Raw genomic sequence first — 115,006 nt, 5'->3', positions numbered from 1 at the left:
CGCGCTCCCGCCCTCCGGTGCCTGGGTGAGGTTCAGAGGTATGAGGTTGTAGGGCCTTCACTGATGCTCTGCCTTTGTCACACTCCAACACTTTTTTTTTTACTTCATGTTCCTAAACTTTCCATGTATTCCAGCTAATATCCATGAAATAACCCACTTTCAAGTCAAACACGTACTACTCTCTGTAGTTTTGTGCTTTAGATGTGTCACAGCTCTCTGCCTAGCTGGATGCAGCGCCCTTTCACGGCCGCCGGAGCAGGCGCCGGTCCTCGTTGCGCTCCCGGTACAAAGCACTGGGGTCCTTGGGGGCTGCGCTAATGCGCGATACCCCAGCCCTGCTGGCCACACCTGTGGGCCAAGAAGCCCCCCGAGGAGCCGGGCTTTTCCTCACAGGTTTGGTTTCTTACCTGCACACTCAACGTGGTTAAAACTCCTTTCCAAAAGGGAGCGTTCCCCGAGGTAGGGCTCGGAGCGCAGGTGGCTGCGGCCGGTGTTCCCCAAGCTCTGTTTTGGAGGGAGGCAGCGGGAGCAGGCGCTTACAGGGACGAGAGGTCGCCCCGGGGAGGGCAGCTGGTGGGGTCCCTCGGTGGGGGGAGGTGGGGGTGCTCCCCCAGAGCCCACCCTGGGCCCCTCGGCGGGTGGCAGCCAGCGCGCTGTGCCCTCGCACCCCGCAGGCTCGGCGGTGGGAGCTGCCCCCTCGCTGCAGAGCTCCCAAGGAGCGGTGAGGGGCGCAGCACCCCGCTGCCGGGCCTCCCCCCAGCGCTGCTCTGGGGCTGAGCTGGGAACGCCGGTGGCTGTGGGAGGGCAGCCCCTGTTTTCAGGGAGAGAAAGAATGGATGGGCTGAGCTGTTGCTTCTGCGGCGCTGCTGTTTTCTGTCCTCCGGCCGCGGTCCCTTTGTGCTGAGCGTATTAGCATTAACCACAAGCTTGTTCCGTTGGCATCTGGGTGCCGACGGGCCTCCGAGGGGTCCTGCGGGAGCCTCGGGCTGCTCAAAGAGATCACTGTTGTTCCTTGAAAGTGTAATGGGATTTGTAACAGCTGCCTCTTCCCTCGCCTGTCTCGATGCTTGTGTGAAAGTAGGGCTGAGCTGGCGGCCCCGCGGGAGCGGCAAGTTAATTGCTCCTGGTTTGGTTCAGCGAGTTCTCACTCCCGCATGCCCAAGGCTCGGCCGCTCCGGGTGGCACCCGCTGCTCCTCTTTGATTTTCTCGATAACGCTGGTGGCCCTTAATGCCAGGAAGGTTGTTGCAACCTCATCTTCCCGAAAGGAGCAGCGAAGCGCCGCCGGCGTCTGTGGCACCTCCCGCCCTAGCCCAGCCTCGCTCGGGAGCCCGCTGCCGGCCCGGCCAGGCCGCTCCTGGTGCTCCGGCAGGTTCAGGGAAATGTAAAGCTACAGGCAGTGACGCCTGCATTCGCTTCTGGTGGGGGGAAAACCAGGCAGCGTAGCATGGAGCCCAGGCACCGGCGCCCTGCGGAAGGCATGAGGCCTGCAGCGCTGCCCTCGCCCAGCGCGGCGGGATCCCTGTGCCCGTCCCTGTCCCTCTGGGACAAGTAATGAATTGCTAATTAGCTGCCTGGTGCCATAATTATGGCCTCCCGGCTCTTGCTGCAGGCAAAGCTAATATCGATTGTGGGGTGGGTGCATGTGATGGGCTGGGTCACCATGGGAACGGCAGCAGATGCCTGGCGCGGGACGGATCCTGCCCATGGCTCCGCGCTCCCATCCCTCCCCGTGGTGGAGACCCCCGAGCTCCCGTCCCTCCCCGTGGTGGAGACCCCCGAGGGCCGTTCCTGCAGCCACCGTGCCACCCGTGCTGACCCCTGAGTGTGCTCCTGCACCGCAGAGCCAGCTCGTACCTGTGCGGGTAATTAGGCCACCCCGTCTGGCAGCGGGGGGAGCTTCTCTAAAGGTGTCTTTAATGGGAAAATGCCGACGCAGGGAAACCTGGATTGTTTTCAGCAGGAGTACGCTGGGCTCGCCAGCTCTCTGGGTCAAACGGCTCTTCCCTATGAAAAAGGCCGGGCTCTCTGAGCATCCTCAGCATCTCCAGGTATGGAAAGTGGATTTAGTGAACTTGGCTGAACCCCCCCAGCCCTGCCAGCGCTGCTGCCGCTGCTCCGAGGGTGCCCCTGCTGAGGAGCCTGAGTGCCCCGGCTGCGAGGGCTGCTCCTGCCCCCGCTTGTGCGGCCGGGCCTCAAACAATATTTGCCGAAGCCAGGCTTCCCCTGTTGCCAAGCGTCCTTCGCGTGGGCAGCGTCTTGCGAAGGGCTTCAGCGAGGGCAGCGGCGCTCTGCAAAGCGTGCGGGAGGAGACGGGGCCCCGCACGCTGACGCTCCCCAAGTGAAGATGCGGCTTTTCACGCAGAAGTGCTGTCAAGCATCTCTCTCGCTCTAAAGCGCAGAGTTTAGGGAAGCGAATCCCTCCGCTTGCTGTGACCGGCGCTGGTGCCTTCCCTTTAATCCGGCATCGCTATTTCACAAGGCTGTGAGGGAATCTGCGTTTCTGCCCAGCGCTCCAGGAGCAATTAGCAACTGGGGTCTGGTTAATGGGGCGACCCCTCCTCTCGCCTCCTCCCTGCAGCTGGAAGGGGCTCACAAACCGGGTACCCCTGGCTGGGGGGGAGCAAATAAATCACGGGGGGGGCCGGAGAGGGGTAACCGGTGCCCGTCAGGTGTATCAGGGCTGGATGCAGGATTGGGCCCCTGCTTGTCACAAAGCTGGGTGCTTCTGCTGCTTTACACCTCAGAGGTCACGGGGATGTGCGGGAGGGCTCCTGGCAGAGGATGTCCCGGGTGGAAAAGGTTGGGTCACCGTTCAAGGCACGCTCACTCTCCCAAGGCAGGGTCCCGGACGGAGCCGGTGCCAGCAGAGCTGGGCTCAGGCAGCGCGTCTCTCACCAGCCCGGCCCTGCCTGCTCTCTGAGGGCTTGGTAGGAGACGTGGCCCCTCTCAAAGCCACGGGGCCAGGGTGCTCGTGCAGAGCCCCTGCTGCAGCTTCCAGCCGTGCCCAGTCCCCTGCCCGCCCCAGCCCCCTGCCCATGGGGTGATGGGCTTGAGGGGATGGGGTCTGGCAGCCCCCTTGGGATCCTGTTTCCTTCTGCCTGCGGCCCTGGGCAGGGGCCAGGAGGAGGAGAATGAGGATGAGGATGCTCCCGCTCCCTCCCGGGCCCCCGTGGGTCCCCAGGCAAGGCGGCGGGGGCTGCCAGGGGGGGCCGGGGGCTGCGGGAGCGGCGCGGGGCTGGCAGTCGCTATGGAAACCGCTGGGTCAGAGGCAGCGTGAAGCAGCGTCACGCGCCATCGACGCCATCGCTCACCGCAATGAGCCGTGAGAGCGGCCGTGTGGGGCTGCGGGGGATGTAGAGCCCCCGCATCGCCCCTTCCCCCCCACCAAGCGCTGCCAGAGCAAGGCGTCTGTCCCGGCCAGCCTCGGCCATCACTGGCGGCTGTTTCACCTTCTGGGTCATCGTACCAAGGCTGGAAGCAGCAGCCTGGAGCACCGTGGCCCTTGCGCTGCTGCCGGATGGTGTTGGATGGGGGGGTCGAACCCATTAGCCGGGGAGGCACAGCCCACTGGTGCCCCTGCCGCAGCCCCCCACGCCTCGAGCTGCTGCCATCAATCCTCCTGGTAATCCCCGGGTGGCTTTTCCAGCACCGAGTCAGGGTTATGCTGGATAATCCATATGTTTGCAAGGCGGAGGCTTTGGGATATCCACTGCTAATCCAATTGGCAGCAGCAGTTCGGTGCCATCGTCACATCGCCCTGCTCCTGAGGCTGCCCCTGCCGCTGCACCCCAGGCTGGGACGGCTCCGGCGCGGCACCGTGGGGCTCAGCCCCTCTCCGTGGCAGCTCCCGCGGGCTGTGGAGCAAAGCCTCGACTCCACGTTGCTCCGGAGCTCCTGCCGACCCCTCTGAGCAGCCATGCCTCGGTCCATCGGCTCTGCCCGCTGGACAAGAGCGGTGTGGTGGCTCTCCTGTTGTGCTCCCGTGTGCTTCAGCTGCTTTTCCACCTCCTCTGCCCAGCCCTTCCTGCTCTCCTGGCTGTCCCCGTCCCCGCCCGCGGCGCTCCCCTGGGAAGGCTGTGCGCGGTGGGCCCCTGGGTGATTTACAAGCCGTGACAAATGGGAGCAGATGCTCGTCCGCGCTGGGGCCGGGTCACGCGGGGTTTCGCCGCCACCATACGGAGATGGGTCTGGGGGAGGCGGTGGCACGGGAGGACACCAAATGAGGTCGCCGAGTGTCTGCTTCGCTGCTGCCTCCGCTGCCGATCCCTGCCCTTGGGTTGGCATCGTCCCTGCCGGGGCGCCGCTGGCCGCTCTTGCGGGAGGACAGGGCACCGGGCAGGGGTCGCCGGGCCTCGTGGCTGTGCCACCGCTGGCGGTGACACGCGGGAGCCCAGCGCGATGCTGGAGCCCACGTTGCCACAGCAACGCGGTGGGAAACTGCAGCAGCGGCACTTTCTTGCTGCGGCAGGAGGATTGGGGTGGGGGGCGGGTCGTCTCGGTGCACTGGGCCCCTCCATCCCAGGGCTTTGCAGGACGCTTGACAAGGCAGCGATGCCCTGGGGTCATGCAGCCCCCCTCTCTTCGCTCCCTGGGGTGTGATGGTGTGCCCAGCGCAGCGTGCAGCCCCCTCCTTGTCGCAGGGCAGCCGATGGGGGGGGTCTCGCGTTGAGCTGTAGTAACAGAATTGCTTGTGCTTGCCTGAAGGTTAATGGTCTGGGGAGCCTGGAAGGGCTTTAACCTGGCCCGTGGAAGGGAGAGGAGGACCTTGAGCGCCTTTCAGAGGGGTGGGGGCCCCGTCCGGCTGCCTCTCCCCTGGGAAGGGGGGGTCACACGGTGCATTAGCAGCATCACACCCTCCCGCGGCGTTGGGCTGCTTGGCCATGGTGACACGGTGACATGGTGAGCAGGGGCCCCCTGCTCACACCGCTGCCCGAGTCCACCACAGCTCTTGGCAGCGCTGGGGCTCTCCTGGCTGTCAGACCATGTCACTCACCTGCCTGGGGCAGCCCCACGGACACCAGTGAGCCCCCGTCCCGCCCCCCAGCAGCTGTGGCACCAGTGGCCCCTCCTCCCCCATCCTGGCGAAGGAGCCCAGCCACAGAACATCCACACGTTTATTTGCTTTTCAAACCACAGCAGTTCCAGCCATTGCCCAATTGATGCGTTCACAGCTTGGAGACCCCCCCAATCCCCCCAAAACCTCCGTCCCCTGGCCAGGGCTGCTACTCCTGGGGACAGAGCTCGGCCCTGGCTCCCCGCTGTGCCAGCCCCGGACCCTGCGCCCCCACCTCAACGCCCACCCTCTACTTCAGCCCATGCAGTATTTACAGCCCCGGCGTGCCCAGAGCCCCTGGGCAAACCACCCCCTCCCAGCACCGTCCCCCCTCGCCCTCCCCCAGCATGGACCAGTGGTGCAGGATGGGGGTCTGGGACAACTCCTGCCGCGTGGCTCTTGCAGGACCCCCAGCATCCACAAACCCCGACACGAGCCGGGACCCATTGCCCCATGGGAGCCCCCCTGCCCCAGGACCCCTCAATCCAGGTCCCCCCAAAGCCCTTCAGCACCACTTGCTCCCCACCCACCCTCCTTGTACGCTTCTAGAGCCAGAATAAATTAACCCCTCAGAAATGTCAGCACCTGTGTTAGAGAGAAAAAGAAAGTCAAAAGTGCTTGGAGCCACCCGGCCTTGCAAGCTGGGGGGGGGCAGAGACCCCCAAGCCCCCCCAGCTGCCCGGGCAGGAGTGGGGTCCCATGTTAGGGTCCCCCCACACACATCTTGGCTGGCTCAGGGGCCGGCGTGACCGTGCTCTGCCACATCCTTGTGCTGCTCGGTCGCCCCGATGCCAAAGACAGCCCTGTCTTGATGCCCCCCCCCAGCAGAGAGGGACCCCAGCATTATGGAGTCCCCCCTGAGCTGGGGCAGGGGAGCAGGGGGGCTGGGCATGGGGAAGGCAATGGGGGCTTAGTCCTTAAACCTCCGGCTGGCTTGCATTTTCTTGTAGTAGTGGTCCACCTCGCTGTCCGCCTGCCCGTCCCTCTCGGCCGGCTTCCTCCGCAGCGTGGACTCCCGGCTGGCCGTGCCCAGCAGCCCCTCGGGGGGTGCCTCCCCCCGCTCCCCACTGCCCCCCATCGCCCCTGGGATGGTGGCCAGGCTGCCGTAGCGTGGCTCGTCCTGCTCCATGTCGCTGACGGAGGAGCCAGGGGACACGCCGGCGCTCTTGGCCGGGCGGAAGCCGCGGAAATCCTTCCCCATCTCGCCCAGCTCGTAGGCGTCCGGCCCCTCCTGCCCCTTCGGCCCCGACTTCCACTCCCAGGGCCCGTTGCCGGCAGAGAGGTGGACGATGGGGTGGTGGGGAGCGTGGGCGTCGATGGTGATGATGCTGGAGCTGTCCCGCTCCGAGGGCGAGCGGTACTGGGAGGAGTCAGAGCTGGTGGAGGAGGAGGAGGTCTCCGAATGCTTCGGGGTGACGGAGACCATGCTCTGCTGCTTGGACATGGCGATGACCTGCATCAGGCGCGGGGGGTTGGCCACCCGCTGCGCCCCTCCCTTCTCCGCCACCATCACCCACTTGGCCCGCACGGCCGCCCCGCTGCCAGCCGGGACGCCGGCGCCTGCCTGGCTCTCCTCGGGGATGTGCACCAGCTGCGAGGCGCCCGGCCGGGGCTGGATGAGGACGCGGGGCCCCATGGCCGCCCGCTCGGCCGAGCGCGCTTGCACCGTGGGGTAGAGGGAGGGGGGGACGTCCTCGCCGGCATCCCCCGCGCCCCGGCCATGTGCCGCCTCCTCCGCCAGCGTCATGCTCCGGCCCTCCAGCGACTTCTGCTTCCACTCGGTGATGAGCTGCTTGGAGCGGGAGGCGTCCACGGGGACGTGGATGGTCATGTGGCGCCGCGCGGGGTCGTCCATGGAGGGGGTGTTGACGCGGGGCAGGGTATTGCTGAAGGTCACCATGTTCTCCTTGCCCATGGGGCTGCGGGGGGCCAGCAGGTCCACGTCCACGCTGGCCCGCTTCAGGCTGCCCAGAGAGTTCTTCTCCCGCGGCACCGGCCGCGTCGCCTCCTCCAGCTGCGTCTGCGGGTTCAGCTCGTCCGTGCTCACCGACTTGTTCTGGTGGTAGACGGAGTCGTGGCCCCGCTGCGTCAGCGCCCGCAGCGCGTCCTTGGCCGGTGCCGGTGCCGGGACCCTCTCTGTCGGGGCACGGAAGTTGCCAACGGCGTGGTACGCCTGTGGGAGGGGGAGCATGGGGTCAGCCCCGCACCGGGACTGTGGCCCACACCCAGCGTCCCTCCCTCCCGAGCCACCGCAGCTGCCTCGAGGGCAGGGACCGGCACCCACCAGGTAGGCGGCGATGCCGGAGCCGATCAGGAAGCCCACGTAGACGTCGGCGGGGTGGCTGCGGTACTGGGTGATCTGGGTCAGGCCGCAGATGCCGGCAGCGATGGCAAAGGCAAAGACCAGGATGGGCTTGAGGAGTTTGGTGCTATCCGAGATAATGGAATTGAAATACATCTGGTGGCGATGACAATGGGGCGGGAACAGGCTGTTAGTTGCAGCTCATGGCACTGGCACCCGCTGCCATCACGGCACCGCAGCCTCCCCCCTCCCCAGCCCCCGGCCACGCAGAGAGCTCTTGGGTGCAGGTGGAGCTGCAAGTGCCTGAGCGAGCATGGGTGAGAAGCTGCGCGCGCACCCGCGCCCCAGCACGAGCACCGAGCACACGTGTGGTGGGCAGAGCTTGTCTGTGCCGACAGGAGAGGGACGCTGCTGCCCGGCGCACGGAGCTCGTGCTGCCCCGAGCCATGCAGGGCCGAGAGCCAGGCAGCACCGGGAACTCACCGACACGTAGACGGCAGCGAAAGCCGAGAGCGTTGCGTGCTGGGACGGGAAAGTCTTCCTGCAGGGGAGATGGGGGGGTGCGGTTGGGATGGGGCGGCGCAGCTGGGGCAGGGCATGAGGGTTGGAATTGAGGCGGCGTGGGTCTCCCCCCGGCACGTACCTGGCGGAGAGGATGGCGTGCTTGTCCGTGCCGGAGCAGATGTCCTGGGTGATGTAGGGGTTGGCGTCGCAGGGGGTGCCCAGCAGCGTGTAGTTGGGCTTGCAGACGGTCAGGAAGAAGGGTGCGTGGTAGCCAGTGGCCAGCTGGATAACGTCCGTCACCAGGGCCGTGGCACAGAGACCGAACACGTGGACACCTGGCAATGGCAGGAGCAGGACAGTGGGTCGCCCCCTGTCCCACATGGCACCCAGGGCCCACCCCAGCCCTGGGGCACCCACAGCTGCTGGGAAGGGTGCAGTGCGGTGTCTGGGTGGGGCTGTGCATTCCTGCTATCGCATCCGGGGTGTCCCCTGCAGCCCCAGGCCCCTCGGACTGACCCCCGCGGCGGGCAGGGCTCCTGCCCCGGCTGCGGCACAACGTACCCACAAACCTTACAGTCCGGCGCAGGAAGGAGTTGAAGTTGCAGCCGCCGGCGTTAATGCTGCCCTCGGCACCGGCGCGTCCCTTCAGCCGGGACTGCAGGCAGTACACGATGCCCTCCCCGACCATGATCTGGGGAGGAACCGGCAGCTCAGGGGGTGCTGCCCCGTGGGGATCGGGGGGTCCCGGCTGTCAGCGGTGCCTGCTTGCAGACGCACGGCACCGCCAGGCTCCCCACACCGGTCCCCCCCCGTGCTGCTGGCACTGGGACCCCAAGCCCCAGCTCTGCTGCTGGGTGGGGTCCGTCATCCTTCCCCCGCAGCGGGATGAGCCCTGGGACGCACCGAGGCGGCGGGCGCGGCGAAGGCCAGGCTGAGCAGCATGAGAAGGGGGATGAGCTCCTCGTTGGTCTCCACATAGGGCATGGAGAGCGCGCGGTCGTAGCACTGGAAGCCCACCTTGGCCGGCTTGAAGAGGTCCGTCAGCTCCAGGAAGTAGAGCGTCACGATGGAGGAGGCCACGATGGGCAGCTGGGGGGGCGACAGCGTCAGGACCACCGCGCCGCCCGCTTCGATGGGCACCGGCGTCGCCGGGAAGGGGCAAAGCCCCAGTCGCCTCCACGCCAGGGCAGGACCAGGGCCTGGGGAAGAAGGCCCCCACACCACCCCTGCCCCACACCCACCTCCACGAAGTAGAAGCAAGGCAGGAGCGTCATGCTGTCCTTGGGAGCCCGGGCCTTCTCCTTGGGGGGGATCATGGTCTTGGGGCAGGCGCCGGGGTCCCGTCGGGCTGCGCCTCCGCCCTGCCGTGGGGCAGCAGCGTCACCCCCGGCTCTCGGCCCTATGGGGGGGCCGGGCAGCCCCCCGGCTCCCCTCCTCCAGCCGCTCACCGGGGGGAAGCCGCCGGTACCCGGGGGCTGCCCCCGCCAGGACCCCCCTCCCCGGGCATCACGGCGGGGCGAGCCGGGCCGGAGCTGTCCCCGCTCCCCGCAGGGGACCCCCAGCACCCCGGGGGGGTCCGGCCGAGCCGGGGGCTGCGACAACAGGTGGGGCGGAGGCTCGGCTGTCGCGACAGGCGGCTACTACCGCGACAGGCGGCGAGGCTGCTGCGGAGGGCGTGGAGAGGAGGTGTGCCCCCCGCAGAGCCGGGCCGAGGATGGGAGTCCCCGGGTACCCCCCGGCCCCAGCCCCTAAAACTGCCACCTATCCCCGGCTGCAAAAAGGGGGGAGGGGGGCCGATAGCGGGGATGGAGCAGCGAGGGGCAACGGGCAAGGGGGGGGGGCGGGGGCAATATCGGGGAGGTATTAACGGGGGGCGTTGAGGGGGGCAGGCAGGGGGCTCAGCCCGCGGCAGGGGCCGGGGGGGGGGAGCGGGGCGCCGCCGGCGGTGCCGCAGCCGCGGGCGGGGGTCGGGGCTGGGGGGGGGGGCGGGGAGCGGCCCTTTGTGCAGCCCGCGGCCGCCCCCCACCCCACTCACCTCTGCTGCGGCCGCCCCGGGGCCGCGGGGGGCCGGGGGGGCGGCGGGGGCGGCGGCGGCGGGGGTCCCCTGCAGCCGGGATGCTCCTGCCTTGGCGGAGCGCGGGGAGCGGCGGCTTCCTCCGCCCCCGCCGCCTCCTCCTCCTCCTCCGCCACCGCCTCCTCCCCACCGCCCCCCGCCCCGCCCCGCCGCTCCCGGCCCCTCCCGGGGCGCTGAACACCCCCACGGGGCCGGGGATGGGGGTCTGGGGGAGTTGGGGGCAAGACAAAGGGCCGGGCGGGGCCGGGGGCAGCGAGCAGGACCGACCCTCCCCCGCACCGCTCTGCACCCCCGAAAGCTGCTCTGCACCCCGGGCTCTGCAGCAGGCAGCGGGGGGGTCCCCCCTCGCCCGGCCCCCCCCAAATCAGCCCTCTCCCCCCATGTGCTGCGGGGCTGTGGGGGTCGCACCCCCACCCCGGGGACCCTCCCTCCCTGCACAGCCCCCACCCTCGCCGAGCTCCCCCGCCCTGCAGCTGGGGTGACCCCAAGCCGGGGCTCCCGCAGCATGGGGGTGCGTGACTCCCAAACCCACCCCTGCAGAGCTCCGCCAGCCCCTGGCACCCACCTGAGCTCCACCAGATGGGGTCCGTGGGGCACCTGCTCTCCCCGGGGGCCTTGGAGGTGACTTGGGGGACGAACCCTTTTCCCATGCTTGGTGGGGCCGGTGGCGGCACAGGAGCATGGGGGACGAAGTCCTTAGCTGGAGCCTCGAGTCTCCCCAAATTCAGGGCTGGGGAAGCAGGTGTAACACCCTTTGTCCCCCCAGGGACTTCCAGCACCTCTCGGGGGAGGCTGAGGCACCCCTGCCCTGTCCGCCCTGCCTTTGCTGGCCCACGCTTGCAGCGGATCCTAGTCCTGACCAATCCCTATCCTGTACCCCACATCCTGTGCGCCATGTCCTGCACCCCACACTTAGCCTGCTGCCTCCCCTGCACCCATTCACGGTCCCGTCCGGGCTCTGTGCGGCCCCACACCACGGCACCGGCCACCACATGTTGCCCTTGTTCCATTTTTGGCCCTAAGTGTGCAGAAATCTCCCGGCGTATTTAACGCTAAATCCTGACCCCTGGAAGCCGCCGTTAAGCCGCTCTCCCTGTGGAAAATCCCCCGTTTGAGCCAGAGTCGGGCACCTCCAGAGCTGGCGACGCTCTCCTCCCGCCTGTATGGCGCGACCCCTTCCCGCCATGTGCTGCCCAACACATGGGGAGAGAGCGGGGAGACGAAGCCAGCCCCACAGAGGGACCCCCTCGCCGCCGAGGCACCCTGGCCCCCAGGTCCCAGCACCCTCCTTGCCGGTGTCCCCGTCCGGCCAGGGTCGGGGGGTGTTGGTTGGCGTTGGGGGTCGGGAGGGTTGGTTGGTGCCGGGAGCTGGGGGACCAGCCGGGGCATCGATGGCTCGGGGTGGTGGGGTGCCTGCGCAGCCAGACAAAGGGAACGCGGCAACCTTGAGCCGTAAGAGCTGCTGGTGCATGAGGAGGAGGCGGGTGGGCTCCAGCCCCTTGCCCGGTTTCCCTACTCGGTCCCGGCAGCACCGGCGGGAGCTGGGCAGAGCCTGCGGGCCGGGGCCGGCGCGGCTGCCGGTGGCACCGGCCGTGGTGGGGAGGTCAGGGAGACCCCGGCCCCCAGCGGGCACGGAGCGATCCCCGGGCCCGGCCCGGTGCCGCTGGGTCTCTCCGCGGGGGAGCCCCGAGGCGGGGTGAGGGGCGACGGGCCCGAGCCTGGGCGGGGGCGACGGGCGGCTCCGGAGCTCGGGGACGCGCCGGGACCGGCCGGAGCCGGGGCGGTGGCTCCGCTTAGTGGCACCGGGGAGAAAGGCAGAGGGGACTGGGGCTGCCACCGCCACCACCGCCCCTGCCACCGCCATCACCACCATCCCTGCCCCCGCCATCACCACCGCCCCGCCACCGCCACCGCACGCCGGCCCCCGCAGGAGCACCCCGCAGCCCCTTCGGGGCAAGGGGTCCCCCCCCGAGAACCCCCGCTAGGGGCCGGTGGTCCCGGCCCCGCTGCCCTTGTCCTCGCCAGCCCCAAGGGCAAACCCACGGGGGATGCACAGCTCTGCTCCGCGGCCCCAGGCACCCACCGAACCGGCACCCAGCACCCACCACCACGCTCCCACCGACCCTCCCTGGGCAGCCGGGCAGGGGTCCCTGGTCCAGGGGGGCTGCGGCCAGGCCTGGGCGCTGCCGCATGTGCCAGAGCCTTCACGTGCCAAGAGCCAGATTCATTTTTCTCTTTGAAAACAACAGCGCAGAAATCCCCCACGGCGGGTGCCAGGTCCGGCAGCTGGGACAGGCTGTTTCCGCCCTCCTGCACTGTTTGTGCCGGGAACTCTTGACCCCTTTTATAAGCTGAATATTTAAAAACACTTGGCCCACGCTGCGGAAGCCCCCCCGCTCCCCCGGTGCTGCCCCTTCCTGCCCGCCTGCCGCCCCAAAGCTGGACATAAAAGCAAGCTCCAGCCCCGGCTCCGGACAAGCAGGGTCCACCCCACGGAGCCCGCAGACCCCACGGCCAGGGCAGAGGCACCGCTGGGCTCCACCACAGCCATGGGGCCGACTCCCTTTCCCATCCTTGCCTTTGCTCTGCTGCTGGGGGCCACGGTGAACGGTGAGTGACACCCCCCCTCCCACGCCCCGGGACAGGGACAGGCTGTGGCAGCGATGTCCCCAGCATGTGGGGGGGGGGGTCCTGCCCGATTCCTGCCTCCACCTGCAGCCGCGGCCCACAGCGAGGGGTCCAGGGTCTCCGGGAGGAGTCTGCTGGGGTGACCCCGGCCCATGCTCCATCGGGCCGGCTGGGGCGATGCCCAGCTAACCCGGCCTCTCTCCCGCCCGCAACAGGGCAGCCGCGGGGACGGATCCTGGGTGGCTACGAGGCCAAGCCCCACCTCAAGCCGTACATGGCCTCGCTGCAGCTGGACGGACAGCACGTCTGCGGGGGCTTCCTCATCGCCGAGCAGTGGGTGCTGAGTGCTGCCCACTGCACCGAGGAGACGTGAGTGCTGGTGGGGGGGCAGGGTGGGGGCTGCTCTGTGCTGGGGTGTGGCTGCTGGCCTCAGGCCAAATCCCACCCCATGGCCCCAGCCCCGGCCTCGGAGCACCAGGGCTCTGCTCCCACCTGCGGCGATCCCCTGGGAGCTCCAGGCACCCTGGGGGGGGGTCCTTCTGGCACCCTAGAGCACCCTGTTTCCATGGCTGGGTGCAGCAACACCCCCAGCCCTACCTGCCCCGTCGGGTGGGCGGAGCCCCCATGCCCCACACGCTGTCTCTTTTCCAGGGATGGCAAAGTCTTCCAGGTCCTCCTGGGCGCCCACTCGCTCACAGAGCCGGAGCCCCACAAACGCCTGTACCGGGTGCGCGCCCAGATCCCCCACCCCGGCAGCAACATCCACAACAACAAGGATGACCTCCTCCTCCTCCAGGTGGGCTCGGGATTGCTGGGACCCTCTTTCACCACCTGCTGCGCACAGCCCCACTCCTGCACATCCCTCTGCCCCTCGGGACCCTGTGGGGTCACCGACTGCAACGGGGGAAAACGCTTGAGGCCAGGCTTGGACTGCTCGGTCCCCTCTTCCCTGTCCCCTGGGGCCGTCCCTATTTTCCCACCAACGACCTTTGGGCTGCATCCAAATGCCTCCAACTTCCCTGCGGTCCTTGCGGCTGCGTCCCAGGGGCTGCGGGCAGAAGGTGAAGCCCTGAGCACCGCCGAGGCTGGGGCAGTCCCGGTGCCGGGGCTGGGCTTGCTGTGCCCCGCTGGGTCCCGGGCCGCAGGCAGCCCCCGCTGACCTGGGTGCCCTCTTGCTTCGTGGCAGCTGGAGGAGAAAGCGGAGCTCAACGAGCATGTGCAGGTGCTGCCGTTCCAGCGGGAGGACAGGGACGTGGCGGCCGACACGGTGTGCGAGGTGGCGGGCTGGGGCACCATCAGCCACAGCGGCCGCCGGCCGGACAAGCTCTACCAGGTGGAGCGGCCGGTGATCAGCCGCGACGTCTGCAACCAACGCACCTACCATGACCGCACCATCACTGAGAAGATGATGTGCACCGACTCCCGCAGGAAGGACACCTGCAAGGTACTGCTCGCCTCGGCCTCCAGCCTCCTCCTTTCCTGGACATGAAGCCACAGCCAGACCCACGGGCTGGGGCTGCCGACCCCCTTGGGGGTCTGGGAGTGGGGGGAAGATACCTGCAGCCTGGAAGAGGCGAGGTTTTGGGGCTGCGTCCCCAAGGTGATGGGGGCTCCTTGCCTTGTGCTGGCCATTGCAAAGCAGCTCTTGTGAGCCTGGAGGCAGGGATGAGGCCACAGGCACGACCCAGTACCCACTGGGGGGTCTGCCGGGATGCCAGAGGCCGCCCCAAAAGCTGCCCCTGCCTGCCCCACCATGTCATGGCAGAGCAGGGACCTGATCTGTCAAAGGGGAGGAGCATGGGCTGGTGAGGGAGGACAGGACTGACCCCAACCCACAGTTCCTGTGGGTGAAACTGTGGCTGAGAACATCCAGGGGCTGAAGCTCTGCCCCTCCACAGAGCTGTGGGTCAGGCGGGGACCCTCAGATCCAGGGCTGGGGTGGGAGACGGGCTGGGATGGGCCAGCAAACCCTCGGCAGTGCTGATGAGCTGTGGCCCCGCAGGGAGACTCTGGTGGCCCCCTGGTCTGCAGCAGGGTGGCCGAGGGGGTGGTCACGGCCGGCTCCCGCGTCTGCGGCAACTACAAGAAACCCGCCATCTACACCCGCATCGCCCCGTACGCGGCCTGGATCGACAGCGTCATGGCCTCCATGGCTGGGGAGGGAGACGGTCGGTGAGCCGTCCCCGGGGGCCCCGCTCCACGCCCCGGCTTGCTGCTGCCAGCACGGCCAGAGCACCCACGCTGCCGCCCAGGGAAAGCCGCGCCGCCGAGCGCCGGGGGCTCCCGCTGCTGCCCCGACACGCTCCCGCAGCATCCCCCACGCCAGGAGGAGGTCTGACTGGCAAGAAATCAGGGGAAGGGGGTCCCCGACTCCCCGCTCGCAGAGCACGGGGTCCAGCTGGGGGAGGGCAGGGGGTCACAGCCCCCCATGCTGGTGCAAGCGACAGGCTTTGCTGAACGTGTCTGTAACGCTGACTGCAACCTGCTGCAATAAAGCAACGATGATTCCTGCAGAGCTGCCAGGGCTGGGGTGGGGTGGGGGGTCCGCATGGGAGCCGCCCACCCAGGGGGTGCGGGCAAGCACCGGGGGGAGCTGGACACAAGGTGGGGGATACACTGAGCCTTTGGGGGTGGTGTGGCCAGGCCCCCTGCACTCCCTGGCATCACACATTTGGAGGGAGCCCCATCCCCTCCTTTGTGTTGGCCACATGCTGAGACCCCCCCCCCACAGACTCACTGCTGTGAGCGCCTGAGCCCAGCTCTGTCCAGAGTGGGCTCCCCTCAAGGGGCATGTGGGCTCCGCCGGCACCCCAGCACCCCTCCGGACCCCACTCCCACCCCCGCACGCTGCAGCCGAGCACCCCCAGCCCCTCGGCCCCGGCCGGGTGCCTGCGCCCACGGGGGGAGCAGGGGGGACATCCTGCCGCACGGCGACGAGGTCCGGAGCTGGGACCTCCCGCAGGGTCGTCGTGCGACTCTCTGTTAAAGCAGAACCTGCGAATTGCCGGGAAGGCGGAGGTCGGCACCGGCTCCCGTGGCGGGGGGTGGGCAACGAGGCCGGGCAGGACCCGTGCAGGGACCCTCCACCCCTGTCCCAGGGAGCTGCGGAAAGGCAAAGGGGGCTGGACGGGGAGACGCTGACGCTCGGCTCTTGGCTTCGAGAGGGGCAGGGGTGAGGCAGAGCTGCCCTGGCCGGGCTCTGGCCCTCGCCCTGCATCCCCCATCGCGGCACAGCCAGTGCGGGACCTCGGTGCAGAGCAGCCCCTCGCCCTCCCGCAGACGGGGCTCCCCCACCCTTAGAGGGAGCAGGGCCAGGGCGAGGATCAGAGCAGGGCAGCAGCACGGCAGGGGATCGCAAGACCCTTCCAGCATCCCCAGCCTGGGAGCAGGGCAGAGTCGGGCAAGGCGCGATGGACACGTGGCAGGAGGACGGTCAGTGCAGCCGAAGGCCCTTGTATGGGGGATGGAGGAGGAGAAAGTGGTTCTGGACTTCAAAAGGCACCTTCCGCCCCTTGCTGCGCACGCAGCCGCCCCGGAGCTCACCCACGCCTCGGGGAGCTGCTCCCCACGCGGGGCTCCGGCTCGGGCGGGAGGCGAAGCAGGGCAGCGAGCATCCGTCCTCCCGCAGAGCGGCCGCTCGGTCCTGCCTCTGCACAGACCAAACATTAAATAACCCCAGACCTGTTCTCTGAGAAAAAGGATATTAACGAGGGCCCGAGCTGATTACAGTTTTACTTACAGGGGACGAGAGCCCTAACAAGGAGCTGTAGTTTCCTAATTAGCCATTTGATTTTCCTTAATTACCAGAACAGCGAGGCAGAGACCAGCTCCACACAGCACAACATGAAATCGAGCTGAGAGACAAGCTCTTTGCCATCAGCTCAATTTTTCACTAATAAATGAAAATGCGGTTCCAGAGGGAAAGGAATATACAAAAATGGGTTTGTTCTCTCCCTTAAATGGTCTCTGGGGACACCCAGGAGTTGTCTGGCTCAGCAGGAATTCGGCCAAGCCACAGATCAGCTCCAAGCATCTCCCTTGCGCCTTGTCAAAGGGCACGGATGCTCAGGCCCGGTTCTGGAAAGGTGCTGAGCACCCTCAGCCTGGTTTGATCTCAGCCGAAGCACAGGGCAGGTCTTCCTCGGCAGCTCGCCCACGAGCAGGCAGCTGCCCGCTCCAGCCCCGTCCCGAGGGGCCCCACGCACCCCCCGTCCCCACGGGCAGGTCCTTCCCCACTGGGGCTTCCGACAGCCACGCGCCCGGGGGAACCCGGAGCAACGGCTCCGAGGAGCTTCCGCCACCTGAACGTCCCGAAGCCGTGCGGGGCTGGAGGCCACCTGCACCCTGCCTCGCCGGGAGGCGCGAGGGCTCTCCTCGTGCAACTGAAAGCCCACCCTAAGAACCGAAGGGCCTTAGAGAGCACCGAGAGCCCAGGTCATCCACCTAGAGGTGAAACAGCCAGGGCTGCGGCACGCAGGCGCGACGTTAGCACCGCTCGCGGGCAATGCCTAGCGCGTAAGAGCGCCCAGGGAAGGGGCAGCCGAGCACTGTCACGCGAGGGTGAAAGGTGGGTGCGATGTGCGCCGACGGCGGGAGCGGCGCTGAGCCGCGTACCAGGAACACTCTTGCTCAAACGTGCCGAAGCGGCCGGCTTTGCCCGAAGCCGGAGGCTTACGACAATCCTAATGACTTGATGCTTTCTCCTCCTCTGTCCATAATAACCTCACAGAAGCTTGAAGACATTAAGTTTCCCCTTCCACTTTGGCAAACGATGTCAGCTCCTTCCCTAACAGACACGCAGTTAAACAGGGCTTTCCTGCTTCTCGTCCATTCGTGCATCAACCACCCTGGCCCCGCGCTGTAACCCCAAAGGCACGCGAAAGACTGCTGCAGTTTCGAAAACAGACCAAACATTCTATACAAAATTAAGGGAACTTTTATTTACAAAAGAGCTGCTGGTTCAGTGAGAGCCAGGCAGGGGTTTGCTCCAGGCTCTCGTGTTCCTGCTCCTCCTCCGGAGGAAGCAATGGCTCCGTGAGAACGCGGATAGGTACGATGATGATGAAGTCTCCCATCAGAGGGACAAGTTTACTCGAAGGATGGAGAAGTACAGGGAAACAGGGTGTAACAGCCCACGCTGCAGTTCCCCAGCGGCCCGTAGCAGAGGATGAGCTGGTAATTCGCTCCCCTCTCACTGGGGACTCTGTGACCACCCTCTGCCCAGGCAAGGGCTGACGCCGGGGCCCGGCCACTGAGCCCAGAGCCACAGACCCCGCCGGGCGCTCTCCTCCCAGCCAACACCGAGAGGGAAACCTCTGGCATTCCCTTCTAGCTCTTCCCGGTAAAAGGGGAAGAGCTCCCTCCTCTCTTTCTTACGGCAGAAAGATCAAGGCAAGAAAAGCGGCAGCACTGCTCGGAGGTCAGCCACTTGGCACCGTCTCACGGGCAGCATCGGGACGATGCTTTCTAAGAGCTCAGAAGAGCTGCTCTTCCTTTGTCCCAGACGCCTCCACGGAAGGAGGGGAGCTCCGAGCAGCTCTTCCGCTCGGCGCCCGCTGTGCCCCGCGGCGGCAGCGCTCAGGGGTAGCTCAGGGGCATCCTCCTCCACAGCCCCCCGCACAAGCAGTTCTTGATCCAGCGCTGCTCCCACTGTTTCACCGCCGTGACTTTGTTTGGCGATTTCAGCATCGTAACGCAGCCGCACCTGGAAAGAAACAGAGAGGTGCGGCCAGGCCCAGGAGACACAGAGGCCCGGGAGAAAAGCCAGCGCTGCTGGGGCGTCTGTACGGATCGCTCGGGGAGCCAGGAACGCGAGGGGGGAACCGCTGTCGTCAGTTGTGGGAACCAAAACCCAGCTGAAACCATGCGAGCAATTATCTTAAATGAGGAGAGGCTATCTCGGAACAGAAGGCTGTCTTCAAGACAACAGCCCCCAGCTGCTATTTATACATAAAACAGCAGACAGCCATCTTGTAAAAATGATCTGCTACAGAGACTTTCTATTAAAACCAATAATTAAAGCTAATTCAGTCACACGATTAGATGGATGTTTGCTCCCTGCACCATTATTCTGAATGGCTCTTTTGTGAGGGTGGATGAAGACAACAGCACAAAAGGACTTAAAACGCAAACCTATTTTGAAAGATGACCCAAAAACGGCACCATGGATACCGTGACTATTTCTCCGAGAAAAACAGGTGGTTTTATTTAAAGAGCAGCCCTGCAAAACAAGCTGGGGATCTCTCATCTCTAATAAACACTCCTACAGGCCAAATTCTGGTCTCCATCTACCCGTGTAGCCTGACTGCTCTCAGATTTTCCTGTTAAAGCAATATCGTGGCACACAGTCAGCCCTTAGATGAAATGCAGCTTCATCACTGGCAACGACGAACGTAGTTAATTCTCACAAGAGCTGGGGTTACCTTGCACCGGGCAAAGTAATAAGATTTTTGATCTAACAGCCGCGCTGCAACAGTCGGCAGCAGCTCTCTGGAGTCAACAACGCTGCTCTTGAACATGCATTTTAAAGATCTCAGCCCCCCAGGTTGGGAACGCCTTAAACACAACCACAACCGCTCCCTGCCGATGCAAGGGGTGGTGCCATACACCAAAAGCCTTACTATCGAAGCAGCATTTCCTCTTGCAGACACAATTAACATAAAATGTTACTGGGATACCAGCTAGGACGGTAAACAGAGACAAAAAGAGCTTTTGAATGACCAAAAGAGCAGTCCAAGTTTCTGCCAAGACCTGCTCTGCACCGGAGGGATTACGCTTGCACCGCTTACCTGGTACACGACTTGCACTCCTCCGTGGGGTACGCTCCTAAATGAAGCCGCCTCAGATGATCGATTTTGGGCTGTCCAGGCGCCCTGGGCAGGAAGAAGAATGGGAACTTTTCCAGAACACCACTTTCTAAAAGCTGCTTCCAGGCCAGCGAGCTGCATTTCAGTCGCCAACATGACACAGGCTTTGACTACCCAGTCCATCGAGTGCCACGGGATTCAGGGCCACGCTGACATGCCTAATCGCAAACCAGCATTTTTTCCCCCCTCTCCGTTTGCCACCTCTTTCCAAAACTTTAAATGCCCAGCCCGTTGCAAGGTAAGACACAAATTCAAGCAGAGAGGATGCTGCTCTTGGGTCACACCAGCAAGTGGACGGAGCCAGAACACACAGGCGTCCCAAACCCGCTGCACAGCGATCCCAGGCCCCCCGACACCCTCTTCTCACCACGCCACCTATTCGTCCCAGGCCTCTGTACCTGACAAAGGCGTCGAACTGGGAAGAGACAGTGTGGCCAACGAGCCCAGGAGCTTTCCCAAACTGCAGCCGGACAAGCTGTTTGTTCTGCAGCTTGCTGATAATGCCGTCATTGATGGGCAACCAGTCGATGTTGGGAATGAGCAACTGGCTGGGCAGGAGGCAACATTCGTCTATCAGGGTATCATCTGGCTCCGTTATGTGATTTTCCTCACGACCTGCATGGAACAATGAGGCAGAGAGAGAGAACCAGCGTGGTCTTTAAGTTTCTCATTTAGACATCGAGAGAACTGCCTGCGGTTTCCTCCTCCATCCGCCAACACAGCCCAGAAAACAATAAACTTGGCAGCCGTACGTGCCCTTTCTAAACACGACAGATCCACTCAGGAATTACTCCCTGCAATTATTGCTTTCACGCACGATCCACATTAAGGAAGGATTCTTTTGTTCAGGGAAACTGGCAAACACTTACAGCACAGCCAGAGTTTGGTCAGGAGCCTGAAGAGGAGGGACATGCTGTCCTGGGTGTCAGAGGTTGCTGTGTAGACGGGGAGGCAGCTTGGCTTCAACAGCCCCCAAATACGGATCACCACCATCAGCTCCCTGAACATGCCCAAGGACGCTCCGTCTCGCAGAAAGCTGTGTCCCGGCCGCACAGGGGAGCCCTGCAGAGGGGGGAAAAAACTCAAGATTGGGATGTAGACACAGCCTGCCAGAGCCACTGCTCTGTTTTCAGACGACTCCTTTTCCCAAGCAGTACACAGCCTGTGGAACTCGCTGCCGGAGGATGCTGTGGGGGTCAGAGGCATGCAGAGGTTTGTAAAAGGTTTAAGCAAGTCAGGCACTGCTGAGCCCGCTTCTCTGAACGCGGCTGCCAGTCACTACATCACTGACACCCACGTGGGCACAGAAAGGACCATTTTGTACCTCTGCTGTTTCTTAGACTCTTCTCCCAAGCACCTGTTTTGATAGGAACACCGGGGGGGTTGCGTGTGACTTGGCTAAAGCTACCCAAACACTGCACATGGGTTCTTTTGCTCCTCTCGGTCTGTTCTCGGGACCCCAGGCTCTCACCTGGTTAGGAAGGCTGGCCAGCAGGTAGAGCACAAAATCCCCCACCCACTGGATGAGCTGCTGCAGGGACTGCAACGTGTTCATCTCCAGGACAAATTCTTCTGTCTTCAAGTTAATCATCACCTTGTCAATGTCTGAAACACAAGCAAGACACCTCCTGGCTCAGGAAGAAGACGGAGCCAAACTTCACCCGTTGTCCCTGCGGGGCCAAGAGGCCACCCTCCTCTTCCCCAAACCCAGGGAGTTACTATGAGACCGTGACACTTTATATCGAACCTAAAAGGGGAATGACCTGACACAACGCACTCAGAAGGCAGCGCCTGACGTTACGAGCAGTCACTACCTATATCTGTGATCTTGGAGCAGATCTCGGTGAGTCGGTCCCCGGGACTCTTGTCCGGGGTGTTCAGGAAGTGTGGGCGCAGCAGTGACTTCAAGGTGCAGCTAATGGCGATGAGGAACAGCTTCGCATGGTAGTCACACACACGGGCTATCGTGCTGGAGGAGAGCTTGCAGAGAGACGCCTTCATGGCAACAATGCGGGTGGAGAGGACCTGATTGACAGAGACACACCAGGAACAACAAAGAAGTAAAGGCAGAATTAGAATAAACTCATTAATGCAAGCTGCTTTATTCTCTGCTCTCCATTTCTGCTGCAAGAATGACATGAATAGCGAACACTGCTCTGTGCGTGTACACACAGTGCTACTGTTCCCAGAACCTCCGCCAGAAATAGGCTTTAGCACCTCACCAGAAGTTTCCAACAGGTTGAGACCAATTAATGTTAGTGAAAAGGAACGCTGCTTCTTCATACCACAAATACTACTCGAGTAGAGTATTCAGAGACAGCCCAGCCGGGCAGTAGAGCCACCTGTCTTCTGCGCACTGGCAATTACTGCTCCCTCCTCCCAGTCACTGAGACCCCTCCACGTGCCCCCCTCTGCGGGGAGCGTCCGCCCCCACTGACCTGCTGCAGGGCCGCGTTCTGGCGCATATATTCTTCGTGCAGCTTCTCCACCAGGTTCTGGACCATGCTGGGCTGGACGTGGAGCAGGATGTCCCACCAGTCGTAGCCAGTCACCATGCAATACTCCAGCAGGAACAGCAAGTGGCGGAGGGACATGTTCATGTCCAGCACGTGGCCCATGGAGGGGGAGATACGAAGCATGCTCAGCTGAAGGGAAGAGGCAAAGGAAAATCTGTATCAAGAACTGGACTGAAAACATTCCGCAACGCTACCTACAACTCCTCCAGTAACGGGACACGTCCCTTCTTGTTTAACACGGGTCATAGAGCTGGAAATACCATTCCCAGAACTTTTCCATATGATCCACTGTCACTTAGAGAGAAAAAAAGAGCGCCTGGACAAGAACAACTAACACCCCCCCATAGCAGAGCACAATACCTTCCCATGACTATCAATGCCAGCCAAGGCCAGAGATGTCCAGGAGAGCTGCATGGCTTTGAAGTGAACCAGGGGACCAGCAGTTCGCTGCCGTTTGATAGTCTGCTCGTCCACTGGGCGCTGCGAGGAAGAGCCATAGAAGACAGCCATCGTTTGCAAGGAGAGGCGATGGACGATGTGGACGCTACCGTCGTGAAAAGCCAAAGCCAGACCTGGGGAGGGAAGGCAACCGAGGCTGAGCAAGCGACTCCTCTGGGTATAACCCAGAGCTCACCCAGAGAAGTGGCCGCCACTGAAAGCCACGTGGCAACACCACAGCACGCAAAGGCCGTGGGCTCACAGGCACACTTGTATCTTGAGGCCACGTCAGCGTTTCACAGAGACGCGCCTCCTTCCATGGAAATTAAATGGGATGGTCAGGAAGATAGCGTGTCTTTGAGCTTTTCCTATCAGCATTTCATACGGTGCGTTCCAGATTCCCACTTCAGTTACAGTTCACAAGGTAGTTTCAGACAGAAGCTGCGTATTTAGGAGAAAGACAATACCCACTCACCCAATCCGGGGAAGAATTTGGTGTCATTCGCCACCTTCAGATCGGTGTTGGTCAGGGAGATCGGCAGCTTCGGCAGAGCCACGGCTGAAACCCGATCCAGGTCATTGGTGGCAGAAAGAATCCGCCATTTCAGTATCATGGGTTGCTTGTCTCCAACTTTGAAAAATAAGTAAATAAGTGAGACATCTCTACCCAAAGAGACCAGAAAATGTCGCCTCCCCCCCACTGACTTCCGCCCACACTCCCCAACTAAATGGGATTACAAATGAAGCGCTATTTGCTCATTCTATCAGACCAGTGTATTTCCCTCATATTTCCTTATCTTTTTTTCTGATCTCAGTAACTACAAACAATTACTTGTTTTGCTAAATTTCTTTTGATGGAAGGCTCTGCTGGCGGTGATTAAAAACATCCTTACGTACAATAATCCTTTATATTTCACTGGAACAAACCGCATAGATTTGATTTTGCTACATCTGAAATCAGGTGGAAAAAACACGCAGACAGGACAGCTTGATTGAACTAGCTTTGCTGCATGACCTTTTTCCTTCAGAAGGCTTGGCTCCCTTGGTTCTCAGCGGGAAGAGCGGTTGCACAGCATTACACAGAAAATGTCTTTTATTGAGTGAAAGTAACAATTAAACCACTTCCTGGAAATCAGCAATTTGTTGCCTAAAATGCGAACGGACGGAAGAGAGCATGTGACTGAGAACACCTGCACAATAAATAGGGGATTCTGGATAATCCCATATATGCAATAATGGATTTGAGGACCTGTATTGCGTTTTCACTCAGACCTATGCTCCTGTTTTTCAGAGTATCTGATGCAGAAACTCACCCACAGGGGAGATTTGCTGAAAGATATTATTGACTGGCAAGCCCTCCTTCCGCAGGGACCAGCACTCCACAATGCTGCTGTTTTGGTTGGAAGCGCAAAGCAACACCTGGGGAACAGAAACCCACATTGCAGCCACGTGCACAGACTTTACAGTAGGGAAAGTCACTGTCCCGTTGCATTTCCTGCCCCTCCCTCCCCCCTCTATTTTGCAGCTTCTTCTCCCAATTAGTTTATACCCCACCAGAGAAAAGCAGAGGGTCGTATCAGCGATACGTAACGGTGAAGTCCCTAGTTCCAGCTGGAAGGAAAGAGAGGCAGAACTCTGCCATGTGTTATCACAGCCGGTGCCTCGCCACATCACAAACGATCTCGCCTCCCGCCAGCCTTGACCTGCTGGTGTCACGTACATCGTATAATAAATGTAACGGAAACGGCAGGAATTTAACTGACTTTGAAGCCAGAGCAGACACTGTGTTCTCCAACAAAGCACTCCGTCCTAACCAGAGGAGAGAGGTTAGGCTTCATTGAATCACTTAGCTTTCCAGAATCGTATTATCAATCCCCTGGCAAATAGAGTTAAGCTATTAAATTAAGTCACGCAGATCAAGAGCTTTAAGTGTTCTGGAGAGGAGCTGCTTTGAAGCTGAGACCTAAAGATGAAAGACTTCACATCCCAGAACCTCCCGGACAGCGTGGCAGAGCTCCCCTAACAACCAGTGCCAGATCTGGAAAGTAAACAACGCAAAGCATAATCAGCCTAACGAAGGATGGGGCTTTTCAGGCTGCTTTTCCACGAACTGAAGGGCTCAGCCATTACACCCCCCAGGCCTTTCACGTGCAGCCTGCTTGACAGCGAAGCCAAACTAGCAGCACTTCCAGAAACAACAACTATAAATGCAAAGGGCATTGCAGGACACAATCGTTCACCTCCGGAACCGTGTGGGGAAGCCAAAGGTGGAGGAAACAGCTATTTCCTTGCTCTTCATTTAACTCCTACTTGCTTTAACAGCAGATGCTCACCTGCTCTGACATGTCCCGAGCAAGGAATTTCAGGTGAGTGATCGCTGGGTATTTGTCTTTGCGGGCAGGGTCTGTCGTGCAGCGCATGAAGAGGGAAGGCAGGATTTCAGTGTCTATTTTGCATTTCTCGTTCACCACGCTGACGCAGACTTTGTAGAACTGAACAGGGGAGGTGCTGCTGCCATCCGATGTGGCCACCACGATGTTCCCCCCACCGGTGAAGGCAACGTCTGCCAAGGCAACGCGACAGCGGAGGCGGCACAGGCTCTCTGTGGACGTCAGCACCTGCCCGTTGGGCTTGAGGAGAGAGACGGTCACCAGCCCGCTGATGGTCACAGCGATCCAGCCCTCCATGGGCTTCCCACCGAACAGCGTCAGCGACGGGGAGAACTTGACCCTGGAAAACTTCTCACCGAAGTTCGATGCTCCAGACTGCGAACAAAGGTCAACAACACAAAGACGTTTGCACCCGACACCCGCAGCGTGCTTAGGACGTGGCGCTCTCCTCGCGAAGTCACGGCAGCGCGGTCTGCGGAGCTGAACAGAGTCAGACGAGGGCACCGAGCTCACGCGCCCAACTCTGCTATGTGACCCTGGAGAGGCCCCTTTGCCCCCGCGCCGGAGCAGTTCCAGCTGTGCCGGCGGCAGGAACACGCCGGCCCATCAGCAAAGCTCCCGGAGCACCCCAGGCACAGAGCTCCGGCCTCACTTATGTGGGCTGAGCCTGGAGGACCGACACCCCCTCTCCCCTTTTGTGGCCAAATCCAGCTCCGACGCCAACCCGCTCACAACCCTTGATGTCCCCGTGCCTTGGGTTCTCCAGCACCAGAGGGAAAGGCTTCTCTCTGTGGGACACCCTAAGAGTTAATGTTTTAAAAAAAATCTAAGTAGGTAACTTCCACTTGTCAGACTTGCTCTTTTTGAGTCTGACAGAATTAGACACGTTTCTAAATAAGCAGCTTATCTCCACACACATATGGCTCCCGTTCCCAAATCCCTGGATCAAACCTCAGGACCTCAAATGCATTTCTTCTGAATTACTACTGGTAGGCAAAGAAAGGCTTTTATCTCCATTTTACAGCCAAGGAAATTGAAGCACCAGACTGAGGAAGACACGTTTAAAGCACCAAGAGAAACAAGGCGTCCAACCCCCATTGAAATTCAGCAGGAACTAGGAGTTTTACTTTTCTTTTTGGCTGGAAAAATTCCCCAACTCAACTTGCCCAAGGCCGCAGGGGAAGCCCAGAGAGGAGAGAAACACAGACAGGGGTTTCCCAAGTCCTTTGCCAACAACCCAAGCCAGCCCTCCCGACGAGATCCCTGCAGAGCCGGGACAAACCTTTTCGACGTGCAGAGCCAGCTTCACGCCGTTGTGCAGCCAGGACAGGGCCACAACCGGGTCCCCTTCCACCATACTGCCCACGGTGTTCTCCCAGCTGTTGGCCAAGTGATCCGTCATGCTCCAGCACTTGATGTGGCCGTCCGCGTCTGCCGAGAGCAGCCTGGAGCCTATGACAACCGCGCCTCGTGAGAGCCAGGGAAAAATCAACCGAGAGATCAAACCACCCCAGAGCAGCTCGAATGGAGACAGCCAATTCACGGCTGCGAAGTGACAAACTCCCTCTCCACAGCAAACAGCGTACCACTGTTTTAGGAAATGCAGGCACGTGAATGGCGGGACACGGGGATAATGGGAAGGGATCCAAGCTCACCTGACTGATCCCACTCCAAGCAAGTGATGACTTCAGTATGGCCAGAGTTAACGGAATAGACATCCCACGGATGCTCAGTGTCGATGATATGGACCATATGGGTGAGATCTACACAAAAAGAGAAGTACGGAATCATGGAATGTCCTGCGTTGGGAGGGACCCTCAAGGATCATCGAGTCCAGCTCCTGTGTGAATCCCTGTCCCTCGTTACCACGTACCCAGCTGGCATTTCCAAACCCTCGGGGCCTCGGCTGACGCAGGGGAAGGCATAAAATATTTTCCATTAAGCAATTTTGGGAAGGACAATAACTGTGCTTGGCAGCACAGGTGAGGTACCAGATGCCAGCGCAGAGCACTGCCCTGGTTTAGCAGAGCGAGAACCACTCCGCAGCGACCAAAACACCCGTTAAACATAAGGAATGGAAGGAAAAGACTGAGCACAAATTCCCTGCGCTGATTAGCGTGGGCGAGAGATTTCAGGGTCACAGCAGAGCACAGGCCATCTGGCCCAGCAGCTCCTGAGGGCACAACTTGCCTAAACACCTCGTGAATTTCCAGGAGACGTCACCCAGCCTTCCACAAGCACGCCGTACCTTTTTCCTCCTCATTTTTGAGGTCCGTGGTGAAAGCGATGAGGTTGCGGCAGGACCAGGCGCACACCAAGGGGATGGAAGGGCAGTGGTTGCTTTTCGGCTTCTTCTCCCACTCGCAGACGTAGGCCAGATCCATCGCGCCGCTGGCGAAGCCCCGGTGCCCGCGGAGAGGGTCGAGGCGCTCGCTCCTCCCTGGAAGCGAGAGCCAGGCGGTTCTGTGGGTCACAGGCCCCGTTACACCGGCTCCCCCAGCCCCGCTGCCCCGGGCAGGGAAAGGGGACCGGCCCAGCTCCCGGGGGAACACCAGCCCCGGGGGGGGGTGTGTGTGTGTGTATGGGGGGGAGGGGTCGCGGCCCCTCGGGACGCGGGTGGGAAGAAGCCCCGCACCGGGACAGGCCCCGGTGCCCCCTGAGGCGGGGGCGGGTGGGCGGCCGAGCCCCTCAGGGCGGGGGGAAGGTGGGCCCTGCCGCAGGGGTGAGGCGGGGCAGCGCCTAGGGACCCAGCTCGCCGTACGGCACCGGCCCAGCCCGCCCCGCCCCGCCGTACCGGCCCTACTGACCCAGCCCAGCCCAGCCCAGCCCGCCGTACCGTGCCGTACCACCCCGCACCGCACCGGCCCAGCCCACCGTACCGTACCGTACCGTGCCGTGCCGTGCCGTGCCGTGCCGTGCCGTGCCGTGCCGTGCCACCCCGCACCGCACCGGCCCCGCGGCGGGCGGGCCTCACGCCCGGGCGGGAACGGCCCCACTCACCGGTCGGTCCCGCCTCCCGCCAGGACCCCGCCCCGCCCCCCGAGCTGCCCGCCGCGCGCCTGCTCCCCGAGCTCAGGCAGCGCTGCGGACAGCCCGCGGCGGTGGCCCTCAGCGGGGTTAATTTGCATGGAACTTACCCAGAACCCACCGGGGTAGGGACAGCAAATACAATTTTGGGCGATTTTAGTGAAGCCGAAGCGAAGCAACGTGCTTGGAGATAAGCGATTTTTGGGGGGAGGGCTCACAATGAACTTTTCCATGGGAGACCAAGTCACCCTGTCCTTGCCCTGCCTGCACTCTGGGACGTTAAATACCAGCGCGGGAGAAGGACGATTCGTGCTCGCTTCGGCAGCACATATACTAAAATTGGAACGATACAGAGAAGATTAGCATGGCCCCTGCGCAAGGATGACACGCAAATTCGTGAAGCGTTCCATATTTTTGGGAGCCGCCCGCTCCCCTTTTGCGGGCGCTGCCGAAGGGTCCCCCCGGCTCGGCCCCCACCCAGCCCCCTCCGCACGCAGAGACACAGCCGCAGCCTGGGAGCACCGTGCTTTATTGTTCCTGAACGCCGCCCGAGTCACGCAAACAAACGCGAGGGTGTGCCGGGGGGCACGGGCAGCGCCGGGGTCCCCTCCATTAACAGCGGTTGGTGATGTCACAGAGCCCTGAGCAACCCACCAAGACCCCCCACCAGGCGATCAGGGGCAGGGGGTGCTGCCGCAGCGGTCCTGGGCTGGGGGTCCAACACAGCCAGCGGCCACCCCACAGAGCCCCACAGCATCCAGGGCAGGGCATGGCCCCCTGCCCCACAGCGCTCCTCAGCTGCAACGAACCCCCTACGAGCAGCCCCTGACACACACCGGTGACATGGGGAGACCCCCAAACTGCATAATCCACCCCCACGGCGGCTGTGGGCAAGCAGCAAGAGCACAGGGGCCCCAGCAGCCAGGCCACGCTCCTCCAGCACACACACACGCACGTACACACACATTAAAAAACAGAGGCTATATTACATTTAAAAACAGCCCGGCGCCCCGTGCTGCAGGCAGGTCCACGTGCCGCTGGCTGGCGCGCGAGCAAGGGAACAGCCGAAAGGCCGGCGTGCCCGGGAGCTCCCCACGCTGCACCCTGCCCCAGGGGGCTGGAAGGCTGGAGCCCCCTGCAAAACGCCCCATCCCAGGCACAGAGCGGTGGGCGCCGGACAAAGTGCCGCCCTCCCGGGAACGCAACAGCCCCGAGGCTCTTCCGCTGGCTCAGCGTTGGCTCAGCAGCCGCGAGGAGCTGTTTCACCACAGAAAAATCTGGACCAAAATCACCCCATGAGCATCAGTGCCAGAGGTGGGTTTGGCCCAGCCTGATTATTTTTAAAAGCATCTGGGCTATAAATAGACACACAAACAGTTCCAGGGAGAGCAGCTCTGGCCGGGCAGCAGCACTGCAACCCGGGGAACAGGGCAAGCACGGCAGATAGGCACCTGCTTCACCCACACCTTGTGATCTGGAGTGTGGCGATATCTGGCAGGGCTGCGGTGCCTGCCGCGCTGCGGACGTCAGTCCCGGCACCGCGAGGGGAGCGCAGCGCTGCCCCCCGAGCCGGCCGGGCGCTGCCGTGAGCCCCCGGCTCTGCACCATCAAGCATCTGCTCTGGGAGGAGGGGGAGGGACAAGCCCCTCGAGGAGGGTGCGAGGACGGAGCTGGTCCCCACTGCGCCCCGCTCGGGCAAGGGGAGAGGTGGGCAGCGGGCCAGACCTGAGGGGACAGTGGGGTTGGGGGAGGCCACGAGCAGATGAAGGAAGCCTTCAGCGCACCAAGCGAGGGGCAGGGCGTCCCTCGGGCTATCAGCTCATCTGCCCCAGATAGTCTGAGAGCAGGAGCTCGGGGGGCAGGAAGACACGGTGTTTGTTGCTCACTTTCATTTGACGTTTCCCTTCGATGTCCGAACCTGGCGGGGGGGAAAGAGGGAGCAGTTAGCACACCATCGCCCCTCGCTGTGGGTCCCAAACACAGCCTTCCCAGCCCAGCTACCTCCCCTCCTCCCTGCAGCTCGTTGCGAGCACAGGTTCCCCCCATGCTCTGCAAAGGCAGCAACTGTCCCCCCCAATCCCCAACCCCCTCCACGCATCCCTGCCGGCACCGCAGCCTCCCCATCACATCATTAGTGCACTCATGCTGTTTTCCACAAGCAGCTGCTAATGAAACGCTCAGCAGCGAAGACTCCTCTGCAGGGAGAGAGCCCAGTGCCTCTCCTCCCCTGCCTTGGCAACGAGACCTCCTAGGGAAGCCCACAGGCAAGGTGCGGGCACGGCCGCTCGCTGCGGGAGGAGGCAGCAGCCGCAGGAGGGAGAGCCCCGCGAGCAGCCTCTCGCTTTGAGGCATCCAGACCCAGAAACAAGAGGAGAAATGGCAGCGCTGTTGTGAACAAGACAGCCCCAGGCAGAGCTGGGCCTGGCCATCACCCTGGCTGCTGGGCTTCAGCCCCCGGCAGCGGCCAACATCACCCACCCGCCGCCAGTGCTGGTGAAGCGGCGCGACCACAGCCGAGGCTCCTGAGAGCGCTTCGGGCAGCGGAGGCAAGAGAGCAGGGTTATCTGTGAGCCACAGCACAAGGTGGGGCCGGGAGGAGGAAGGGAGGAAGAAGCTGAGCTGGAGAGGAGAGATAGTGATGAAGAGAAGGGGAAAACAACAACAAAACCAAAACCGAACAAACAAACATGAGGCTCTTACTGGCAGAGACGAGGTCCATGTACTGGCAGAGCGCGTGGAGCAGGAGTCGCTCGAAGCTGGGGGAGATGGGGGACAGGGTTAGCGCCAGTGCGTCTCAGACCAGCATCTCCCGAGTGCTGCCCTGCTCTGGCTCTTCCCACAGACCCACTGATCAGAGGCAGGGAGCACAAAGAGCCGCAAGCCCCTGTGCAGGGATCCCCCTCCGTTGGCAGCTCCGCAGGAACCAGGCCAGGCAAGTGTCCCCAGCCCGGGACCCGAGCCTGGCCGAGGGGTCTCCTTTGCTCTCAGAGCCCCTCTGCAGCCTACGGCAGCTCTGGCGCACAGGGGACCCAGGCAGAGCAGCCTGCGTGCACGGCAGCTGGCTCAGGCCGTGGTGAGCTGGGAACCCCCACACTCGGGGTGTGCATGGCTCCGGGGGGAGCCGCAGCACCTGCAGAGCTCGAGGGGGGGAAATACCTGTTGTCCATCAGCGCTGTGTAGACGGAGTGAGGGGTGACAGAGAAGAAGGCCAGCAGCTCCTCCTCCAGGCCCTCCAGTGTCCCCTGCAAGAAGCAAGGGCTGTCAGCGAGGAGAGGGCAGCGGTGGCCGGACCCTGCCCGGACCCTACCGCAACAGGCGAGAGCAAGGAGCCGGGCAAGGGGCACTGGCTCTCGCCAGGTGTACCCCAACCCTGGCAAAGCCACCTGCCCACACACCGCTCTGCACCCCTCACAGCGCCCACATTTTGCCTTTGAGGAGGCGCTGCCCCGGCCAGGGCCAAGCAGAGCCACGGGCACTCTGTGACCACAACTGCCTTTCCCTGCCACGTCTGCACAGCCCCAGCACGGCGGCGCCTCCGACTCCCAGGGAGTTACTGCCAGCAGCTCCCAGGCAAGTCATCTGGATGCGAGACGGCAGGAAGGCACAAGGAGAGGACATGACTCCCTTCTCCAGCCCCCGCGGCAGGACAGAATCCGTCCCTTGCCAACGCCACGCTTTGCGTGCCAAGGACTGGAATCGCCCCTCATGTTCAGAGCGGCGGCAGCCAGGAAAGCCTCGTGCCTCGCATCTCCTTTTCTCCCAACAGGCAAAGATCAGCTCGATACAGCTCTCCAGAGCACCATGACCCCAGAGACAAGCAGCAGAAGCAAGTCTCATTTGAGAACCAATTGAGCAGAAGCCAGTGGGCAGGAGGAGCCAAGGCTGTTTTTAGAGACTCTAATTAGAGCAAGGAAAACAAATGGAGCAGGAAAACAGCACCATTGAGAAGAGGGAGCAGGAAGCCAGGCACCTCCAGGGCCCAGGAGAGCAAGTGTCTGGGCAGGCAGCAGGGCACAGGGGCTGCGCGTGGCAGCTTGGCTCCCCGAGCCAGCCGGCACGAGGCCATGCTTGCCTCTCCCTTCAGGATTAATTGTCTGCTCAGTGGTTTGACCCCTTTCAAAACACATGTGAGTTTTTCCAGATAGCCTTGTGTGGACCATTCCAAAGACCCCAAAGGCTCCACTGCTGCCCCTGTGGGCAAACATGCTGGATTTCCCATCACCTGCTGCTCATTGAGCAGAGACTGGGGAACAGCCACGTAAAAGTGTCCTGTAACTACCAGAAAAATCTGAACTGAGCCAGGAAAACCCATCTGTGCAGGGAGCTGAATGTCTGTTTGCAATCAGCCACCACTGCAGAGGTCATACGAGAATCGGAGCACATTCCCCAGGAGCTCATCTGAAATTCAGCACTTGTCTGGCTCGGTGACCACCTGCGAAGTCAGGGGACAGCCCTCGGGACACGGCTCTGGGCGAAGCTGCACGTGGGGCACTGGCAGCTGGAGCCCTGCCTGCTCCAGCCCTGCCGCCCCCCAGTAGCCCCTGGCTCACCATGGGGATCCTGCCCCGCTTCAGGGTGGAGCGCAGGCGGCGGCTGATGCGCTGGAAGCACTCCTTGGGTGTGTAGGCAGGGTGCTCTGGAGACGGCAGAGAGAAGACAGAAGGGACTTGGACACGGCTCACATCCCCAGCGCCCATGGGACAGCTCTGGCCGCAGCCACACAGCACCACCTCTCAGAAGGAGCCCAACGCCCCCCTGCCCACCCCAGAGGACCCCAGCTGGCCACCTCCTTTGTCTGTGGATCTGCACAGAGTCATCCCCAGACCAGCAACACCCTCCCCAGCAAAGGAGCGTTTGGAGGGTGCTGAGTGTTGGGGGTTTGCAATAGGGAGACAGCTGCTGCTGTGCCCATCGCCCCAGCTGCTCCCGACTCCCACGAACCCTCCCAGGCTCACAGGGGCCTGCCGGGCACAAACCCCCTCCGCTGCGGCACTCGAGGTGTTGGCTCAGCCATCCCCTGGCCCCGCCACGAGTGGATGGTGCAGGGAACAGGAAGCAGCCCTTGGGGAAGAGCACCCTTCCCAAAATGCATGCAAGGGAGGAAAGGGAGAGGCTCTCCCCACCCAGCGTCCCCTCCCAGCACCTTTCCACTTATCTTCATTCTTGACGGGCAGCTTCCTCTTGTGCTTCTTCCTGGCCTCCTCCTCCAGGTAGAGCAGCACTCGCTCTTGCTCTTCTCCTGACCGGTTCATGAAGTCGTTCCAGATCTGACAACACAAGCCACCGGGCCCCACTGCAGAGGTCTCCAGGGAGCACCCAGTGGTGCATGGCCACCCTCGGAGCCCCACCTGGCACCCCGTGAGCCTCCTCCCCACCCACCCACCCCCAGAGACGGCCCAGACAGAGCAGGAACAGCAGCTCGGAGAGGGGAGAGAAGGGGGCTGGGCAGAGCTCTGCAGCTGGTGCAGATTTAACACTCAGAGCCAACATACAAAGGTGTTTTTTTAAGTTACTGGGAGTCCAAGGGCTGACACAACAGCCCATCTGCATAATCCAGCCTCAAACCCAGGTCTACATCAGGCTTCCTAAGCCTGGCTTGAATGAGCGAGAGAAAAGCTCTGCAGAGCCAAGAGCACACACAGAGACCACGCAGGTCGCTCTGCAGCCAGAGCCCTGAGCAAACAGGAGACAAGCCCCGTTTCAAAACAGAGCCGGTATCGCAACACCGGTTGGGCAGCGTGAAGCAACAGAGGGGTTTGGCAAGGGGCCTCTTTCGGAGGAAGAGCTGCAGCTCACCCAGCGGTAGTCGCTCCGCAGGTACAACGCTGTACGTCGGGGCACTTGGCAGCGCGCTGGGCACCGCCGGGGGCAGCAGCAGCCTCCACTAAGCTGGCCTGGCCAGGCTTTGAGCGGGACCCAGCCCTTGCACCGCATGTTTGTGTGGATCCTCCACACGAGGATCTGCCCAGAGACCCCCCACCACACAGACGGCAGGACCAGGGGCCCCGGGACCTGATCTCCCCCGGCACATGCAGCAGTAGCCAGACACCCGGAGCACAGATGCCGGCCCCGACTCTGACGCCGGGCAGGAGCTAGGGTTCAGCAGCTCAGTCTGGGGAGGCACAAGGCTCCTCGGGTTGGAGGACTGAGGTATGGACATCACGTACTGCCAGAAATGCCACGCCAGGGCCTCCCCGGTGAGCCCCGAGCAGGCGGTGGCTGCACCTACCTCCACATAGGTCTCATTGTTACAGGCCTCGGTGAAGATGCTCGGGGTGGCGGAGTGGGTGAGCTCTCCCTCATCGCTCCCACATTCATCTCGCTCCAGAAGCGTCATAAGGTAGCGAGCTAGGAGGAAAGAGCAAAGCTCCTGAGATGGGAGGCTGTGACCTCAGAGAGGCACTGCGCCCCCAGCACGCACCCGCTTGCCACACAGCAGAGGGTTTAGGAGCCCCGGCCACCTGCTCTGGGGAAGAGACCCAGCCTGGGAAGCACTGGTGCTCAGACCCTGCCCCAGATCCTTACTGTTCTCCAGCCTCTGCAGGCTCTTGCGCCCCTTGGCCCTGGGGATGAGGTCTGAGTTGCGGATGGCCTTGTTGATATAATACTGCTTTCGCTTGGAGGGGGAGAACCTCTTGGATGGGGAGTCCTCCAGCGGGGGCAGGCAGTCCTCGATCCTCCTGCAGGGACACAGGGCAGAGGGGTCTGAGCCCACCTGAGACCCCCAGGGCAGCTCCAGCAGCGCGAGGACAGGGAGCTGCATTGGGGAGAGTGGGGATAACGGCAGAGGCAGAGCATCAGTCATCAGTGTTAATGCAATCGGCACCGCATCCTCCTCCACAGGGTCCTGCACCCCTCTGGTCACTGCTAACAGCCTCACAGCACGCGATGCCGCTGGACCATAGCTTGCTGCAAGGATCTGGTGTGTTTAACGCAGCTGCGCATTAGTGGCTAGACGTTCTGGGTAATTAACCTCACCAGCACACAGGGCAAGACGAAGATATTCCTTTCTGCAGAGGCTGGGGAGGGACCCCAAGGTACCCCACAGAGCCAGACACTTGCTGCACTTCACGTTTGCCATCGCCAGCCAGAGCGTGCCGCTGGAGCCGCCGGCACCATCCCGCCACGCGGCCTCCGCGGCAATCGGCAGCCGGCCCTATCATCCGATTGCCGAAGGCAGCGGTAACACCCGCCCTGGCCATACGGTTACCGGCTGGGCTGGCTCTTCCCTCCACACCGTTAGGCTGCTGCAGCTGCTCCCCACCACCCCCCTAGAGCTGGGCTCTCCCCAGCTCCAGCAAGGGCTGGTTTCACTGGTTCTCCATCCTCTGGGGATGCGGCCAGTGTGCGGCACCACCAGCTGCTGCACGGCACGAGCCGGCGGTGCCTGGAGCAGACACCGGCCACCCCGGCACCACCCAGAGCGGGCAACAGGCAGGGAGCCTGCCAGCCCCGGCAGCAGCAGCTCTATGGTCAGGGCATTAGACATGTATGATTTAAGAATGACCATAAAACTTAGACGATTTCTTGAGAAAATTAAACCAAGTGATGAGCAAGAAGCTCACTGGGCATTTAACGCAACCACTTTGGTTTCAAAATTCACTAAAACTCCACCAAAGACAGGAAGTTTCGCTATCTTTTTGCTTGTTCTTTGCCCACTTGCTAAGGTCTCTGCATCGCAGCTTCCCCTCAGGTTTGTGTGGATTTCCTTTAGTGCAGCAGGAGGTGGGGGAGAAAAACCAACACCACCAAAACAAACCACCCCCACATGACCGTAGGGGCAGGGCTGGACGGGGAGCCGCACCACTGCAAGGCTGACAGCTGTCCTCCCCGCCATGGCAGCACCACAGTCTCGCCCCTTCCACGGGGCTGTGCCCCCACCAGGCACTGCTGTCCCCTCCTTCCCAGCGCCCTGGGGCTCAGGGGAGACCCGGCACCGCAATCAGGCGCTGGCACAGCCAGGGCAGAGCGGGCTGTGCCGCCCGATGACAGCCCACCAGCCCGGGAAGGCAGCCAAATGCTATCCACCCCAAAGCCTTGATTTCATTTCCCCTCCTCCCCTTATCCTGGACGGGGGCAGCGATGGGGCCTCTGCTGCTGGGGGGAAAAAAACCCACCTCTCCCCCTTCCAGCTGGAGAGAAAACAGCAGCAGAGGTGGCCTTGGAGGAAATGGAAGGGATACAGGTATCCCCGGAGATGACTAATAGACGGGCGGGGAGCTGTAACCCAAGCTGCAAACAGGCAGCGACCAGCGCTCATGGATCAAGCTTGGATACAAAGGTGGTTAAAAAAAAAAATAATAGATGGAGTCACCTTACCACTGGCCCCAGTTCAGAGGTTTGAGCACACAGAGCCCGGCAGCTGCGAGCCTGGCACTACCAGGAGCCGTCACGGCTCACCGGCGTGGCCCCGGGATGGCTGCGCCACAGAAAAGGCCCTTCAAAGAGAAGGAGCCCAAGGCAACATGCAGTAAATATTTACCCTGTTTTCACAGATGGGGAGCCCTAACTCAGGGCAGTGGGACAATGAGGAGGGCTCATCCTCCAGCCTCCGCTGGAGGGGTCAAAAAAGAGATGTTAAAAATGGGTGTGTAAGTGTCACCAGGGTGGGAGCACCCTCAGTGCGGCTGGCACCCCCCAGCCCAGCCCTCCCCATCCCCCACTGAGGCTTCAGCCTCGGGACAGGCACAGCCCCGGCTCCTCAGCAGCCGAAGAGGCTGCTGAGCTGCAGGTGCCTCTTGCTCCAGCCTGGCACCCTGCCTCGGCACCCTGTGCTGCCACGTCCGCTGCCTGGCCCAGCCGCCTCCGCCCGGCGGAGCTGCGGGATTCACTTCCAACCCAGGAGACTCGCAGGTGACAGTGACCTTACGCCTGTGCCACCAGAGCCGGGCTTTGCAGTGTCAGGCATCCAGCCAGGAGCGAGCAGCTGGTCTCGGATGAGCTTCACCTTCAATCCCTTATCGGTAACTTCAGCGTCGGGATCCCTTCCCGTGCAAGCCATGGCTGGGCTGCTGCGGCTGCTGTCACCCTGGGGAGCGGGGCCCCGGCACCGCTCACTCCCGGGGACCAGAGCAAAGACCGACCCCCAGGAGACAGGCCCAGCAGCTCCAGGGACCCCGCACAGCATTTAGCAGCTTCTCCACTTCTCATTTCCAGGCAAGAAACAAGAAGCCCCTTGTTCCTTGCCAGAAAATTTTTAACCAGTTCCTATTATTTATCATTTAGGAAGTGGGACACGGTGCCGACGCTCAAAGCAAAGCCACCGGTGCCGAGAAAGCCCCGCGGGGCAGAGCCGCCCGCAGCCCCCCGGCTCCCGCGGCACGGTTCGGGGCTGCCCGCTACCCCCGGCCGGGAGCGGTGGGCTTGGGCATCCCCGCCGCGGGACGCCCACCGGGAGCGGGTCCTCCGAGGGACCGAGGTCCGGCTCGCCCCGGGCACATCGCCCCGCCGGTACCGGTGTCCCCAGGGAGCACCCGTGACCTTTGGCGGGGTAAACAGTTATTAGCCCATTATCCTCATCACAGCCTCCTGCCTCCGGCTCCAGGCGCTCCCCTGCGAGGGGGGCAAAACCCCTGGCAGCGGGGCCCTACCGCCACACCCCGGCCGCCCCTCTGGGGGTCCCCACCGGAGAAGCGGCGCCCTCCAAGCCCTTGGAGCCCCAGAACCGGTGGGCACCGGTGGCGGCAGGAACGAAGCCGAGGACGCGGCCAGGCCGCGGGCGGCCCCTCACGGCAGGCCCGGGCAGGCCCTCAGCCGCCCCACCCGGCCCCGGGGCCCCGCACTCACGGGTAGGGCTCCTCAGGGCCCGCGCCGCCCCGCAACACCACCATGACCCGCTCGGTACGGCCCGGTACAGGCGGCAGCACCGAGACCTCAGCGTCCCGGCAGGAAGTGGCGTCGTGGGAGGCGGGGCCGCGGGAGCCCCGCCCCGGGGGGGGTGCAGTGGGTGGGGGGAGCCCCCAGAACCGGGGCCCCGGTACAGTCCCGGGGCCGCGGCCCCTTTAAAACCCCCGGCACCGCCTCCGCTGCCGCGGGGCTCTTAAAGGGGCTACGCCCTGTACGGGGGCGCTTTCCCGCCCGGCCGCGGGGCGGCGCTGCGGCTGCGCTCCCGGCCGGCCCCGCGGCCCCGCCGAGCGCGATATTTGCATGCGGCGGCGGCGGACCAATGGGGAGGCGGGGCGGGGCGCGGCTAGCGAGGCGGCCCAATGAGGACGAGAGGCGGGGCGGCGCTGGGCGGGGCGGGCGCAGGCAGCCAATGGGGAGAAGGGGCGTGGCGGCGCCGGGCCCTGCCGCCCGCCCGCGGGGAGAGCAGCCGCCGTGCGGGCACCGAGCGCGCCCTGGCCCCGCCGCAGCCCGAGCCCCGGGCGGCCGCGGTTGCTATGTGGCTTCGCGGTGTACGGCCTCCACCGGGTAAGCGGGGACGCGCAGCCGCACCGACCCCGCGGCCGGTACCGGGACCCCCACAGCTCCCTCCTCCGTACGCCACCGGTACCGGGGTCGGGGTCTCCCCCCGCGCTCGAGGGTTGGGCGGGACCGGGGCCGGGACCGGGACCGGGGCCGGGACCGGGGCCGCGTATTAGCCGCGTTCCTAGTGCGCGCTGGGACCCCCGCGACCGCTTGCTGGGCGGACGGGAGCGCCCCCTCCCCCCGCGGCCGGTTACCGGTCGTTTTCCCCGCGCGGGGCCGGGCCCCCCGCCCCCGCCCCGGCGCCCGTCCCCTGCGGGCGTTACCGGCCCGGCCGGTTAGAGCCCCCCGCACTCAGTCCCGGTGGCGGCTCTCAGCGTGGGGACGGGACAGTGTTGCCGCTGCCCTGCACCCCTGACCGGGGCAGCCCCGGGTCCGCGGCCTCCCGGGGCTTCGGCCGGCGGAGGGGGCCGTGGCTGGGCCCCGCGCGGGGCTGGGTGGGGGCCGCTGGCCCAGCCCGGCCCCGTCCTTCCGTGCTGGGTGCAGCCGTTCCCCGCACCCCGCGGTTCGCCGGGCCGGGCTCCCCTCCCCCGGGCCCCGCTGCCCCCGGCCCTGGTTCAGCCCGGGGCCACCGGGAGAGGCGCAGCCGGTGCCACGTGCCGCCGGGAGTGGGGCTGGGGCCGGGTTCTGCCCCGGGGATGAGCCCCCTGCCCGCCCCGGGGGTCCCTCCCATCATCCCTCGGCCCTGTCCATCCCAGGGGATGGGCACCAGCCGGGCCCAGGCTCCCCATCTTCCTCATCCTCACTTTGCTCTCGGTACTGCCCTCGGAGCCCTCTCCCAGGCCGTGGCTTGAGCCCGTCTGGGGTCCGGGGGCAGCGGGCAGGGGCGTCCAGCCACGGCCAGGCCTGGTGTCGGTGGCACAAAGGCCCCGTCCGTCACACCCCCGCCACCACCATGTATTTTTAGCCCGCCGTAGCCGCTGTCGCTCTCGAGCACCTGCCCTGCGGGACGCGGGTGCCGCCACCGCCGCCCGAAATCCCCCACGGCACCACCCGCACGACGGGGAGGCACCGGGCCCCCACGGCCCCGCGCAGCCGGGACGGACAAAGGGGCACGGCTCAAGGTCACCGCGGCCGCCGGGCTGGGGCCCCTCTGCGAAGGGACAGTCCCCTCGCTCTGGCTTCGCCACGCCGGCAGGCTCCGGCTGCGCTCGGGCTTTGCTTCCGCACAGGGACGTGGCAGCGTGGCCCCGGCACGGCCACGGCCCAGGGCGCTTGAGGAGGCAGCTCCGCTCCCAGCTCTCGGCAGCACCGGTGCTGGCACTGAGTAATTTGGCGATTTGTAGTGAGGCAGAGCTGTGGTGGAGCGGGGCCGGAGGAGCACGTGCCTGGGATGAGTCTCGCTCTGGTTTTGCTCGTGGCTCTCACAGGCGCAGGGGACTGAGTTCAGATGCGGTGCAGGACGGCTGCACGGCGGGGAGCCTGGCCATGGCCGGCAAATGGCTGCAGCTCTGGGGCAGCCCTGCCCCACTGCCTCCCCTCCGTGCAGGCAAGATGGAGATGGCTGGGGTAGAGGAGAGGGAACTGAGGCACAGGCAGAGCCGGGGTAGTGCCCGGATGGCCGACCAGCTCCTGCTGCCCCAGTGCCGGCTCCCCTCGGAGGCAGCAGCAGCGGCTGAGGCACAGCCGGCAGCCCCGGGCTGGCCGCGGCGGCAGCGCATTCGCCAGCGAGAGCCGAGCGCGGCAGGGCTGCGAGCGGATGCGGCCGCCGCCGCAGCGAGGCGCGGGGGAAGCAGCTCCGACCTGGCCGCCCAATCGGCAGCAGCACCGGCCCGCGCTGGAAACGGGTTCCCCTTTCCAGAATTTGCGGGATCACGCTGTTGCTGCCAGCTCCCACGTACTGCTGGCTGTCCTGACCCTGCGGCAGGGGCTGCCCGCATCCCCATCCGGCCCCGGGCCGGTCCCTGCGAGGGTCTGGGGGTGTGTGCGCTCCACCGGCCCCCGGGCAGCAGAAACGGGGTGATTGCCTGGCTGAGTCAATGCCTGTACGTGGCAGTACCGGGGCAGCAGCGTGGCGAGCTCCCTCCCTGCCTTCGGCACAGGAGAGGTCATGCTGAAGTTGTTGAAGCTGTTGCTGGCGGAGCTTTGCCCGTCTGGGGGCTGGGGCCAGCTGCTGGTTGCACTGGGGCTTGGGGTGCTTGGTGCTGTAGGGGGGCTCCAGGCTGGGGTGCCGGGGGTGTTGTGGGGTCCAGCCGTAATGTGCTGGTCGGGTGAAGCAGAGTTGAGCTGCTCACAGCCTCACGTTGCCCCCGAGCACCCACAGCCCCTGGGGAAGGGGAGAAGCGCGGGGGCCACGCAGCAGCCTGTTTGCTGAGGTTCGGAGGAGGGAGGCTCTGCCTGCCCGTCCCACGGGAAGCTGCCCTGGAGCCCTGGGGACACCTGGGTCCCCCTGTCCTTCAGGACCCTACGGAGCGAGGGGCCCCTGTGCTGCCCAGCGCAGACCTCGGTGCCACGCGTGCCCTGGCGCTGGCCTGGCAGCTGCCTGTTCCTGCCGTCACAGCGGCCAAGCTCCCTCGCTCTGGTGCAGCGCGTCCCTCGTGTCCCCAGGTGGGGACGTGCCCTGTCCCCCGTGGGGGACCCATCGGGCGGCTCTCCCAGCGCCCTCCCTGCAGGTCTGTTATCTGCAGGCCCTGGATTCCCGGTATCCGCTGCCTGCAGGGCCAGGCAGGGCTATCGGGTCCGGCAGGCCCCTTCCCCCTCCAGCAGCAGGGCCCAGCCTCCCTATCTCATTAGCTCGAGATTAATGAGGCTCCTGCACTGTCTTTAACTCCTTCCTGCTCACCAGCTCCTGCCGGCAGCTCTGCTGACCCTCTTCTCCGCTTCTCCTGCAGGTTTGTGCCGACGCCTGCTGGAAGCCAAGCCGGCTGAGGACTAGAGACACCTGGCCCCAAGTGGGGGGACACTGCGTTGACCCCGAGGCTGCTGCCCCCCCAGGAAAGTGCCCGGTCGGCGAGGGAGGGGGCGATGCGCTGGGCTGCCGCTGCTGCCTGTTGAACCTGTGGAGGTTTTGGTGCCTGCCTGGGGTGCGCTGAGCCAACAGCGGCAGCACCCTGATCCTGACGAGTGGACCCGTGCCTGCGGATCCCGCCGGAGCCCTCAAGTGAAGGAAACATCGAGGCCAGGCTGAGGGGGGCCAGGGGCACGTCCTTCTGCCCTGACCTGGCGGCGATTCCTGCCCTGACAGCCTGACGGTGCTGCAGGCGCTCCGCTCCCCTCGCCCCCTCCCCGGGCCCCGGCAGCCCCCTTGCAGGGCTGCCCCCCTCCCCGACGCTGCCCAGCCTTGGCCTCCAGTCCCGCTGGAGCGCGGCAGCCTGCCGGGCGCTGCCCCCCGCGCCTCCCGGGCATTGCCCCCCGGGTGCATCGCCCCCCGCCCCCCCGGGGACCCGCCGCCCGCCGGCAGAGCCATGAAGCTGCAGGCGGTGATGGAGAACCTGCAGCGACAGCAGCGCGCGCGGCTGCAGCAGGCGCTGGAAGCGCGGCAGCAGGAGCAGCAGCAGCGCTCCACGCCACCCCCCGCGCAGCCCCCGCCGGCCCCAGGGCAGACCCCCACCAGCACACCGGCCCGGGGCCGCGGCCAGGATCCAGCCCCAGCGCCCTCGGAGGAAGGAGCGGAGCCCGAGAGTGCGCACATCCAGCGGGCACAGATGGCCGCCCTGGCTGCCATGCGGGCAGCGGCCGCCGGCCTCAGCCACTCATCCAGCCCGGGGCTGTCAGATGAGAGCCAGGCCTCCGAGGAGGAGGAGGAGCAGCATGGCGAGGAGGAGGAGGAGGATGGCGGGTACCAGCAGGAGATGGGCTCCGAGGAGGACGAGGAGGATCTGTGAGTATACGCTAGCACAGACTAGCAGCTCTTGTGGGCTCGGGGAAGGGGCAGGGACGCAGTCTGGCCCCAGCGGGTTTTGGCATGGCTGGCTGGGGATGCAGGCTTCCCTTTGGGGCAGGGGAGCGGCTGTGGAGGCTGCCGAGGGGCTGTCTGCGCTGTGTCGGGTGGCCGGGGTCGTGCAGCTTGGGGCAGGGAGGTGAGCTAGCGTCGCTGGGACGTCCGAGCCGGAGGCACCGAAAGCAGCAGCTTGGCTTAGCAGCTGTGATTCCTCATGCTGGGTTGGCGTGGGGCGACATTTCATCTCTGCTCAGGGAGCCACGCTGGGGCTGTGACAGAGGATCCTGGTCTGGCTTTAAATTATGCAGGGCCCTCGCGGCTGCCTCCTCCCAGCCCGTGTCCTCTCCGGGGCAGGGAACAGGCTGGGAGCCATCTGGCACAGCCCCGCTCGCTGCAGAAGCTGCTGGCTTGGGATGCCAGTGGCCAGCGGTGCCCCACGGGGCTGCCACTACCGATGGGGGTGCGCCGGGGCTTTGCTGGGTTCCCTGCGTGCGGGATGGGTGGTCCCGGCCCTACGGCTGCAGGGTGCCGGTGGGGTGGGCAGCGGGGGAGATGGATCAGCTTTGGGCACCCAGCCCCTGCCTAGTGTGGAACCGAATCTCTCCTCTGCCCCCTGCTCTAGGAAGGGCAAGTGGGATGAAGATGACTTTGAAGAGGACCTGGGTGAAGAAGAGGAGGAAGAGGAAGAGGAGGAGGAGGAGGAGGAAGAGGAAGACTATGAGGAGGAGGAAGACATGGGAGAGGAAGGGCTCAGCTCGACAGAGGCAGTGCGGCCAGGTGCAGGATCCCTGCTGCTCCGCAAGCCCCCGGCACCCCAGCACTACCGGGGCGAGCCGCAGCGGGTGCCGGGCGGGCAGGAGCGGCTTCCCTCCGGACTGGGCCACGCGCAGCCCCCGCTGCCGGCGCCCGACCACGGCGACTGGACCTATGAGGAGCAGTTCAAGCAAGTAGGTGCCTGCCGAGACGCGTGTGCCCCCCCGTGCCTGTCCCTCCCCTGCTCCTCGGCTCTGCCACAATCCCTGTGTCCTCGAGAGCCGCAGTGAGATGCCTCTGGTGGTGCCTCCTCCAGCAGCGTTCCTCAGGATCAAGCTGCTGGTGGTGCTGCTAAGAAAGTGTTGGATTTCTCCAGGGTTTTAGTGCTTGGGCTCAGCCTTGTCCCTCCCCTGTCACTTTGGTCGGTGGCTCTGGTGCAGGCAGGTGGTGTGATGGGGTTTACTGCAGGGACCTGGGAGGTTTTCTTGCTGAAAATGGTGGAGAAAAACTACCCCAGGCTTGCAAATCTGAAGGGACTCTTGATTTTCCTCTTCTCCACCCTTCCCAAGCCATTTTCGGTGGGGACCTGGCTTACTCACCGTCACTGCGGAGGTGATGCCTGGCGGGACGGCTCCAGCCCTGCGGATGCTTGGGGGCAGAGCTGCTCCCCTGCCGCAGCCAAAATGCCATTGAAGAGTGAAATCGGGGAGAAAGCACCCCGGCTTCCCCTTCTGTCATCTTCCCTGCGCCAGCTGAGCTGGGCTGGCAGGAGGCAGGCACGCTCCTGCTCTCTCCCGGTGCTGGAGCTCGCTGCGCCCCGCTTTCGGCTAATAGAAGGAAATGTGCTGCAAGCTGGGGCTCCCCGGGGGCTGCCCGGTGCCTTTGATGTGTGTGTTTAAATACATCTGAGTTTAGGGCTGGGGGAAGGGACGGGAGCCAACAGCAGCAGATGGGACCCAGATGGAGCGGCCGGGGCACGGTGGCCTTTCGGGAGGGATGCGACAGCCCCAAAAGGGGGAAGGGGCTGCCGGGATCTGCCGGCACATCTGGATGCGGGCAGCCTCATGACGGGGCTGGTGGAGGAAGCACAAGCGAGCGCGGAGCGTGCGGCTGCCCTCCCCGGCACGCTCCTGTTTGGCTGCGGGGAAGGAGGGATGCTTTTGCCCCACGTGTCTCTTGTGCCGCTGCACCCACGCCGCCTCTTATTCTTGTGGTTTCTCTCTTTTGTGCTTCCTGCCATCGGGGAGCGAGGGACCGGGCACGTGATCTTGTATCTGTGAAAAGGCTTTTTCGATACTGCAGCCGTGATCTTCCTGTTTGTCACCGGGTTGGTGCTGTGCCGGACCCATGCGCCAGCTCCTGGGGCCCAGCAATCGCTCCCAGCCCTTGGGATCCCATGGGAAAATCTGGGGCTCGGTGGCTGGCGGTGCCGGCAGGACCTGGGCCGTGCTGCTGCGGTGGTCCGTAGGTGTCCCCCTGCCGCAGCGCTTGGGGACACCAACCTGAGTCCCAGCGCATCCTCTGCCCCCTCCCCATCTCTTCCCCCTAAGCTGCGCCAGCAAAAGGGGCTGAGCAGCCCCTCTCCCCACTTTTTGCTTCCCAGTGGAAAGCTTCCCAGGGTCGTCGGGGAGAGCCCGGCACGGTAGTTAATTGCGGAAGCAGCCGGAGGCGGGAGGAAAGTGGCTGCCACCGCTGCGCCGTGGGTGGAGGAGAGGAGGCGAAGCGGCCGGCCGGCAGAGGCTTTCCCCGGCACGTCAGCCCGCCAGCGCGCCGGCGCTTGGATCGTGGCCGCTGGAGCCGGGCCAGGGGGTTGCTCGGCGCAGCGAGCGCTGGCCGGGAGCTCCTCCTGGCCGCCCTCCAACGCGTGCCGCCGAGCGCTCCAGCCCCAGCTCCAGCCCAGCTGGCGCAGCCGGGCCCACACGGCCTGGGAAGGAGCAGCAGGAATGTAAACAGCGAGTGCCGGTGTGGGGCGGCCGCCGTGGCCCCGGCGCTGCTTGGCAGGGGATGCTTTACCCCTTCCCTGCCCCTGCTCCCACTGCTGCCGCCCCTTTGCCGCGGTGGAGGCGCGTTAGGGGAAGCCCTGGCAGCACCAGGGTGCCGGTGCCCCGCGGCCGATCGCCCCGCGTGGGAGAGCCAGCGGGGACGCAGTGCCGTAAACGTGGCCGTGCCGGCGCTGGGCCTTCCCTCTGCAGCGGGGAAATGCTGCTCGAGGAAGGCACTATTTTGGGGTTCCTCTTTTTTTGGCAAATGAGCTCCTTGCCGCTCATTGCCGGGAGCACCTCTGCTCTCCCAGGCTTGCGGGGAGCGCACGGCCTCCTGCGTGCATCGGCTGAGCCGGGCCCCCTGGCACCTCCCAGGGCTGAGCTGCAGCTGCGTGGGCTCGCTCTGGGGGAGGCGGGTGACTCTGATTTCTTTCCCACTGCCTCCAAGCTGGCTCAGGTCCCCCCACAGGCAGCTCGGGGCCGGTGGTCCGGCCCCAGTCCCCACTGCCTCCGGGGCTCTTCAGGTCTGCCTGTGCTGCAGTTTGGGTTCAGCTCTGGACGTGCTGCCACTGGTGAATGGCCCGGTTTGGCATTGATCCCCTGGCCCGGCTCTCTCTGTGCTTGAGGATGTGGTCGTTGCCAGGCACTGCTGCCGTCCGAGTCCCCGTGCCCACCTCCGCACCAAATCCCCGGGTGCCCCGTGCCTGACGGGGGGCTGTCCCTGTCCTCCACCGCTGGGTTTTATTGACCCATCTGGGACAGATTCCTGCAAACCGGGGCTTGGCCGGGTAGAGCCACGGGGGGCTGGGGGGAGGAGGAGGAGGAGGGGGCCCAGTTCAGGGGGGAGGAAGGGGAGGGCGCGAGGAAGAGTTATGGAGGTTAGGGAGGTTAGGGAGCCGGCGCGTGGCACCTCCCCGTCCCTGGGGATGGCTACTGCGCAGGCAGAGGTCAGCTCGGCGGCTGACCCTGGGCGCTGCCTGCGCAGGCAGCAGAACAAAGGAGCCGTGCGGCGGGGGGCTCAGGGGGCAGCGCCTGCCAAGGGCACGATGGCTCCTCGGTGGGAAAAGGGGCATTTTTGGGGTGGGAGGAGGCTCCCCGTGGGAAATGGCTGTCGTGTCGTACTCCCGCGCCGGCCGGCAGCGAGCGCAGGCTTGCTTTCATTTTGATCTTGCGCCTGTTGTAGCCCCGCCAGCGATGGCATGGGGGCGGAGGGGTCCGGTGGGATGTCGGCACGCTGCCGCCGTGCCAGGCTGCGCGGCTGGGCTGGGGCCACATTCGCTCCTGTTTGGCTTTGGGATTGTCTCCAACCTCACCCCAAAAAGGGTGGCAGGTCCCGGGGGGTCCAGGGTGAAGCCAACATGTCTGGCTGCCAGCCTGCTGCTGAGCTTGGCGTGGGAGGCTGCTGAGGGTGAGGGCCGTGCCGTGGGGGGGCTGGGGGTGAACCCCACAGGGCACCATGGCTGGGTGCTGGGGCTCACGGGGGCTCGTACCATGGGTGTTTTCCATCGTGCTGCCGCTCCAGAGGGCGATGCTTATGGCGGGGGAGCCGGGCTTTGACAAGCTGCCGGAGCACGAGCAGCTTAGCCAACCCCTGCCAAAAATCCAGCACTGCTGCGTGCCGCCACAAACTGCTGCGTAATGCTGGGGAAAAACCTGCTTTGATGTCTGTGCCCCAGCCCCGGCGGGTGAGCGGGGGGGGGCTCTGCTGCAGCCCTGCGGAGAACCCCCCTCCTGACCTTTCTGTTTCGTTACCGCTATTACTGCGCCCTACTAATACCGGGAGCGTGAGCCCTGGGTGCATCGGCAGCCCACGGGGCTGGAGTTTCCTGCCTCTGCCCCTTTTGGAGTTTCCTGTGCTGCCTGCGACAGGCAGCGGCTGCCTGTGCTGCTCCCCCGGGCGCCTGCACCCAGTCACCCCAGTACGGGAGGGCAGCTGGGGCGGCCGGTGGCAGGGGGTGCTCCCTCCGCTCCTCCTGGCTGCAGCAGCCCCTGCGACCCCTTTGGGGGCCCCATTTGGGGTGCCCCAGGCTGATGTTTAACCCTGTGTCTCTGTCTCCATTCATGGGAAGCGTCGGAGGCTTTAAGAAGCCAGCGTGGTGCTGGGGGGAGGCTCTGCTGGTGGTGGGGTGCCGGCGCTTTTGCGGGGGGGGAGGTTTCTGAAGCTGTCCCAAATGGGGACATCTGAACCGCGCTGGTGGCACGTGGGGGGTGAAAACCTCAGCCCTTATCTTGTGCCAAGCAGCGCTCCCCTGAGATACGGCATTTCAAAGTGCAACGGTTGGGGGGGAAAGAAATAAACTGAAAGCAGCTCTGCAGCCTTGGTGGGTGACACACTGGGTGGTGGGGGCAAAACGGGACCCCCGCCCTGCCTGCTCCCAGGCCTGGGGCCAGCCGGGGCTCTGCACATGGTGGGGCCGCGGAGGCTCCCGGGAAGGTGAAGCTTGGATTTTCCAAGGGGAACTGTGGGAGGGGCTGAGGAAAAGCCCATTTCTCCTCGGGACCCCCGGGGCTCAGAGCCCTGTTAAGGCACGGGGGATCCCCTCTGCCCCCATGGGCAGCAAAGCCCCTGGTGAAGGGCCCTGAACCACTTTCCCCCATGGATTATTTTTATTTAAAAAGCCCAAAGCTGGCCAGAGGAGCAGGGCTGGGAGCAGGGGCCCTGTGGCCTCTTAATGAGGGTGGGAGGTCCATTTACTTTCTTTAAAATATTGATTAGAGCTTTATTGCATTAGCCAGCCAAGCGGATGAGCTGCCCCCGGGGAGGGCGAGGGGGCCCCTGTGCAGGGAAAGGGGCACCCGAGCGTCATTGCCCGCCCAGGGGCTGCCGTCCCCCCACCCCAAAGGCGGTTTTGCTCCGGCTGGTGCCGCAGCGTGGCAGGGGCACAGATAACGGGGAGGCCCTGGGGGCCCCCAGCTGGGTGCTTCTGTGTCGGGAGGAGGCGATTGCAGCGCCTGGCCAGGCTGGTGGCAGATAACAGGGACAAGGAGGGGACCGGAGTGGGACGGGGTGCTGGGGGCTGCCGCTCAGCTGCAGGTGGACCCGTAACCGGGAGGAGGGCCGTGTCCTCCCCCGTGACCCCGGCGCAGCCATCCCCTGTCTTGCCCCACGCTACCGTCCAGCTCTCTGAAGGGTGTTTCTGGCCAGGGATCCAGCCCGGTAATCAGCTCACAGCACTCAGGGAGCATTCCCGGAGCTGTAATCCCACCAGATCCCCATCCGGGGGTCAGGGACTTCTCCTCAGTGAGAGCGGCTTAGCCGCCGAGTGTCTCCCCCAGCCCGACGCCCGGGTGCCCGTGCAGCCGGCTCAGCCCGTGGGTGCTGGTCCCAGCGTCCAGGGACAGCGCGAGGCCGTTAGTCCCAAACAGACCCGGGATAATTAATGAGGTAGGGGAGAGGGGATGTGCCCCTCCTGCCACGGGTGCCCACCAGCACGTTTGCCTGGCTGATTTTGTTTGCTCCCAGGTGCACCGTCCCCCCAGCACCCCTCAGCTTGGGACCGAAGTGGTCCCCCCCAGCCTGGGGGGCTGCCAGCATCCCCCTGAGAGCCCCAGGCTGATTCAAGGGCTGCAGAGGAGGCGGCTGCCTCCCAGCTCCAGCACAGCTGAACTAACAGGAATGAGGGTTTATTTAAAAGAAGGAAAAAAAAAAAAGAGCAGAGACGAGAGCAGGTCCTTTGTCAGCAAAGCAAACAGCCGCCCGGCAGCGGGGCGGTTGGGCAAGGGCGCAGCATTGCTCCATCACCCTATTTCTGGCCCAAACCGCAGGAGAAATGGCAGCCGGTCCTGGGGCCCGGCCGGACGTGCTGCAATCGGAGGCCGGGGTGAGGGGCGGGTGGTGGTTCAGGGACAGGGGGAGCCCCCCGCTCTCCCCGGGCACGTCCCTGGCGGTGCACCTGCCTGCGCTGCCTGTGCGGCCGCTCACCGGATTCTGGGCCTGCCGGAGCAGGGCGTTGGGGTGCAGCTCCCAGCTCAGCTCCTGACCCACTCCCTGACCCTTCCAATCGGTCACTTAATCTCCCTGCACACGGGTCCCCGCTCCGGACGGAGCTGGCAGTAATCTGCCCTGCGCTGGGGCTGCTCGGGGCCGGGGCTCTGCTCCCCGGGCAGGGCAGGCGTGCCGCTCCCCACGCGTACCGTGGGGAGGGGGCTGCCCTATCTCTGGTGATGGTGGTCCTTTGGGAAAGGGCTTCCTTGGCCCCCCGGCACCCCTCAGCCACTGTGCAGACCCCCACTCAGGCAGCAGCGCTTGCTTTCGGAACACAAACACCTGCGACGTGCCTCCCCGTGCTGCCGCCCGCTCCGGAGCTGCAGTGGGACGGGGTCGGGCAGCAGCTTTGCAGGAGTCGGCATCGCTCTGGTGCTGCGTCAGTCCGTGGCAAAGGAGCCGTGGCAGTGTCCCCCGCCGCCCCCCTCCCCGCCGCGGGTCGCCGGTGAGGCGAGGAAGCAGCGAGGTTTCGGCACTGCTGGAGCTGCTCGCTGGTGATGGTTCCCAGGGCTGATGGCCCGCAGCTGGCTGCCTGTCAAAACCATCTGCGGCTGCTGGAACTCTTCCAGCTCCCACAGGCAGGGCCGGGATGGGCAGGACCCCCCCTTCCCCCTCCCCAGGACCCCCACCGCAGCAGGACCGCTGGCGGGATCGGAGGAGCGGCGGTCCCACGGCGGACAGAGATGCGGGACCTCGCATTTCAGGAACAGATTTGCAATTAGACAAATCCCCAGCCGGGTGGTGGAAGCCCCGGGTGACTCATCTGGTCTGGCTTACAGCGATCTCCTTTCTAAGGCGATCATTTACATATGGTGGAATTTAAACCCTGGCTCGCCTGCAAGGGCCAGCGAAGCTGCTGCTCCTGCCTGCGCAGCTGCCCCTGCACCCGGGTCGGGCCCTCGCCCGGGGGTCTCGACCTGCTGGCCCTGTTGGGTGTCACCCCGGGGAGGTCTGGGGGCACACGGAGAGGGACAGCCCGAGGAGGGGGCTCGCTGGGTGCCCCAAGGGTTTGCACCACTTTTCCACTGGGAAAAGTTTTGCTGCTCTGGCCATGGTTTCCCTGCATCCGCGCCACGTGGCTCCAGCTCAGCCCGCGCCTGGGGTCAGCCCGGCTGGTGGCGGGGAGCTGCACCAGCAGCGTGTGAGCTCTGGGTGTTGCTCCCCAGGACGAGCTTTCTCAACACTCCACTGAATTAATATTTGCACAAGGTCTGGTGCGATAGCGAGCATGTGTCAAGGGCATGCACCGGCATGCACGCGGTGAGGGCTGGGGGAGCTGCTGCTGCCAGGCTGACTCCCGTCCGTCTGCCCTGGCTGGCGACTCTCGGGGCAGCTCCCCGTCCCCCCACCGCTCGGCGGTGGCCTCTCAGCAGCCCGTGCCACACGTCAGCGTTCAGACACTGAACTGGTTTTTATTTTAGCTGGAGCCCGGCAAGCTGCCGCCCAGCAGGTCCCTCCAAAACCGTCGTTTGAAATGCAATTGCAGCAGGATTCGCTTCCTCCTCTGCGGGAAGGGAAAAAACAGCAACAGCACAGCCGTCCTGGGAGCCAGCGCTGGTCTGGGCCCAGCAGCGCGCTGCACTGGGATGGCTCCCGTGTGTGGACGTGGATCCACATGGAGCGTCCCGGTGGCGGCTGGCTGGCGGGGCAGGAGCAGCCCCGCAGCATGGCGGGGAGGGCGGCTGACAGTGCGCGGACAATGGGGGGGTCAGGGAGGTTAAACGGTGACTAATTCGCCCATTCAGTGTCCCCCTCCGCGGCATGGTGACACCCGCCGTGTCAGTGCTGACACCGGCCCGTGTCCCCCCGGGTCGCTCGTACGGCTGATCCCGCCAGCCTGGCCGGGGAGGTGGTGGGACTGGGCATGGGGGCTGCACGGGACCCCCGCCCTGCCGGGGGGCTCGGTTTGGGACGGGATGCTGCCTGCGGTGCTGTGGGCTCCTGCTCATCCCCATCCCCTGCCTGTGTCTGGTGGGGTGGCTCCCCGGGGACCGTGGCCAGGATGTGGCTGCAGCATCGCTCGGGGGCTTTGCAGGTGCTGCCGGAAGCCCAGGTGGTCTCGGGACCCTCAGCCCTTTGGGGTGATGGCTGGGCATCGGGACTGGGATCGTCCCTGTGCTGCCGGAGCGCCGGTGGATCTGCCGCCCACCTGGTCCCGCAGCCCCCAGCCCAAGGAGGGGCCACCGGCGGGGAGAGGCACCTGCGGCGGGGCTGCGTCCCGATCCGGGCGGTGCCGACCCGTGGAGGGGACAATGCTGGGAACCAGTGGGAACAATAGTGCCGACGGGAAGCATGGCAGCGAGCGCCCAGTGCTCCCCGGCCCCCTCCCCGGCTCCCCCCCCCGCCGCGGAAGCGGCCCCCCGCCCCGGGCAGCCCCGGCCGCAGGAATCCCGCCTGGCCGGTCAGTGGACTCGGCCGGTGGCGGCAGGAGCCGGTCCCGTCCTGTCCCATGCGGGCGAGGCTCCCGGCGTCACCGTCCTGCTCCCAGCTGGCCTTGGAGCTGACGAGTGAGGTGGTGGGGGGCCACCCCGGGGGATTTTGGGGAGGGGGCGCACACCCCTGCCCCCTGACAGCTGCTTCCCGAGCAGAGGGCATGCTTTGGGGGGGCTCGCAGGGGATTAGGGATGGGGACGGCAAGAGGTGACCCGTCCCTAAGCCGAGTGCTTTATCTGCAGTGGGATCTGTGCCGGGCCAGAATCTCCCTTTGCTGGGAGGGGTTGGTCCCGGCAAGCCTGACACCCCCGTGCCCGGGAGGGGCCGTGCTGGTGCTGTCCCCCCCTCACCCAACAGCCCTGCCTGGGGAAGAGGGCTGCGGAGACCCCGGCCCAGAGAAGGGGCTGCGTGGCCTCGGGCACCCCCAGCCCTGACTCAGCCACCATCTTACAGGAAAACGCCTCAACAGCGTCACCCGAAACACTTTATTTCGGGGCTAGTCACCAGCCCTTCACTCCAGTTTTCACAAATTACTTTCTTTTTCTAAATAAGTGCCCCCTCTGACTTCAGGTCCTGGCTTCGGCGGGCTGGGGGCTGCGTGCGCTGGCCAGGAGCAGGACGGGAAACACCACCCGCGTGTTTATTCTTCATTAAATAACTCGTTAGTGTTGCGCGGCCTCTCCCCCTTCCCGGCGTTGCCCCTCGGCTGTCAGCGGGACAAAGGGACGCTTCCCCGGGGGCCGCTCGGAGGAAGGAAGGAAGAAAAGAAAGAGAGAAGGAGCCCCCCGGCCCCGGCGCACCACCCGGGCTGGAATTGGTCAGAGAGGACGTTTGCCCTGCTACCTGCCGTGGGCGCCTCGCCGGCGTGGGCTCTCCCCTGCGGCTGCCTTTGTTGTAATTTTTTCCCTGCTGCTGCGGCCCTTGGGGGTCTGTCCCCCCCCCCAGCTCACGGCGTGCACGTCCCAAACCAGTTTCGAAGAGAAGGGAGGAAAGCTGGGAGTGTCGAGACTTCCTGGCGATGGAAAAGAAACTTGAAAATTATTCCCTGAGGCTTGAAAACCCGGAACCGAGCAGGGGCGGGGGGTGTTTTTAACTCGGACGCTGGCTTAGGACGCTGGGACATGGACTCCTGCAGACTCAGCCCTGCGCACCCCTGCTCTCTGGCTGGGGGTCCCTGTGACCGCTGGTGGGGCAGGCGTGGGGGGTCCTGCTGGTGGAGAGGCTCCCCAGACTCCAGAATAAGCCCTGGCTTTACCAGTGCCGCGCTCTCGGAGCCTCGTTAAATGGCGCTTTCCCTCCCTTCTTTAATTGCACTCCTCGCCTGCAGCTCGGAGGGGCCGACAGCAGGGGAGCGGTGGGCTGCTCGGAAGGGGGGGTGTTATCTCGGTCCCTCCCGGCGGACCCCCGGCACGCACTGCTCCCGTGCCGAGGGCTCTCTCCTGCATTCCTGGCATTGCCGAGGGGCCGCCTCCCCGGCAGCCCTTTGAAAGCCAACGGGTTGGGATTTTCCTGTAATCTGGTTTGAAACGTTAATCCAGTCATCCACACCAAACGCCGGGCCGGCATCCTGCCGGGGCGCTGGGGTGCGGGGTCAGCGCCGCCCACCCCACCCGCCACCTTCCTAATTCCTCCTCCACTTAATTATATATCTGCTGGCAACGGCCATCTGGCACCTCGTCCTCAGCCGGCCGCAAGGACGGAGGGCTGCACGGATGGGGGTTGCACCGGCGGCGAGGCGGGTCGGGCACCGCGGCGCAGAGCCAGCCGTGCCGGCGGTGCCGGGCGTTTGCCCTGTGCTGGGCGAGCACTGGGAGCACCAGCTGCACGGGAATGGATCCCACAGCCCGCGGGGCTCTTTGGGAGGTGGGGGGCATCTCCCATCCCCCTGGCCAGGCTGGGGTCGGCTGTGCCTTGGCATCCCTTGGCACCACGCTCTTGCCGTGGGGACCCGTCAGCGGGGCGGCATGGCCGGGTGCCCTCCCCACGGTTAGAGGATATTCTTGGGGCAGCTGCGTTACAGATTAAGTCGTTTCCACCTCCCTGCGGCCTCCCTAATTACGAAATGTAAATCTATTGAGTCAGCGGTGGCAGGGCGGCCTCTCCCCGCGGCTCGCTGCCTGGCGGCCGGCGTTACCTTTGCACCGAGCCTCACCGCCTCCGCCCACGCTTCCCCAGCGAGGAACCGCGCTTGGTGCCGAGCGGAGGCCATGCTCGAGCGTTGCAAGCAGGGCATCGGCACCAGCCGGGGATCGGCACCAGGGGGGATCAGCACCTGCTGATTTCGGTCCGGTGGTGCCAGCGGCAGCCGGTCTGCGCCGAGCCCGTCTGCATGCTCAGTTTCACATACTGCTGAAACGAGAACATGTTTCTGTTCCTCAATTTTTATTTTGAGACCCAATATCTAAGCTTTCCTGCGATGCCAATGCTGCCTTTCGGTGTTTGCAGGGCGCACGGCTCCTCTGCTGCGTCCTTGCCAGCACGGGAGCGCCGCGGGCTGCCAGCGAGGTGTCTCGGCAAACGTGGGATGCTGTCAATGCAAGGAAATCCTGCGAGGGGCTGCTGGAAGTCGCTCATCTCTGCCCTCTTCCATGTCTGTGCCTGTGCCCGGGGGCACGGGGCGACGGGGGCAGCTTGGCGGATGCTGCTGGGTCACACGACGCCCACCGCGGTGCAGGCAGGGCATGTCCTGGCCATGGCGGGACACGTCCTTGCCTCGTGGCGCTGCTGGCTGAGCGCCCCAGGAAGCTGCCCTCACACCGGGCGGTTCTGCTGGCATCAGCAGAGCCAGACGAGGGTCCGGGGGGGCTCCTGGGGGTGCAGCCGGGGAAGCACCTGGCACAGGGGAGCCCTGGCCCGGCTGAGCCCCTCTCCCCACTCCGGGGTGGCCGTGGCCGGCGAGCAGCAGCCGAGCACAGTGGAGCTGTCGAAATCTCACTGGTAACCACAAGCGGCAGCTTGCGAAACGTCCTTTGCCCGGCAGCCGCGGCTGGGTGTGCCGGCAGGGCTTCGAGGGCGCCGGGCGGGAACGGGGCTCCCTCTGCTCGCTGGCCCTGGCAACCCGCCGCAGCGGGTGGAGTTCGGCATGGGACCACCAGGGCCGGCGGGTGGTGGGGGGTGCATGGAAGGACGGCACATGGGGCAGCCGCCCACTGGCTGCTGCTAATCCCCGCGGCCCAGCTGGCGCGCGCTTTCCTCAGCTGACGGTTAATTTTCTTTCATCCTCTTAAACGTGTCCGTTCCCCTCAGGACTGAGCCCGGGGGGGCTCACGGCCAGGGGGGTCACGGCAGTAAATGAACCGGCGCGTTTATCCCTTCCCAAACGCAGCCAGAGCTCCCACCTGCAGCTGGGAGAGAGCGGCTTTATTTAAGAGCTGGCTTTATAAAAATTGAATGAACCAATGTTTTCATAAACGGCTAATCGATTTTTAGAGCTCTGCAGGTTAATAGGTTGCTCGTGACCTCCTTGTGCTGCGCCGGGCGCGGTGCCGGGACGGCTCCGCGTTCGGTGCTGGCCAGTTGTGCCCGTGCCCTGCTCCAGTTTGGGGCCCCAGGCCCTGGGGATGGCACGGGGGCCAAGGCCAACGCCGCTGCCGGCTCTCCCCAGGGACTGGCGAAACCCTGCCAGTGCCGGGGCCATGGCCCCATCCTGCCAGCGCTTCTGGTTTTTCACATTTTCCTTTCTCCCGGGCAGGAGGGCAATGGTTTTCCAGCTCCCCCTCCCCTCCACTGCACCCCGGCACTTCTCCCTCGCGGGTTTGTATTTAATCCCTCGGCTGGGCTGAGCGTGCCCCGGCTGCCCGGCACGCTGCCTGCCGCTCCTGTGTCTGACACGTGGGAGCTGTGGCAGCGCTGGTGCTGCCCCGTGGGCTGGGGGTCCCCATGGGCTGGGGGTCCCTGCGCTGCTGGGGGTCCCCATGGTGCTCTGGTGCAGCCACGGTGCTGGTGCTGGGAGGCTGCAGCCTCTGCCCCAGCTCCTGTGGCGCAGGCAGGGCTGTCGCCCCCTTAGTGGGGTTAATGGGGCGCTGGGGGTTTAGGCTTGGGGTGAACCGTGGGGGGCGGCAGGGGTGCCACGGGCAGTGGAGCCGCTGTCTCGAGTGCAGCCCCATGGGCACTGGGGGGCTCAGCGCCCCACAGGATCATGCCACGGCAGCAAGTGCCGGGAAGCCCTTTCCCCATGTGCGGCTTTTGGAGCCGCTTGAGGAAATGGGGGAGGCTGGACTGGCACCGGCCCAACGCCCCCCGGCCGGTCGGGAGCAGCCTGCGCGATTCCGCCCGAAAAACCACCGTGGTGCCCGCCGTGCCGCATCCTGCCCCAGCCCTGCCGGGGGGCACGGCTCCGCTCCCGCTGTGCTGCGGTCCCTCCGGCTGCCCCTGCAACACGTACCCCTCGCTGGGGCGGGAGAGGGGTTTTGAGGAGTCTGGGCTGGCAGCGGCTCCTGCCCCTTCCCTGGGGGTTTGCTGGGGGCAGGGCAGCCTTGCAAGGTTTCCAGGGGAACTGGGGGTTTATGGCTTTCCTGCAGCGCCCTGCCCCTCTTATCGCATGGCCCCATTGATCCCTTTGATCGGCACTGGCGGGCGAGTTCAGCCCTGCCGGATCCGGATCCTCCCAGGGGGCAGTGGGAGGAGGGGGCTCGCACCCCTCTCTCACAGCTGGGACAACGACCACCCTGCCGGTCCCGGTGCCGCCGGGGAGCCGTGCCAGGCATGCCAGCGGGACGAGCAGGGTGTATCGGTGACCCAGTAAACGTGCTGATGTGCCGCCGCGTGGTTGGCGGCCCCGCGGTGCTTGCCTGGTGAGTTACGTGGTAATATTTATAGCCCCCTCCCGGCTGCCGCCGCGGCGGCTCCGCTGGCAGTTGTTTAAAGTTGTCATTGAGAAAAGCGGGAGCCGCTCGGCACCGAGGGGCCGGGGGCGGCGGGGCGAGGGCTGCGGCGTCCATCCCCATGGCGTCTGGGCAGTGCCTGCCCCGTGCAGCCCCTGCTCTGACACCCTCCCCTGGGGGGCCAGGATTATCCACCAGCCTCTGGGCAGAAACCGTGCTGGGCTTTGGCAGCCAGCACCGGGGAGAGACAGAGCCGGCGTGGCGGGCCTGCCTGCGTGCCGGGGCGCTCAGGCCAGCAGATCCTGCTGCCATAAATCAGGCAGGAATGTGCCGGGCTGTCGTGTGCGGGGTGGGGTCCCGACAAAAGCTGCCCCAGCAGAACCGGGTGCTCGAGGCGCGGCTGCGCCAGAAGCCTTGCCCAGGTCTGCCTGCCCCAGCTCAGAAAGACGTGTCCCGGCTGTGTCGCACGGTGTGCCGCGGTGCGGTTCATCCTGCCGGGTTTGCTCCAGCAGCCGTGCCTTGAGCAGCGCGGTGGCCTGGGGGGGAGATGCTCTTGCAGGAGGAGAGGCTGCCAGCCCCATGGCTGCTGCCCAGTGGGCACAAAGCCTCGCCGGGGAGCCTGTGCTCAGCGGCGGTCTCGCCAGGGAGAGGGGAGCAGGGTCTGCCAGGCAGCCCACCAGCCAGCGGTGTGCCACGGCCGGGTGGGCGTCCTGTGACCAGGTCCAGCTCAGCACCCTCCTCGCCTCGTCACAGCCTTCCTTTGCCACGGCTGTACCCCCAGGGACCCCCTCCGAGCACACCGCGGCAGGCGCGAGCTTCCACCGTGGCCCACGAGCTTGTGCCGTGGCACAGGAGGTCACACCACGGCACACAAGCTCACACAGTGGCGCACGAGCTCGCCGGCTCCCGGCGCTGCAGGTGCAGGGGAGGGATCACACCGAAGCATTGCTCCACTCTGTGCAGAGCACACGGTGGATGCTAAAAATAACCAGGATCGGCATTCTCGGGAGGAGCCGGGGGCTGATGGCGGTGCTCGCGGCGTGAGAGTCGCTCTGGCCTGCGGGTGAGGCGTGGGGCAGCACTGTGATTTTGGCGCCGGCGTTTCGGGGCCGAGCTCCGAGCACCTTCCCAGGGCTTCTGCCAGGGCATGGGTGCGCGTCAGCCCCCAGCCGCAGGGACCCTCAGGATCCCGTAGCCCCATGCAGGGGCCCCCCCGAGCCGAACGGCGAGCTGAAGGGCTCAGGCCGGTGGGCACAAGCCCCAGGGATGCTGCTTCAGGATGGTTGGGGGTCTCCACGTGGCGGGGGGCGGCAGTGGGCACAGGTAAGGGGTTTTTCTGAGCATTTTTCTCCTCTCGTTGTGCAGCTGTATGAGCTGGATGGTGACCCCAGGAGGAAGGAGTTCCTGGACGACCTCTTCAGCTTCATGCAGAAGCGAGGTGAGCCCCCTCACGTGCCTACCCTGCTCCCTGCCCCCCGGGGCCGCAGGCTCATTTCCTCACCCCTCGTTACAACCCCGAGGTCACAACTCCGGACGGGCCGCTGGTTAATTTTCAACCTCTTTGCACAGCAGGGTCAAACCTGCCGGGCCGGATCCTGCACCAGCCCCTGCGGCCCCCCTCGCCCAGCCCCGCTCCCCGCACCCATCGTATCTGGGACCTGCAGCCCCTTCCTCGCAGGGTCCGGCCCCTCCTGGGCGCCTTGCCCCTGGCTTTGCCTCCCCCCGCTGCCCCTTCCCCGGGTTATTGCAGAGGGTGAAGGCCCCCCACCCCGTTCTAGCTCTGCCCGGGCTGGCAGGGGGTGGGTGCCGGGGGGCCGAGGGGGTTGTAAAGGGCTGAAAGTGAAGCGTTCGCCTGGTCGAGGGTCTGGTTCCTGCGTGGAAAACAGCGCTGGAAATGCTGACGCATCGCTGCCTTCAGCCTTTTGTCAGGCAGGCGTTGGGGGAAGCACGTGTGCGTGCGCGGGGGGGCCGGGGAGCCGCCGTCCCGCGCTGCCGGAGCTGGCTGCGTCCCGCCGGGGCCCTCCCTGAGCCCCCTTGCCCACCGGCCAGAGACGCCTGGGAGGGAGGAAGCACTGCAGCCCCTTCCCCGGCGCTGGAGGGGTGACACCCCCCCCCCCCCCCCCCGCCATGCACATGCGGCTCTGCGGGACCCTCGTGGCCGGGAAGCGCTGCTGCCGTTATAAATAACTCGTGTTGCCGGGTGCTGCCGACCTCAGCCTGAGAAACCACGTTCAGACCCATTTTGGGGGCTGTGGCTGAAAACTGCAAGTTTCTGTTTCCTTTGTGCATGGGGCTGATGTTCAGCAAGGTGGCAGCGAGGGGGGGGTCCCGAGGGGGGAAGAAGGAGATGGTGGGAAGGAAAGGAGGAGCAGGAGCACCCCGGCCCCCATGTACCTCGTGGGGGGTCTCGCCAGCTTCCCCCTGCTTTGCCCCGGGGGTGAGAAAGCAGCAGCCCAGACCCGCTCTCTCCTCCCCCCGCTCCCCAGGGACCCCCGTCAACCGGATCCCCATCATGGCCAAGCAGGTGCTGGACCTGTACATGCTGTACACGCTGGTGACGGAGAAGGGCGGCCTGGTGGAGGTGATCAACAAGAAGCTGTGGCGGGAGATCACCAAGGGGCTGAACCTGCCCACCTCCATCACCAGCGCTGCCTTCACCCTGCGCACCCAGTGAGCGGCGGGGGCTCGGCGCGGCGGGCTGGGGAGGGGGGCAACTCCGGCGGAGCGGGCGCTGCCCTGTGCGGGGTGCTGGGGGGGACCCCGGTCTGGGGATGGTGGAGTGGGAAGGGGTGGCACTGAGGGAGCGGGCAGCACACGGGCAGGGGGTGCCCAGCCGCCACGTCACCATCCCATCCCTTTCCGCCGGCAGGTACATGAAGTACCTGTACCCCTACGAATGTGAGAAGCGAGGGCTGAGCAACCCCAATGAGCTGCAGGCAGCCATCGACAGCAACCGGCGGGAGGGCCGCCGGCAGGGCTTCGGCAGCTCCCTCTTCACCTACTCGCCCGGCGGCACCCACGGCCTCCTCTCCTCCCCCAAGCTGCCGGTGCCGGCGCTGGGGCTGGCCTCCGCCACCAACGGCGGGTCCATCGCTCCCGTCCAGAAGATCAAGAAAGGTAAGGGTCTCCACGGGGTCATTGAAAAGGGGCAGAGCTGGGTGCTGTGGGCTGGGGGGGTCACACTCCCCTCCCGTCCCCAGCCTCCGGGCACCGGGGCTTGTTTTGGGGACCCTGACTCCAGTCACCCGGCTCTGGCTCCCCTTTGGGGGGCAGGAGGTGCTGGGCAGCCCCCGGCGTGGACACAAGGCACGGAGAGGCCCAGAGCTGGCGTGCCTGTGGGCAGGGACACCCCGGGGCGGTGGCACCCGTCCATCCCTGTCCCCCGTGTCCCTGACCGCCCCGCTCTGCCCCTGCAGAGGAGGACTCCCCCATCCCCATCTCCATGCCCAGCCGCCTCCCCGTCTCGCTGGCCGGCCACCCCGTGGTGGCAGCCCAGGCCGCCGCGGTGCAGGTGGCGGCGGCCGCCCAAGCCGTGGCGCTGGAGCAGCTGCGGGAGAAGCTGGAGTCGGGGGAGCCCCCGGAGAAGAAGATGGCGCTGGTGACGGACGAGCAGCAGCGGCTGATGCAGCGGGCGCTGCAGCAGAACCTCCTGGCCATGACGGCCCAGCTGCCCATGAGCATCCGCATCAACAGCCAGGGCACCCGCTCGCCAGGTCAGTGCCGGCCCCGGCCCCTCGCCCCGGCAGAGCTGCCGCGGCCCCCGATCCCGGCGGGATCCGTAACGCGGCTCTCCCCCCGGCAGAGAACCGCCAGGACTCCGCCGCCGGCCTGAGCAGCAACGGCACCAACAGCATCAGCATGTCGGTTGAGATCAACGGTATCGTCTACACAGGTGAGGGGGGCTCTCCCCTCTGCCGTCCCCGGCAGCCCCCACCGCCGCGCACCACCCGGCCTCGCTCCCGCGGGCGCTCGCCCCGGTTCTGCGGCGTGTGCAGGCAGCGTTGGCACGGCCGTGCCGCCCCCCGGCTCAGCCCCCCGCTCTCTCCCCAGGTGTGCTGTTTGCCCAGACGCCCGGCCCTTCCTCCTCCTCTTCCTCCTCCTCCTCCTCGCTCCCCTCCTCTGCCTTCAGCAAAGGCAACGGCGGCAGCGGCGGCAGCCGGAGCAGCAGCAGCGGTGGCGGCAGCGGGGTGGGGAGCGGCGGCGGCGGCGGCAGCGTCCCCCCCGCGGCCCCCCGCCGGGCTGGCCGTGCCCCCCAGCTCTACCTCCAACAACGCTTCGCCTTAACGCCCCCAGCCCCCCCGGCCCCTTCCCCCAGCGCCCGCAGCCGCGGCCGGGGGCAGAGCTCGCCCTGCCAGCCCTCGCCCGGCGGCAGCCGGGGCGCGGGGGGCCGGGGTCTCACCGGGGTCTGGCCGGGCCCTGCCCTTGTTCTCATGTTGGTTGGGTTTTCCTTTGCGAGGAGAAAAGCTTTAGCCCGGGGTTTTGCCGGAGCCGCCGGCTGTCCTGCTGCGCCGCGCCGGTCCGGGACCGTTTACCTCACTCACATCACACTTTGCACTGTACATTTATTATTATTATTATTATTATTATTTTTTAACTCGTGTTACCTCCAGACAGACGCACGGACGCCTGCCGACGCGAGCTTTAGTGAAACCCCCCGGCACTCTCTAAAGGAAAAATAGATAAAAAAAAATTGGAAATCGGGAGATATTTTATTCATTTAGATCCTTTTCCCTCCCCCTTTATTTTGAGAACTACACTCACTATATGGGATTTTAAGAGGTTGTTGTTTGATTGTTTTGTTGTAAATAGCTTCTATTTTATTCTCTAAAAAGAAAAGAAGAGAAAAGAATCGAACTTTAACATGCAAATGATATATATAAGTGTTCATCAGGGAAACGGGAGCTTGGAAACCGCGTAACCTCCTTTCTCCTCTCCTCTCGTTGCTGTCGGTGGCCGGGTCCAGCTCCGCTCCTTCCCCTGGGAGCCCCGAGACTCTGCGCAGGGGCTGGGGGTCTGGCCCGCCTTTGGGGATGCCGTGGGAGGGGGACACGCTGCCCATCCCACCTGGCCGGTGCATCCTTGGGAAGCCGCTGCTTTCAGGCTGTCGCTTTATTTCCTCAGCAGAGAAAATTGAGCCAAAAGCCGTCACACACACACACACCCCCCCCACCGAACTCCCAACCCACGGCGGGGAGGGGGGGGGGGGGTCTGGCATTAAACCGCGGTGGCAGCGGCAACCCGGGCTTTACCGCGGGGCTGATTTGCTCAGCGAGGGCAGGATGCTCCCCCCTGCATCCCCCCAGCATCCCCACAGGGTGTTGGGGCAGGGGGGGAAGCAGGGCCAGGAGCCGGGCTGTGAGCAAATCTTTATTTTTATTCCCCGTCCCCCTCCCCAATACTAGTGTGCAAAGCCGATTCGGGAGCATTTTCCTCCAAAAATAAGCAGCTTGGTGAGAGCAGGATCCGGGCGGTGTATGGTGGGGGCGGGGTTCTAGAGGGGACCGGTGTAAAATACCCAATTTAGCAACGGGATGCAGGAGCTTGTATCCTTGTTGGGGATGCTCGGGGGGGGCGGTGGGATGCTCCGGAGGTCCCGAAGGATGCAGAGCATCCTTCGGGACCTCCGGAGCATCCCACCGCCCCAGCCCTGAGGGTTTATTTGAAGCATCGTTATCTCTCCAGCCGGCCAGGTTTCAGTTTTTTTGCAATTTTTTAGACTTTTTTTTTTTTTTTTGCCCCCCGCTCCCCCCCCCCTTCGCCTCCAAAAAGTTCGCCCCACATCTGCGTGAGACACAATCGCGACCCGATACCGAAACACGCTCCCTCCCACCCCCCCCAGCCCCCCCCCCCCCCCAACTCGGTATCTCAATTCCTCAGGTTTCGACCTCGAGCACAGGGTTTTTTCACCCCTTCCCGGGTGCCTGGGGGGGGGAGTCCTGTACTGGTGGGACACACACCCCCCCCCCCCCTTTATTTTGCTTGGGGAAGCGGCGATCTCAGGGGATTTGGGGTTTTTCCAGCCTTTTTTTTGTTTTTTTTTTTCAGCCTTTTTTTCCCCCCTCTCCAGAGCTGGAAATGCCCCTTGGTGGCTCCGTGGACCCCATCCCTTGGGGGGGCCCGGGGGGGCTCCGTCCGGCTCCTGCTGCTGTTAGGATCCAGCCCAGCTCCCCGCAAGGAGAAATCCCAGGGAGGGGGAGGGAGTTTCTCATGCCCAGGGTGGGCGTTAGATTTTCTTAGTGAGTTTTTGCATTTGTACAGTCACTGTTTTGGGTTGGTTGTTTGTTTTTTTTAAAAATATTTTTATTTCTCCCCCTTTCTCTTCCCCCCCCCCCCTTTTTTTTTTTTGAGAGAGCATATTACCTTCCACTTTATTCTCCTTTTTTGCATATCGATTTAAAAAAAAAAAAAAAAAAAAGCCTAAATCAGTTTCTCTGGGGTTTGGAACGAAAAAAGGAACGGACACAGCTGTAGACGCATTTACCCAGCGTGCATATCTTAACTCAGGTAAAAAACGAAAAAGAAAAAAAAAACACAAAAGACAAAAAAAAGAAAAAGAATAAAAACCACATTCTACCTCTGAGAGCGGCGGCCTCGGGCGCACCCAGGCCCCCGGTGAAATATTTCAGTTTTGCAAACATTCAGGTATTGAAACTTTTGATTATTAAAAAAAAGAAAAAAAAAAGATAAAATAAAATAAAAACACTGAAAGTTTACATTTTATAATAACATTATTATACAGATTGTATTTAAACTTCAGAATATTTAAGACAATTGTAACCCTGTAAAGTTGATGAAATATTAAAAAAAAAAAAAAAAAAAAAGTTGTGTTGTCTGGGGTTTCTGTCCCTCGGGGCGTCCGGGGTGCCCCTAGAGCTATAGGGTGCCCACCCAGTGCCTATAGGGAGGGCTATGGGGTGCCTATAGAGCTGTGGCGTGTCTGTGGGGTCCCCATAGGGTGCCCGCAGCCCTGTGGGCCATCTGTGGGGTTCCTATGGAGTGTCTGTGGGACGATAGGGTGCTCCTGGGGTCCTTATGGTGTCCCCACGGGGTCCCTGTAGGGTTGTGGGGTGTCCATGGTGTCCCTATGGGACTATAGGGTGCTCCTGGGGTCCCCGTAGGGCTGTGGGGTGTCCGTGGGGTCCCTATAGAGTGCCTATAGCATTATAGGATGCTCCTGGGGTCCCCATTGGTTCCCCATGGGGTGTCCATAGGGTCCCTATATAGCACCTATAGCACTATAGGGTGCTCCTGGGGTCCCCACTTGGTGCCCAAAGGGCTGTGGGTGTCCGCAGGGTCCCTATAGAGTGCCTATAGCACTATAGGGTGCTCCTGAGGTCCCCACAGGGTGCCCGTAGGGCTGTGGGGTGTCCGTGGGGTCCCTATAGAGTGCCTATAGCACTCTAGGGTGCTCTTGGGGTCCCCACGGGGTGTCCATAGGGTGTCCGTGGGGTCCCTATAGAGTGCCTACAGCACTATAGGGTGCTCCTGGGGTCCCCACGGGGGGCCCACGAAGACGCGGGGTATCCATGGAGTGCCTACAGGATGCTCACAGGGTTCCCGCGGGTCTGTGGGGTCCCCTCAGGGCGCTCACAGAGCCACGGGGAGCCCACGGGACGCCCAGGGTCCCCCATCCCGGGCCGGGCCGGGGCGGGCCCTGCTGAGCTTCCCGCCGCGTGCGGGCGCTGCGGCGACCCCTGCCCCGCGCAGCCGCGCGCCCATGGCGGCGCCGCTCTGGGTTGGCCGCCGCCACGCCGTCGGGCGGAGAGAGGGGCGGCGCTCTAGGCGGCCGCCGCGTTCTCTCTGGCCCTGGCGGACCGCGAAGATGGCGGCGCCCATGGAGGTGGCGCTGGTGTCGGACGCCGCCGGGCCGCTCTGCAACTGCTCGGTCTGGGAGCTGCACTCCGGCTCCGCCCTGCCCGGCTACCGCGGCGGCAACAGCGGGCCGCGCGGGCTGGCGCTGCTGGGCGGAGAGCACCTGCTGGGGGCCCAGCTCGGCAAGAGCTACATCAACGTCTGGGAGCTGCAGAGGAAGGTACCGGCGCGGCGGGCGGGCCCGGGAGGCCTCGGCTTGGGGGGAGCCCCCGGGCTCGGCGGAGGGACCCTCCGTCCCTGTGGGGATGCGCTAAGTCCTCTCTCCCCAGAGAGACACCCCCGCCCCGTCTCTGTGGTGGGGGCCCCTCTCCCCGTAGAGACCCCCGCCCCGTCTCTGTGGTGGGGGCCCCTCTCCCCGTAGGGACCCCCGCCCCGTCTCTGTGGTGGGGGCCCCTCTCCCCGTAGGGACCCCCGCCCCGTCTCTGTGCCCAGAACCCCAGGCCGCCTCCCTCCATAATCACCTCCACCACCACGGGCAGATGTCCACCCCCCCCGCCCCCGGCTCTGGAGAGACCCCCCAGTGATGCCCCTGAGCTCCTCACCTCTAGGGGACCTGCCCGCAGCCCCCTCCCCACCTTGCTCCCCACCCACCCTGGGGTCATGGATCCCCTAAGTCCCAGCTCCCTTCCCGGGGGTCCCGGCTGATCCCATGGGAACTTCCAGGAGAGGTGTTTTCTGCAGGAGGAATCGGCTGTTGGGGTCCTCTCGGGGCCAGTGTCCCCCCAGCTGTGCCCAGGCCATGCCCCCTCTGCGGCTCCCCTTCCCGAGGCTGGAAGGGGGTGTCACGGCTCCCAGGGCTGCCCAGGAACACGACCAGCCCTGTCGAGGCAGAGCCCGGGGGGACGCGGGTGCCCCGCAGCTGCGCCCGCTTCGCCTGAAGCCTCCCTTCGCCTCGGTCTGCCCTCCGTGCCTTCCAGCCAAAAATGGAAGCCTAAATGCAGCCAGGCAAACCTCGCCCATCCCTCCAGAGCCGTACCCCTTCCTCCTCCTGCCAGCTGCATCCCACTTGTGCTTCAGCTAGGGCAGGACAGTAGCAAATACAGCTGTAATTTCTCCATTCCCTGTCGTTCCCCTCGGTTTTGCTGCAGAGAGCAGCAGCAGCTCGCGGGTCTGGGCACACGCAGCCCCTTCGCTGCCCCAGCTCAGGGTGGGTTTTTTCCAGATCTCCTGAGCCATGAGGAGCTGCTCTCAGACCCGCTGCTGGTTCTCCCAGGCTGTGAACTCACGTCCTCTTTTTTTAAAAAAAAACTTTTTATCAATGTTACTTTCTGTAATCTTCAGAGCCTGTTTACCACTGAGTCTCCAAGGTTCCCCAACTGTGGAGCATAATTGCCTCCAGACCCCTTGCCTTTCGGTGGCTGCGCGTTGGCTGGAGCTCTGTGGATGGAGGAGGGTGGGAGGGGAGTTTACCTTTTCCCTGCAGGGCTAAACACAAAGCGGCTGCAACAAAACTAGCAAAATGCGGAGCGGTTCAATGTGATTTGAGCACAGGGACTGTGCTCCTCCATCATCTTCCTCCTCAGCACTGAATCTCCAAACCGCGGCGGTGCTGGTGTGGGATGAGGCTCAAACATAGGCAGCCGCAGCGCGTCAGAAGCTGCCTGAGCTGCCTCTTCTCCCGTGGGCTGGTCTCAACTGAACCAGGGTCTTGTTTCTCTCTCCCTCCTGTACTCCAGCCCCGACCGAGGGGTCACTGTGTTCATTCTACCCCCAGGACCAGCTCCAGCAGAAGATCATATGCCCTGGGCCGGTGACCTGCCTGACGGCTTCTCCCAACGGGCTCTACATCCTGGCTGGGGTTGCCGAGAGCATCTACCTGTGGGAGGTGAGGGGGCTGCTGGCCCACGCGGGGAATGGGGATGTAGAGACTGGCATCCTGCACAGTTAGCGAGTGCACCCTGTCAGGTGTCAGTACGTCCATGTTGTCTGGGCTCTGCAGCGGGGCGAAGGCCTCGCTGGGTCGGGTACGTCACAGGTGTCGCAGTCTGGCCTCGGTGCTGGCCCGAGAGGCTGGGGCTGGCTGCTCGGCAGCCTCCGTGGGTGTGCAGACCACGGGGCAGCTCGTCAAAGCAGGGAGGAGAAGGAATTGTGGTGGGAGGTGCTGGATGAGGCTTAGGTCTGTTCTCTCCTCTTTCCAAGCTGCTACAGATGCCTTAGGGGTCAGATGTCGATCCCTCAATGCAGGAGCACAGGACCTCATTTTCCTTTAGCACTTCTTCCACGTTTTAGCTTAATATTTGTATGTGACTTGTGATCTGGATGCCTGCAGAGGCTGCTGTACTCTGGTCATCATCCTTCTATTTTTAATTAGTGGTGTGTTTACATGGGGATTACACTACCTTCTAAGCACTTCGCCAAGCAAATAAAAGAACAAGCTTGGTCTGAGCCCTGGGATTAAACACAGAGATGTCTAACCCGGAAAGCTCTCGGTCCTGCGGGATGTTTCTGAGCCTTGTTGTGTGGGCAGCTCTATCTTAATTCATCAGATTTTTCTTTTAAAAAATGTGCTTGTGGCAATGTTGGAAAAAAAAGCCTTTACAAGGAGTGCTGGGCGGAGGCTGCAGCAAGTGGGAGTCACTCGCGCGTGATGTTCTGAGCTGGTCTCTGCTCTGCTTCGTCTGCACAGCGTGGCCCTTTCTGTCTGCCCCCAGCTAGCCTTGCCTAGCAAACGTTTCCGAGCGTCTGCCTGGAGTGGGTGACAGCACTGTCCTCCTGGCAGAGGGAGCAGGTACCTTGGAAAGGCTGCGTGGAAACCATTGTAGAGCTGGAAATGGGCCCAGGAGCCCTAGTTTTGTGCCTTCTCTGTGAATCAGCTTGTTCTCCCTTGAATTGTGGTTAGGTGTTATTTTTAGGTGTAATTCAGACAACAAGAGGGAGTCGATTCTGTTCGGTTGTACGGGGCTCGCTCGCTGCCTCCTTAATTCCCTCCCTATGTGTGGTGTTGCCTTTCAACAAGAAAAGCTCCAGGTTTAGGGAGCTCCTTGTCTGCCATAAAGCCTCCACTGGCCCGAGACCATGCAGCACCCCATGGGGTGGCACGTGGCCTCCTGCAGCTTTCGTAAGCCCCGCAGCCGTCTCATTAGATGTTGTGGGAGGTTGGAAGAAGCTATCAGAGTAATATTAACAGTAAATAGGGAAGCTTTACTGCATGCTTGTGTCTTGGCCAGAGAAACGGCACTGGCATCACTAGGTTCCAGAGTTAACATTGGCAGGACCTCTTCAACCTGTCTTCTACTGTATTTACCTTCGTTCATAAGTGTATGTGGTTGTGCTGGTTTCACCTCGATTGTGTCAGTTGCCATCAGTGAGGTGCAAACGGGATTGCGTTGTTGGCACAACCTTCCCTTTTCGCTCCGTTTGCGCCGCCCTGTTCCGCACGGCTCCAGGGCGCGGGCGCGCTCCGCTCGCTCCTGGCACAGCAGCACCCGGCTGGGGATGGAGCTGCAGGTGCTGCTGCACCCACAAGTGTTGAGGGCAGGGCGCTACAGTATTCCAGGGCATCTCAGTGCTCCTTTCTTAATACTCTCCTGCCCTTTCCCTTGCTCTAGGTCTCCAACGGGAACCTCCTAGCCATCCTGAACCGACACTACCAGGACCTCACATGCCTCTGCTTTACTGACGACAGCAGCCACTTTCTCTCGGGGGCGAAGGACTGTCTGGCCCTGGTGTGGAACCTTTACAGGTAACGGTGGCCCGCGGGGAGGTCTCGCCCCATTTGTACAGGGAGCATCTGGGCGAGGAATATTAGAACAAGAGATCAGCCACCGCTTCCCAGAGGCGGAATCAGCTCTGCCTAAGCCCACGTGTCTAAGCTGTTTGTAAAGCCTGCTGGTGATGGTGAGTCTGTGCCCTCCTTAGGCAGCTCTTCCACTGTTGTTCTCCTCGCTGCCAGAGTGGATTTTCCTAGTGTCTCATCTGAGTTTCCCAAGCTGTGGCACATGGCTGTGACTTCTTTTCCCTGCTTGACACAGAGTGGGTTGTGCCCTTTCCCTGCTAATGGCAGCTGAGGTCTCTGTCCCCTCTGGGAGCTCAGCAGTGGCCCTTGTCCTTGGTATGTGCTGTGGCCACTGATGGCTTCCGTGTCCTGCTCGGTCCTCGCAGCCAGAAGAGCCATCCCGGAGGAAGCAGAGCCTCGGCCAGCTCTCCTCACAGCCGCTTTGCTCCGGCATCCCCAGTGTTGCTCTTGCTGACCTGCTGTGCCAACCCACCTCTCTGTTCTCCCCTACAGCGTGCTGCAGGCAGAGCCCTCCCAGATCCCTGACCCTCGCCACGTGTGGTCCCGACACAGCCTCCCCATCACGGACTTGTGCTGTGGCTTTGGAGGGCCCTTGGCACGAGCTGCCACGGCCTCCCTTGACCAGACAGCAAAGGTAAGGCTCGTCTCAGTCCCACCGAACAAGAGTTGCAGAGGTGTGCAGGCCTCAGAGGGTTAAAGCAGAGTTTCTGCTGGGCTGCAGCAGAGCTGTCCGTGAGGGTTGCAGTAGCTGAATTTCTTGGCTGTCTCTGTGATGACTCAGAGCTGCCAGACCTAATGGGCTTTGCCTCTCCAAACACCAGCAGTTTCTCTGCACCTGCCCTCGGGCTGAGCCTCCGCGTGCTTTGCAGTCCCTCTTCTCCCGCGGAATGTTGGGGTCAGCTCCTCCGATTCCCCTCGCGATGTCCTCTAGTCTCAAAGGGCAGGGAGCAGAGCAGGCTGGAGCCCGCAGCCTGCTCCTCCTGTCCTGCGGGGAGGGGTCTGCCCTGGGGGGCAGGATGGGCACGCGAGGGGGTTAAGGGCCGTTTCGGAGCTGCCTGGGAAACTTCTTGTCTCATGGTCACGAAGAGGCTGATCCTGGGTTCTGCCGTGGTTATGCCTTGGACTCGGTTTCCCCGTCTGCAGGAAGGAGGGGATGCTGGTACGTGCTGCCAGCTTGCCACTGGGCAGGTGCTGATAAGCAGCAGCGTGTTCTTCCAATCCTGCTGTTAACATTTAAGCCCCTGATTCTCCTGTACCCTCTCACTCCAGCTCTGGGAAATCTCATCTGGGGAGCTCCTGCTTTCTGTCCTCTTCGATGTGGGGATCATGGCTGTGACTCTTGACCTCTCCGAGTATCACATGTTCTGCGGCGGCATGGACGGATCCATCTTCCAGGTTGACCTCTGTGCCTGGGTGAGTGTGTGGGGCTGCAGATCTGCTTGGTGCTGCTGTCGTGACGCCCAGCCTTGAGGTGGCACCCTGAGCTACTGTCACCTCCCTGCCTACGTGACTGGGGTGACCTACCGGGTCGTGGGAGGGCCTGGGTTCCCCTGTATCTCCTCTGCCCCCTTCAGACACAGTGATGAACCTGCTGGCTTCAGCCTTCCTGAATTTAAACCCTTCCTTCCTTCATTTCTGCAGCCGGTCCAGAGAGACCGGACCTTCCAGACAGAGCGGGAGAACGGGAAGGTCTTCAAAGGGCACAGGTGAGGGACCAGACATACCTGCCAAACACTTCATCGCCTCTGTCTGCCCACCTCACCAGTTTCTGGTAGTCCTCGGGTCATCCTGAGTTTAAATTTCTTCTTCCCCATTCCAGGAACCAGGTGACGTGTCTGTCGGTCTCCACGGATGGCAGCCTGCTGCTTTCCGGATCACACGATGAAACAGTCCGGCTGTGGGACATCCAGAGCAAGCAGTGCCTGAAGACAATGAATCACAAAGGTAGGCATGCTCTTATCTCCAGGATCCTTTCCTCCTCAGCTGCCAAAGGCCGCTGCTGTCTCACTTCTGCTGCCCTGATGCTGCCCTGGGCACTTCAGGCATTTCTCTGCTACTTGCTTCACACCTCCAGGAAGGGTAGAGGCATTAGAGGGACGCCTTAGCTGTCTGGAGGAATGTTTTGACCTTGCCCATGTCTGATAACAACACCCCTGTGCACTGTCAGGGAGTGAGTCATAGATTTCATCCTGTCGCTGAGGACGTCCAGGATCTTCCTCCTTGTTTTCCAAAGGGAGCGGTTGCCCCACATGCACCCTAACGCCTGGGGAGGCTGTGGGAGGGGGAGGATGTGTCTGGAGAAGAGGCTGTCTCTGCGGCCCCAGCAACGAGCACCCATGAGCTCATTAGGCCTGAAGTGAATCCGATATAAGCAGCTGTCTGGGATTTCAGTCTAATGGCTCTGATAAACCACGCAAACAAACCTTTACGGGCTCAGATCAGCAATTAGGTGCCTCAGAGCAGCGGGTGGTTTAGGCCTCTTGTTGCGTTTGAGCTGTTGCTAACAGTGGATTTCCTCTATGATTGTGGTGCCCTCCTGTCTCTTAACACCGCTCCCGCTGGTGGGGCTGGCAGCGCTGCTCACTGGGCACTGCCTAAAACCCTCCCAGAAAGGTGATGGTGGTGAAAGTCAGACCCTGTTCCTCTGTTTTGCTGCCCTAGGCGCTGAAAGCCAGGCCGCCTGCAGACCCTTTCTTTTTTCTCTTTTGCTGCCAAGGACTGTTTCTAATGGGCAGCTACTGCAGTGCCCATCCAGCCTTGCTCCACTAGCACTAGAGGGGTGAAAGCAGACAAAATCTGAGCTGTGTGAGTCATTGGCAGGGGTGGGGGGGCAAGATTTCACTGCAAGCCAGGCATTAAAACCTTCCTTGAGGCTGCAGGGGAGTGCAGAGGGACACACGCTCTTGCCATGAGGGGCAGGACTGGGTTGACCATGCCGCTGGGTGCCAGGCCATGAGGTGCGGGTGCTTTCTGCAGCCTCTGCTGGCTCGCTTCTTCCTGCAGGCAGGGATTTGGCTTCCCCAGCAGCTCTGGCACCAGTACCACCTTGCTGCTGCTGTGTGCTTAGTCTGAGCCCGGAAGCAGGGTGGGAGCTGTATTGCGGATCAGGAGCTGCCATCCAGGGGAGCCCACTGCAGAGAGCCGTACCGTAGGTGGAGGGTCCCCGCACAGAGCACAGGCTTTCTGCAGCCTCCCTGCATCGGGGGCTCTGCGGCTCTCCTGTCTCAGCGCTGCCTCTCTTCAGCAGCCGTGCCACCCCGTCTTAGTCGGGCAGCAAGTTCCCTGCAGCGCTGGTTTCCATCGGGTCACTGTCTCCCCATGGCCTTTCTTGTTGCCTCTCCAAGCAGTGACATGAGCCTCCCAGCAAGGTCTGTTCCCTGCTGCTGCCCTGCTCGCCCCTCCAGCACGTTCCCTGAGCCTTTCCTTTCCCAAGGCAAGGATGACATGGGCTTTTCTGCCACAGCTGGCGTGACAGCAACCTCCGGCCTGGTGAGCTTGGGAAAGCAAGGTCCCTCCGCTCGCAGGGCAGAGAGGGTGGCTGGGGGCAAGGCAGGAACCACTGCCCTCCCACATGATGGTGCTGCAAATAGATCGGAGAGGTTGGAGCGTGGCTCGGGGCTTGAGGAGCGTGGCTGTGCAGGACAGATGCAGGGGGCTTTTCCAGCAAGGTTTGCTTGTCCTTGACAGGGGCGGGCAGGCGAGGGGGCAGAAGTCGGGCTGCTGCTGTTGGGTAATGAGCTGCGACTCTGCCAGGCACGGCAGGGCTGCCCCTGGTCACCCAGCGAGGCTGGCACTGCTCTGAGGGGAAGCAGGGGACCTCTGGGATGGGGAGGCCAGCGCTTCCCACTTCTCTTGCCAGCACTGCTCCAAAATCCCTCCGGGTCTTGGTTCCTGTCCTGTTACACAAACTCCGTCCTTTTCCCATCGAACACCGTGTGACACAGACCATCCCTGAGGGCTTGTTCATGCAAGGCCACCCCGGGGATGCTCCAGCCGATCCATCCTGCTGGCAGCTGCCACTGTTGGAAACCAGATTGTTTATTCTCACCCAGTTGAGTCCAGTCCCTCTGCCTACAAGGCAAGATGTCACCCACTGCCTGGCACCTGAGGCGTCGTGACGAGGGGGGTTGGATGGGACTTGTGTCCGCACTGAAGCCTGAGAGCAGCTGGGGGCTCTGTGCCTGGATGGTGCCCAGATTTGAGGATCTGTGGACTGGTGCATGTGATTTTTCTCCTCTCTGCCTTTCTTGTCCCTCCCTTTCAAATTGCTCCTCGAATTGCCAGTGAACCAGCAGCGGTAATCGCACTGATGGATATTTTCATAAGAAGCAGCAAACATCTTGTCTTTAGGGAGAGAGCAAGAGTAAAACAAATGGTTTGTTACAGCAAAGTGTTGGCAAAGAGCAGCTTCGGGGCCAGCCTGGGACTGCTGGCAGAGCAGCTTCTGGACCGAGTATTCAGTGGAGCCTTTGCTTTGCCGGCAGGATCCAGCCTTGGATCATGGGAGGGTCAGGCTTCAGAGCAGTCTGTGGTCTAGCTGGAGGGGAGATAATGGCAAGGGAGCCCTCGTCCACATCAGAGGTGCTTTTGTCCATCTCTCTGGAGGAACTGAAAGCCTCGGGTAGCTCCGAGCCCCTCCGGGGGCCCCCTGGGCTCCCTCTGTCGCAGCCCAGTCCTGCACCTTTCCCCGCCGCCTTCAGCGGGGACGCTGGGCGGGTGCTGCGGCAGCCTGCCTCTGCTCAGGTGCATCTGGATCCTTTTAACCTTTTCCTCACGCTGTCGAGTTTGGCCGGGGAAAGATGGATGGTCAGGGATTTATTAGCAGTGACCGAGCTGTTCTGCTTGCACACAAGCCCGCTGGCTAGCAGAGGCAGTGTGGGGGGCTTTGGGGGGCTGGGGGGTCGCTGTGTCTGATGGGGAGTGGTTTGGGGCATGAGGGGAAACAGTGGGAGTTCACCAGCAAGCATGATTTGGAAGGGGGGGCGGAGGGGGCTGCTGACAGAAAGCAGCAGCCCGTGTGGGTAAATGCAGTAATTAAAGCGCTCATTAGCTCTGCCAAATGAGAGTGTGTGATAGATCATTGCAGGAGACAGCTGCGAGAGCGGCAGCGCTGATGGATGGCTGGCTCTGCGGAGGGTGGCCGGGCTGCCCTGCTCCTCCCTGCCGGGCCCAGGCTGCGGAGCCGCGTCCCTGCTCCCCGCCACCAAGGACAGGGAGAGGGGCTCTGCCTCTTCCCAGGTGCTGGGGAGGAAGGCAGGAGTCCTGGCAGCTGCCTGCGCTGCAGGTTGTACCCTCTGTTCTCGGGACAGCTTGTCCAGAGGGGAGAAGTCTGACCCGTCCCCTCCTCTTGTCCCGTCCCAGGTCCGGTTACAAACGCCTTCATAGTGCTGGCCCCAGCCAACATGTTCAACCCGGACGGGAAACCCAGCGTGCCTCTCCCCAAATTCAGCAAACACCTCCACGGCACCGAGAGCAACGACGAGCAGGGGAGCGAGGGAGTGACGCTGCGCCTGGGGCTCCACCAGCAGGTACTGGGGTTGAGCAGGCTGCTGGGGAGGGGGAGACCGAGGTCGGGTGGGCGATCTGAGCTATAGGGTGCAAAACTCCTCCAGCCAGAGCAGCGGTGGTGCCTGGCTGGTGCTGATCCGCTGTTGATGGGCAGCAGCTCCATGGCCCGTTCTGTTCGTCCCCCGTGCTGCTAAACTTCCCCAAGCACCATTTTTTTTAAAGCAGTGGAATTGCCCGATTTAGTGACTTGTGGTGGGAGCCTTGCAGGCCAGCCAGGCAGGGAGCAGTCAGGCTCTTCCCTTGCTCTCAGCTGCATCTGGGCTGCTCTCAGCTGGGGGAGAGGAGCCCCCAGACGGAGGTCTCCAAGTGGAGCAGGGTCCTGGCTGGGGCGCAGGGTGTCCCTCTGAAGTCGCCCCAGCGTGGCCGTCCCCAGGCAGGAGGGTATCCTGCACTGTCAGTGACCACAGGCTCGTTGCGTGACGTGCCCCTGGCCTCTCTGCCGGCACTCCCAGAGCTGCTCTCCCCTCTCAGCGTCTGTCCCCAGGCGAGTGACAGCCCTTCCATGGCTGGCAGACGAGATCCGTGTCGGGGAGAGCAGCCTGCGGCGCGGCAAGCCCAGCGCTTCCCCCTGCCCCGCAAAGGGCTCTGTCCGTGCCGGGAGAGCAGCCCGGCAGACCCCTGCACAAGGCACGCCTGAGGGGACCGTTTTGGGCCCCCTGTGCCTGCTCAGCCCTGGGCACAGACCTTCCATTCTTGAAAGGAGCTGCAGCTCCAGCCAGGCTCTGCCGCAGTGTTGGCTGTACCCCGCTGGACTCTCTGCTCAGTCACTGCTTTGGCCTGTGGGGCTGGGGGTGTTTCTTTGCCTACTCCATCAGGGAACCCTGCCCCGGGGTGCTGGGAGAGGGCCCGGGTCTTCTGTGTCAGCGTCTCCTGTCTGGTCCCTGCAGGAGTCTGGGGAGAGCTACCTGGAGAAGGCTGAGAAGATGTACTCGCAGATGTACTCAACAAGGGAAAAGGTGAGAGCTGCTCCACGACGGGGGAATCGCGGCCTTCTGGGGGGTCCTCGCTTCAGCTGAAGCAGTCCTCGGGGCACTGCGGAAAGCTGGGGGAGGAACGAGCCCTGGAATTCGCTGATGGTGTAGGCAGGAGGGGCTGCAGTTCGAGTAGGAGATGGAGGAGGGAGAGGACAAATGAGTTTGGGGTTTGCTGCTCTGTGCGGGAGCACTCGCCTCCGCTTGCCAGAGGTGAGACCCGGGTGCCTGAGGCTTTTCTGTCGTGTTTTTCTGTCACAGAACCTGGTGGGAGACCAGGAGCATCTGACGATCCAGGTGAGCGAGCTGGAAGAGGAGGTGAGCACCCTCCGGAAAATCAACAAGAACCTCTTTGACTTCTCCGCTCGCATCATCACCAAACCAGCCAAATGAAGAGGCACCCCCTGCCCTCGCACCCCTCTGCCTCTCCCTGCCCAGCTCCTGGGGAAGACCCAGCCCGCCCTCGGGCACCTGCGCACGCAGATGTGCAAGCACGCCTGGCTCGCGTCCTCGCCAGCACCTGTCACGCGGCACGCGCCGGAGCATTTGCCTGCTCGGTCTGGCGTCGGTTCGGTGATAGGGGACTGAGACAAGCACGGGGGCTGCAGGGCTGCTGCGTGTGGGACAACACAGGGACCGTTTTCACCCCGATTCGCTGCTCGGTGCCGGTGGGGGCAGACTCGGAGCGGCCGGCTGCAGGAGGAGCGTCGCCGGCTCCGAGGGAGGGGTTCAGGACACAGCTCCTGCTCTTTCCCTGTCTCTTCCCCTGGCCCTTTTTTGTTTCTTTTTGTTACTTGACCCTGCAGTGCAGACAGAAAAGTGTTTTTTCTCTTAATACCGGTTTGAGATTGGATTTTAGAGACCCCTTCCGCCCATCCTGCCCTGGGAAACGCTGCTTGGTATCGCCAGACCCCTCACAGCCGGGATCCTGCTGCGGGCTTGTTCCGCTGCCGTGACAGCCGGGGCTGCGTGGGGACAGGCGGGGGGTCCCCGGGGCGCTGAGCCTGAAGACAGGACTCCCACACCGCCCCATCCGTCCTGCTCCGGCGGGCGGGAGGGCAGGGGGCTGGGGGGCCTCCCTGGGCTCAGAGAGGGGTGGTGGTTTCAGGGTGTGGGGCTGACCCCTTTGGGGAGGGGCGAGGGGGCCAGCAAGGTGCTATTTCCAATCTCATAAGCTGACAGTTTATATATATTTGGATCCAGCTACTTTGTTTTCATGGTGTTCTGGGGAATCGGCCTTTTGTATTGTCACGAGCATGGCAGCGGGGGTTGTGGGTTTTGTTTAGGTTTATTTTTTACATAAAAGATTTCTTTTTTTATAGTGAAAGGTGCCTGAGGTGGTTCTTTAACACCCCGCTGGTGGTCACAGGTCTCATAACCTCCCGCCACTGCCCCGGCAGCGCTGGGAGCGGGGACGTGCTTTCTTGTCTGGGGAAGCTGCGTTCCTTGGCCGTCTTTTCCCTGTGGGTCCGTCTGTGTCCCCACGAGGCCCAGCCCATGTCGCTGGAGGGGCTCCCCTGGATCTCGGGGACTGTGGCCGTCCCTGTGCGCACCCACTGCACCGTCCTCTTTAATACCCCAGAAGTAACCGCAGCTGATTTAAAGTGCACTTTAATAACGCAAGCATCCGTGCAGACCGTGCTCCTGCCAGCTTGCTTAGGTAATGCTTTTAGCTTAATAACAGCTCTGCTGCTGCTGCTCCCCACCTTCCTCCTGACAGCTTGGATCAACGTTAATCAGCTGCATCAGGGAGCGTCAGCCTGGGCCAGGGGCTGCTCTGGGGGCTGCTGGCGGCAGGAGCGTGTCCCGGAGCCCCGAGGTCCCCCGGGAGGGTGGCAGCCTGCACCCCACCAAGCCCAGACCCCAGCCCTCCCTCCCCGTTGTCCCGTGCTCTCTCCCAGGTCCACGCATGGGATTAGTGTTGGGGTGCTGTGCTTGGGCAGAGCAGGTGGGAGGATGGGGCTTCCCTGTGAGCCCCCTCCTCTGCTGCACCTGGGGAGAGGCTGAGGTCTGGGGGGCTATTTCATGCCACAAGCCCCCCTCTCCCCAGCTCCTGCCTGGGGCAGTGGGTGCTGGGCTGCGTTTACCCCTGGGAGAAGGAGCTGCCTGGGGCCCTGCGGTCAGGATCCTGCTCTGGGGGGACCAGCACCCCTAAGAAGGGGCTGCCAGGGCACGGGGAGCGCTGGCAGCCCCTTCAGCATTTGCTCTGAGGGCCTCCCCTCTCCAGGCCTGTCTCCGCACAGGGAGTTCATTAGCTGTGACTCATTAAATTTGTCTGGTGATCAATACTTTTTGCCAGCTGGTATTTGGCTCCATTGCTCGCTTTATTTTTCTTATTAATTTAGTAGAGGCTCTCTGCCTCCCTGGCAGCTGATGTTCGCGCTCCTGGTGCTGAGGAGCCCCCGGCCTGTGCCTCGGTTTCCCTGGTGTGATGAGCAGGATGACCCCACTTTCCCTCCCTGTGGAGGAAGGCTGCAAAGCTGCTGCGTGTCTGGCCGTGCTGCAGGAGTGCGAGGCCCTTCGCCTCTGCCCCACGCAGTGGGAGAGGCCCCAGGACCCCCCGATTTTAAGCTGCATCTCTGTGGAGGGAAGGAGGGATCCGGTCGTGGCCTTTACCGGGGGGGTGGCGGAGTTTACGGCCCTGATCCCGGCTCAGCGACCGCTCTGGGGGGCTTTTCCCAGCCCGGGCGGTGGCGGGGAGCGCTGGCCTCGTCCGGCTGGAGGAGGAGGACGACGAAGGTCCCGCTGGTCCCGCGGCAGCCGGGACCGCCCTGGGAAAGGCGGGGGATCCTGTGCCGGGGCTCCTCGCACTCGGGTGGGGGCCCCGCTGGGCTGCGGGGTGCGGGAAGGGGGGGACTTGCGCCACGCGTGGGCGAGTGCCAGGCCCGCGTGTGCGGGGGGGGGGGGGGGGCGCTGCGGGCGTGCCCGGCGCTGTGTGGGCCGGGCCCGGCGTGACCCACCGGGGGCCGCCCCGGACCCTCCCGCTCGGCTCGGGGCCGGGGCCGGGACCCTGCCCGCACACCCGGGCTGCGGAGCCGGGCGGGGTCCGCTCCCGGGGGCGCTGCCGACCCTCCCGGAGCCGCTCCCGCCCCCGGCCCGCCCCGGCGGGGCGCAGAGCGGCGGGGCCGGTGGCGGGGCGCATGGCGGGGCTGCGGGCGCTCTGGCTGCTGGCGGCGGCGCTGGGCGCGGCGGGGGGACACCCGCAGCCCTGCCGCGTCCTGGCCCGCACCGGCCCCGCCGTGCGGCTCGGGGCGCTGCTGCCGCCCGCCGCCCCCCGCCGCGCTCGGCTCCGCGCCGCGCTGGTGAGAGCCGCCGGCCCCAGCACCCCCGGCCCCGGGGGGAGCCCCGCCGGGAGCCCCGGGGTGGGGCCCGGCCCCGGGGGCGCGGCGCTGCCCTACAACCTCAGCCTGGAGGTGGTGGCGGGCGCCCCGGCGGTGCGGGACCCGGGCTCGCTGGCGCGGTGGCTGTGCGGGGCGCTGGTGGTGCGCGGCGTGGCCGCCGTCCTGGCGCTGCCCCGCTCCCGCCGGGAGCTCCTCCAGCTCGACTTCCTCGCCGCCGCCCTCCAGATCCCCTTCGTCAGCCTCCTGGACAGCCGCGGGCCCCTGCCCTTCCGAGCGCAGGTAAGACCCGCACGGGGGGACGCGCACCCGGGACGCTCGGGCGCGGCTGTGGGGACCGGGGCCGCCGGGAGGCAGCGCTCCGTCCCTGCTTGCCGTGCCGGCTCCGACCCTTCTCCGTCCTTGCTCCCGTCCCGGCTCCATCCCTGCTCCTATCCCCATCCTCATCCCGGCTCCAACCCCGGCTCCAGTCCCGGCTCTGCCCCAGCCCCTCATCATCGCTGCATCCCGGCTCCATCCCGGCTCTGTCCTGGCTCCGTCTCGGCCCCATCCCACCCCCGTTCCCACGTCCAATCCAGCTCTATCCTGACCCCCACCGTAGATCTATCCCAGGCCTCATCCTGGCTCTCTTCTGGCCCCATCGCAGCCCTATACCAGCCCCCTCCTGGCCCCCATTCCAGCCCCATCCTGGCTCTATCCCAGCCTCCATGCCAGCTCTGTCCTGGCTCGATCCCAGCCCCCATCTCCTCTCTCTCCCCTGGCCCCCTGCCTGGCTCTATCCCAGCTCCCACTCCAAGGCAAATTCCCTGGCTCCTCTGGCAGCCCCACATCCCCCCAGCCCCAGTACCAGCCCCGGTCCGACCCCACAAGGGTTCTGCCCCGCTGTCCCAGCAGTGATGTCTGTAGGTGCCGGGGCCGTGTTTCACAGCCTAGACCCTGCCAAGCCAAGACCTCTCCCAGCCCTGTGTCCTTGGGGCTGGATTCATCCCTCTCCCTCGGCCAGTCCCTCCTGGGGACAGACCCTTTCTGCACGGGGTCATACCGCGTTTGGGTCCCTCCACGTGTGCACCAACCCCGGGCTGCGCCTGGGCAGAGGTGACTCCTCGTTTGGTAGGACCACACCAGGCCCTGTCCCACCAGCCTCTCCCCAGGGATGCCCGGGCAGGCAGCAAACACGTGCAGGCTGCGACGCCCTCCACGCGAGCTCGGCTGCTGCCTGGCAAGTGGCGTGTCCGTCCTTGGAGCGCGCCGGCTGCGGGGAGCTGGGGCAGTGCCGGGCTGGGAGCGCGAGACCCTTGTGCGTGCGGGCAGGGGGATGCACAACTCACTGCTCGGGTGGCCACAAACCCTCTTGTCCACCCAGCTGGGGGACCTGTGGGGGTCTCTTCCCCAGGGCCCTCCCTCTGGTCCCTGGGCATCCCTCCGGCTTCGTGAGAGGATGCCTGGCCAGGAATGGATAGGGGGAAACATCTACCCGGGCTGGGACAGGGCAGGGAGCAGGCAGGGAGTGTGGGGCTCTAGGGCAGGAGGGACCATGCATGGTGCTGCCTCTGGGCTCTTCCCCTGGGCAGAAGCAGGGCAGGGGGACAGCCGCAACCCCTGTGTGTTGGCAGAGCCCCTTCCACTTCCACATGGACCGGCAGAGCTCACTGGAGACGCTGGTAGATGTGCTGGTGAGTGTCCTGCAGGCCAACAACTGGCAAGAGACCAACCTGCTGCTCTGCCACCCCTGGGATGTCTCCAGCTTCCTCGGCCTCTGGGCCCACCGCTCCCAGCTCTTCCTCCGCACCATCCTGGACCTCGGCTACCTGGACGAGCCCGGGGCCACCCGCTACCTCCAGCAGCATGGGGAGCGCTTCAGGGCCCTCTCCAGCCCCGTGCTGGTGCTCGGCTGCGACCTGCGACGTGCTCGGCTCATCTTCCAGGCAGCCGAGGAGTCGGGGCTGCTGCTGCAGGAGTTTCACTGGATGCTGGGCTCCCCGCTCAGTGCCAGCGAGCTGCAGACCGAGGGGCTGCCCCTGGGGCTGCTGGCCTATGGGGAGGTCAACCAGCCGCCGCTGGAGCTCTTCATCCAAGACATGGTAGAGCTGGTGTCCCGGGCCATCACCAGCGCCGCCCGCGTCCGCCCCGACCTGGCTCTCCTGCAGACAATGGTGAACTGCAACGACAGGCACCGGGCAGGCAGCGAGTCCTCGGGGCTCTTCCTCTCCCGGTAAGGGAGCTGCTGCGGGTGCCCCTTTCCCCCGCCCTGGCTCCATCGTATTGGGGTGCAGCCCTGGGATGGGGCGAGGGCAGAGCTAGGGGAATCCAGGTCTCTCTGCAGAGCCAGCACAGTCCCCAGCGTGCACGGCCACTGCCGTGGGGCTCAGCTCCCTCTCGGTCCCCGCTGCGCCCCTGGGACACGATTTGTGCTGGCTGCACAGAGGGGGACATGTCAATTCAGATCTCCCTAATGCTGCCCGAGCAGAGGCACCCTATAAATATTAATAACGATTGGCCCTGCCGTCACGGTGAGCTGCAGGGCAGCGGCAGCGGGGCCAGATTCTGCTCCTCCTCCCTGCCCTTATCCGTGCCTGAGTCAGGCACCGCCGGCTCCCAGCCCCAAGCCCCATCCCTTGGTCCCTTGCTCTGCCTGGCCACAGCCCAGAGCTGGTGATGCTGGAGCTGTGACACCCTCCCCCAACATCAGGTTCCTGGCCAACACGTCCTTCCACGGCCGGACGGGGCCCGTGCGCGTGGAGAACGCGATGCTGGTGCGCCCGGAGCAGCAGTACCGCGTCTGGAGCCTGCGGCGGGACTCGCGGGGGGAGCCCACCTGGGTGACGGTGGGCACCTGGCGGCACGGCGAGCTGGAGCTGGAGGAGGGCGCGTGGCAGAGCCACCGCCAGCGCAAGAGCCCTGGCGAGGGGGCCGGGGGGGGCCCGCGTGAGGCTGCGGGTGGTGACGCTGGTGGAGCACCCCTTCGTCTTCACCAGGGAGGCGGACGAGGATGGGAGCTGCCCGGCTGGGCAGCTCTGCCTGGACGCTGGCACCAACGACTCAGCTGTGCTGGATGCTCTCTTCGAGGAGCTCAGCACCAACAACGGCTCGGTGCCGCGGGCGTACAAGAAGTGCTGCTATGGGTACTGCATCGACCTGCTGGAGAAGCTGGCTGAGGACATGCCCTTCGACTTTGAGCTCTACATTGTGGGTGACGGGAAATACGGGGCCTGGAAGAACGGGCGCTGGACAGGGCTGGTGGGGGATCTGCTCAGTGGCACGGCCCACATGGCCGTCACCTCCTTCAGCATCAACTCGGCTCGGAGCAAAGTCATTGACTTCACCAGCCCCTTCTTCTCCACCAGCCTGGGCATCCTGGTGAGGACCAAGGACACAGCGTCGCCTATCGGGGCCTTCATGTGGCCCTTGCACTGGACCATGTGGGTGGGCATCTTTGTGGCCCTGCACACGACCGCACTCTTCCTCACCCTGTATGAGTGGAAGAGCCCCTACGGCATGACTCCCCATGGCCGCAACCGCATGAAGATCTTCTCCTACTCCTCAGCCCTCAACCTCTGCTATGCCATCCTCTTTGGGCGCACGGTGTCCAGCAAGACGCCCAAGTGCTGCACTGGTCGCTTCCTCATGAACCTCTGGGCCATCTTCTGCCTCCTGGTGCTCTCTAGCTACACGGCCAACCTCGCCGCCGTCATGGTGGGGGACAAGACCTTCGAGGAGCTCTCGGGCATCCACGATCCAAAGGTAGGAGAGTGTCCAGGCTGCTTCAGCTGGGATGAGGACAGGGAAGGGGGTGGGGGGGGGGGTCACGCCTGTCCTTCCTGCTGCACCTTCCCTGCTGGGATGAGCGCTGGCCCTGCAACACAGCTCTGGTCCTGAGGCTGGGGGGGGGGGGGCCTTGTGGTCCCCCGCCCTTGACCTGGCCTCAGTTCCAGGGTGGGGGGAAAGTGGGCTGTGCTCCTGCTGAGGCTGCCCTTGGGGTGGGGCGTGGGGGTGGCCTCCTTACCAGACACCCCACAAGAGCTGCTGTCTCTCCACGGGCTGCCCAGATCCTCCATGCCTGGGGCTGGATGTGCTCAGGGCTTGGGGACGTGTCCCCAGGGAGCCGGGGGCTGTTCCCGCCCGGGCCGGGGGTGCTGATGCGCCGGTGCCTCCTTCCAGCTGCATCACCCCTCGCAGGGCTTCCGCTTCGGCACGGTGTGGGAGAGCAGCGCCGAGGAGTACATCAAGAAGAGCTTCCCTGAGATGCATGAGTACATGCGGCCCTACAACGTCCCCACCACCCCCGCCGGTGTCACCACGCTCAAGTGAGGGGCAGGGAGTACACGGGGGGGTTTGTGTGTGTGGGTCCCCCTCCTTCTACCCCTCCCAGGGCAGACAGTGCCCCATCCCTGCAGCCTGTGCACCCCCACCCCTCACGCACATATCCCCCCCATCCCAGAGAGGGGTGTCAGGTTGGGGTGGGGGGGCCAGGAGAATGGGGGAGCAGCTCCTTCCCTGAGGGTCCCCCCTGCATTGGTGCAGGACGGAACCCCCAAAGCTCAACGCCTTCATCATGGACAAGGCGCTGCTGGACTACGAGGTCTCCATCGACTCCGATTGCAAACTGCTCACTGTGGGCAAACCCTTCGCCATTGAAGGTTGGGGGGCTGCGGAGGGTGGGGGCGGGGGCTGCGTGTATGTGTGTATATACGTGTGTGCGCGCTCTGGCTGCGGCCAGGATGGGGCCGTGCCCTGCGATGGCCGTGCATGGTGGGGAGGGTGCCCTCTCCATGGTGGGCTGTGCCCCCTGCGCCCCCAGCACTGACGCTCTCTCTCCCCCCACCGCCGGGGCCAGGCTACGGCATCGGCCTCCCCCAGAACTCGCCGCTGACCTCCAACATCTCCGAGTTCATCAGCCGCTACAAGTCGGCCGGGTTCATCGACCTCCTGCACGACAAGTGGTACAAGATGGTGCCCTGCGGCAAGCGCGTCTTCGCCGTCACAGAGGTGCGGGTGGCCGAGTCCTCACCTTGGGGCGGGGTTTGGGAGGCTGACACACCCCCCCATCCCAGATGACACCCCCTCCCTCTCCCCGCAGACCCTGCAGATGGGCATCTACCACTTCTCGGGGCTCTTCGTGCTGCTCTGCATCGGGCTCAGCGGCTCCTTGCTCACCTCGCTGGGCGAACACGTCTTCTACCGCCTCGTCCTGCCCCGCATCAAGCGCAAGAAGAAATTCAACTACTGGCTGCACACGAGCCAGGTGGGGCCGGCGGGAAGGGGCTCGCCCAGCGCCCAAAAGACACCCCCCATGATGCTGCTCCCCCTTTCCTTGCACAACCTCTGCCCTCCTGTCCCAGACCATTTCCCCCCCTGGTTAACCCCTGGACCATCGCCCCATCTCACTCTTCCCTTGCTGCCCACAGAAAATCCACCGGGCTCTGAACACGGGCACGGAGGAGCAGAAGGGCCAGCAGCTGAGCTTGGAGCAGAGGTATGGCTGGGGCTGGTCGCCTGCCCCACTCTCCTCCTCCCCGGGGGCACCCACTGTCCTGGGGGGGGCACGGAGGGACCTCCAGCTCCCTGCTCAACCCTCCCCATCTCCCCAAAAAGGTGCGACCCCCAGCCGAGGCAGGCGCCGGTGGCGGGGCAGCCCTGGAGCGCCCTGCAGAAGGAAGCACGGCGGGTGCGCTTCCAGCTGGACAAAGCCCCCAACGAGGGCGAGGGGTCCCTGCGGCACCCCGGGAACGGGCGGGTGCTGCGGCCCCTGGACAGGGCAGCCGGCGAGAGCGAGCTCCGGGAGCTGGAGGAGAAGATTCAGGAGATGCGGGACCAGCTGCGCGCGGCCCTGGTGAGGCAGAGCGAGCTGGTGGCCGTGCTGGGCACAGCGAAGAGTGGCCGGGCGCTGCACACCCCCCCGGACCCGGAGGAGCCCTGGGAGGAGAGGTGACGTGGGGCGGGGGGCCAGGGCAGCGCTCAGCAGCCCCCCAGGCTGCAGCGAGGTGGACTGGGCAGACCATCACCTGCTCCCCGGCTTGAGTGGGAGCAAAGTGTTGAGGGATGGAAGGAAAAAGGCCCTTGGGGTGGTGGGATGGAGGCAGGGGAGGGCCTGGGGCTGCCTCCATTCCCCAGATCCGGGGTCTTCATCCCTTCCTCACCTCCCTCCTCGCACAAGGGGGTTATTTTGGGGGAAGACAGTGGGTTCAGGTGAGATGAGATGCCCCTGTACCAGGGCAAACTGCAGCAAACTGCTGGCCAACTCTTCAGCAACGCTGTTTTTAAACCATGTAAATAAAGACGGAGAAAAACAAAGTCTGCTTTTTCTCTTCCAGCTGCAACCCAAATGCAGCGAGGCTCAGGGTGAGGGTACCCCTTCCCCTCCCCTCCCCTCCCTCCTCCGCAGGCACACGGCAGCCCAGCCTCACCGCAGGGCAGCCGCGATGACGAGGAGGAGGAAGGTGAGTACGCCTCGTCCTGCAGCGCACCGATGTGGCTGCAGGATGGGTGAACCCCAAACCTGTCCTCTGGGTGAGGCAGCCCCAGGGAGGCAAAGCTGGGCTGATCTCCAGAGCCACCCTCAAACCAGAACCGGAGCCTTCCTCAGGCCGCCCGTTTCTCAGCGCCCGCGGGGTGCGGAGAGGCCTGTGGGCTCAGCGCGCTGCCCTCGCCCCGCCAGCGGAGGAAGCTCAATAGCCCCTAGTCCAACAGTGGGTGACGACGGGGGCAAGAGACCAGACGAAGTTCTTCCCTCCCCGCAGCCCTTCCGCTCGCACGGGGCTTGCGGAACACGGGTGAGCACATCGGCACCGGGTGCTCAGCCCTCCCGGCCCCGCCAGCAGCTCTCCGAGCTGATGAAGGGGGGGGCCGCCGGCACCCCAGGATGGCGGCAGGGGTGTGCAAAGCGCCGGGCGCTCCCCTTGCACCCAAGCACCAGGATCCTCACACCTCAACTTCTAGCAGGAACCCAGCACAGCAGCTAGCAGGAGACCACAGCAGCTGTTAATAATATTTATTATATACAAACACTTCTTAAATAGAATGAACTCTACTCTTAATTCATCAAATCATTTGGTTTGTTTCCCTTCCCACCCACCGTCTCCTCTTAAAAGCCTACGATTATCCCTTGCTCTCTGGCGCCCTGGCACGTCCTCGCCGCAGGCAGGGAGCCCGCTGCCAGGGCCCTTCCCAGGAAGGCTGGCTGCAGAAGGATGCGACGCCCTGGTCACGGGCAGGCTACCCCTTCCCCAGAGCAACGGGGCTCCTCGAGACAAAATGAGAAAGAAAAAGGGGGCACCTGGGTGGGAAATGCAGAGGAAGTGAAGCGGGGGGCTCCGAGCCCCCAGGGCGCTGACGTGGAAACCCTTTCCTGGTGGAAGACACCGAAATGCAGACACGAGCCCTCCAAGGGAGACGGACTCCACAGGTGCTGCCCAGCTGTGGGGAGAGGCTAAACTCGGGCCACTTCTGCAGCGACCCAGCTGCCCCCGAGAGCAGAGTGCCCCACGCCCCACCTCCCTTTTCCACCACAGCTCCCCCGACCTCCTCTCAGCCCTACACACGAGACTCCTGCTCTGTGCAGCTCTACCTACAAGCACAAACCTCCTTCCAGCTATATCCTTGCTCGGGGCCAGCCTGCCCTTGGGGGGCCAGTCCCCGCCCCAGCCCCACGGCACCAAGGCTCGTGGAGGGGTCGGGTACAGCCAGCTTCACCTCTGCTGCCGGGGAAATGAGGGAAAAATGAGCTGAAATGTCTTGGATTTTGTGTTTTGGTTCTTTGCTAAACCATCTCATGCAAGAGTTCAGCCAGGCAAAAGCTGATCTCTCCTCTGGGATGGGGCTGATCTTAAATGCAAACGTGTCCCACTGCAGGGACAAGGCACTGGAAAGCAAACTTCTTCACCCACGGGGCAGGTGCCGAAAGCAGAGCAGTACGGAGACAGAGCTGCTGCCCTCCTCGTCCCGAACGGCGCTACAGACACCGACGCTACGCATCAGTTCCCAGCAGATCTCACTGGAGACCGTCCGCCTGTGCCACGAGCTCCCGCTTTATGCTGGCCACATACCTCTAAGAGAGGCCAAATTCCCAAAGCCCCCGCAGCGGAAGGGACAGCATTTGTCCGTGGCTGACCCGCACAGGAATCGACCCCGCTGCTTCCAAGCCCAGCCAAATGCATCTCCTGGGATGGAAGCTCTAACATGGAGACGGCAGCTTCTACCCCAAACCTGCTGACCAAGGAAAGTTCAGAGAGAGAAGAAAATGGGGCTGAACTGCAGTTTCTGCTTTGGTTATTGCCCAGCTTTGCCCTGGCGTGAGCAGATCTAGTGTTTGGGGAAGGTCTTAAGCTCCTCTTCCCCTTAAGGAGAAGGAAAGCTTACCAGGTTTCTCCTCTGCCTTCTGTGGCTCTCCCAAGGATGTCTGAAGACACTCTCCCTGCTCGCTCAAGGCTGCTATTCTAACCAGAAAGCTGCCGCACACGCGCGTCTGTCACAAGTGAGCTCACGCTCGTGAGCAGCACCGGGACTGCGAACGCCACCGCAGCGGGCAAAGCGGGGGCAGGGAAAGGCTGGGGCGCGGGGCCGACGGCAGGGCTCGAGCGGGCAGCCTGCTCGCCCCCGAGCCTCGCAGGCCTCGCCCCCCCCCCCGCAGCCCCACGCGTCAGCCGCTCGCGCACAAGCGCACACGTGCTTTTTCCCGGGGGAGTTCACTGCAGCACCTCTTCTCCGTCCCAGCTGCTCTGCCTCCGCTAAGAGGAATTCATGGGTTAAGGATGATGGTGAAGTGAGAAACAGTAACAAACAAAATCCAAACGCCTTCCTGGTGGTCCAGGATCACAGTAACAGGGACTCAAGACAGGCTCCTCAAGTCTGGCTCCGAGCAAGGTTTGGAGTTCGGCGTACTATCCGCTGGTGCCGGGCAAAGGCTGCTTTCCCCCCGGTCCCCAAGAGCGCGACCCGGACGTCTGTCCTGATCAGCGTCCTCCACAAAGGCTGGAGGGGTCTCTGCCACGCTGCTCTTTGCAACGCAGTTCTTGCCGCTAGGTTTGGCTTGGCTGGCTGCGCCCTCGGCAACCGCAGTCTGCTCAGGAAGGGGAGGGCTGGGGACGGAGGCCCCCTCCTCCTGCGGCGGGATGAGGGGCGCAGCCGGTGCCGCCTCTGCGGCGGGGGGAACATCTGCCGCGGCCACCACAGATGTTGAAGTGACCTCAATGGTGATGGAGCCCACGGCCGTCTCTGGGTGGTCGCTGCTGACCCTGATGCGGGCGACCAGACTGGAGGCAGCGGCAGCATCCTGAGGGCTCCCACTGGCCGTGGCTTCGCGCACCACGTTTGGCTCTAGGAGGGTAGAGCTCAGGTCGGAGAGAAAAGAGGCTTCTGTAACGATGGCGGCTGTCTCAGCTACCCAGTTCAGATCGCTGCCAACAGACGCCGCTGTGGCAGCGGCAATGACGCTGGAGGCCTCGCTAGGAGTCAGCGCAGCCGGGCTGCTGCTCTCCCCGGAGGGTCCGGCGGGCAGGTGGGGTCGGCGGCTCCCCACATCAACCGGGGCAGCCGTAGTGTTGTTGTTGAGGTTGTCCTGGAGTGTTGTCTGAGTCCCCTGGCCCACCTGCTGGTTCTGCAACAGCATCTCCTGGATCCTGATCTGCTGGAGAATGGCCGGCAGCTCGTAGTGATGGAAGAAGTAAATCATCGAGTGCTAGAGAAGTCAAAGGGACAGGAGTCACTCACTGGGCGTGGGCTGTGAGCCCTGACATACCTTGGAAAGCTATGCTTTCCTCCTGCTGTAGCGACTGGAGCATTCGACTGCTCTGAGAGCAAAGAGGTTATCTGAAATTTTGGAAAGATTTACCCCTTCTGCTATGATTCCTGAAAGCTGCTTTTATAGTTTCTCTCTGGAGACAGGCAATGGAGTACAGCCCCCCTTCCCTTGTAAGTGCTGAGAACAAGAAGGGTAAGGGACTTTCTCTGGCCCGTCCCCAGTTCCCTGCCTCCATCCTGCAGCAGAGAAAGGGGCAGCTCAACAGCCAGAGACACACCCAAGGTTTGCTTGAACCAGGACGTTGGAGACATCTGCTTAGAGCTGGTCTTGCCAGCACCTTCACTGCACAGGCCTGACCAGCTCCTCAGCCTCTGCACGGGAGATCCTCAGGGGGATCTCTCCCAGAGAGACAGAATAGAAATCCTCCCCTGACACCTTCCAAAACTCACTTGACATCAGCCTACAGTCAGTCATGTGGCTGGATTTGAGCCAGCGACCAGAAAGTCCTGCTCCTTGATAGCCTCCTGCTGTTCCAATTCTAAACCAGAAACTATTTCAATCTCTTCTGTAAGGAGATTGCTACTCAAACTCATCTTGGCAAGAAGTTTGGTAAAAAGCAACGGCAGTTGCCTTCCTTCAGTTTGTAACAGCGCAGGCAGTGTGAGCAGTCAGCAACGTAGCAGCAGTTTAAATCAACAGGCAGCCAGACCCCTCTGAGGCAGGTGGGGTGGCCAGGACTGAATTGACGGGATGGCACCTGCCTCCACGCGGCCGGGGGCACCACCGTGCCGCAGAGGTGGCAGCTACTCACCTGGATGAAGAGCCACGAGGTGACGAGAGCCAGGCTGCTGTACTGCCCGTTGAATCGGTAGTGGTAAGCATAGAAGGCAAAGTGGTACAGGTAGAAGAACCTGGACAGAAAGGCAATAACGATCAGGATACATCAATGGATGGGACAAACGTTTCTTTCTACTCCTAACTCCATTCTGAGCTGGGGCACTTTGCACAGGGCGCTGCAGACTCCCGTTAACGGGTAATTAGAATTGCCTCGCTACCAGCAGGTCTTCCACGGGGCAAACCAAAGGGCAGGGAAAGGACTGAGGTGGTTCCTGAGACCCAGGCACGAGACCCAAAGTGGAAGCGATTGCACTTTGGACCCTACGACAGGTAGGGCAGCTCCCAAGGAGACATACAGCAGCTCTCCAGAGTGGAAGCCCTCCTGCCTGGGAGGGCTGGGAAGGATCTGAGGCAGCCTTCTCCCACCAGAGAACAGGACACGCAGTGAGAACGTGCACTGCGGGAACGAGGTCGCAGCCAGCTCTCACCTGAGCCAATGCCTCTTGCTCGTATTGGTGTGGCAGCAGATCGCATCGTACTGGTCAGCCAGCCACACAATCAGGATGATGTAAAACGCGGTTGTGGTGTCATTGAAGAACTCTGACATAATGGCCTCCATACCTACAGGACAGAGGGTGTCTGACATCAGTGCGCCACAGGGCACGACACCAGCTCGCAAAGGGGCACGCGAGGGAACCCGCAGTCAGGTCCGGAGCTGGGGCTGTACGACCGTGCACCACAGCAGGGTGAATCGCTCTGTTTGGAGCGGCAGCTAAGGGCAAACACGCCTCGCTGCTGACCGCAGTCACTGCACAGGCCAGAGGATCAGCTGGCTCCGCACAGTGCAGATTTCGGGGGGGGGGGTGGGGTTTGTTGCTTGTTTTTTTAAAGTCAAATTGTGCTAATGCCACGTGGTCACAGGAAGCGTGAATCTGAAATAAACTGAAGTGGCAGACAAAGCTTCAGTTTATGTGATTTCCAAATGAATTGCTTTTCCAGGGGACCCAGAAGCACAATGCAGCTCACACTGCCATCAAATTCTAGAGCCTTCCACCCTGTGATGAGCAGACACGCTAACCACCTGCCGTGGCCAGGTCAGAACAGGGAATTACACTTTATACAGATCTCAAAGGCACTTGCTGCACACACACAAGAAGTGAGCTGAAGTCCTCACCTACGAGAGCCAGAATGACAGTGAGGAGGGGAGCTGCAGGGAACGCAATCGTCATGTTCATTTCCAGCATCTGCAACAGGTCAACTGCAAGAAGGAAGACACACTGTAACACAAAGTGGATGCGGGGCCACGGAACCCTCCACCCCCACATCGCTCCCTGTTTGATGCACTGCAATGTGCAGCAAAGTCCACTGCCCCAAATCCACTGCCCCCGATACCTGCCAAGAGACAGCACAGCTCTCACAAGCATGGTGACAGGGGTGTAGGGGGGGTTATATCCCCATTGCAGCCACAAGCAGGGCCCTTCTAAATGACAGTCGAGAGTGTATACTCCACGCGCTGTGCTGGAGCAGGCACGGTGGCCAGTACACCCTAAATCCCTTACAAAATCCTTACCAATGAAGACAAAGATCTGATGGTGCGAGTAGCGCAACAGCATCGAAACGGACAGAGTCTGAAACACGAGAACAGAAGCCAGTGTTAGAGCCACAGAGGTCCAGGGAGCCACTTGCAGAACCACACTATGGCAGAGGCCTGGGCCGGCAAGCTGGGACTCGCAATGGTGCACAGCATGCTGTGCATATCCTGTGCTTGTTAGTTTGAGCTATGCAGACTGACTTCCCAAGAGTAATTAGGACTCCACAAACAGCAATTAGTCTTTGTGTTACTGCAGTGAAATAGACAGCAAGTAATTTGTTCATAAAGAGACCGATTCTGACTCTGAGCAGGGGCCAAAGAGCAGCAGCAGAGCTGGAACTAGGGTTTCTTCCCGTCCTACGCCTGTGCTCCTCCCAGCAGCTCACAGTGCCCCTCCAACAGCGGTCACCCAGCACTCCTTTCCTCCTCTCCCACTGGCCACAGCGGTATCGTACAAGGAGCTGCATCAGTGGGCGGTCTGACACAAAGGGAGACAGGCACCCAAGACTATAAACACAGGCTTAGCTATCACTTGGGATCTTGTCTAACACTTATCTGTAATCACTGGATCACAGGAGCCTCGGATCTATCTTTATCACTCCTGGCAAATTAGGCCTGCTCTTAAAAGTCCCAGAGGACAAACTTCTGCACCCCGTGCCCTGACACCCTGAGTGTTTAACTAAGGGACTCTTGAACCTGAATCTCCTTTTTGACAAAAAGCCCCATTATTTCAGCTCCTCTGTTTGTTTCACTTCTAGGACTTTAAGAACCCACATTAAAAAAAACAAAACAAAACCCCAACCAAACAAAAAAAACCGAAACAAAACCCAAGACAAACCCCCGCCCCTCCAAACCGCCCCCCCCCCCCCAAAAAAAACCCCAAACCAAACAAAACAGAGCAGAGCCTCGTACTCCATGAGCTTAGCTTTAAAGGCAGGTGAGAGCTCAGGCTGTACTGTAACTTCAAACATATGCTGACCAGCACCAGGCTCGGCATGCAGGCGATGCCTAGCTCCTGTCAACTTACAAATATGACCATGATGACAAAGGCTGCCAGATACGAAGTCCGAGCCATCCACATGCTGACAAAGCGGTAGTGCTCCCCAGACACCACATTGCGAAGGAAACCTGAAAAAAATAAGCCATACGCTCCGTGTGATTAACCCACAAACGAAGAACAAACTTCCAGTGCCTTCTAAAGTAACAGGATTTAAAGCAGATCTATGGCGACACCTCCTCACGGCAGCACTCGTTATGCAGTGCAATAGGGCAGCGGGAAATCACGTCTGCAGACATCACCCCCCTCCCACTCGTTTCATTTTGTCCTTGACAATAACATCCCTACGTAACACAGGGAACTGTTCCCTGCAAAGAGATTAATCAATCGTCAGAGGACGATATTCATATATCCATCATAAAAACATCAGCTGCTCTGCACAGCTGCTGAAAGTGATTTCTCCGAGCCTTACCTTTGTTTTCTTCATTTTCAGCTAAAGCTTTGACACTTGACATCAGGATGTCATCATAACCCAGGAACTCGTCCAGCAACAGGCGACTGAACCTGTCCCCAAAGCACTGGTCCCTGGTAGGATCTAGAGAGAAGACAAAACGCCATTCAGATTGTTTATACCTTAAGCCAGAGAGATGACAAGGCAAGCACAGAGTCTTCTCATCACTCAGGACACGTGTGCCAGCAGACCTGCGTCTGTGCTCGGGGCTTTGGCAGTATAACTAAACTGGGCAGGACTGGGAGGCAGAACGTCACACCCTGACAAATCTAGCCTTGCTGTCAAAATGCTGATGTCAATCAGGCTTTATGAACTACGTCAGGGCTGTCACACTCTCTGTTGGCACACACATAAAGGGAGTTTTCCCTCTAGGCTTGGACTATCTCCCTAGGCTCAGCCCAACTAATGGCCCAGAGAAACAAGCCCTAGTAAGACTCAGAGGGCCACGATGAGACTTTTTAGCCATCAGCTGGCCTCAGCACGACACCGCTGGGGCCCACCATCCCCATCCATCCTCCTGCAGCGGAGGACACGCGAGCGCCTCCCCACAGCTCCGGGCGCTAACGAAGGCTGTTCAGCTCCATCTCATGAAGCTGGTACTGCGTCCTGCTGTGTGAACACTGGTCAGCTTGTAAAAATAACCCAAACCTAAGCAAAACAGGAAGCGTGAACACAAATAATTTTTCAGTAAATTACTGGGATACTTATGAAGGAGTTTATCTAGCTGAATTGGGAAACCCAGGTCAGTAAAGAGACATTTAACATGGAAACTGCCTATTACCTGTACGGGATCACTGCTTAATACTCCAGCCCAGCTGGACTTCAGTTTGATGAGAAGTAATGAACTCTAGTCTGACTGCTGCCCTACAGCTCGTTACAGATCAATTATGATCGCAGGCATGAGAGAGTTTGAGACCATATTTCTGACTTGGGCAGGTTTTAATGGAGCAAACGGCAGGAGAAGAGAACGCTGTTCCAGGAAAATGGTCTGCTGGTGCTAACAGGGGCACAGAAGCACGCCGAGGCAGCGCCAAGCAGATCTGCTCAGCATCGCCCGACACATGCAATTGCTCTTGCCACTGGGCTCTAACACTGCGCTGCCACTGCTCCACGCTGAGCCTAGGTCTGCAGTGCCGTGAGGCTCTTCCTTCCTCAGTCAGAAAACTGTGCTCACTGAAACAGGCTCCACCATTTCAGACTACTCCTCTTGCAAATGTATGACCTACTAAAGCAATAAAGACTCCACAAAGAAGCTCTCCTACGCGTAAAATGATGCCATCAACCGTTATAAATAGTTTCCACGAGACTAAAGAGGAAACGGCGCGTAGGTATCTCTGCAGAGCACTTACCCACCCCTGCACCAGAGTGGGCTGGCTCCCTCACTCACCCAGAGTCACCACCATGACCGGGATGCTGAGGCGCTGGCGAGTGCTCTGGGACAGGCGCAAAAACCCGTACTCCAGCGAGTACTCCACAATGTACTCTTCCTGCGGCCACACTGCAAGAGAGGGTGGGAAGGAAGACTCAACAGCAGGGCTTGCAAACAGTCACCAAGAAGAAATAGCATCTCTGGACTCCCTCCCACCCACCACGTTCTGGAAAACAGAATCAGTTGCAAACACAGGCTTCAGGCTTCCTTCGACCAATTTAAAACAAATCAATACAGGTTCTTTGAAAGTGCAGCCCATTCCCTTGACGTGAAACTTTCAGAACAGCTTCAGGGCAGCGGTTCCAAGCTCTGTCGAGCGTTGTCCAGAATTTGCCCACATCTTTGCCCAGCGAGTCCTAGACCACTTTTTCTCGCTCTGTTCAATTTCTGGCTTCTACGTTGTTTAGGAAAAAGCAGGAAAACACACTTTATACCTGCTGAACACCAAGTAAAAGCTCCACAGGGCAAGAGCACTGCAGCCCTCAGGAGACAGAGGTCACTGCTGCAATTAGAAGTCTCAAAACCAAAGGCAGGAGTAATAACAGCTTTCAAAAAAAAATCTTGGTGCCTGAAATTTCCTTCTTTTTTTTAATTTACTTTTTTTTTTTTTAAAGAAAGGTTCAGAATAGATGCTTTTTGCTACATCATCTCAGAAATGACAAAACCTCCTGCTTAAGTCAGAGCCAAGCAATTTAATCCCCGATCTTTCAAACTGTCACAGCGTATCTTGCAAGAGGTGAAGGGAGGCAGCTGTCAGGCATCTCACACCACCACAGCAAAAAAGTAAAAGATTCCAATAACTTAAAGGAAACGCACCTGCTCTGACTTACAGTGACACATCACTGACAGAAATGCCCACTTTAATTCCCCGCCTCTGATGCCGCTTCTTGGGCAGCAAACACAGGCTGGTGTGTTTGTTTCATGTTTTTTTTTCCGTTATAGAACAGTTTTAATCTCAAATGGGAATAAAGCGTTTAAATATCAACAGAAGAATTACTTTGTGCCATAAAACATTTTTCCATTGTAAAATACTGTCTAAACACCTAATTTGATGTACTTGTAGCGCAAGAAGCCTGGAAAAACAATAAAACAGGTATTTGGGACCCATTTTAGAAGATTAATTTTTTAACTACCTTGGGAAGCAGCAATATTCTCTCTCCCACCTCGCTGCTGGATCGTTTCCAACCAGGCGTTCAGCAAATCAAGGCACAGCCCATCAGTGCACACAGCACCGTACAACGTGACCCTCTTACAGAACTTAGGCAACTATTAATAAAGGTATTGCACCAAAAATATTTACTGGTCTCTGGTCTTATACGACTTGATGATCCTAAAGTCAGGACTAATGAGTCTGGATCAGCACCAAGCAAAACCACTGCAAGACCAAGGGAACAGCACCATCGCAGTGTCCAGCCTCACAGTCCTCCACAGCCAGAACACCCAGTACTTCCGAAGAGCAAAGAAGCCCAGTCTTTCCAGGGATGAAAGCACAGATGAAAAAAAGCAAATTAAATAAGAATCCAATTGCCACGTTTCTACGTCAACGTCAATATTTTTAAATAGACTTCCTCCCCTAACCACCAGAAGCAGAAGTTTTCCAATGCTGAAATTCCATTTTAAATAATACAAAGCCACTAAATCTCCCTCTAGAGTTTACATTAGCAGCTTCAGTCATGCTGGAACAAGGGGAGAGATAAAGCAGGATGATATCCTGAACAATGCAGAGCAGCAATGCTGTATCTCACAAGCCACTAAAACCTGCTCAGTGGCTTTCAGGATTAATTAGCTGTTCCAAGTACTGGTGTTGACTCAGGCACCCAAAAATACAGCCCAAATGCTGTTAATACAAGGAGGAATGTGCACCGTCAGTGGGATCCCTGTGGATCTCGAGATGACAGTGAACTGCTCAGAAAAGGCAGGTTCACATTCATCCCAGATATCTGGCACCGATCACTGCAGGAACACGATGCCAGACAAAGAGGCTTCAGCAAATTCTATAGCCCAGACAACCCCCAACTCCCAGCCTCCCTCCAGCTGAAGGACCATGGATCTAATGTTAGTATTGACAAGACTGACCACAGACAAATGCATCAGGGAAGACATTTAAGGTTACTAAGCACATGCCCGGAGAAGCCAGACGGAAGGAGACATGCAGGGAAGATGCATGGGGCAGGGGAAGGAGAAAGCATGGATAGCAGTGTAAGTTGTCTTTACCTGCTCTGGCTAGCATCTCAAACTCGGACACAGTCTCCCTCAGAGGCTGCATACCTTTAGTGGCTGCTTCACTAAATGAGAACTCCTGGCTTTCGTTGTGGGTCAGCGCCTCTGTGCTGCTCACCCGGGAAGGCTTGAGGAACACCTTGGGCTCAATGTCCAGCTCAAACTGTTGGAAAATCATGGCAGGGAAAGTCACATTAGCAGCCACATCAGTTCACATCCTCTGTGCTCCCGCTGCGCCCCTGGCAAAGGCCTCCACCACCAAAAGGAGGACAAAAGAGGCAACCTTTGCAGGCTTTACTTTCTATGTTAAACCATCAGAGGCTAATGTGGAGATTCCAGAAGAGCCAGGGAGCACACTTTGGTTCCAGGTGACCAAGGGATCACAGAAGGGCTGTGGCATACTTCAGATTCTAACAAACCATTTCTCCCCAAACCGACACCCAGGTTCCCATCTCCTTCTGTGCACACAAGGAACATGTCTTTACCTTGACAGAGCTGTTTTCAAACATATCCACAGTCATTTCCTCCTCTTCCTCCTCCTCTTCCTCAGCTGCGGACTCAACTACCATTCCTGGGAACTTCTCAACACCACAGAATTGCAGGAAGATGGGGGCTCGGCTCGAGTTGCGCTGTATTTCCACCCGTAAGATGCCATCGCGCGGCCATTTCTCTCGCACGTGCTCCAAGCAGTTGATGGGCGAGCGGGAGAAGGCGATGTGAATGTAAGCCAAGATGAAGAGCACAAAGAGAGCCTACACAGAGCAAGCAACAAAGCAGAGACCATCAGCCCAACCAACCTTGGCCTGTTTACAGACTCCCTGGTTTTAGCCATCTCTTTGCCCATAAAGACCCTGGGTTAATGTGGACAAATGGATCTGCAAGTGGACAAGAGCTTTCAAGCTTTCCAACCCCAGCAGTCTTCCTGCTCCAAGACCAAACCCCAGCCATTTTCAAACCCCGTGGCAGTCTCTGGTCTCCCCCAAACAACTGCACTGCAGGCAAGCCAATCAAACACAGCACCGACGTGTGACAAGGCTGCAGAGCATACTGAAAGAAACACAAACCCATTCGTGGCTTTCAACCATTCCCTCCTCAGCACAAAGCCTTTCCTGTCGAAGCCCAGAGCAGACTGCCCAACTGTACAAAGGCAGAATGAAGCAAACTCGCCGCTGCGAGGTACAGACCCTGCCGCAGCGGAGGTCGGGCTGGCCTGCTGAGGCTGGGCTCGTGGAGCACCACCATTCCCTTGCCCTGGCTCAATCCAGGGCTGTAAATTCACAGCAAAAGAGAGAGGACTAATAAAATCCATCCCCTGTAGCAAAGGCAGTAAATCTAGCACTATGTTACCCAGCCTGTCCAAAGGTCACTGCTGAAAGCTCTGAGGAGCGCTGGTACAGTGAGCAGCACAGCTGAGGTTCGTACACTCATTTTCCAACTGCATCGAGATGCTCATTCCTAACTAAACTAGCTCTCCTTGCTACGTTTCGTTCTTGACCTATTTGCTAGGAATAAACAGACTGGTAAACATCACATCTGCAGAGGAGCTGCATGGGAAGACGCTAGGGAAGGTAAATCAGAAACACCTCCCTTGTCGCAGGAGGAGCCACGAGGAAGGCGGCAGAACCACAGGCAGTTTCAGGCTCAGTGACCAGCAGCACGCAGGACCGCGCTCTCTGACCTCCCCCCTACCAGCACACTGTGCAGAGCCCAGCCCAGGCCGAAGTCTGGCACACTCCTGACCCCACGGGCAGGAGCGGGCTGCTCTCTGCACATGGCCTGCAAATACTCTCACTTCCTCGGGAGTGCTTTGATCAAAAGCAGGCAGCGGCAAGAACCGCTACCAGCCACACCACTCGCTCAGCCTGACAGCCTTGCCGTTAGCACCATTCCCATTCCAGTCTCCCTGTCTGCCTGAAACCAGTCATACAACAGGGGAAAAAAAAAAACCCAGAGATGTTAAAACCTTGAATGTTTCTTGGGGGAGGAGAAGTATATGTGCAGTATGAGACAAGTTGTCCTAAATGTTTTCTTGCTTTAAGCCACTGAATTTTAGAGACTCAGAGCAGAAGGGTGGTGTTGTCACCCGGCAAGCTCCTCTCCCCCTTCCCCTTACTCTAGTTTCCCATGCTGGCGAGAAGGGAGCTGCGGTGCAGGATTCAACCTACAGGCAGTTCACACCGCAGACACTGACCAAGGGTCTCCAATCTGGCACCCCCATCAACAAGAAAGCAGGCAGGTCTTTACACTGTACACAGAGGTGCAATACTGTGCAGGCACAGCTGGGGGTACTGACTGCTGAAAAGAAATGGGGTTAAAACAGGGTTGTGCATTCATCACTTCCAGAAAAGACAACACTCCAACAACCAAATATTTCTAATACTGTATGCAATGTACCCAAAAAGAGTGATTGCTTGGACACAGAAATATAAATCTTTCATGCCCGCATCCCTGGACAGACCAGCAGCAGCCTGGCTGCCCAGCAAGCCAGCTCAGTGATTTGCTTTTTATTTCTGGCTCTGGTACCAGAGCCCAGGTGGTGGTGGGACCAGCACAGCTCATTACAGCTATTCACATCTTTCTCAGAGGAGAGAGGCCTACGGGAGCTTCGTGGCCAGCTTGGGGTAGGTGGCCCAAGAGCAGGCTGTGACCTGTAGCACAGCCAGGCTTTTTTGTGTTTATAAGGAAATTTATGCCTTAACACCCGACTGCAGGCTAGTGAGAGGAATGTCTGCTCCTCCCCACAAAGCCGCCCCTCACCTTGAGGAGGACGAAGAATTCGAAGACACGTCGGAAGGAGGGTGGGAAGAGGCGAGCGTAGGTCACTGCCATCTTGAAGAAGAGAGCGTGGAAGAGGCGATCGCGCACATTGATCAAGGGGTTCTGGTTGAGGTTGGGATTGCGGACACCCCGGTTGTTCCCCCCGACAGCCCCACCGCCCCCGTTGTTGTTGGCCGGGTGGTGGTTGTTGGCGTTGGGCTGGTTCTCGGACATCCTGACACGGGCCGGAGGAGCCGCTCCTCCTCCGCTGGGCTCCTCGGGGCGAGTCAAGCGCTGCCGCTGAAGGGCCGGGGAGAGGCCCCGGGCCGGGCGCTGCCCCCGGCCCGCTCTCCTCAGGGGCCGCCGCCGCCCCGGGCCCAGCCCGGGCTCCTGCGCGCAGAGGCCTCGGGAGCGGAGGGCGGGTCAGGCCTGGCGGGGACCGGGCCAGGCTGCGGGGCTCAGCGGGCCGCTGCCTCGGCGAGGCCCGGGAGCGGTACGGCCCGAGAAGGCCCAACGAGGTCGCGGCTCCTGGGCCGGCCCCGCGGCCATGGGGGGGTCCGTCAGCAGGGCGGAGCGGCCCGGAACGCACCGGGGACCTCGGCTCGGCTTTCCTGGCTCGGCTCTCCGGCGCGGTGCGGTGCGGTGCGGTGCGGTGCGGTGCGGCCCGGCCCCGTCCCGTCCCCTCAGCGCCCCGCCGCCATCTTCCTCCCCCCCCACCCCCCGCACCGACGGCAACACGCCTGCGCAAGCACCACCGAGGAACTCTGGGACGGTGGAGGACAGGCACCGGCCTCCCCCTCGCCCCGCCCCGGAATGCAAAGTAGGAGTCATCCGCCATGCACCGCGCGCAGCCTGGCGCTCCGCACGGCATCTCCGCGGCAAAAACGCCAAAATACCTGAGAAAAAGGAAAAAGTATAGTGTGGAAAGAAGGGAATCACCTGATGTGTGACACTGGGAAGAAAGGCGCGGGACTACGACACAGAAATACTCGCCATGACCCGAAAATCACAAGGTTGAAGAAGCTTAAATAGCGCTGCAGGTACACAGCAGTTCGTGCTCGCTTCGGCAGCACATATACTAAAATTGGAACGATACAGAGAAGATTAGCATGGCCCCTGCGCAAGGATGACACGCAAATTCGTGAAGCGTTCCATATTTTTGGGACGACCGCACCCCCCCTTACCCCGGAGGGGGCCCCCTCTTTTGGCGCCGCTCCGTGCCGGGGCGCCCCCGCCACACGGCCCGTGGGGGTGCGGGGGGGGTCGCGGGCAAAGCCCCAGGCACGGCCCGCCAGCCCTGTGGGGAAGGTCCATGTCCGCGCCCCCCTCCCCGCCAGAGAGGGGTCCCAGGGGGGAGACGAGCACCCCAAAACCTTCGCGCCCCTCGGCTCTGGGGGCTCAGCCCAGCCCCGCTCATGTCCCCGTGTGGTGCAGACCCCAAGGGGACACCCGGCTGAGGGGGCGAGAGCCCTGCCCCACACTGGCGCAGCCCCTGGGAGGGTGGCAGCCAGGGCCCCCCGCCCAGCCCCCCCCGGCCCTGCCCCTGCCTGGGGACCACCCCGGTGAGGAAGACCCTGGCGGACCTTCGGCCACTCGGGGAGCCGCGGGGTAGGGGCTGCAGGGCGGGGGGCCATGGCGGCTGCTCCGTGCCTCTGGCACGAGGGCCACCCTGCCGCCCCCCACCCTGTGCCCCCAGGGACCCCCGTGGGGCTGCAGCGGTGCGAGGGCGATCCACCCTCCCGTGCGGTACCGCGGGTCTTTATTTAATTGCTCCTTTACAGCAGGTTCTGCTCTGGCAGCGAGCACTCGGGGTCCCAGGGCCAGCCCCAGCACCCAGCCCTGCCCGGGCCGAGGGCAGACCCCCCCCAGTCCAACTCAGCCCCCCAGAGGGTACAACCCCGCCGAGGGGGAGCTGGGGCCAGCCCTGCCCTGGCGCCCTGACCCTCGCTAGTGCCTGGGCCATCCCGCGGGACGGTGGCCCCAGCCGTGCCGGTGGGGGGGATGCGGCCGAGTCCCCCATGCAGCTCTGGGGGTCCGGGGTGCTGGAAGCCCTGGGGCCCCTGGGTCATGCTGCAGTCACAGCTGGGGATGGGGTCCGTGGGGCACTGTGGTCCCGCTCAGACAGAGCTCTCTTGGTAGCTGTCGTCCTCCAGGAATGGTGTCAGCCTCCTCCCGGGGCTGGGTGCCCCTGGGGTCACATCCTGCCCTGGTCCCGCAGCCCCTCCGGGGTCCTCATTGCTCTGCTCCCTGGCAAAGTGCACGAAGACCTGTGGGGAGGGCAGGGTGAGGGGCAGCGCCGGCAGGACCCTGGCACCCACGCCCTCGTGCCCCGTGTCCCCCATCACCTGGTCAAGGGTGGTCTGGGACACGGAGTAGTCCTCGATGCGGCAGGGGCCGCGGTGGGCTGCCAGGACGCTGAAGACACTGGCCAGGGAGCCAGCGTGGGAGGGCAGCTGGTACTGCAGCAGCCCCCCGTGCCGCTCCTTCAGCACGATGCCAGGGAAGCAGCGCTGCATCAGGCTCTCCACCAGCGCCGGCCCCGCACCACCCACCCGCACCACCACCGTGTAGCCATCCCCAAACCTGCGTGGGAGAAGGGAACATCGCTGCAGGGGTCGGCAGTGCCCCCGTCCCCACAGGGCAGCTGCCCCTCGCTGCTGGAGCCCTCGCTGAGGCCCGTTACCTGTTCTTGAGGTGCTGGACGCTGCCCAGGCAGCGGAAGCGGCCGTTGACCATGATGGCCATCCTGGTGCACAGCGCCTCACACTCCTCCATGCTGCCAGGGGGAAGGTGAGAGGCCCCGTGGGGGTGGAGGAGTGCTCCCCTCCGGGGTGCCCCCCTCCAGTAGCGGCGCAGACCCCAGGGTCCGGGAGGGGCTCACCTGTGGGACGTGAGCACCACAGACCTGCCCTCCCGGATGACGCTGAGGATGCAATCCCACAGGAACCGCCGGGCTCGCGGGTCCATCCCCGTTGTGGGCTCATCCTGCAACAACCCCAGCAGTGGCGTCAGCCCGGGCAGGGGCCAGGCCCTGCCACGGGACCCCCCCACTGCCCCCTGCTCACAAGGAAGACGACGGGCGGGGAGCCGAGAAGGGCTATGGCCGTGGAGAGCTTGCGCTTGTTGCCCCCGCTGTACTTGCCCGCCGGCCGGTCCGCGTGTGGCCCCAGCCCCAGCTTGGTGATGCCCCACTGAGCCACCTGTGAGAGGCACGGAGGGGATGAGGATGGGGGGCCCCTGGGACGGGGGGGCTGGGGCGCGGGCCCTACCCTGGGGGTCTCCTCCTCCGGGACACCACGCAGGCGGCTGTAAAACTCCAGGTGCTCCCGCCCCGTCAGCAGGTCCGTGATAGCGTCAAACTGGGGGCAGTAACCCATGTGCTGGTGGACGGACTGCAGGTCGGTGAGCACGCTGCGGGGAGGGGGACACGGCTGACCCGCGGTGGGGATGGGGACACAGCTGAGCCCGCGGTGGGGAGGGGGACATGGCTGAGCCTGCGGTTGGGAGGGGGACACGGCTGAGCCTGCGGTTGGGAGGGGGACACAGCTGAGCCCGCGGTGGGGAGGGGGACATGGCTGAGCCTGCGGTGGGGAGGGGGACATGGCTGAGCCCGCGGTGGGGAGGGGGACACGGCTGAGCCTGCGGTGGGGAGGGGGACACGGCTGAGCCTGCGGTTGGGAGGGGGACATGGCTGAGCCCGCGGTGGGGAGGGGGACATGGCTGAGCCCGCGGTGGGGAGGGGGACATGGCTGAGCCTGCGGTGGGGAGGGGGACATGGCTGAGCCTGCGGTGGGGAGGGGGACAAGCTCCAGGGACAGGAGCGAGGCTGAGCACACTGCGGGAATAGGAATGAGCATGCTGCAGGGGTGAGGGCAAGGAGGAGCACAGGGTGGGGACAGGGGTGACAGCACACGTGCTGTGGGGACAAGGAGAGGGGGAGCAGCAGGTTGGCCATGGGGTCGTTCCGTCTCACCCACCTGTGCCCTTTCAGCCAGGCCTCCCCCAGCGTCACCTCCGTGTCCCCCGTCAGCATCTTGAAGGTGGAGGTCTTCCCCGCGCCATTCACCCCCAGGAGGCCGAAGCACTGTGGGGTGCAGACCGGGGTTACAGCAGCCCCGGCCCTGCCCACAGAGCCATCTGTCCGTCTGTCCAGTGCTCACCTCTCCAGGGGGGATGGCCACGGAGAGCCGGTCCACTGCCGGAGCCTTCCTGCGCCGGTACACCTGCACGGCAGAGCCGAGGCAGCGCTGGGTGCTCCCCCACCCATCACCCGCCAGTGGGACTGGGGCTACGGAGAGGCTGGACCCCCGCATCAGGGACCAGCCCCATGGCACACACCTTGGTCAGGTCCTTCAGCAGCAGGAGGTGGCCGTGCGGGGGGATGCTGCCCACCCTCGCCCGCTCCCTCGCCACGTCCCGGTCCTCCTCCCCCAGTGAGGGCAGCTGCAGAGCCCGTGGCCTGGGGGCAACAGCGGCAGGGGGCACTTCCAGGACTGCTGGCCCCACAGCTGCCCCACGGCTGCCCCATGGCCGGTCCTCACCCAAGCCGCAGGAAGAAGCGGTATTGCAGCAGGAGGGTGAAGAGGAAGAAGATGATGCCCTCAATGGCCATGGCAAACATGTTCTTCCCTGCCAGATCCCAGGACAGGGGGGACACGAAGTGCTTGTCCCCTGCGAGCAGTGAGAGGGGCTGTAGGAGGGGGACACACCGGGGAGGGCCCCTGCACTGACCAGGCTTTGGGGAGGGGGAGCAGCCCCAATGGCCCAGGACTCACCGAACCTCTCGAAGGCATCAGCCATTGCCTGGTTCTTCACCATGTCGATGAGGCCTCGGCCCAGGCAGAAGTGGGGGAAGACGAGAAAAACTTTCTTCAGGATGCGGTTGATGTTGTTGAGGTTCTGTCAGGGAGGCAAGGAGAGGGGTGGGGGAGCTGGCAGAGCCTCACAGGGATGGGACAGGGGGTCCGAGGCATCCCGGGGGCTCACCTGGTCCACGAAGAGCTCCAACACAAAGGTGGCCACGCTGCCGTTGATGCCAATGAAGAGGTTGATGCATGTCAGGGCCACGTAGGCAGTGCTGGGGATGCTGAAGAGGAAGGAGGCTGGGTACATCAGGGGGGTGATGGACCAGCTGGAGGGCAGAGAGGGAAGGGCTGGCTGAGATGCACCTCCTGTGGGCACACAGCAGGGCAAGCCAGCACCCACCCCCCCATCACCATGACCCCCCAAGCCAGGGCTGCCCCCAGCCCCGCTCAGATTCCCCTGCACCACCCCCTTCCCCGGGGTCCAGCCCCGTGTGGGGGCTGAGCCCTGGCTGGGCTCCACTGGCCCTTCACCCGTAGAGCAGCAGCAGCAGGACCAGGGAGGGCAGGTTGGCAGAGGACACGTAGGACTTCTGCTGGAAGCAGAGGAAGATGAGGATGACCAGCAGCGCAGGGACCAGGTAGTTGCACTGCGGACATGGAGAAGGCAGGTGGGGGGATGTCACAAATGGGACCTGGCCCCCCAGGAGCTGTATCCCATCCCTGTCCCTGACCCGCACCATGTCCCAGGTGAAGTTGCCCAGCCAGTAGGTGACGGGCTTCATCCCGCTGACAAACTGCAGGTGCTTGGCCTTGCTGACCCGCTCCTCGATGAGGAAGAGCACAAAGCTGGCCGGGACGAAGGACATGGCAAAGATCACGCAGATGGAGACCAGCACATCCACCGAGGTGGCCATCCTGCCGTGGAAGACAGGGCTCAGCTGGGGACGGGGAGGGGCCCTGCGGGACCCCAGTCCCCAGCACTCACAGGGCGGCCTCCGAGAGCTGCTCCTTGGTGAGGTTAAGGGGGTGGTTGGTGGCCGTGATGCCGTAGAGCGCGGGGTCGGTCCCAGCGGGCAGGCGGGCGCGCAGCAGCCCGTTGCTGGCCACGTTGAGGAAGGAGACCATGGCATGCCAGCCCTTGTTGTTGAACCAAACCTGCAGCCCAGGGGAGCCTGGTGGCTCAGAGCCCCCCTGCCAGCCCAGCACCGCCCCACCCCCCCGCCCAGCACCGCCGCTGGCTGCGCCCGCAGCACCCTGCTCCCCGCCGGGCTCCCGCTCCCCTCCAGCTCGGTCCTTCTTGAGCTGCTCCAATCCCGGACGGGGATCCGGGTGCTGCATCCCCTGCTACCTCCCAGCTCTCCGCCCCGCTGGACCACCAGCCCTGGGGTCAGGCGCACCTTGATGTTCCTGCGAGCCTCCAAGCCCTCGATGAAGCGGCTGAGGTTGCCCAGAAGCCGGTCCAAGGGGGTGCCCTGCATGTGGGAACACAGGGTGAGGAGCAGGCTTGTGCCAGAGCCCTCCGAGTGCCGGGATGTCGGAGCCGAGCCGGGGCAGGGCAGAGCCCCGGTTGTACCGGGGTGATGTTGAACAGTGCCCGGAGCTCCATCACCGCCTCATCCACCTCTGCCGCCGACAGCAGGGCCTGGGAGCTGCCGGCACCCAGAGAAAAGCCACCATACCTGCAGGGGAGAGACGGGCACTTCCAAACCTGCCATCCCATGGAAACCCTCCCAGCCCTTCCACCCTGGGCAGCCCACCTGCCCAGACGCCACGGTGAGGGGCACACAGTGAAGGGCTGAGGCTGCCCAGATGAAGACTCTGCCCACAGAATGCTCAGGCTCTACCCAACCTCATACAGGAGGTCCTGCCCCCCAACCCCCCATCTGCGTGAGACCCCAGTCCCGCCCCGGGCTCACCTCTGCTCATTCACCCACTTCTTGTTCCTCAGCCTGAAAAAAATGGGGGGGGAGGGAGGGAGAGAAATACCCCTGAGGAGACGTTATGGCAGCACCTGCCCACCTGGCCACAAGCACCCCGGCACTTCCCCCTTACCCTGCAGTGTCCTTGCTGCCTCCAGCCCTGGCTGGGTTTGGTGCCCAGCGTCCCTCCCTGATTCCAGCGTGGCGGCAGTGTGTGCCACAGCCCTGCCCCATCTTCCCTGCGGTGTCCCCAGGGAGGCCCCGGCCCCAGCACTCACCCCCAGCGGATGATCTGGGGGTACGTCTTCACCAGGTAGTCGGAGATGTTCCTGCCCGTCAGGTTCTGCAGGACGTCGCCTGTGCCTCTTTGCACCTGAAGGGACGGACAGACGGGCTGGACGGACACACAGCCCCACTGGCCTCCCTGGAGCGTCACTCGCACCCTATAGTGCCAGTGCCCCAGGGCTGGGCTGGTTCTGCTGTGGGCTGGGGGTTACCTGGGGTGGCGGGAGCCCTCCAGCCCCCTCAGGGCAGTCGGGCAGCATCCTGTGAGCCCCCGGCCCGCTGCACCGGCATGGGGGGGACGGCTCAGCCTGCGTCCAGTTCCTGCCCTGCAGCGCTTCCAGTAGGGCCGGGGAAGCCGGGGGGGCCAAGAAGCCATCAGGGTGGGAAGCTGGGGGACACGGTCCCATCCTGGGCACCCGGCACCGGAGGAGAGAGACACCCCTGTAACCAGCCTGGTGCAAGCCAGAGGCATCGGGACCTGCCCCTGCCTGCGTCTGCCATCACCCCCCACCGCGGGGATGGCTGGGGGTCCCGTGGCATGGCACCAGCTGGCAGTGCTGCTCCCGGGGCAGAGGCAGGCACTGAGGTGGGGGCCGAGCCCAAGCTGCCCCCTCCCAGCTCCTCCAGCCCCCCGTCCCCGTGAGGCGCAGGCACTCACGCCTCCCCAGCATCCTTCATGCACTTAGTGCCGAAGCCCGGCTCTGCCAGGAGCGTGTCCAGGAGCCGAGCTGTGTCGGGGTCCCCCGGGGCATCATTGCTGCCGGGAGATGTGGCAGTGAGCTGACGGCAGCTGGGGATGGAGGACACAGGGATGGGGAACATGGGGGCACACAGGGATGGGGGTGCACCTGAAGAAGGTGAACTGCTGCCCGTACATCCAGGGCTGGAGGCGCAGCGGTGGGTACTTCCCGAAAGGCGGCACGATGAGGCTGAAGAGCAGCGCGATGCAGACAAAGACAGCGGGCAGGACAATCTGCCAGGAGCTGGGGGTCAAGGCCACCTCCGCACCCTCCTGCCCCATCCCCTCCCCACCCTCCGCACCACGGCCCCGTCCCACCCCAGTCCCCCAGCCGTACCTGTGCGAAGAAGCCCCGGGTGCTGCGGCGGGCGTGGAGCATCCTCTTGATGAAGAGGGCGCGGAGCTGCTGGCGGGTGAGTGCCCAGCCCCTCACCCTGCGGCAGGCCTGACCGGCTGCCCCACGCAGCAGGTCCGTCTCCCGGGGCTCCTCGGCTGCAAGGGCAGACACAGGTCTGGCCCTGGCCCCAGCAATGCTGGTGGAAGGGGCAGGGGCTCATGCTGGGTGGCATATGGGGGGGATGGTGTGCTGGCAGGGGTGTCCCCCCACCCCAGCAGGAATGGTGCACTGAATGCAGGGACATGATGGAAGCCCCCCAGCCCCCCCAGTCCCCAGCTCCTACCTCGCCGGGCTCCTTGGGCTCAGTGTAAAGGAGAGGAAAGAGGGGTTATAGCCATGCCAGTGCCAGCCCGGCCGGGGTTAGCACCGCCCCAGGGCAGAGCTGGCTCCCCAAACTATGCAGCACCCCCAGACTCCCGCAGCTGCCCCCACACCAGCTCTATCTCCAGGAGAAGGGGCCTGGATATGTCCCCTGGCATTTCACGTTCCTTCCCAACCCCTGCACAGAGCCGGGCTCCCCCAAACCCACCACCATCCCTGCCCGATGCCCTGGCGAACACCCCAAGGCTGGGCAGGAGTGATGCTGCACGAGTGTCCCTGAGCCTCCCCCTGCCCACTGCCTGCCCAAAGGAAGGGGCGCATGCCCAAAGACACATGTGCCTGAAAGGATGCCTGCCTGGATGGACACATGCCCAGACGGACATGTGCCACTGCCCCAGCCCAGGGGGTGAAGGCAGGGGCCACCCGGCAGCAGGGGCTGGGCGGCTCAGGGGTCCCAGGTCTCATCTCCCCCTTCCTTACCCAACTCCCCGTCGGCTGCTTCCACGTTTACCCCCTCACAGGGGGCTGCTCCTCTCCTGGTGCCTGACAAAACAGGGGTGAGAACACCAGGGTGGGACCGAGGCCACAGCCTGTGACACCTCCCTGCACCCACGGGTGCTCCCAACAGGGACCCCAGCCCTAGGAAGGGCAAAGGCCACATGGGGTGCTGGGGACGCCTCCCTGCACCTCTCTGCTCTGGGCTGCTAAGCATCTCCCCCCAGCACCCCCTGCACCCTAAAGCTCAGCTCCAGCCAGCACTGAGGCATTTTACCTGCTGTGTCAGCATCCACCCCCATGTCCTGGGCCACCTTCAGAAAGATCTGAGGGTGGGAGGGGGCTGGCATTAAACACGGCTGCCAGCACCCACCGCCCCAGCAAGGCAAATCCCCCAGGTCGCAGGCAGCCCCTGGCAGATCTCCAGGGAGGGTGGGCACCCCAGGAACCGCAGCTTCTCCGGGTACCTCTTCCAGGGTGGTGTCGGAGATGCCGTAGCTGGAAATGCCCAGTTCCCCCAGGCGGGCGTCCAGCTCGCGGAACAGTTCCCCAAAGGCTCCATCCTTGGCCCCACTGTAGGGCAGGACGAAAAGCACCTCGTGCCCGATGTCCTCCACCAGCCGGGAACCAGGGACCAGCTTCTGGATCAGCGCTGACAGCTGCGCCACATCTGGGGGGGATGGAGAGGGCTGGAACCCTGGGGTAGGAGCCAGTGGCTGGCGCAGGAGCTGGCCAAAGCTGGCATGTGCCCTGCACCCCGGTCTGGGGGTCCCTGGGGGGGGTTGTGTGGACCAGGAGGTCAGGCAGCCCCTTTTGCCCCACAGTGCCGGGGGCCTGCAACAGCGGCAGAGCAGGGCACAGGGCTGAATGCACTCACAGGTCCCCCCCAGCCGATGGGGGGACGCACGGGGAGCACCCAGGGGGTGATGCTGCACTGGGGGTGCAGGGAGGGATGGGACCCTCACCCACGGTGCTGGCCTCGCTGCCCTGCTTGCTGCCCAGGCCCGTGTCACTGCTGTGCTCCGAGTCGCTGCCATCCTGTGGGAAAAAGCAGACGGAGCCTGGCACACCCTGCAGCAGGATCCAGCCCCAAGCCTGGGGCTTGTTGCTCCCCCGATACCCAGGACAGAGGCGCCAGCCCCCCTTCTGGCTGATGCTCGTTGGGGCTGAGGGACCCACCTTTTTGGTGGTGCCAGGGACGGTGCTGGTGCTGTCGCCCACCCCAACCTGCTCCTGCTTCACCAGGGTGAGGTGGTAGCCGGTGCCCAGCCTGGCCTTGAGGAAGAGCGGGGACCCGCAGCAGCAGAGCCGGCCCTGCGAGATGATGGCGGTGCGGTCCCCCAGCAGCTCCGCCTCGTCCATGTAGTGGGTGGACAGGATGATGGTGCAGCCTGGGGGCAGGCAGCGGGCTGGACCCCGGGCCCCCTCGCAGGACCCCACTTTGTGGGCATCTCCCCACCAGCACGCCTCCCTGCTCGCCCCCCGGGCCCTGCTGCCGGGTCTCCGCAGCTGGGGTCTCAGACGCAAGGAGGGGGAAGCGGGATCCCCGTGTCCGCCAGCCCTGACCTTTGCGGTACTTGAGCAGCAGCTCCCAGATGCTGCGGCGGGAGTAGGGGTCAACGCCGGCCGTGGGCTCATCCAGGACGACCACGCGGGAGCCGCCCACGAAGGCGATGGCCACCGAAAGCTTCCGCTGCATCCCGCCTGCAGGACAGCAGGGACAGTGTTGTGGGGGGGCCGGGGCTGCAGACCCCAGCTCGGGTGCCGGTCCTGCCCTCTTCACGCACCCGAGAGGTTCCTGGTCTGTTCCCGGCGTTTATGGGGCAGCCCCGTGTCCTGGATCAGCTGCTCCATCTCTGCCTTCACCTGCTCCTCCGACAGCCCCTTCAGCCGCCCGTAGAACCAGACGTGCTCCTCCACCGTCAGGCTGGGGCGGGCAGGGGTGAGGTGGGCAGCCCTGCCTGCGCCAGCCCCCCCGCACTGCTCCCCCCCGCCCCTGCCTACATGTCGAAGAGCACGTTGTGCTGGGGACACATCCCCATGGTTTTGCGGATGCTGTCGATATCAGAGCGGATGTCCCAGCCCAGGATATAGGCAGTGCCAGAGGTGGGGGGCAGGAGGCCAGTCAGGATGGACCTGGATGTGGGACCGGCAGGGAAAGAGGGTCACGGAGCGCAGGACCAGTGGGGCTCAGGGCCAGGGTGCCCTGTTCTATGTGGGGTGCTCGGAGTCTGGCCTCGTGGGCTCCCAGGTCCGGACAGTGCCAGGGCAGAGCCAGGCTCAGCTCCTGTCGCCAGCTGTGGCCCCGCAGCATCCCCCAGCCAGACCCCAGCCCTCCAGCTCACATGGTGGTGGTCTTGCCGGCCCCGTTGTGGCCCAGGAAGGACGTGATCTGTCCCTCGTAGAAGTCCAGGCTCAGCCCGTTGACAGCCACGCGGTTGCTGTTGCGATAAATCTTCACCAGGTTGCGGATGGAGACGCCGGGCTGGAGCTGGGCAGGCGGCTCCTCCACCAGCACTGGAAGCCACCGGAGGGTCACGTCCCAGGCAGGACCCCTTGCTAGGGGCAAGAGCCCTGGCCGTGGGAGGCCAGACACCCCGCTATGGGGGCAAAGCCCAGACGGGAGGGCTCGGGCCCAGCTCCATGGCTGCTGCCCTTCGGCTGCGAGGCTCCGGGGTGGGCAGCAGCTCACCTTGGGGTGCAGTGAGGGGGCTGGTGGGGTGCGGAGGGTGCCCAGCCGAGGATGGCTCTCCAAGCCAGTAGCTCTTCATGAAGGGGAAATTCCAGGGCTTGGGGATCCCATATTGACCTGCAGCAGATGGGGGCTGAGCGGGACTAGGGCTGGGGGGCTGCCAGGGGCTAGGGGGGCCCGCACTCACCTGGGAAGACGCCCTCGACGTACCAGGTGGCCAGGCCGTAGAGGCTGGCATCCAGCAGAAGCAGCCCCATGGCCGTGGCGAAGTTGTAGGGGTCTCCTGGCACGGGGCTGGTGCCCAGGTTGTGCCACTGGATGCCCACCCCCTGCTCCTCGTAGAGGGAGAAGTACTCGCAGCCAAAGCCAAAGGCCACCGGTGACAGCAGGCTCTGGCGATGGCAAGAACGGCGGTGTGGGCAGAAAGACCGGCCCTGGGGGTTCAGCTCCAAAGCCCCCCACCCAGCATGCCCAGGGTGCCCGAGGGGCATCGGGGAGGGGGCAGCCACGGCCGCTCACCACGAGGATGCGGAGCGGGAAGGTGATGTGGTCACGCCAGGCGACGCACAGCACATAGGGCAAGTAGAGTGAGAAGTAGATGATGCCACCGCAAGCTGAGGCCAGGTTGGCACGGGGGAAGAAGGTGCTGATGAGGAAGCACTGGCTGATGGTGGCCACCGAGAAGGTGCCCAGGAAGAGGAAGATGACAGCCGGGTCGCTGTAGGGCAGGATGTTTCCCAGCTGCAGATTGAGGCGGGTTGGAGCCTGCAGAGCCCCCTGTGCTGGCTCTCAGCCCAATGCTCCCTGTGTCACCCACGCTGTCCCCTGTGCCCTGCAACCTGCCTTGAGGATGAGGACGAGGAGGGCAGAGCTGAGCAGGAAGGGGATGAAGCTGCTGAGGAACCAGCTGAGCCAGAGGATCCCACTGCTCAGCCCCATGGTCTTCATGGTCTCCTTGAGACGCGTCTCCTTCTCGTGCACCACCCCCTTAATGATCATGGCCACCGAGTAGATCCAGGCCAGCGTCATGAAGAGGGGCAGCGAGCGGTTCAGGACCCGCAGGAACCTGGGGGAGATGGCACCGGCCCTTCCACCCCCAGCCTGACACCCCGGGACGACCGCTGGGCAGGGGACACCCAGGACACGGACCAGCCCTGCGCCGCCTCCCCAGGGCAGCGATGCCGCAGGATGCTCGGCCCCGTCCCCCGCAGCAGCGGGTCACTCGAGGGTCCCAGGCCTGCGCCCCACTGCCCACTCACACATCGTCCACGTAGCAGGGGTAGGGCATTTGCTGGACGTAGACCCCCGTCCGCGGGGCAGCCCCGGTCTGCACCCGCACCACTGCCTGCTCCACCAGGTCCTGCACGTAGACGAACCCCCCCCACACGTAGCGCAGGTCACTGAAGGGGTCAGCCGCAGGGCCCGGGTCCCAAAACCTGGGGGCAGAGCACGGTGCTGGGAGGGGGGGACCCCCCTGCCATGGGCACAGGCTGCTCGGGTGGCCATGGAGACCAAAGGCATGGGTGTCCCCAGACCTGTCCTTGATCTTGTTGGTCCTTGTGACATCGTCGATGTCCATGCGGATCTTGTAGCGGACGTGGGGGGGCAGCGTGGGGGCCGTGGCATTGGTGGGGGGCTGGAAGACCACAGCTGCCCAGAACTGCTGCTCCTCCAGTAGCTCCAGGGCCCGGGCTACCAGCTGCTCCTCGGTGGCCACCGCCTCGATCTTGTCCAGGCAGACACACTGCAGGCAGGGCAGGCAGGGCTCAGCAGGGCTCAGTGAGACAGCCCGCCCGGGCAGCTGGGGCAACACGCACCTCCATGAACTGCGACAGCGTGCTCAGGACCATGTCGACATCGGCGTACACCTGGTGCCAGGTGAGCCCTGGCCCCACCAGGAACCCAGCCAGCGCTGGCAGCTTCCAGGAGGTGCCGTTGAGGAACCCGTCCAGGAGCTGGGCCATCCCCGGGGCCAGCAGCAGTTCCTGCAAAGCACCAGGGTACTGCAGGGCGATGCATCCCGCCCTGCTCCCAGCTGCATCCCACCCTGCTCCCTGCCAGGAGCCACAGCTGCGCCCCACTGCGCCCCCATCCCGCAGCCCACCAAAGCCCGGTTCCCAATGGGGAGAGGGTCTGGGGGGGGTCACGCACCTGGAGGACCTGCATCTCCAGGCTGCTGTTGAGGAAGGTGTAGATTTGGGGTCCCAGCTCCCGCCAAGCACCTCCCACCTCCCCCAGCACCGCCAGCTCCCGGAAGGTCCGGTTCACCTGCGTGGGGCAGGGGGTGAGGCAAGGGCCAGGATGAGACACACCCCCCCCCCAGGCTCCCCAGAGCCCCCTGCTCACCTCGGCCATGATGCTGTCGGGGCCAGGGCCAGGCGGCGTGTACAGGATCTTACCCATGAAGAGGGGCTTGATCCCCCGCCAGAAGACCTGTGAAAAGGGGCTGGACTCCAGCCTGCGGATCAGCTCTCGGCAGAAGGGACCTGGGTGGGGACAGAGCCGAGCCCTCACCACCAACCCCCCCCCCACTGGTCCCCCGCCGCCTCCCCGGCAGCCCCGGGGGGCTGTGCCCAGCAAGCCCCTGGCCGAGTCCCCCCCGCATCCCAGCCTTCTCACTGCTGGTGCTGCCTGGGGCCGTGGCTTTCCGCTCCGTGCTGTTGCGGTCCAGGAAGGCTTTGACGTCGTCATTGTCCTCATACCAGTTGAGGGAGGGGATCCTGAGCCCCCCGCCCTCAGGGTGCCCGCAGGCGATGCGTGACAGGGCTCTGAGGGTGCCTGAGCCAGAGGTGCTGGTGTTGGGGGCCATCAGCGCCCCGAGCTCCCGCCACAGCTCAGCAAGGCTGGTCATGGAGGAGACCTGGGGAGAGTGGGATGGGGAGAAGAGCGGGACTGTGGGGAACAGGGATGCCCAGGGACACCGTGGGGAGTGGGGCACCGCTGGGGTGCGGGGGGTGGGGTGAGTGGGTGGCACTTGCATGGGGGGCAAGGAAGTGGGGTGCTACCTCCTCCATCAGGGATGCTGCATCCCGCAGGAAGGTGCCCAAGGCTTCCATGGCGCCAGTGATGCCGCCTGCGTCCACACTCAGCTGTTCCTACATGGGGAGCATGGGAAGGGGGTCGCAGCTTCTCTGGGGGGGCCAGGGGTCTCTGCCCTGGCACCTTCCAACACCCAGAGCATCCCAGTGCCTGACCAGGCCGGGGGCTCACCACCAGGAGCCGGGTGAGGTCAAGCTGGGAGAGGAAGGAGCCCTCCATGGCACGGAGCTGGGGGCCGGGCAGGGCACAGAGCCCTTGCTGCAGGCGCTGGGTGGAGGCGGCATCGCTCCCCGTCAGGAAGCCCCCCAGCTCCGAGGCATTGCAGACCACGGCCTTCAGCGGGAGGTGGGTGCCCACCAGGAAGAGCTGGTGGGAGAGGGCTGGTCACGCCACAGCCCCCGGCACCGCGGGCACCGGGAGCGGGCGCTGCACCGACACTCACGATGCGGGGGCTGAGCCGAGCCCCCATCAGCTCATCCACCAGCGCGGGGGGAAGAGATGTGTTGGTCCAGAGGAACTGTGAGAAGGTCTCGTTCTCTTTCAGGTAGTCCCTCACCGGCAGGGCTGGGGGGGTCAGGGGTCAGACAAGGGGGTCTTGCTCCCCCGGCAACCCCCATCCCCAGTGCTCACCCCTCTGCTGAGCCCCGCTCCCCCGGAGCTGGCGCAGGGTGGGCAGGAGCCGGGCGAAGCTACGCAGGAGTTGCTGTCCATCGGCACGGAGCAGGACCTGCCGGGCTTCGGCCAGCAGGCGGGAGAGGCTGCGGGGGCGCAGGGCGGATGGTGAGACCCCGGCCCCACTGCCCAGTCAGGCCCTGCAGCCCCCCGCCACTCACACAGAGCCGTTGAAGTTGCCCACCACGCCGGGGGCCTCTCCCGCCGTCGGGTGCTGAAAGCAGGGGTTGTTCATGTTGCAGATGATGCCCTGGAGCCAGGGCAGGGTCCCGGCCGAGGGCAGGGCCTTGTTGGGGAAGTGGCCTGCGGGAGAGGGAGAGATGGGTCTGGGGGGGCAGCAAGGGACCCCCGGGGCCATGCACACACCTGAGTGGCGAGACACCAGTGAGCCCCTGGCTCATGTTTGCCTCCCAGGTTTGTCTCCTCCAGTGACATCCCTGGACCCTGCAGGGTTCCCACTCAAAGAGGGGGGTCCCCGGCAGGCACGGGGGGTCTGGTCACCCCAGAGAGTGGCCCAGCAGGCAGAGAGGGGCCACCCCAGAGGGCACAGGACACTCACACTCATGCTGCTTGAAGGGCGGGTGGGATTGCCGCACTGAGATCAAGATGAAGAAGAGGAAGAGGGGCCACAGGAGCTCAATGGCCAGTTGGATCTGGGGGGAGACCCATGGTTGGGGGGGGGTCCCTGTCCAATCAGCACCCAGGGCTCTGCCTGCCCCTATGCCAGGGCCCAGTGGCTCCAAGCACCCTCCTGCCCAGGTACCCGCTCACCCGCTGCCGCCGGCGGTAGGTGAAGTTCTTCCAGAGCAGCAGCCCCAGCTGGGTGCCCACGGCCATGGTGGGGGCGTGGGGGGCACTTGCCCTGCGCCCCCCTCAGCTCCAGCTGTGGGCGAGACTGGTGGTCAGCACCAAGCTGGGGGCAACGGTCGGAGCTCTCGCTTCCCTCTGGCTCGGGGCTTATTACACAGCGGACAAAGCGCCGAGCACATGGCTGAGCTCCGGGGGCTGGCAGGAGCTGGCCCGGCATTCCTGCAGCAAAGCTCCTTTCCGGAGCAAATCTCATTCTTTTCTAAACCAAAAGCAGCAAAATAGGGCACAAGCTCTGCAAGTGCCTCCAGGTCAGCGCTGCATTAGGAATGATGAACCCTATTCACGCACCATGCCGAGCACAGGGAGCAGCCGGGCACCCCAGCAGCCCCAGCCACCCGAGCAGCTCCGAGCCCCAGAGAGCTGGGCAGCCCAGGGGCAGCGTGGGACCTGCCCGTGCCTCAGTTTCCCCATGTGAGGGATGTGGCTGGGCCAGCAGTGAGTCTGGGTGTTTCTGGTGAGACCCTCAGCGCCCCAGGAGGGGAAATTGCCCCCATGCAATGGGCTTGAAGCATGAGCTCAGACACCCAGGTCCCACAGGGACCCCCCAAGCTGTGCTGGGACCCCGCAGCTCCAGTCCCAGCCCCAGCCCCGTCCCAGCGAGCCCCCTGCCCAACTAGTTCCTGGGACTTCATCCATCCCCAGGCAGGGGCCAGCGGGTCAGCAACCCCCAGGACCCGGCAGCAAAGCAGCAGCCTCCCCTTCCAGCTGCAAAGGCCGGCTTCGTGCCAAACCCCGGCAGGCGGAGGCGGCACGACTGAACTCGCAGCTTCCCACCCGGTGAACACCCGCTACCCCGGGAAAGCCCAGCTCCGGGGCTGCCCACGGGCCACCACGAGCTCAGACACCCCAGGGCCGCCCGTCCCAGCACCCCGGCTTGGTGGCCGAAGCTGCGGGCTCGCCCTCTCGCCTCCCGCAGCCTCGCACCTCCGCCACCCCCGGCCGGGGCTCGGGCAGGAGGGCGACGGCCTCCCCGCGCTCGGGGCTAAGCCGGGACTGGGCGCAGCGGGGATAAGCGGGGACCAGTCAACGGGATTAGGATCCCGCCTGGGAAATCCGGCTAATCATCCTGCGGGGCCGGGCACCACAGCG

General features: G+C 63.3%; 9 protein-coding genes and 2 non-coding genes across 18 annotated transcripts; 6 read left to right on the top strand and 5 right to left on the bottom strand.

Moving 5' to 3' along the window:
- Window positions 1-5,102: 5,102 nt before the first annotated feature.
- PLPPR3 (phospholipid phosphatase related 3) lies at window positions 5,103-11,429 on the bottom strand. 5 transcript variants are annotated; one of them, XM_075077303.1, is made up of 8 exons: window positions 10,501-11,425; window positions 9,103-9,222; window positions 8,765-8,950; window positions 8,423-8,552; window positions 8,001-8,196; window positions 7,841-7,898; window positions 7,340-7,513; window positions 5,103-7,228 (listed from the first exon to the last, which is right to left on the bottom strand). In XM_075077303.1, the coding sequence occupies exons 1-8, from the start codon at window positions 10,615-10,617 to the stop codon at window positions 5,966-5,968; spliced, it is 2,244 nt and encodes a 747-aa protein (XP_074933404.1). In that variant the 5' UTR covers window positions 10,618-11,425; the 3' UTR covers window positions 5,103-5,965. The 5 variants fall into 5 exon arrangements, with proteins under 5 accessions (XP_074933404.1, XP_074933406.1, XP_074933405.1 ...); XM_075077305.1 differs by lacking the exon at window positions 10,501-11,425 and adding an exon at window positions 9,897-10,037; XM_075077306.1 differs by having other exon boundaries at window positions 6,320-7,228; window positions 7,340-7,484; window positions 10,501-11,426.
- Window positions 11,430-12,286: 857 nt separating this feature from the next.
- Window positions 12,287-15,076, top strand: LOC142049538 (complement factor D-like). The gene is made up of 5 exons (XM_075077351.1): window positions 12,287-12,545; window positions 12,779-12,932; window positions 13,215-13,359; window positions 13,750-14,007; window positions 14,566-15,076. Exons 1-5 carry the CDS (start codon window positions 12,485-12,487, stop codon window positions 14,737-14,739), a joined length of 792 nt encoding a protein of 263 aa, XP_074933452.1. The 5' UTR covers window positions 12,287-12,484; the 3' UTR covers window positions 14,740-15,076.
- Window positions 15,077-17,476: 2,400 nt separating this feature from the next.
- MED16 (mediator complex subunit 16) lies at window positions 17,477-27,776 on the bottom strand. Of its 3 annotated transcripts, none has more exons than XM_075077290.1 (15): window positions 27,663-27,776; window positions 27,022-27,236; window positions 26,429-26,536; window positions 26,056-26,225; window positions 24,717-25,148; window positions 23,697-23,802; window positions 22,859-23,014; window positions 22,306-22,517; window positions 21,868-22,074; window positions 21,244-21,454; window positions 20,901-21,034; window positions 20,299-20,491; window positions 19,828-20,044; window positions 19,352-19,435; window positions 17,477-18,267 (listed from the first exon to the last, which is right to left on the bottom strand). In XM_075077290.1, the coding sequence occupies exons 2-15, from the start codon at window positions 27,155-27,157 to the stop codon at window positions 18,141-18,143; spliced, it is 2,493 nt and encodes an 830-aa protein (XP_074933391.1). In that variant the 5' UTR covers window positions 27,158-27,236; window positions 27,663-27,776; the 3' UTR covers window positions 17,477-18,140. The 3 variants fall into 3 exon arrangements, with proteins under 3 accessions (XP_074933391.1, XP_074933390.1, XP_074933392.1); XM_075077289.1 differs by having other exon boundaries at window positions 27,022-27,213; window positions 27,663-27,773; XM_075077291.1 differs by having other exon boundaries at window positions 27,022-27,213; window positions 27,658-27,771.
- Window positions 27,777-28,109: 333 nt separating this feature from the next.
- Window positions 28,110-28,216, top strand: LOC142049924 (U6 spliceosomal RNA). Its single transcript, XR_012657865.1, has one exon. It is a non-coding gene; the product is annotated as a U6 spliceosomal RNA (small nuclear RNA).
- A 96-nt stretch (window positions 28,217-28,312) lies between these two features.
- R3HDM4 (R3H domain containing 4) lies at window positions 28,313-37,802 on the bottom strand. The gene is made up of 8 exons (XM_075077352.1): window positions 37,587-37,802; window positions 34,326-34,480; window positions 34,030-34,148; window positions 32,944-33,067; window positions 32,351-32,436; window positions 30,957-31,042; window positions 30,501-30,556; window positions 28,313-29,718 (listed from the first exon to the last, which is right to left on the bottom strand). Exons 1-8 carry the CDS (start codon window positions 37,628-37,630, stop codon window positions 29,615-29,617), a joined length of 774 nt encoding a protein of 257 aa, XP_074933453.1. The 5' UTR covers window positions 37,631-37,802; the 3' UTR covers window positions 28,313-29,614.
- Window positions 37,803-38,069: 267 nt separating this feature from the next.
- ARID3A (AT-rich interaction domain 3A) lies at window positions 38,070-60,549 on the top strand. The gene is given in 10 exon segments (XM_075077316.1): window positions 38,070-38,210; window positions 41,096-42,084; window positions 42,767-43,091; window positions 57,486-57,558; window positions 58,607-58,790; window positions 58,990-59,237; window positions 59,537-59,833; window positions 59,923-60,012; window positions 60,171-60,345; window positions 60,347-60,549. Coding segments are annotated over 9 exon segments (1,866 nt in total). The 5' UTR covers window positions 38,070-38,210; window positions 41,096-41,668; the 3' UTR covers window positions 60,405-60,549.
- Window positions 60,550-63,902: 3,353 nt separating this feature from the next.
- On the top strand, window positions 63,903-75,594 carry WDR18 (WD repeat domain 18). Its single transcript, XM_075077332.1, has 10 exons — window positions 63,903-64,152; window positions 65,707-65,817; window positions 67,541-67,674; window positions 68,221-68,362; window positions 68,998-69,141; window positions 69,370-69,434; window positions 69,548-69,672; window positions 73,090-73,256; window positions 74,184-74,252; window positions 74,529-75,594. The coding sequence occupies exons 1-10, from the start codon at window positions 63,943-63,945 to the stop codon at window positions 74,658-74,660; spliced, it is 1,299 nt and encodes a 432-aa protein (XP_074933433.1). The 5' UTR covers window positions 63,903-63,942; the 3' UTR covers window positions 74,661-75,594.
- A 1,692-nt stretch (window positions 75,595-77,286) lies between these two features.
- GRIN3B (glutamate ionotropic receptor NMDA type subunit 3B) lies at window positions 77,287-83,886 on the top strand. The gene is given in 10 exon segments (XM_075077283.1): window positions 77,287-77,887; window positions 79,219-79,817; window positions 80,295-80,517; window positions 80,519-81,346; window positions 81,764-81,909; window positions 82,127-82,242; window positions 82,440-82,591; window positions 82,683-82,847; window positions 83,011-83,078; window positions 83,198-83,886. Coding segments are annotated over 10 exon segments (3,114 nt in total). The 5' UTR covers window positions 77,287-77,407; the 3' UTR covers window positions 83,535-83,886.
- Window positions 83,887-84,578: 692 nt separating this feature from the next.
- Window positions 84,579-98,391, bottom strand: TMEM259 (transmembrane protein 259). Of its 2 annotated transcripts, none has more exons than XM_075077309.1 (11): window positions 97,684-98,391; window positions 95,412-95,678; window positions 94,975-95,089; window positions 92,665-92,775; window positions 91,239-91,361; window positions 90,797-90,897; window positions 89,749-89,806; window positions 89,353-89,436; window positions 88,667-88,799; window positions 88,153-88,252; window positions 84,579-87,278 (listed from the first exon to the last, which is right to left on the bottom strand). In XM_075077309.1, the coding sequence occupies exons 1-11, from the start codon at window positions 97,915-97,917 to the stop codon at window positions 86,430-86,432; spliced, it is 2,175 nt and encodes a 724-aa protein (XP_074933410.1). In that variant the 5' UTR covers window positions 97,918-98,391; the 3' UTR covers window positions 84,579-86,429. The 2 variants fall into 2 exon arrangements, with proteins under 2 accessions (XP_074933410.1, XP_074933409.1); XM_075077308.1 differs by having other exon boundaries at window positions 94,921-95,089; window positions 97,684-98,390.
- Window positions 98,392-98,737: 346 nt separating this feature from the next.
- Window positions 98,738-98,844, top strand: LOC142049923 (U6 spliceosomal RNA). Its single transcript, XR_012657864.1, has one exon. It is a non-coding gene; the product is annotated as a U6 spliceosomal RNA (small nuclear RNA).
- A 581-nt stretch (window positions 98,845-99,425) lies between these two features.
- On the bottom strand, window positions 99,426-113,922 carry ABCA7 (ATP binding cassette subfamily A member 7). The gene is made up of 49 exons (XM_075077376.1): window positions 113,819-113,922; window positions 113,607-113,700; window positions 113,209-113,350; window positions 113,006-113,133; window positions 112,818-112,939; window positions 112,547-112,741; window positions 112,342-112,431; window positions 111,956-112,196; window positions 111,683-111,822; window positions 111,488-111,604; window positions 111,154-111,321; window positions 110,872-111,080; window positions 110,596-110,772; window positions 110,180-110,402; window positions 109,856-110,077; window positions 109,524-109,728; window positions 109,337-109,453; window positions 108,990-109,161; window positions 108,649-108,780; window positions 108,432-108,571; window positions 108,211-108,348; window positions 107,824-108,035; window positions 107,610-107,682; window positions 107,112-107,314; window positions 106,922-106,970; window positions 106,630-106,692; window positions 105,769-105,923; window positions 105,541-105,665; window positions 105,351-105,449; window positions 104,905-105,100; window positions 104,686-104,780; window positions 104,405-104,437; window positions 104,062-104,167; window positions 103,886-103,960; window positions 103,474-103,643; window positions 103,226-103,403; window positions 103,020-103,135; window positions 102,670-102,814; window positions 102,459-102,582; window positions 102,225-102,354; window positions 102,022-102,142; window positions 101,844-101,906; window positions 101,661-101,767; window positions 100,953-101,094; window positions 100,749-100,883; window positions 100,565-100,668; window positions 100,367-100,459; window positions 100,029-100,266; window positions 99,426-99,950 (listed from the first exon to the last, which is right to left on the bottom strand). The coding sequence occupies exons 1-49, from the start codon at window positions 113,882-113,884 to the stop codon at window positions 99,801-99,803; spliced, it is 6,738 nt and encodes a 2,245-aa protein (XP_074933477.1). The 5' UTR covers window positions 113,885-113,922; the 3' UTR covers window positions 99,426-99,800.
- Window positions 113,923-115,006: the final 1,084 nt, after the last annotated feature.

This window comes from Phalacrocorax aristotelis, chromosome W, assembly GCF_949628215.1.
Source record: "Phalacrocorax aristotelis chromosome W, bGulAri2.1, whole genome shotgun sequence".
Classification (NCBI taxonomy): Eukaryota; Metazoa; Chordata; class Aves; order Suliformes; family Phalacrocoracidae; genus Phalacrocorax; species Phalacrocorax aristotelis.
This window is presented reverse-complemented; position numbering and strand designations above follow the sequence as displayed.

Coding starts and splice junctions, on each gene's coding strand:
- PLPPR3 (XM_075077303.1), bottom strand. CDS start 10,617: ATGCTCCTGTGCCGCCACCGGCCCCACCAAGCATGGGAAAAGGGTTCG. Junction 9,223..10,500: donor CCCCATCTGGTGGAGCTCAG/GTGGGTGCCAGG, acceptor GCCCCACGGCAG/GGCGGAGGCGCAGCCCGACG. Junction 7,899..8,000: donor CACGCCATCCTCTCCGCCAG/GTACGTGCCGGG, acceptor TCTCCCCTGCAG/GAAGACTTTCCCGTCCCAGC.
- LOC142049538 (XM_075077351.1), top strand. CDS start 12,485: ATGGGGCCGACTCCCTTTCCCATCCTTGCCTTTGCTCTGCTGCTGGGG. Junction 12,933..13,214: donor GCCCACTGCACCGAGGAGAC/GTGAGTGCTGGT, acceptor TCTCTTTTCCAG/GGATGGCAAAGTCTTCCAGG. Junction 14,008..14,565: donor GCAGGAAGGACACCTGCAAG/GTACTGCTCGCC, acceptor GTGGCCCCGCAG/GGAGACTCTGGTGGCCCCCT.
- MED16 (XM_075077290.1), bottom strand. CDS start 27,157: ATGGATCTGGCCTACGTCTGCGAGTGGGAGAAGAAGCCGAAAAGCAAC. Junction 26,537..27,021: donor CAAAAATGAGGAGGAAAAAG/GTACGGCGTGCT, acceptor CTTTTTGTGTAG/ATCTCACCCATATGGTCCAT. Junction 25,149..26,055: donor TGGCTCTGCACGTCGAAAAG/GTTTGTCCCGGC, acceptor CTTTGTTCGCAG/TCTGGAGCATCGAACTTCGG.
- R3HDM4 (XM_075077352.1), bottom strand. CDS start 37,630: ATGGTGGTGTTGCGGGGCGGCGCGGGCCCTGAGGAGCCCTACCC. Junction 33,068..34,029: donor ACAATGAGACCTATGTGGAG/GTAGGTGCAGCC, acceptor TTGTGTTGTCAG/ATCTGGAACGACTTCATGAA. Junction 30,557..30,956: donor ACAGCGCTGATGGACAACAG/GTATTTCCCCCC, acceptor CATCTCCCCCAG/CTTCGAGCGACTCCTGCTCC.
- WDR18 (XM_075077332.1), top strand. CDS start 63,943: ATGGCGGCGCCCATGGAGGTGGCGCTGGTGTCGGACGCCGCCGGGCCG. Junction 64,153..65,706: donor TCTGGGAGCTGCAGAGGAAG/GTACCGGCGCGG, acceptor TTCTACCCCCAG/GACCAGCTCCAGCAGAAGAT. Junction 69,142..69,369: donor AGGTTGACCTCTGTGCCTGG/GTGAGTGTGTGG, acceptor TCATTTCTGCAG/CCGGTCCAGAGAGACCGGAC.
- TMEM259 (XM_075077308.1), bottom strand. CDS start 97,917: ATGTCCGAGAACCAGCCCAACGCCAACAACCACCACCCGGCCAACAAC. Junction 95,090..95,411: donor TTGAAAACAGCTCTGTCAAG/GTAAAGACATGT, acceptor ATTTTCCAACAG/TTTGAGCTGGACATTGAGCC. Junction 88,800..89,352: donor TGTCATTCTGGCTCTCGTAG/GTGAGGACTTCA, acceptor TCTGTCCTGTAG/GTATGGAGGCCATTATGTCA.
- ABCA7 (XM_075077376.1), bottom strand. CDS start 113,884: ATGGCCGTGGGCACCCAGCTGGGGCTGCTGCTCTGGAAGAACTTCACC. Junction 105,450..105,540: donor CAGCAGTTCACCTTCTTCAG/GTGCACCCCCAT, acceptor ATCTCCCGGCAG/CAATGATGCCCCGGGGGACC. Junction 100,460..100,564: donor GTGGTGCTCACGTCCCACAG/GTGAGCCCCTCC, acceptor TCCCCCTGGCAG/CATGGAGGAGTGTGAGGCGC.